The sequence below is a fragment of the Neofelis nebulosa genome, chromosome 10 (genome assembly GCF_028018385.1).
Source record: "Neofelis nebulosa isolate mNeoNeb1 chromosome 10, mNeoNeb1.pri, whole genome shotgun sequence".
In the NCBI taxonomy this organism is placed as follows: domain Eukaryota; kingdom Metazoa; phylum Chordata; class Mammalia; order Carnivora; family Felidae; genus Neofelis; species Neofelis nebulosa.
Genome location: NC_080791.1, coordinates 114,736,817 through 114,864,838, shown reverse-complemented (window position 1 = coordinate 114,864,838; position 128,022 = coordinate 114,736,817). Strand labels below are relative to the sequence as shown.

Below are 128,022 nucleotides of genomic sequence, written 5' to 3'. Positions count from 1 at the left end.
CTGGCCAAGACCTGTGGACTTCCTGGGTGGTCAGTTGGCCTGGGTTAGACTTGGAGTCACCAAGTGGCCTCCTAGGACAGAAGGTTTGCTGGGGGGACAGGGGCTCCCTGCCTCTGCTGTCCGGCCAAGTGGGGTCCTGGGTGCTTCAGGACCAGCCCTTCTGCAAGATGGTCAATGTGCCGACCCGATGGCTCTCACCTGTTCCAGGGCCCCCTCCCAGGGCCACGGGGGCTTGGAGCTCCAGAAATTTTCTAGCAGGCCGAGTGTTTCATCGACGTGGTGCAGAGCCCCTGGCCCACCCTGCTGCATCTGGCTGTGCCCGGCTGGCCAGCAGCCCCAGCACAGGTCGGACCCAGGCAGAACGAGAATGGGAAGGTGCTCGTGGCCCTCGTCTGGTCAGGAAGAGGGATCAACCTTGGGCCGGCGTCCCATCCACCTCCCGGCTCCGCGGCTGCGCGATGGGGACACAAGGGGGGGGCGGCGGTGGGCCGGGGTGCAGCTGGGCCCTGCTCACTTTTCTAGGCTGCGCCCCCAGTTCCCCAAATTAAGCAGAACAGGCAGGGTTTTCTCTGTTTGACACATGGTGGTTTCCATGAGGATCTGTTTGGAAAGAGGTTTCTGGCTTAAAAATGGTTTGATGACCGTTGGCAGATGGTCGCTAAGACTGCTGCCCGCCCCCAGCAGAGGAAGCAGTGGGCGCTCCCCGGGCCCCCGCCCCAACCGTCTGGAGGAATGGGTGAATGGCCCACACACACCTCTGCACCAGCACCCCCCGACCTGGAGGCTGTTGGGGGTTCACTTCCCTTCTTACAGCCCTTGTCCCACTATTTAGATGAGGGCTCTGCTAGGGACACCCGTGCAGTGGGCCGCACCCCTGCCCTTCTGCCCAGGGAGCGACCGCCTTGGCTGTGCCCCTCCCTGCCCCTCCCACCTCTCCCTTCCCTGGCACACCCTTCCCAGCCCCCAGTCTCCACCCACGTGCTCTGGTCTGAGCACAGCCCACCTGTGAGGGAAGGGGGCTTGTCCCACAGGTGAGGGAAGGGGGGCGGGGGGAGGGGGGCAGGCCCCATGCAGATCCCATTTCGTAGCCAGCTCTTTCCTCTTCCTCTTCTGGCTCGAGACCCTGAGCTGCGTTGTCCGGGGGCTCTGCGGGGATGCGGGACCTGGGACGGGGACAGGCCTGGGATGAAGTGCCAGCCACCCAGGGCCCGACGGGGCGCCCAGAGGCGGTGGCTCGTGCTTGGCCACCGCAAGTGGTGCTTGGCACTGGCCCACCTTGTCTTTCCACGCGGCGTGTGCCCTGCGGTTCTGCCACACCCGGTTCTGGGGTGCCGCTGCCCCCCGAGTGTCCGCGTCAGTGGCCCTTCACGCTCTCATGCTGGTCCCTGTGGACCTGGTGTGGCCGCCGGGGGTCAGTTCAGGCCCCAGCTCTGCCGGCAGGCTCCGTGTGCTGAGGGCCTGGGGTGACCTCACTTCTCCGTGGGACCATGATGGTGACAAGGGATGGATGGTGACCACAGGCCTCCCGGAGGCCACGCTCGTTTGTCACCCCAGGGGAAGGGGGAGAGTCAGGCCCCCCTCTGCACCCAGAGAGGGAAGGGGCCTCGGAGTCTCCCTGCTGTGACATCAGGTCCAGTCCGGACCACGGTGCTACTCCTTCCGGGCTCTGCTGGGCACCACAGGTTAGGGGAGCCCAGGCCCCACGGTCTGGCCCTAATCATGGGGCCTCAGGGGAACCCCCAGAAAAGAGCCTTCCACCAGTGGCTTTGGGAAGGCAGGGACTGAGGGGGGCTGATCCCGTCTCCGGGGACCCTGTTCCCCCACAGCAGCCTCCTCACCTCCCTTCCTAGGGGAAGCCTTGGTCGGTGTCTGGAATCAGAAGTGAGTCCCCCGTCCCCGCGGTGAGATACTCGTCTGCGGTGAAGGTGAGCTCACACTGGTGCGTGAGGCCCGAGTGAGTCGCGAACGCGTGCTGAGGGCTGCACGCGTTCACGCATAAAAGGCTGCGTGGATTCAATCCCTGCCGAGGAGCTCCGGAAACGGCCTGACGAGGCAACGGACAGCAGAGCGGTGGTGCCCTGCCCCGTGCCTGGGGAGGGGGACTGGCCGGGAGGTGGCTCACAACTGCCGACACCCGCCAGCCTTCACCAGGCCGGACGCTCGAGACGACGTCGTTACTGAGGGTAAATAGCACTTTGGTAAAAACCGCGACTTCTGACACTTGCCTTGAACAGCCCTTACTACCGGTTTGCGGCCTGGGCTGGCTCATCACGCGGCTGCCGCCGCTGGGGGTCCGCAGGGCTGGCTTCTGCTGGAGGAGGGGGGTCGCTGACACCCCCCTGCATGCATCCTGTTCTGTTCACACGGTGCCGCGTGGTCTCCCAGAGCGACCAGAGGGCGGGCCCTGTGCACACGCGAGTCCTGTGGTGTCCCCTGTGTCACATCTGCTGTCGTTCCAGTGGCCACAGGCCACGTGCACGGCCAAGGCCAGACGAGCAAGGACAGGCCACAGGGGTAGGAACAACTGGGGACTTGGGTGCTTCACGTCACACAGAGTACCCCGGACGGTAGGAAAGGTGGGAGGCTCTCACTGGGTCAGCGTGATACCAGATCGCTGGAGAGCGGCCCCAGGCGAGGGGCCAACACGCAGGCAGGCACCTGTGGGACGCGTCAGTGCAGCCAGCCACGGGCGGAAATGAGAGGCCGCGAGGGGCGTGCGTTTTCTCTGCTGCGGACGCCTCTTTCCACGCGGAGCCTGTCCCTTAGCTCGGGCCTCTGCCGCCCGCCATGCACTCTGGCCCAGGGAGAGCGCTGGAACTGGAAAAAGAGGGCGCGGGCATCCCACCTCCTCTCCCTGTCCTCTGCTCCTCCACGGAGGGGAGCTAGCCCAGGCCCAGGGCTGCCAGCGACCGGAAGGTTGTCTGTCTAATTCCAGGGGGAAACATACCCACAAGCACAGTCCATGCCGCAGCCTATGAGTTTATAATTCGCAAAATTAGGCACGGCCCTGCACCCGCCAAGCCCCTTGCTTATTTTCAATTGGTTCCAGCACTCGGGTCTGGGGGGGGGGGGCTGTGTATGAACCCCCCCCCCCCGCCCAGCCCAACAATCCTAAACAAGCCGGGCTTTCCCAGGAATCCAAGGATAACTCAGCAAGGGAAACTACCAACAATGTGTCAGCCAGGGTCGCTCTGCTGTGTTGCAGGAACGGAAGCCCCCCCAGTTTGGCTTTTGGTCTTTTGGGCCCCTGTTGTCATCCAGGACCCGGGGTCTCAGAGATCGCGGAGGGCCTGCCACTGTGTGCAGTCTCTGGGATGACTGGCCACTGGCGGCTCCTGGCAGCCACAGGGGCCAGGAAGTGCAATGCCCCTAGGGGAGCAGAAGGGGGAGCCAGCCGCCTCCAGGAGCCGCTGTGATTCCCACAGCCACAGATTTGAGGAGAAAATCCTTGTGGTTTTCTTACCGGGAGCAGAAACGGCATCTGACAAGAGTAAACAGCTTGTCTTGACCGTTTTAAAAAAAACACAGACTAAGACCACAAGGCAACATTCTCAACAGGTCAAGGGGTATCTGTCAAAAGGTGGCACCGGTTACATGCGGGGACTTTCACATCATCCCCCTGAGAATCGAGGAAGCCGTCGGCTACTCCGGCCCGCAGTCGGGGGGTGGGGGGGGGGCGGTCCTGGAGGTTCTGGCCAAAACGATAAAACAAGAAAAAAGGAATAATAAATACCAGGATTAGAAAGAGATTAAACCGTCCTGATTTCAGGATACCTTCACGAATGGCTCTAGTTTTGGGTCAGAGAGCTGAGTGCCATCGAGTAACATTGTTGGATACAAAGTTAATGAAAACATACCCAAAACTAAGCAGAAAATGTATTAGAGAAGATTATCTCCCTAATGGCAGCCAGAGACCCTGTGTCGATTCTTGAGAGCAAATCAGATGGCACCTCCCGGCCGTTCTGAGAAAATTACTCTCCGTTACAGGGAGAGAGAGTCATGCTCTCGAAACGGCAGATTCGGTTGTGCAAAATAAGGTCAATTCTCGGCAAACAGCTGTATAAATCCAGGGAGATGCCCTTCCGAATCTGTAGGGAGCTTCCCGTGGGTGGGGGGGGGTTCATCCGTCTGCACGTGACCTGGGTGCGGGGCAGGTGGACGGACAGGTGGACCCGCGGGATGGGATGCTGGGGGGTTGGCGCCCCACCCCCAGGGTCAGGTGAGTTACCAAGTGGGTTAAATAACTAGAGGTTATTCCCAGCAAAACTTGTGAACTTTCAGGAGAAAATAAAGGTGTATTTATGACCTCAGGGTAGGGAAGGACCTAATCAAGTCATTAAAGTCACAAGCCATTATATGCGCGTTAAGGTGCGTACATTTGACTGTGTCACAGTTAAGTTATGTTTGGAAAAGGACAATGTAACCAAGTAAAAATACAGGCCCCGATCCCGTGTGACTGGGGTCCCTGTAGGAAGAGGGCATCAGGACGCAGACACGGGCAGAGGGACGACCCTGTGAGGGCACTGGGAGAGGGTGGCCATCCACACACAAGGAGAGAGGCCCCGGGAGGACTCAGCCCTGCCCACGCCTGGACTTCCGGCTCCGGCCCTCTGGACGGGGGACGGTGACTGCGGCGTGCGCTGTCTCCTCTGTGGGACTGTGTCACGGCCACCCCAGGACGACATGGGGAGGGGAGGGCCAGGTGCACAGCGCGGGAAGCTTGGAGGGGCCGTAGGGTTTTGGGGACCGTTGCTCGTGGGCACCTGCCATGAGAACACACCTCCTGAAAACTCAGAAGGGATGACGGGGAGCGGGTGCCGGCTCAGCGCCCAGGACCGAGGCCGAAACTGCTTAATCCACGTGGCAATCTTGCGGTGGGGGGCGGGGGGCGGTTGATCCTCCCCTCACGTCATAGGCGGCAAGCCAGAGGAAATGGCTCGTGACTCCGGGGCCGGCAGCATCCCCCCGCCCCCGCACTGCCCCCCCGGAGATGCCAGCCTGGCTGAGCGCGCGGCCAAGAACACCTGCCCCGTCCTGGCCGGAACCCGTTCCTGCTCTTCCTGTGCCCACCGAAGCCAGACCACCGCCCCCTGCGCTGTCAGCGGGTAACCCGGGCATTTTCACCTCCAATCTTCTCAAGCCTCGGTTGGCTTATTTCGTGAGGCCCCAGAGTGCTCCTAGGGGCCCGAGGCCGCGATGTCATCCCACCCCGGCCGTCACTGGCCATCCCAGGACACCAGCTACTTACTGCCGTCGGCACGTCCGGGTGCAGCGAGCTACCCGGCCACCTTCCCAGTTCCCGCACGGTTGACGGTGGCTCCCGGCCTGCCCGGGGCTGCGGACGGGGCTCAGACGCAGCTCAGTAGAGTGGGCCGCGGGCTAAGGGGCTGACACCCCCCCCCCCCCCGGGGAGCCTGGACGCTGCCCCTCCGCCTGACCCCCCACCTGCCCCGGCTGCCCCCTACTGTTGGCCAAGTCCACTGCCACCGCGTGCCGAGAACTTGAAGGCTGACCCCTGGGAAGGATGCCCTGCAGCCGGACACGGGCGGGCACTGTGGCCTCCTGTCCGTGAAATCAGGGCCCAAACAGGAGGAGACCCCGAAGAGCAGAACTGGCCCCAAACTGCAGGCGTCTCAGGGCCCTTTAGACCTGTCGGCCGGGTGCAGGGCCGCGCTCCAGGCTATGCAGTTCACCAGCCACAGAGAGCATTGCTGCCCTCCCCGCCGGCAGGGCGCCGGCACGGTTTGCCCAGAAGCTGGATAAAGGCTCTTGGGAGAGCTGCAGGTGCTGTGACCCTGTGGCCCTCGCTGCAGCTGGGCACAGGCCCCTCCTGGGGGCAGGGCGGGGGCTGCACCGTCACCTCCCCTGAGGCGGTGGTGCCAGGGTGGCTCCAGCCCTGCAGGGGGTGCCTGTCGGGTGCTGGCTGACGCAGGGGGTCCTGCATGGGGGACGGGGGTGACATGTGGGAGAGAGCATCCGGGCACAGCCACACGGGTGTCTGTGGCAAGACCTTGGAGGCTCAAGAGCCGAGGAGGGTTCTGTGTCCTCCAGTTTGAGTGAGCGTTCTGCTGGGTATATTTTTATTATTATTATTTAAATGTTTATTCTTGAGAGAGACAGAGCACGAGCGGGAGAGGGACACAGAAAGAGGGAGACGCAGAATCCGAAGCGGGCTCCAGGCTCTGAGCCGTCGGCGTAGAGCCCGACGTGGGGCTCGAACCCACGGACCGAGAGATCACGACCTGAGCCGAAGTCGGACGCCCAACCGACGGAGCCACCCAGGCGCCCCCAGTTCGGCTGGGCATAAAAGTTCTAACATCCTTTCTCTTGGCTGGACCGCTGCCTGTTCCCGCCACCAGAGCACGGGGAGGAGCCCCAGCCGGGCCCACCTTTCTCAGACTCTCACTGAGCTGTGACTCACCCGGCTGATGCATTCTCAAGAGGGTCCACACGGGGGAGCCATGCCCGGTCAGCACCTCCAGCCCCTCCCGACCCCAGCAGTTCACCATGGGGTCCAGGCTTTCGTTTTCTGGGCTTGCTTGGCTCTCTCTGAGCACCCCCCACCCCTTCCGAGGCCTTTTGTCTTTTCCCGTTGGGGTGTTACCCCCATTATTTCTTTAATGTGGTTCCTTCTCATGAAAATTTAAAACTTTAATTGTGGTAAAATACACATGAACCGCACCCTCCTCACCGCGTCTAAGCACATAGCCCAGGGCATTACGCACACCCGCCCTCCTACTTTCTGGCAACTCCAGGGACCTCATAGGAGTGGACCACACCGTGTGTCTGGCCCACTCCCCTGTGTCGCGTCCTCCGGGCCCATCTGTGCCCTAGCAGGTGTCAGCACGTCCCTCTCATAAAGGCTGGAAAATCTGTGTGGAGGGACCACGTCTTGTCCATCCGTTTGTCCACCGATGCCCCTCGGGTGGCCCCCACCCCTGGCTGCTGTGGACACTGCCCGTGGACGTGGGGTGCACGCGTTGGAGGCCCCTTTTCAGTTCGTGGAAGGGGATTCCAGGGCCTTCTTAAGGAGGAAGGGGGATGGGCCCAGGCTCTCAGATGCACCTGTTGTGTCCGCTCGAGCAGACCCTCCCAGCTGGGTCCTCAGCTGAGCCGGGCGGGAGCCTCGGCACGTCTGACCCACCGGCCGGGTGCTTGCAGGGGAGGAGGGAGGAGCGAACCCCGGGAGCCCTGGTCCATGGCACTGCCTGCTTGTTGACTTTATGACACATGGATACACCTCGTCCCCCTTGGCCAACCGGCACCGCCACCAACCTCCGACCTCCCCGGCCCAGGAGACTGATGAGAGATGGGGCCCCCCCGCGGCCCCTGCTGCCCTCCCAGCCAGGCTGCCAGCCGGCCAGGCCACCTGGGTGTTGTCTCCCCACATCTCTGTGTCTCTGTGTGTGTCTCTCACCGGGGTGGGGACCCCATTGTGACCAGTGACTGCGTCATCAGATGGGGCTTCATTAAAACCCCATAAATCTCATAACTAAATAAGGCAGCCTGGCCAGCCCTGTATGCAAACAACAAAAAGCATCCGTGTGGCTTCTGTCCCATTGTCAGGGAATGTGGGTGCCGGTCCCCGGGGACGGGGATGGGACAGTCCCAGAAGTGGTAGTTCTGGCACATTCCAACACATCCTCACTCCGCGTCCTTTCAAAGTGCAAGGGGACAGTGGCCCCGCCTGGCTGGGGCCTAGCTGTTCTCTGGGACGGGGTGGGGGGCTCGAGGGGACCCTTGCTGCCCTGCCCAGGCCCGGCCTGGGGGGCGCTCTCACAAAGAGCAGGACATGGGAGGGGACAGGCCCCAGTGGCGTGGGGTTGCTGCTCAGGGTCACAGGCTGGGGGCAGGGGGAGGCTCAGCCTCAGGGCTGAGACACACAGGCTGTGCTGTCGTCTTGGGTGGGGCTTGGTTTGAACCTGGGGCCCCGCAGATCTGACCCCACCCGGGGCTGTGTGTAGGCAAAGTGCCTGCTTGGGACACCGGCTGCTCAAGTTCACGGAACCTTGTGTGGCAGTCACGTGGGTGCACGATGAGGGTCGGACCCACGGAAGCCACGTTCCACAGTGTGTCTGCCAACTCCCGAATCAGGGGCGGGGGGCTGGAAGCCTGGGTGTGGCGTGCGGGAGGCTGGTGGTGGGGGCTCATCGAGAAGGGCCGGGACCCGTTTCCCAGCGGCCTGGGTCTGGACCTCTGTGTGTCCCCACACGGACACTCGGGGAGCCTTTTGTGGGGGAACAGAGGGCTGCGGGCCCACGCTGACTCCCAGGAGGATGTCTGAAGTTGTCCAGCTTCTGCTTATGATGCCTTTTTAAAAAAAGCACGGACAACTGGGAGCACCTGGGTGGCTTAGTTGGTCAAGCGTCCGACTTCGCTTCAGGTCCTGGTCTGAGGGTTCCTGAGTTCGAACCTCGCGTCGGGCTCCGTGCTGACAGCTCGGAGCCTGGAGCCTGCTTCGGATTCTGTGTCTCCCTCTCTCTCTGCCCCTCCCGTGCTCTGTCTCTCTTTCCTTCAAAAATAAATAAACGTTTATTTTTCAGATCATGTTTTTTAAAAATAAACGTTATTTTTAAAAATAAACATTAAAAAAAAGTACAGACACTGCCCGAGCCAGGAAGCCACCTAGTTTCTGGACACCACGAGATGCCAGCCGCCAGCCGGGCCTCCAACCGAAGGCGCGTCCCTTGATGTTGACTGCCCTCTGCTCAGTTGGCAGAAATGTGTTCAGGGCAGCTGGGAGCCTGTGTGTCGCGCCCTGACCTTGACCTGTCCCTGCAAATCGCCATCCCTCGTTGGCGACGGGGGCCTGGAGAGTGCCCATGCGGTTCTGGGGGGGCTCAGCTTCACGGCTTGCTGGGGAGAGGAGGCCACAGTGGGACAGCAGCCCTGTCACTGTCCTAAGTCCCTGATGGGAGGGACTGTGGTGGGCTAGGTCTGCCCCCTCCATGTGGCCCCAGGCGGCCGTGAGGTAGGTACGGGTGCAAGAAAGAGGGGTCGTTCCTCCGACAGGACCTCCTGGCTTCAGCTGGCTGGGCTAGGGGCAGGGCTGTTGGGACCTCCAAACACCACAACTTGACATCAGAGGGCACTTGCCTGCCTTGGACCAGCCGGGACCCCCAGCATTCCTTTTGGGCCCCAGACAGAGCCAGGGCCTGACGGAGGCAGGCTGGGCAGACCACATCCGCTCCCCTCCCCCCCGCTTATGCAAACCCCAACCTTGCTCTGGCGACCACCAGACTTCCCTGTCCCTGAGCATGTGGGGAGGGCCAGCGAGGGCCTGGTCACGGGAGGCTGTGGGAGGGGGGCCATAAGGCCTGCAAATGGGCCGATGGCCACCCTCCTGCCGCACGGGTGCCCCACACAGAGGTTCCTAACCCACAAGGGGCTGATCCCCACTCCTGGCGGGCCAGCCGGGGTGGCTGCTGGGGTGCTTAGGGGAGGACCAGTGCCCTGGGCCCGGGGGCCTCCGTCCAGCACCTTGCAGAGGGCAGCACCGGGTGATGGTGATCTGAGAGTCTGGTGATCTGAGACCACCGGTGTGGTCACCATGGTTCCCATTTCCCCCTTGAGCCGTGATGTCCGGGGGCAGGGCCGCCCCAGGCAGTGTCTGTGGGACAAGGAAAGGGGTGCCCACGTGAGAACATCCCCATGGGACAGGTGACTGCCAGAGTCCCCAGGGCCCTCGAGTTGGAGGGACATGGGACAGCTTGAGGACGGCCGCAGCCCCAGCCTGTCTCCTGTGCCCTCCCACCCGGGCCCACAAGTGGCCTTAGGTGTGGCCCTGGGCAGCCCAGTCCCAGGGATGGCGCATGGAGGCAACCCTGCCATCTTGGGGGCCTGGCTCCGGACTGGAGGCTGCTACCCAGAGGGGCCCGAACTCACAGGAGGGGCAAGAGCCCAGGCCCTGAGGCCAGCCCGGGCACCCCATGCAGGGGTCTTTCAGAGCGGGGCGCCTGGTGCCCGTTGGCCCAGCTGCTGCTCCCTAGGCCCCAGCCCCTCCTTGGCCAAGGTACGAGCAGTAGCTACAGAGGCCTGAGGTTCAGAGTCATGCTCCCCTCCTCTGTCCTGAGGGCCTGGCCTCTCCAATGTCCCCAAAGGCACAGACGAACCAGGCCTTTGTTTTCCCAGGGAGGAGGGGAATAAGACGGTATTTTCCTTGTCTGTGAATAGATGTGACTTTCGCTGTCCCAGTGCCAAGTTCATGGCGCACGGGCCGTGAACCCTGCGGGGCTGCAGCCTGTGACTCAGGGCTCCCCAGGGAACCCGGAACTGCCCGCACCTTGGGCTGGTGGAGATCCTGGATTAGCCCCAGAGGCCGGCACGCTGGCCTTTGTCATCTGTGGGGCGGACAGTTCGGGGAAGTGGTGGCCCAGTAATGTGTCACAACGTGACAACAAAGGCTGTGGTTTGTGCCGGGCCTCCCCTGAGGCAGGTCCTCTCTGCCAGGAGAGCCCCCCTGGGCCCCCCCCTCCCGGGCAACCCCTGGGTCAGTCGCGGGCTCCAGGCAGGTGGGCACGGAGTGAGCGCTCCCTGTGGGCACAGAGGTGCTTGGGGTCCCGTCGAGGTCAGCACATATTTGCTCAACAAGAGAAGGAAAGAAGGGCCCCACGCTCGGCCGGCTGGATGCATGTCCACATCCTGGCCTCCTGACCTGGGGCCTCGCGGTCAGGTCCTCCTGTGTGATGCCCGTGTGCTCCGAGCAGGTTCCTTCCCTCTGTGTCCGCCTGCCTCAGCCGGGGCAGGTGGGGTGGCCTGGCCTTCGCTCTCTCTCTCTCTCTCTCTGTCTCAATTGTGGCAAAATCCACTTAACATAACACTTACTGTCTTAACCGTTTGTGCGTGTGGATTTCAGCAGCACAAAGTACAGTCACATGGGCAGGCGTCCCACTTGTCCCGTTTCCCACACTGGCACTCGCTCTTACAGAGAAAACGGGGTCCTCACGAGGCTCAGAGACAGCGCCCAAGAGGGAGGCGGGCGGTCGTCAGTCCACAAGACCCCCCCAGCAGCACCCCGATGGTCAGCAGACATAGTTTTCTTTGGGGGGCAGACTCAGCGTTTTTTTAAAAAACGGGTAAAAGACGCACAACATAAAAATGACCACATATCCATTTTTTTTAAGTGCACAGCTCAGGGGCACTGAGCACCTTCACGCTGCCGTGCAGCCATCCCCACCCTCCGTCTCCAGAACTTTCCATCTTCCCAAACGGAAGCTCTGTCCCCGTGAAACCCGGAACCCCGGCCCCTCCCCCAGCCCCGGCGCCCACAGTCCACTCTTCGTCTCCGGGAATCTGGAGACTCCAGGGGCCTCGTGTGAGGGGATCACAGGTGAGCATCACGTCCCCCGGGGCCATCCACGTGGTGGCAGGTGTCAGAGCGTCCCACCTCGTCAGGGCTGAGCGACAGTCCCGGGTGGGGACGGACCACGTCTGTCTGTGCGTCCGTCGGTGGACGCCCCTGGCCTCTGTCACTAAGGCTGCTGTGAACGCGGGCTTCAAAGGGCTGGGCCCCTGCCGAGCAGGTGTGCGTGGTCTGTGAGGGGGCGCGAGGGACAGGACAGCCCACAGGATGGGGTCCTTCAGAACGTGCTGCATCCGCTGCAGCGGGGGCCCGGCAAGCGGGGTCTGGAGTTTGGCCTCCGGCCTCCTGAGGACACTCCCGGGTCAGGGTCCCCACCGCCCCCAGTGCCGGCCCGAATCTCCCCCTTCCCGCCGCTGTGCTGTTGCCTGGAAACGGCCTGTCCCCCAAATCCCAGGGGGCTCCAGAGGGTGGGCGGGACCTGCTCGGCCCCGGAAGGGCCCCATACGCGCGCCGGAACAGGTGCGTACGAACAAATGGCGGGGTGAATGGAGGTGACTCTAGGTGAAAGAACCAGCAAGAGGCACAGCCCGTGGCCTCCTGGGAGCACTTCCACTCGAGGTCCACGGCCGGCGGATGCTGACACAGAAGCACCTCCTGGCTGTGTCTGGCCGCATCTGCCCGGGCTGGCGACACAGGCCCCTCCTGGCGGTGACTGCAGCGGACAGAGCGTGGCCGCGGTGATTGGCGGTGGGGCGGGCGGAGCCCGGCATGACCTTCCTGTGCCTGTCCACATGGTGGACACCGTGGTCCCCACGCTCCCTCAAGTCAGCTCAGACGGCTATCCCTGGGGGGCAGGCAGGCCGAGGACCCCAGCCAGCTGCCGGGCAGCCTGGGGGCCATCCCGGCAGGGGCCAGGGACCCCAGCACCACCGGGCCGGTGAGGCAGCAGGCTCTGCCCTCAGCCGCCCAGAGTATCACCCGTGGCAGTGGACCTCGCTCCCCCCGCTCCCTCCACACCGGCAGGCAGCCCTATGGCAGGGGTCTCATTCCCCTCCCGCTGGGTGCCCCGTGCCTGGCCCCGGGGAGAGGCTCGGGGGACGCTGCACCTGTCCCACTGCTCTCAATGTCCAGCCAGAGAACTGAGGTCCAGGCACCCTCTGCCGGCGGGCACCCCTGAGCCCTCCCAGGTGGGGGGATGCCGGGGACTCCCCGAGACCCTCTCGCCGAGAAGCACAGAGACCCGTCCCAAGCTGGGCCCTGGGCTGGGTTTGACGCCCTGGCCTGGGAGGTTCTGGCTCGGCAGCATCCAGCAGCTTGGTGGCGACCGTCTCCCGCCAGGGGCCCGACCCGCCGGGCCACCAGCGCGTCGCCCACGAGCCTCACGGCACTTGTGGGACAGCGCCCAGGGATGGAGCCCCGAGGGGCCATCCAGCCACGGCAGGTGGGGAAGGTCACTGAGGCATGGCCATCGGGCCTCCGTAAGTGTTTGCTTTTTGGCACTTTCCGGTTTGGCCAACAGAACGTGCCAGCGTTTCCCCCATTCACTTTTCCATTCACGGAATAAATCCCTGACAGGCGGCAGTGGTCACGGCTGCCGGGAGCCAAGCTGGCCTTTCTCCGGAGACAGAGAGACCGACAGACCACTGTCCCTCAAGAGTCCGAAAGTCCCACCTGAGGGGTGAGAGCAGGGCTGGGTGGTGCTCTGGAGAGCACCTCTTGTGGGGTGAGGGGCACCTCTGTGAGCAGAGGCTGAGCTGCGAGGCCACCGTCCTTGGAGCTCTGATGCTTGGGGATGCCGGGGCTGGGACGAGGGGTTGGGCCCACGTGCCCCCTCATGGAGCAGGCCGTGGGGTCAGCGGGCAGCTCCCAGGGAGGGTCCACTGTCGCTGCAGCTGGGGGCGGGGACAGGCCGTGGTCCCAGAGGGCCCGGGTGGCACTTCACAGGGCCCCCCATGCTGGCCACTTCTCATCGTTTTCCCCATCCGCCCTCACGTGGCCTTCCGGGTGCAGTCACGCTGGCCTCCCTGCTGGGTGGTTTCCCCAGGACCCGTCCCTGTGCGGCCCCCACCATCCCGCTGCACCCCAAAAGGAGGGGCAGTGGACCTCGCTCTCCCCGCTCCCTCCACACCGGCAGGCAGCCCTATGGCAGGGGTCTCATTCCCCTCCCACTGGGTGCCCCGTGCCTGGCCCTGGGGAGGGGCTCAGGGGACGCTGCACCTGTCCCACTGCTCTCAATGTCCAGCCAGAGAACTGAGGTCCAGGGTCACCCAGCAAATGCCTCCCTGCCCAGCACTGCCTGGTGGTGAGGGACAGCGTCCAGACATTCAGGAGGAGGGCTGGGGTGTCCTGAGCTTTCCCTGCCACATGTGGGCACTCCCCCGTCCCAGGACCCGGCCGCCACCATGGATGGAGGCCATTTCCTGGCCCAGCTGTCCTGCAGGCAGGCACGGCTCCAAGATGACCCCCGTACGGAAGGGGGAGGGGCCCCTGCCGCCCAGCGGAGTCCTTTTCCCTTCTCCTGGCACAGCCCATTGTGGGCTCCTCTCGGGCATGGCCTGGATGACCTTGCAGATAAGCAGATTAGTGCTGTGTGCACCCAAGTGCGCAAAATCCGTGTTATCGAGGCCAGGATGTTGTCTCAGGTGGAGCCGGCAGGCCCAGGCAAGGTGGGCGTTCCCAGGCCACCGATGGGCAGCACGGCTCACTCCCTCCCCGGGGCCGGGAGAGGGCTGGGGCTGCGGGCCTGGGTGGGTGCTGGCCCACAGATGCTGGGGCTCCGGGCCGAGGCCGCCCGGGGGCGCCCAGCACCCCTGTCCCTCTCCCACTTGTCCACCCCCTGATCACTCCCACTCTGAATTTTTGCCCCCAGGACGCCTGCCAGCTCCCAGCCCCCCGCATCTATCTATGGAAGTCCCACCCTGAACCCGAGCTGAGCTGGGGCACCCCTCCGGGAAGCCCTCTGCATCCCCCCCCCGCAGGGAGCAAAGCCCCCCTGGGGTCTGTCCTCAGTCCCTTGTCCCCCTTTGTTGTGTCTGCAGAGGGGGATTAGGCTCCTGAGGTCAAGCTCCCAGGTGCGGCCCTCTGGCCGAGCCCTGGAACTGCCCATGCCTCCTGGGAGCTTGCTCCTGCCTCTGTCCCTCCGGGAGGGTGGGCCTGTGGGCCCCCTGAGGCTGGCCCTGAGCCAGGCTGGAGTCACCAGTCAGGGAGAGGAAGGTAAACCACCCTTTGTCTGTGGTCTTGGCTTCTGCCTGAGGGGCTGGGGGGACCAAAGCCAGGTTGGCTGGGGAGCCTGTAGCCTAGACAGGCCCCACCCACAGGCAGAGTGGGAAGGGACCTGGACAGAAATGCAGAAGTGATTGGAGGAAGCTCCCAGTGTCCCCAAGACCTCTGGGAACCCGTTGAGGGACCAGGGGAGGGACAGAGGAGGCTGTAGTCCTGGGCCCACGCTGGGGGTCAATGTTGCCGTCCTCCTCCCACAGGGAGGCTCCAGGACACCTACCTGGATGGGGCCAGTTCACATCAGGGACTGCCCTGTGGCCACACTTCCCCACTCTCGTCGCACCCACCTAGAGTTACAGCCCAGTGTCACAGCCCAGCGTCAGCCTGTTCCATCCACCTCCCAATAGCATCAGACCTCCTCCAGGGGGACCCGCCTGAAGGGCTTCAGCTAAGAACCTGGGCCTGTGGGGAGACATGGTCATGTCAGATACTGTGACTGACTGGTGAGTCGGGTCGGTCGGAAGCTGTGACCTTAAGAACGGGAAAGGAGCAGAGGTCAGGAGAAGCCACCTCAAAACAAGCCACCAACAAACAAGTCAAACCACTGGAAGTGGGGCTTGTGGAAGGGTTCATTCACTATTCTAACAAACACTTCTCTTGAGAGGTTGGGGGTGGGGTGGGACACAGTTTTGTTAAAAAAAAAAAATATATATATATATATTTGGAAACAAGGTATATTTTACAAAATATTAATTCTGGAAACCTTGACTCAGTGAAGCTGAAAGTGAAAGATGAATGAAAAAGGCAACAGATGGATGAGAGAGGGGGGTGGGCGTCACCCGATATGAGGAGGGAAACAGATGATACAGGAGAGTTGGTGTCTGTGCCACGATCAGCAGAGAGCAGGATGACCGTGCACAACATTGAAAAAGTACTGTGGAAGATCTCAAACGTTCTCTGAGGATAAAGAAGCAAAAGACAAAGGGATTAACTGGCGTGCGTGGCCTCCCCAGTGTTTTGGGAGCAGCTCACGATAAACCCAGGACAAAAGCGAAAATATGGGGAGCAGCCCAAAGGAGGCGGCGATCACACGGAGAAGGAGTCGCGAGAAGGGAGTCCACATTTTGGGGTCCACATTTTGCCGGTTTCCCCGGAAGAACCTCCCCCGGCCGCAGGCTCATGGGGCTCAGGGGTCCGAGATCCAAGCTCAAGGCTGCTGGAGAGACTGGAAGTGAGGAAGGGCGACGTGGGAAGGATGCAACCCCGAGAGCTGGCTGACCCCTTGCACATTGCACACAGGTCAGCTCTAGCACTGTGTTGGAAAGAAACAGTGTAAGGCTGAAAGAAGAAAGCTTGGGGCAGTGTTTGGAGCTCACGTCAGCTACCTTAGAGACGCCTGACGGATGCCTTGGACTTTCCGTTACGACTCCATTAAAGCCGTGCTTCTGGACTAAGGACTGTCCTGGGTTAACTGAAACCAGACGCAAAACCGAAAGGTGTCCAGATAACAAAGCCTAAAGCATCCTCCTCGAGAGCATCAATCCACCAGTAACTTAACTCCCACCAGCACCAAACAGAATGCTCTTGTGACCAAGATGACAGACTTTAAGTCTGCCGTGGATCACGCATAAGGTCCAGTGTCACAGGGCCTGATCGTGTGACCAGCAACCAAGAGGAAGAAAACGCCCGCAGAGATTATGTTTTGGAATTAGAACACAAACTTTTTAAGGTAGCCATTATAAACAAGTGACTTCAGAGGAACATGGATATAATGGAAGGGGAAAGAGGTGAGGAACTTCAGGAGAGAAACAGAAATTCTGAAAAAGAATGAAATGGAAATCCTAAAACTGAAAAACAGTATCTGAAATAATATAGTCATTCAATAGCTATTAATGAGGAGTCATTAAGTGAAGATTGGGTACCATAGAGGAAAGGATCAGTGAGCCTAGAGGAGGTCACTAGTTGGGACTGGGGGGCTCAGTCAGTTAAGCATCCGACTTTGGCTCAGGTCATGATCTCACTGCTCATGAGTTCGAGTCCCCTGTTAGGCTCTGTGCGGACAGCTCGAGCCTGGAGCCTGCTTTGGATTCTGTGTCTCCCTCTCTCTCTCTGCCCCTCCCCCAGCTTGTGCTCTGTCTGTCTGTCTCTCTCTCTCTCAAATATAAGTAAACATTAAAAAAATTTAAAAAAAGAGAGGAGGTCACTAGAAATGATCTACACTGAAGAACAAAGAGGAAATGGCTGTTCTAAAAGGCTTCAGTGACCTGTGAGATAAAGGTCAGATATTAAATTGTCTAAAGAGGAAAAAAGAAAAAAGGGGACAGAAAAAGTATTTGAAGAAAAAATGGCCAAATATTTTCTATTTTGACTCAAAACGAAGAGATCTTAGTTCCAAGGAACAAAGCCCAAGCAAAATATTTAAAAAATCATGCCTGTGCACATGATCATCAAACTGCTAAAAAGAAAAGGTAAAAGAAACTCTTTAAAGTGGCCAGGAAAAACAATACACATAGCATACAGAGGAAACAAATAATAAAATGGTAGATATAAACCCTATGATATACGAATTTACATTAAATGTAAGCGGACTAAACTCTTAAAAAGGCAAACATCGGGGCACCTGTGTGGCTCAGTCGGTTGAGCGTCCAACTCTTGATCTTGGCTGAGATCCACGGTTTCATGAGTTCGAGCCCTGTGTCAGGCTCTGCACTGACAGTGTGGAGCCTGCTTGGGATTCTCTCTCTCTCCCTCTCTCTCCGTCCCTCCCCTGCTCGTGAGCTCTCTCTCTCTAAATAAATACATAAACTTAAAAAAAAAAGCACACATTTTCAGATTGGACACAAAAAAGCGTGAATCAACTTATGCTGGCCTGCAAGAGACACATTGTGAAAATGCAGATTGGTTACCTTGTAAATTGTAAATTTGCAGATCGGTGAAACCTAAAGGGATGGTAAAATGTATGCCACCTGATCAGCAATCACAAGGAAGCCAGAATGGCTATGTTAATATCAGACAAAGCAGGCTTCAAGACAAGGAGTATTACCAGAGACAAAAAGGGTCATTCTGTAATGATAATGTGCCAATTCACTGGAAAGCAGAACAATGTTAATTGCGTATGCGCCTAATAACAAAGCTGCAAAATACACAAAGTAAAAATTGACTAAATTAAGGGAGCACAGACATATCCACGAGATTTTGGGATTTTTACACTTTTTTTCTCAGTAAATGATAAAGCAAATAAATAAAAACTCAGTAAGGCTATCAGAGATTTGAAAGACACCATTGGTAGGCTTGACTCAGTGCTTTAAACGCTACATGGGACTCCTGATACATGTTGTCTGCAAGTCCGCGTGAACCATTCACTAAGAGAGAAAAATGCCAGGCTATAAAACAAGTCGCAATGAGCTTCTAAGGACTGAAATCGTCAAAGTATGCTTTCTCACTGAAATAGAAATTAACTAAAAGCCAGTAACCATAAGATAGCAAGAAAATACTTGAAAATCAAACAGCATAGTGAGTTCTAAATCACTTACAGATCAAAGATGTCACAACAGACATACCAGAAACGGTAATATGTGGGTAAATATAAGTGAAAAATTTTTAATTTTCTTACTTTCTCTGAAGGACTATTACCTATTTAAACGAAACAATTAATTGTAGGGGTTGATGACACGTGTAGTAGTTAAATACATAACACTAACACCACCGACAATGGAGGACACGTGAAATCAGCCTGTTCTAAAGCTTTTATGTTTCACATTGAGTGGCATAATATTAATTCAAGATAGACTCTGGTAAGTTAAGGACGCATACTACAGTCTTAAGGAAACCCCTAAAAATATAAAGCTGTATTGCTGCAAAGGCAATAGGGGTGTTACAGCTAAACGATGCAGAGCCCTTAACAGACTATCCTAAGTGTTGGCAAGGCCACGGAGAAGCTGGGGATGAGGCGTCATGTGGCTCCATCTCTTTGGAAAACGGTCCAGCAGAAACATGCTGAACACGTGGCCCAGAAATTCTACTCCTAGATACTTAACCAAAAGAAGTTTACAGGGGCGCCCACCGGGCTCAATCGGTTGAGTGTCTGACTCTTGAGTTTGGCTCTGGTCATGATCTCATGGTCATGGGATCGAGCCCTACGTTACACTCCGTGCTGAGTGTGGAGCCTGCTTAAGATTCTCTCTCTCTTTCTCTCTCTCTCTCTCGGTGCCTGGGTGGCTCAGTCAGTTAAGCGTCTGACTTCGGCTCAGGTCATGATCTCACAGTTCATGGGTTCGAGCCCCACATCGGGCTCTGTGCTGAGAGCTCAGAGCCTGGAGCCTGCTTCAGATTCTGGGTCTCCCTCTCTCTCTGCCCCTCCCCTGCTGACGCTCTGTCTCTCTCTTTCTCTGTCTCTCTCTCTCTCTCTCAAAAAGAAATAAACATTAATAAAAGAAGAAGAAAAGAAATTTAAAAGTGTGTATTTAAAGAGACTTGTACAAAGATGTTCCTAGCAGCATTATTGATCATTTCAAAAGATTGGAGACGACTAAAAGATTCACCAAGAGGTGAGTGACATAAACAGATTGTTGTATGTCCACAATGGAATAGTGCTCGAGAATAAAGAGAAACAGATTTACAGATCCATAGCACAACGTGGATGAATCTCAAGACGTTACGTTGACTAGAGGCCAGTCGCAAAGGCATTAATACTCTATGATTCCATTTGTATGAAGTTCCAGAACACACAGAAATAAGGTATAGTGACAAAATTCAGGCTGGTGGTTGCCTGGGTCAGAACTAAGGGTGGGGTTGGCGGGAAAGGGGCAAGCCTAGCCTTTTCGGGGTGATGTGTCTTGATGGTGTCTTGTTTGTGATGGTGGTTCCAACGTTTGCCCAAACTCACCGACTATTAACTTGAAATGAGTTGATTTGATTACATGTAAATTCTATCTCAACACTATAGGAAGGAGGAACAAAGGACAGATGGATGAAAAGATAAAATGAGTTCCCAGGTGGTAGGCCTAGCCAATCACACTCAAACACAAGGAGATTGAAGATACAATAAAAAAGCAAAACGAAACATTCCCGTGTCGAAGTAAGACTTCAGTCTTGCTCACCCATTTAGCTGTTTGAGAGTGTCTCCTTTCCATTGAGTGATGTGCACAAAACAGACAGAGTTCTTGCTTTCATGGGGATTAGAATTTAGTGGGATTATGGTCTGGTTATATAATTTTATTAATTGGTGTGTAATTGTAAACGGTACGTAATTCTGTGGGGAAAACTCATGATGGGGAGGGGAGCCAGACTGGAGCAGGCATTGGCCAGAGGAGGGGGCCTCAAACAGGCTGGGGGAAGGGTAGTGTCTCCAGACACAGGAGGCGAAGCCCGCGGTGGGGGGGGGGGGGAACTGGCCCTCCAAAGACTGTTAAGCAAAGGATTCAAAAGAGTAGTTGCCATATACGTTTCCTGGAAACTGGAGACCCACGTCAGTCGAAACACAATCTCAACAGAAAACTCCAGAATGGGGGTCATTCTGGAAAACTATGCATTGAGGCAACGGCAGAGAATGCAAAGATCACAAACGATTCTGGAAGGACAGAACACAAGGGGTGAAATCACGATTACAATCGGAGGGCAAGGAAGGGAAGTGATTTCTCTCCGGACGCTGCAGTGAGTCGGGACTGCTGATGGAAAAGTTAGTCTCTATGATAATTTAAAACCGAGCAAATGTCCACAGGAGAAAAAAAGCCAAGGACACGTGGAGAGAGTGCAAAGGGACAGATGACCCCAGAAGAACGTGGGAGTCCGTTAAGCAGTGAAGAACCCACATTCGGGCGTGACTGGCAATGCACACTGGACCCCCTGTGACAACGAGGCCAGAGATCAGGCTTCAGGGAAAGAAACATCCTCGGACTGACTGCTTGTTATTGACAAGAATCGTATGTAAAAGTCTTGCCACGGAAAAGACAGAAGCAAGGGAAAGTGGGGCCAGACGGAAACACCCAGGCACAGAGCAGCGGCCACAGCGTCGGAACACAGAAACATAGAATCAAGACAAGAAAGCAGGGGCGCCCGGGAGGCCCAGTGGGTTAAGCATCCGACTTCAGCTCAGGCCATGATCTCATGGTTCGTGGGTTCAAGCCCCGCGCGGGGCTCTGTGCTGACAGTGTGAAGCCTGCTTGGGGTTCTCTCTCTCTCTCAAAATAAATAAATAAACATTTAAGAATTGAAAAAGATAAGAGATCAAATAGGACAGAGAAGATCATTTAGCACACCCCCAGATCCTGAATGTTATTTATAGACAAGCATAAGGAGACGGAAGGGGGGAGAGAAGTGGCCTTGGGACCCACAACACGCCCCAGGGGGGCATTCTCTGGGCTTTAGTTAAATCCCAGCAAAAGCTGCTCGCATGAGCCAAGGTGACTGGGAACCGGGGCAGCGTGTAGATGAGAAGTCAGTAGCTGCCGGACGACAGGAGCAAAGGCTGAGGGGACCAGGCTGCAGCGGGGTGCCCCAAGCTCTCGCTGGAGGTCGGGCAGAGTCAGAGCTGTGTGGACGCCCGGTGGTAAGAGGGCCCCGCCCCCGGGGTCAGCGGGGGGCAGTGCCCACGACGGTCAGTGGGAAGGAGACATCCTCTGGGAAAGGAACCCAGAGCTGCTCAGCAGAAGTCCCCCGAAAGCAGCGAAATATGTGGATGGGGCACCGGTAAACCCGACGGCAGGGATACACGAAGTTACGCGGTTACTTGTGGACACTGGGACGCCCCTCCCCCACAGCCGACAGAACAGCTGGACAGAAAACGAACAAGGATACGGTAGAAGTTCACGCCATCAACCAACAGGACCCGATGGACATCTACCCTACACACCACCCAACGGCAGCACAGCACACACTTTACAGGTGCCCACAGGGCGGAGACCGGCACCGGCCACATCCTGCTCACGGAACAAACCTCAGCATATTTGACATAACTGAAATCGGGCAGAGTTTGTTCTCTGACCACAGAATCAATTAGGAGCCGATAATAGAAAGTGCTGGGAAACACACCTCTAAATAATCCACGGGCCGAGGAGGAAGTCTCAAAGGAAACACCAAGACAGGCCGAACCGAATAAAAATGGAGGCACAACACGTCAAGAATTGAAGGGCGGCGCTAAAGCGGGCCTGGGAACGTCGATATCAGGGGGACCATTCGGCACCTGATTTCCAGCTTAATTGGCCACAGTGATCAGACTGCGTGGTACAGGGACCGAGACATGGTCAGCGGGGCGGAACCAAGGACCCAGAAACAGAGCCAGGCCGATACACCTGGCTGAATTCTGGCAAATGTGCCCAAGCAATTTGGTGGAAGAAGGATCGTCTTTTCAGCAGGTTACAGGGACAGTCGGACGTCCCTGCGCAAAAAGGATCCCACCCCCAAGTCTCACAGCTTATACAACATCTAACTCAGACGGGTCACAGAGGGGAAAGTCTTCGGGATCCAGGGATGGGCAACACCCAAAGCATGACTCAGAAGGAAGGTACCTGGCACGCTGGCCGTCACCCGGATGGAACCCCTTTGCTCCAGGAAAGGCTCCAGGGGGATGAAGACCACAGGTACAGCCACACAGTCAACAAAGGGTCGCTTTCTAGAATATACGACCAGCTCTCAAAACTCCACGCGGAAGGCCCAACAAGCCAGTCGGAAATGGGAAACAGATCTGAAGAGTCAGCTCGATGCACAGGATGTGCGGATGGTCAACAAGCATGAGGACAGAGGCCCCACGCCACCAGCCTGGGGCAACACAGATTAAAACCGCAGTGGCCTGTGGGACGAGACCATCGGGCGGCTGCAGAGAAAGCCTGGGGACCCCGGGTGCAGATGAGCACGTGGGGAGCCCACTCGCTCGTTCACGGTCCACGCGAATGCCCAGTGACGGCCCCTCTGGAGAAGAGTCCAGCAGTCCGGCGACCGTGCTCCTGGGCGTTTGTCCCAGACAAAGAAAAGCTGATGTTCTCACAATGTCTGTCGCAACTGTTTCTGGAATAGCTAAGAACAGAAAGCAGCCGTGCCGTCCCTCAGCAGGCGTCTGGTTCAACAAGCCGTCGACCGCCCGCTCGGCAGTAGGAAGCCACGAATGTCGACGCACAGAACAGTATGACGTGAATCTCCAGAGATTCACTGGATGAAAAAAGCCAGTTCCCAAAGTCATAGACTATTCTTGAAAAACACAACTATCAAAGCAGCACAGACTTGTGGTTGCCAGGGGTTACGTGGGTGCTGGGAGGGGGTCCTCGAGGGGATGGAAATGGTCTACGTCTTGAGCGTCCATGTCACGGCTGGGTGGGGACCTCTCGCTACAGTTTGGGAAGATGTCACCACGGGGAGGGGGGACACAGGGTAGGGGGGACGTGGGACCTCTCTGGATTATCTCTTACAGCTTCATGGGAATCTGTTATTATAAGCACATACACAGCTTGATTGAAGAAAAAAAACCACTGGAATATCTTAACCTGTCTTTTCAGCAAATGTGCAAAGACAATGGGACACTGATGTACAAAACAGGAAAGGAGGAGGCAGAGGGAGGGAGGGAGGGAGAAGACTCCAGCCGTCCTCACACCTCATCCAGAAACTAACTCAAAATGGACCCAGGGCCTCAGCGTCAAAGCCAACGTGATAAACCTCCAGGAGAGACCAGGAGAAAGTCTCTGGGGCGCTGGGTGAGGCAAGGTCTCTTGGCTGCGTGGCCAGAAGCAAGACCCTGGGGGGACTTGGTACACTGAGGGATGGCCTGCTGCTCCCTGGCAGATCCCTGCCCAGGTGACGACGGCAGCCCTTGACCCATCTGGTAAAGAGCTCGAATTCCGAACTCGGAAAAAAGAAAGCCAACAGTTCAGTTTAGAAAGTTGGCGTAATCTTATGTTTGATGCGCACTTCAACGGGGAAGACGTGTGTCCTTCTGGAGCCTCAGGGGATTCGGGTCCCCTGCTTTTTCCAGCTTCTGGAGGTGCCTCTCTTCCCTGGCTCGCAGCCCGTCCTCCATCGGCACGGCTGTGGGTGCGTCTTCTCTCTGACTCCGTTTCCACCACCTTCTCCCTGCTGCCTCCTTTCTCCAGCCCTCCTGCCTCCCTTTTATAAGGACCCTGGTCCCATCGGCACCCCCAGACAAGCCAGGGTAACCCCACCTCTCATCTCAAGAGCCTTAATTTGGGTATACCTGCAAAGTCCCTCTTATCCTGTCAGGTGACACCTTACATGCGGATTGGGGCCTGGATGTCTCTGGGGGCCGTGATCCAACCTAACACCGAATATACGAGAAAGTATTCCAATATAATGATTCTGTAACAAACCGCTGGACATGAGCATCAGGACCCCTTCGGATACTTAGGAGTAGATTGAACAAGAAACGTAGGAACTCTGCTGAACACTGCAGAGAACTGCTCAGAGAAACCTGAAAAGAACAAACTAGATGGCGAGGTAGGTCTTGTGACCTAGACCGGCCGGGGCGACCTGGAAGGGTGACGCTGAAGGGGGGTGCCGCCATTCTCCAGACCTTGTGAACCACCACGGAGCGGCCCTGCTACAGACTGGACCCGTGGACGGGGTGGGACAGGGGGGCCCAGAGACAGAGCCGCACGCGGTCGCTGGGTCTACGCCCGATGCACCAGGGAAGCCGGCCGGGCCAGGGCAACTGGGCGTCGGGTTGGAAACACGCGAGCCTGGCGTCTAGGCTCACCACACGTGGAGACGGACCCCGGCTGGGTCACGGTCCTACATGTGAAAAGCACAATGAAACTTCTAGAAGAGCGTCTGAGAGCATGTCCTCAGAGCTTGGAGGCAGGCAAAGGTTACTTAAACAGAAACATCTGTCCTAGAAGAAAAAGTTAATAAACTGGGCTCCCTCAAAATTAACGGTTCCTGAAAAGATGCTATTAAAAAAGATATCCGCTGTACAAACTTCTGACAAAGAACTTGTATCAAGTGTATAAAAGCATCATACAAATCAGTAAAACCAGCCAATCTAGAAAAATCCAAATGCCACGGACATACCAGGGCATCGCAAACAAAAACACAAGACCCTACCTCACTCTCACCAGAATGGCCCAAACCGAGTCCTCATGGGAAAACGGTCCCACGAGAGAGTGGATCCCCACCCCCACCCCTGGGGCCCGTGGGGGCTCAGGCAGGGTCAGGTGGCCCTACCTACCCAATTGGGGCAGCTGGATCCTGGCTCGCAGGATTCGGGGCAGAGGGCCTTTTCCTGTCACTCACCTCCTGGGGTCCTGCCCGCTGCCTGGCAGCATTCTGAGTGGGGTCCGCATGAGGGTGTTTGGGGGATCGCCTGTCTGCTCAGGGCCCGTGGCTCGTGTGGAAGGGGTCAAAGCTCTACGTGGCCTATTGTCTGCTTGCCAAACCTCCTCAGCTCCAGGGGCCACAGAAGCGGGGCTTCCCGGCCCAGCCTGAGCCTCCCCGGGCCCCCGCCAGCCCTGCCTCTGTGAAGCCTCAGCCTCTGGTCCAGGGTCAGAGGGCGTGTCTGGCCTCTGGAGCGGAGCCCGGATGGGCCGGGGGGCTTCTCCTGCCCTCAGGGCTCCCGAGAGCCCCCTACACACCCTCCCAGCTGGGACCCACGTCTGTCAGGGAGGGGGTCGGGGGGCCCTGGCACCTCTCTGCAGACCCCAACTCTCCAGAGCAGATGGGGGCACAGATGATGGAGAGAGAGCACCGATTCAGTCCAGGAACTGTCCCGGGTCTGCCGACGGCCACCAGGGTTTCAGCTTTCTGGCTGGTGGGCGTGTCTTCGGAGGAAGGGACACCCACTGAAACCCCGCCGCCCGCTGCCCCGCAGTCCTCGTGGTGACTTTCTTCAGCGTCTGGCCATTCACATTTTTGTGAACCAACCGGGGTCTCGCGAGCTATGATCTGGTGGCGTTTCTCTCCCGGGATCAACGCCCGGCTGCCCGGGCCCCTGGGCCGCCCGGAGGGACGGGTGCGGCCCCTCCCCCGCCCTGTCATCCCTGGGGCCAGGCCGAGGCAGGTGGGACACTGCAGTCCAGCCACACAGCCTCGGGGCCGGGCGGGGGGCAGTGATTCAGAGCCGGTGTGCACAGAGCACCACGCACCGTCCTCATGGACCCCAGGTTTGCCAGGTGGGGGCCCCGGGAGGGTGCTTCCCAGCTCCCTGGGTTCCTAGCCCCCACAGTGGGTGTCCGGGCATGTGTCCTCGGAGGGGGTGAGACCCCCGCCAGCCCCGGGGATGCTGCCCCCTCCCCCCCCCCCCCGCCCCGCCATTGCTTTTGTGAACATAACCTGGAGCCACGGCCGGGGCAATCTCTTCTGGCGAGGACGGCTGGGCGGCAGGGAGGGTGCCCGAGGGGCCACCGACAGGCTCGGGAGAGTGTGCCGCACAGGCCTCCCTTTAGGTCTGCAGAGTTCTAGCCAAATTAGTTACGGTTCTTTTCTCAAGGGGAGGGGTCGCTTTAAGTTTTTAATTAAATTAAAAAAACTGTGATAAAATACACACAGCGTAAAAAGTACCTTCTTCGCTGCCTCTAAGCGCGCAGCTCAGGGGCCACTGAGCACGTTCACGCCGTTGTGCAGCCCTCCCCACCCTCCGTCTCCAGAACTTTCCATCTCCCCAAACAGAAGCTCTGTCCCCGTGAAACACGGACCCCCGGCCTCTCCCCCAGCCCCGGCGCCCACCGTCCACTCTCTGTCTCCGGGAATCTGGAGACTCCAGGGGCCTCGTGTGAGGGGATCACAGGTGAGCATCACGTCCCCCGGGTCCATCCACGTGGTGGCAGGTGGCAGAGCGTCCGTCCTCGTCAGGGCTGAGCGGCAGTCCAGGGAGCGGACCGACCACATTTTGTTTATCCGTTTATCGGTCAACAGATGTTGGGTTCCCTTCTACCTTTTTGCTGTCGTCACTAACGCTGCCTCGAATGTGGGCGTGCAAATATCTCTTTGAGACCCTGCTTCCCATTCCTTTAGGGATGTCCCCAGAAGTGGTGCTTTAATTATTGCCAACAGGAGTTTATACTGAGAAGAACACCTTTTAAATTCACTGATAGCATTAGACAGACCCTCCCCACCACACCCCTGCCATGCTGAAGTGTTTCTTGTTCTGAGGTCAGAGGGCCTGACCTGTGTCCATGTGCCCTGGGGACCCACAGCGAGAGACCCGCGGGTGACCCTCGCTGGTGAGCAAGTGGCCTGGGTCCCGGAGCCCGGGAGGACGGACAGCACTGTAGATGAGGGTGCTCGGTAGGGCCACCGGCCCCACCAAGGGGCAGGGGATGGTGGCGAGGACACACGTGTGCTCACCGTCAGGGACTGGCCCAGTACACAGTGTCTTCCTCCACTGTCACAGACCCTGGGGCTGTGGGGTCACGGTGGGGCCCTCTGAGGAGGGGGTGGTGGGAGAGAATGGGGTAGGGCCTCACGGGGACCGGGGACCGGGGACCGGGTCTGGTCCATCTGCCAGACCTTGGACCTTGGGGGCCAGCCTAGCTCTCGGGAGGAATTCTGTTTGCCCAGTGATTCAGATTAATAAATACGTGCACGAAGGTTTCAAATCAGCACGGCCCCACCATAAAACCAAATTTACTCTCCGCTCCCTTTCTCTTGCGTGGGAGAGCACGCCCCTGACCCCCAGCCCATCCGGCAGCGAGGGGCTCAGCCCCTCGGGGCCGGGAGGCTGACCCCAGCAGCGGGCATCGCCGGACGGCTCTCTCCGAGCCCCCACCACAAAGCAGGGAGGGACCGGGTCGTCTTTGTCCTTATCAAGGAAGCTCCCAGCCTGGAGAGGCCCAAACCTGCCCTTTCGGTCAACAGCGCCCAGAGATAATCCTTCCGCAGCTATCAGAGGTTCCCAGAGCCCCCGCCCACTTCCTCTTCCAGGCTGTGCGGGTCCTTGTTGAGAAATCGCTCCCTATCACCTGAGACCCGCGGTGACCGTCCGCAGCTGCCCATTTCCCAATCTGTGACGCCAGCAGCCACGGCACCTGCTTGCCGGGTGGGGGCTGGTGGGGCCACACGCTGGGCCCTGGGGACGTCCTGTGAGGCGGGCGGGCGGCAGGCGGGGACGCGGGACCACTGTCCACCGGGGCCTGTGCTGTGATTTCAGGTACCGCCCGGAGAGGAAGGTGCTGCCGTGTAACCGCCACGGGACAAGATGTGACGTAGGAGGCGCCACATATTCGACACTCGCTCAATGTGCGAAAGGTCCACGAAGGGACACGGTGCAGAGTCAGCACCTGTTTTCGGGATTGAGGAAGCCGCTGCGAGGCCCTGACTCACCCGAAGGCTGGGGTGTGGGGTGTGGTGGGGTGGCAGACCCCCCACAGGGGCAGTGGGGGCACTTCTAGGGACCAAATGAAGCTCGGAGGGTGCTTTGCTGATTCGTGTCTCTGAGCGGCAGGTCCTGTGGTCACTGTTTTCCAGAGTAGAAACCTGAGGCCCAGAGAGGGTGATGTGCTGGTTCTGGGCCACACAGCCGGTGGGTGCTGGGACCAGGACACTCACTACCTTCTCCCAGAGTCCTGAGCACTGGCCCGGGCCAGGTGCCTCCCTCCTGTGTCATCCTCAAAGTGAGATGGCCACGCTTCCTACCACTCAGGGTGTGCGTTTTTGAAGGACTGAATTAAACAGTGAAGCCCCCAAGAAGCGTGCCGGCGTTCGGCACCCCGGCCAGTGCTGGCCCCCTACTCAGGGCCGCCAGGGATGGGGCTGGCAAAAGGCACGACCGACTGCTCTGAGATGTTGGTCCGGGCCCGGCCTTTCCCTGGGGGTGGGGGAGGGGGGCCTGGCTTTGGGGGTGCAGGTGCTGACTCCCAGGGTGGGGTGTGCCCCAGGTGGGATTGGGGCCTCTCCCCACTGCGGGCCCTCGAAGGCACCAGGCTGTGGGGGGAGGCCTGGGTCCCAGCCGTCTGGCCACTCTGGCAGGAAGGTCTATGCCTGCCTCCTCGTCCGCCAGCCCCACGGAGCCCAGTTTGAGAACAGCCATGAGGCTGCCTCCTTTTCCCACCCAAAGCCGGTCCAGGCCTCTCCTGGATGGAGCCTCATGGAGGAGCATGGCTGGGAGCAGCCCTTAGGTCCTGTTGGCCAGAACCCAGTGACTCCAACAGCTCTGTGGGTCACCTACTTTGGGGTCTCAGCTGTGCCCAGAAACTCGAAGGAAAGTGACAAGCTCAGGGGGGCAGGCAGAGCGGTGACAGCAAGGCCTCCCCGCTGCTCCTCCCGTCCCCACGGCCAGGGCTGGGAGGAGTCACTGAACTCGAGCAAGCCCAGCCCTTTATCAGGCTTGGGTTGGGGGTGCTGGCAGTGGCCCCGGGCCCAGACTGTGCAGCCCCTGGGGACCCGAGGGCAGCAAAGGCTTCTGGGGCCACTGCCCTGGGCCAGGCCTGTCCCTGCATGTGGCCCCTGCTTCCCACATAGGGCGCCCCTCCTGCGTGTCTCTTCCCCGTGTGACCCACTTCCTGCAAAGATTTTCATGGACCCTGTTTTCAAATGAGGAAACTGAGGCTCAGAGAGGCAGCAGCGGGTCCCAACCTGGCCCTTCCCCCACACCACCCCTCACTGCGCATGAAGCCCCCTGAGGAGGAGCAGGAGGGCAGAGTCACTGTGGGCTGGGGGGACCCCCAACCCTTCACCCTTCTGCAGCCCCCATCGTAGTCCCGGCCTTGGCTCGGTGCAGAGACAGCAAGGGGGCGATGTGGGGGGCAGGGCGGCCCTGGCACCTGGCACTCAGAAGTGCAACCTCTTGCCTCGGCCCGCCTCCTCACGGCGAGGAAGGGCCTTGACTTTTGAGGCTGGATTTTCATAGGACAGGAAAGTGCATGGCAGCCGGGTCTGCCGGCTCAGGTCGGGCCCCCGGAGGAAGGCCAGGCCAGCCCGGCTGTCACGGACGCCAGCGTGGGCACTTACCGTGCATGCCCTGGACACCCACGGCAGCCCCGGGCAGCACCTTATGGGAGAGGTGCCTGGAGGGAGTCCAACCCTGGGGAGGGGACGTGCCGTGGCCTGGAGGCGTCTGGGTGGCCAACGGTGCCCATTGCCTGCGCAGCTCAGTCCAGCCTCGTGCACACAGGGCATGTCCCCGAGGGTGAGGCCGGTGACTCAGATGAGACGGGGCTCGCGTGTGAACTCAGCTTGAGTCCAGGGCCAGCAGCGTGGACACTGGTTGACCTGTAACCTCCCTGCCTCTCTGGGGGTGTGAGACGGGCAGGCCCGTCGGTCCCTCACACTCCTCTCGGCCTGGGGTCCCAGCCCCCACCCCAGGCACCAGATCCCACCGGTCACTCTCCTGACCACAAAAGCCACGCGCTCTTGGGAGCCAGCCCCGTCCACCCTGCCTGTCCCTGGACCCCTGCCCCTGCCCTGTTCAGCCGCAGGTGACCCGGTGTCTGGCTCCAAGGCCGAGCAGGGGAGTCCGGTGGGGGTCTGAGCATCTGAAGCACCAGCCTGCGGGGGCCCCACTGGCTCCTCCACTGCCGTCAGGCTCCTACTCCTCCCATAGGAACCCTCACTCATTCACACACTTGCCCCTTCGTGTCCCCCGCGCCCCCACCCTCCAGCAATGTGCCACAGGCGCTCTCTCCCACAAGTACCGCCAGATGGGGCCATGGGCAGGGGACGACTCAGAGACAGAGAACCAGGTGACCGTAAGAGCTCGGGAGAGGCCCCCAGTGCAGGAAGGGGATGCTCAGACAGCCCAGCCCCTCCCCCTTGTTGCCCCATGTCCCCAGCAGGGACCTCTGGTCAGGCCCCCTTGCAGGCGGTGAGCTGTGGGTCCTGAGGAGGGGTGTGGCCCCCCGGGAGGGAGGGTTCAGCCCCAGGACCCAGCACCCCAAAAGGACCCGATGCTCAAGCACCCATGGTCCGGGGCCGTGGGCTCATCACGCCATAATGCCTTCTCGGCTGGGCTAAGCCAGTGGGTGGCTCCCCAGCCCGGTGGGTGCAGACACGTCTACCTCTCAGGGCCACAAGGCCACATGTGACCCGAGCTGGCCCGGGGCTGCCCACTGCCTGCCTGGAGCTGGGAACCCCTGAAGCTCAGCCAGGGTCCTGGGGAGCGCCGAGCAGGGGGCAACGTCCTGTCTCTGGGGGTGCTGCCCCCCCCCCCGAGCCCCTCCCCAGAAGGGTGAGCCCCTGGCTCCCCAGCAGCATAGGAGTCAGCGGCTTTCCAGCAGCAGCAGCAGCAGCTCGGGGGCCTGGCAGCACAGAGGCGTGCCCGGGGAAGCGCCAGGGGTATGGGGCACGTCGGGCAGGAGGATCCCTCCGGGCCGGGACCTGGGGAGCCCTCGGGAAACCAGGCTCCACCCGGCGGCCGCGCCCATCTCTGCCCGTCTCCGGCTGCTGGCCAGCCCCGGGCGAGTGCCCACTGTTTACCTGGGTGAGGGGAACGGCAGGCCCGCCCCGCCCACCCACGTGGAGCCACGGGGACCGGAGCCAGCTCTGAGGCTACAAAAAGCTCCCGGCCACTAGGGCTCTTCCTCAGAGGCTGCCCCCGGGGACTTCTCCCCTCCCTCCGCAGGATGGGTGTCGGCCGCAGGAAGCTGGCCCCGCTCTGGGCCCTGGCTCTCACCCTGGCCTGGGCCCAGCACACAGGTGAGGCGCCCACTCACCGGCTCTCCCAGGCTGGCCCTGGCCGTGGCCTGGCATCCCGGTGCTTCCCCCACATGCCGGGAGGGCAGCAGGCCGCCCAGACGCCTTGCCCTGGCCTTTGGGCGGGCGAAGTGTGGCCGTGAGTGGCCCCCGGCAGCCTGGCCCCCGGCCCCGGGCCCTGAGCCATCTTGCGGGTGTCCCAGCTGGTGGGGTTGGGGAGGAACCCTCGGGGATTGCGGGGGTCCACGTTGGGGGTGGGGCCTCTGAGGCTGGGCTGCCCCCCTGAGGCGAGGAAGCAGGAACCCAGCGTCTCTGAGCCCCCGCCTGCCTTCCCTGGCAGCGGCCTGCAGCCCACTCACTCCTCCACCCGTGTTGCCCTGCTGGTCACTGCCTCTGCCCCCCGCCCCCCCCCAGGCCCCGGGCTGAGCGGGTTCTCGGGCCCCTGGGCCAGCCTGGCGGAGCGGCCCTCCTATCCCTGGGTCCCCCTCCCCATGCACCCCCAGTTTACCCGCTCATTTTCCCCATCTGGGCCTTATGGGGGCTTTCCGGGAGCCTCAGCCTTGGGCCGAGGGTGTGATAGTGAGGTCCACACAGCGAGGATGCTGGCGGCGGGGGGGAGGGACTCACAGACCCTCTGCGGCCCCCTCCCCCCAGGTCTGCACCTCACTGCCTCCACTTCCCAGGGGCCAGCTGGGTTCTGGCCGGGCGTGGGGGGGCAGTGTGCAGGAGGGGCCAGGGGCCTGTGTTCCCGAGGCACTCAGCACAGAGGGGACCATGCCACGGCGCCCCGTGTGGCCCATACACTTCAGTCCTTGGCTCTTGCCGCTGTGTGTGGGGCCAGTCCCTACCGGGGAGGGCAGTTGGCCCCTGCAGGGCCAGGCCCCTCCTGCCACGCTGGCGTGGCCTCTGAGGGCCTCAGAGATCGGCCTTCCAAGCCGCGCCAGGTTCTTGGGGCGGCCTCGGGGCCGACACGGCCAGCCCTCAGCTCTCCTGCCCTGTGTACCCCGTGCTGAGCCGCCCCCCGTGCGGTGGCCCTGAGCACCCCCTCTACGGTGCAGCCCCACCCCACTCAGCTCCACATTCCCCAGTCTGTTCCAAGTTGTCCTCCAGACCGCTGGCTTTACTGTTGGACCCTCCACGGGCTGCTGTGCAGAGTGGGGAGATACTCAGTGAATGCAGGGCTCCCGGGGACACCCTGTCAGGGCCAGGGGACCCCCCACCTAGGGCTTGGGGAGCCAGGTTGAGGTAATGCTCAGAGAGAATCGTGGCTCAGCCCGGACCTGGTGTGGACGGTGTGGACAGAGACCCTCCCAGCGTCCCCAGCCCTGCACAGAGAGAACCCCCACCTGTTCTGGCCCCTTCTGCCCGCCCATCCCTCTCTTCCTCCGTAGGCTCCGTGGAACATGGCCACGAGTACCTGGACCTCCTTCCTGTCACCCAGGGGCCCGCTGGTGAGTCGGCCCCCCACCCCCGGTCAGGGCTGCCCCACTCGGGGCCAGGGGCCCGCTGAGCTCATGGCGACGTCCTGTTGTCTCCCCGTAACCCCCAATATTTCATCCACGTACGCGTCCTCGTGGCCTGGGGGTGGGGGCTGGTGGGGTGGCCTCTCCGGGTATTTCTGTGCCGCCACTCTGGGTGTGTGGTCCCGAAGCCCAGACAATCTGCCTGCATTTCCCGGAACTGGGCCCACGGGAGGCTCATCCACACCTGGCCTCTGCGCCCAAGGTTGACTTTTGAGATTCTGGGCGTAAGAAAGTCCCAGGTGTGAACAGAGTGCAGGGCTGAGAGCTCCCGGCCCCTCGGGATGGCGCGGCGGAGGCGCAGGGCGGAGGCTGTCGCTGGAGGAGGCTTTGCTGCCCGAGTGTACGTGCAGCCCGGCCCCCCCGGGGCGCCTTGCAGCCACAGCCTTGGAGAGGCCACCTCCAGTCACCTTGTGTGGGTGCCAGAGATGCCTATGCCCAGCAGAAGCCATGTGCGTGGGGGGCGCTGTGTGACCCTGCCCCTGCTCCCGCAGGCGACCGGCTGCAAGGCGTGACCATCCTCCCCCCTCTGAGGACGGTGCCGGTGGTTCGAGGTGAGGGAGGGCCTGTGAGGCCGGGCTGGGAGGGGGCAGCTGGGCGGGGTCTCGCTTCCCAGGTGGACCCGGGAGAAGTGCTGGGAAAGGGCCCCAGTCGCCAGGAGGGTCTGGGTCCAGGCGGCTCCTCCCCGGACGCCCGGCCCTCGGGCAGCAGGGTGCTGGACTTGGGGGCATGGGGGCGCCCCTCAGGACTGCCCTGGCTCCCCACAGCCCTGAACCCCGCACACAATGGGCGGGTGTGCAGCACCTGGGGCGACTTCCACTATAAGACCTTCGACGGGGACGTCTTCCGCTTCCCGGGCCTGTGCAACTATGTCCTCTCCGCGCACTGTGGGGCCGCCTACGAGGACTTCAACGTCCAGGTCCGCCGCAGCCTGGAGTCCAATGTTACCACGCTGGCCAGAGTCACCATGAAGCTGGATGGCATGGTCATCGAGTTGACCAAGAGCTCCATCCGGGTCAACGGGCTCCCGTGAGTCTGGGGGGCTGTGAGGGGGACATGGGCTTGTCCCCGAGACGGGGGCCCACTGCCCCTCCCCCGCTGGGGCCCCGTGCTCTTTCCCTGCCCCTGGAAGTGGTCCCCTCCTGGTCCTGTGACCCCAGGGCTGCAGACTCCCCTGTCTCCCCCACTCCCCCTGCTGCCACCATCCACAGGCACTGTGCTCGTGTCCCACGGGTGACCACAGGGGACCTCGCTGCCCCCTGCGCGCCCCTCGCCGCCTCAGCCGCGCCCTCTCTCCGCAGAATCCAGCTGCCTTTTAGCCAGTCTGGTGTCATCATCGAGCACAGCAGCAGCCACCTGAAGGTGGTGGCCAGGCTGGGCCTGGTCTTCATGTGGAGCCAGGACGACAGTCTCCTGGTGAGGCCGGGGCCCAGGGCTGGGGTGGGGGGGCGTCTCCAGCCCAACAGCCTTCCCGGGGAGGGAAGAAAGTGCTCTGGGCAAGGGTGGGTGGGGAGGTCAGAGAAGGTCCCCAACAGGGTGGGGGAGGAGGGAGCCCAGGTGCTATGGGGGCGCTGGGATCTACACCCCCCGATGGAGACCCCGCGTGAGTGGGGTGTCTCCTCCAGGACAGAGAGCCCTGCTCTGCATTGTGGGGGCCGGGGGCTGGTCCACGGTCCCTGACAGCCCCTCCTTGGAAGTGTCCCACACCTTGTCTGTCCCTCCCGTCCCGAGAAGTCCCTGGCAGGGCCAGTGGCTGACATGTCCCTCTCCTTCCAGCTGGAGCTGGACGCCAAGTACTCGAACCAGACCTGCGGGCTCTGTGGAGACTTTAACGGTGTGCCTGTCTTCGACGAGTTCCTCTCCCACGGTGAGCCCCTCCCCACGGCTGTCCCACGTGTCTGCTCCGGGCCCCTTCCCCGGGGCTCCCTGGAAGGCCGCCTTCCAGGGTCCCGGGCCACGTGTCTCCAACTTGTGTGCATGTGCACGCACACCCGCACCTGCACAAGCCCAGCACCCACAGGCACACCTGCCCGCACACTCAGCCGTGCGCCCGGAGGCACATCTGGGGGCCTGTGCTGGGCGCGGCTGCTCTGGGAAGTGGATGTGTAACCAGGCACCCTCCTCACCTGAGACCAGAGTCCCACCTCCCATCAGGCCCCGTCACTGTTGCTCGGGCCTCCAGACTTCGCCGCCAAGAAGTGGGACCCGCACGAGCCGGGGTCCCCAGCCCCCAGGTCCCCTTCGCCAGGCCCGTGAAGCCCCACTTAAGGCTCACCCATAGATGCTTCTGGCCGTGAGGGAACGAGCCTGCCCACGCGTCCGGTGGCCCTGGCCCGGCAGGCCCAGCGCAGGCTTGGCTGGGGCGGGGCGGGGGGGGCAGGGGGGAGGTCGGGGTCACTCTCCAGCCCTCTGGACTACAGGCCGGCCCTGGGCTTGGAGAGCCTCAGTCAACAGGCCTCCGCCCTCGGCCTGCAAGCCCCAGAGCCTTGGCTGTTTCCCCAGTCTTCAGGCACCCTGAATGTCCCTTGTGGCCACTGCCTAACCCAGCAGTGTGGGTGGGGGAGCAGGGGCAGCCGGGACGCCGCGGGCAGCCTGGGGGACGGCTTGTGCTCCCCGCAGGTGTCAAGCTGACCCCCATCGAGTTCGGGAATCTGCAGAAGTTGCACGGCCCCACGGAGCAGTGTCAGGACCCTGCACCTGTGCCCCCGCTGACTTGCTCACTGGGCACCGTAAGTCCTGGAGGGAGTGGGGGCGGGGGCCGGGCTGGGGGGGGTGGGTTGTGAGTCCAGAGGAGAGTCCGGGGCCTGGACTCAGCACGGCCTCCCGGCTCGGCCCCAGGGCATCTGTGAGGAGATCCTGAGCAGCTGGCCCTTCCGGGGCTGCAACGCCCTGGTGGACGCCAGCAGCTACGTGCAGGCCTGCCGGCAAGACCTCTGCCTGTGCGAGCACGCCGAGCTGACCAGCTGCGTCTGCCATACGGTCGCCGAGTACTCCCGCCAGTGCGCCCACGCCGGGGGGCGGCCCCTGGACTGGCGCGGCCCCGACCTGTGCCGTGAGTGCCCCGGCCGGCCCCAGCCCCGTCACCGTGCTGCCCTGCCTCGGTCCAGAGGTGGGGGCAGGGTGTGACCACCGCCACCCCCCGCCCCCGTCCTCTACCCTGCAGCCCAGACGTGCCCCCTCAACATGCAGTACCGCGAGTGCGGCTCACCCTGTGCGGACACCTGCTCCAACCCGGAGCACTCCCAGCTCTGCGAGGACCACTGCATGGCCGGCTGCTTCTGCCCCGAGGGTGAGAGGGGCCCCCACCCCCGCCTGCCCCCCGAGAATCACAGAGGCGTTCTGGACCCCCGGATCTGAAGGGCCTCCGAAGGGCAGGGCAGCCTGGGGCGGAGGGCTGGTCTCCTCCACATGCTCACGCGGTGGCCGCCTGCTTCTGCAGGGACGGTGCTCGATGACATTGGCCAGACGGGCTGCATCCCCGCACCCCAGTGCGCCTGCGTGTACAACGGGGCCACCTATGCTCCGGGGGCTGTCTACTCCACAGACTGTGCCAACTGGTAGGACCCAGGCCCCTGCCCTCCTGTCCGTCACCCCAGACGCGTCCTGGGATGGCCCCTCGGAGGCCAGGGCCCAAGTGCTGGGTGTCATCCCTCACCTGGGGCCCTGGGCACTGGCCAGTGGCTCTCCGCACGGACGCCGAGGGGCCCCGGGCTGTGCAGTGATGCGGGCAGGCCTGGGCAAGACCCTTGTCCACCTGCCGGTGAGGAGGGAGGGGCTGGGTGCTCCGGGGGCCGTGCTCACGTGGTCTCTATCCGCACCCAGCACCTGCTCCAGCGGCCGGTGGAGCTGCCAGGAGGTGCCATGTCCTGGCACCTGCTCGGTGCTGGGGGGCGCCCACTTCTCCACGTTCGATGAGAGGCAGTACACAGTGCACGGAGACTGCAGCTACGTGTTGGCCAAGGTACGGGCCCCGGGGTCCTCGCTGGGACAGAGCAGCTGTCACACGGGAGCCCCTGCCTGGGCTGCGTGCAGCGGCTGCCTCTGAGGCCACCCTGGGAAGATGCCCCGGCTCCTGGTACCAGCCCCACAGGGAGCCAGGCGGTGCTGGGGGGGGGGGGGGATGCAGGGGGCTGGGGTCTCTGGGCAGAGTGTGAGCACTCGTGTCTGCAGCCCTGTGACAGCAGCGCCTTCACTGTGCTGGCGGAGTTGCGCAGGTGCGGCCTGACGGACAGTGAGACTTGCCTGAAGAGCCTGACCTTGAGCCTGGATGGGGGGCACACGGTGAGGGCAGATCCGGGGGGCCTGGGGGGGGCACACGGTGAGGGCAGACCCTGGTGGGGGCTGGTGGGGGGACATAGTGAGCAGACGTGGGTTGGGGGGAATCTGTGTCCCTCGTGGCAAGTGACCTCTGCCCAAGCTCTCGATCCCCGTGTGGGCGGCGAGTGGCCAGGGGCCATGGCCTGAGGATCCTCCCACCCCACAGATCTCTGAGTGACGGTCCTCAGATGGAGCAGCTCAGGGAGGGACCAGGGCACGTCCGGTAGCTCGTGCATTGAAGGCAACATCCGTATTTTATAAAGTCACTTGTGTTTTTACGTGACTGAGAAAATGCAGTCCTTGAAGGACACGCAGACAAGCTGAGCACAGGGTCATCGGCCCCTCTTTGTGGGAGCCTGTGGCCTCCACGGGCAGGGGTCTTGCAGGGGCACGTCAGGGCCTCTGGGGCCACTTGGGGCGCCGGCAGGGCCCCGACTTGCCCTGACCCTGCTGTGTACTGCTCCCAGGTCATCGTGGTCAAGGCCAGCGGGGAGGTGTTTGTGAACCAGATCTACACCCAGATGCCCGTCTCAGCAGGTGAGGGCGCCGGCCCTGGCCCCCTGAGGGTGCCGCTGCTCACACCCCGCTGAGACCTTGTCCCCTGTGTCCACAGCCAACGTCACGCTCTTCAGACCCTCAACCTTCTTCATCATCGCCCAGACCAACCTGGGTCTGCAGCTGGACATCCAGCTGGTACCCGCCATGCAGGTGTTCCTGAGGCTGGCGCCCGAGCTCCGCGGGCTGACCTGCGGTAAGCGGGGCCGCCTGCCCCGGGGGCCGGAGCCCGCCCTCGGCGGCCGGGGCTCTCGGGGCCTCATGCTGCCCCCCTGCCCCAGGCCTGTGCGGGAACTTCAACCAGAACCAGGCCGATGACTTCCGGACCCTCAGCGGCGTGGTGGAGGGCACGGCCGCCGCCTTCGCCAACACCTGGAAGACCCAGGCCGCCTGCCCCAACGTCAAGAACAGCTTCGAGGACCCCTGCTCCCTCAGCGTGGAGAACGGTACGTGGATGCACGTGGCCCCAGGGCCCCCTGCGTGCTGGTGACTCCCCCCCCCCGCCCCCCACCCCCAGCCACGAAGGTCCACTCCGGCCCCGAAGGAGCGATTCAGGTGGTTCACAGGCAAACTCCCCAGTGGCCGTGGTAACTTCCGGAAGGAAAGGTACAGGGTGTTGTGGGGGTGGTGGAGGCGGCCCTCGGTGTGCCTGTGGGCCACAGACGGGCGCTCGGAAGGAGCCAGGAGCCTGCCCGCTCCAGGCGCCGTCCTCTGCGGAAGGCGCTTCTGTGTGACCCCAGCTGACCTCCCCGCTCCTCCGTCCACAGAGAAGTACGCTCAGCATTGGTGCTCCCAACTGAAGGACCCCCACGGCCCCTTCGCCCAGTGCCACGCTGCCGTGAGCCCCGGCACTTACCACTCGGTAACGGCCTCCCCCTGGCCCGTCCCCTCTGGTCCGGGCCAGCCCAGCTCCGCTGGCTACGGAGATCAGGGGCCGTAGTCCTTCCAGCTCCCACCTGGAGGGGGTCTGCCGGGGGTGGGGGGGGCCCCCGGCGCCGGCTCGAGGAGGGGCCCCAGAGGAGGCGGGGGGCAGCGTGGGGATGCTCGCTGAGTGTGGGTGACCACGGCCCCGTCCCCAGAACTGCATGTTCGACACGTGCAACTGTCAGAAGAGCGAGGACTGTCTGTGTGCGGCCCTGTCTTCCTATGTGCGCGCCTGTGCCGCCAAGGGGGTGCTGCTCAGAGGCTGGAGGGACGGCGTGTGCAGTGAGTGTCCCCGAGGGTCCCCCGGTGCAGGAATACACGCTCTGTGGCTCTCCCTGCATGGGGCTCCCGTGCTGGCCGGGGACCCCGCGGCTGGAGCAGGCCCGGGGTGGGCAGGGCAGCGGGGGGGGGGGGGCGGTGGCCGGGGACCGGGTGGAGACCTCCGCCCTGTGCTGAGCGCCGCCCCCTTCCCGGCATCCTGCAGCGAAGCCCATGGCCACCTGCCCGAAGTCGCTGACCTACCACTACCACATCAGCACCTGCCAGCCCACCTGCCGGGCCCGGAGTCACGAGGACGTCACCTGCGGCATCCGCTTTGTCCCTGTGGACGGCTGCGCCTGCCCCCAAGGCACCTTCATGGACGAAGCGGGCAAGTGTGTGCCGGCCACCAGCTGTCCCTGCTACCACGAGGGCTCCGTGGTCCCCAACGGGGAGTCGCTGCACGAGCGTGGGGCCATCTGGTGAGAGCCCCTGCTGGCTGGGCCTGGGGAGCAGGGCGGCTGAGGTGGGGGGGCCCTCTGACCGCCCTCTCCTCCCAGCACTTGCACGCAAGGCTTGCTGAGCTGCATCGGAGGCCACACCCCTGCCCCAGGTGAGCCCTGAGAGCCGGAGGGAGGGGCTGTCATTTCCACGCCAAGCTTCTGGGTGGACGCGCCCGGGTCAGCGTGGCTGGCGGGGGGGGGGGGGGGGGGGGACTGACACGTTTCTGCGTCTGGCCTGGTCTGTGCCCTCTGGGCTCGGGGAGGGGGTGGCGAGGGGGTGGGAGCAGGCCTGTCTCGCGCCCACGCAGCACCCGGCCGGTCAGGCCTCGGGGCGGCACACCCCCGGCTGCTGGGAAACTCTCAGAGCCAGCCTGGCGGGTGGCGGCTGGGGGCCCCTCAACGGCCCCTGCCTCCCCAGTCTGCACCCCGCCCATGGTCTACGTCGACTGTCGCAATGCCACACCGGGGGCCGCCGGGGCCGGCTGTCAGAAGAGCTGCTTCACCTTGGACATGGAGTGTGTGAGTGTTCCCCACGCCCCCAGGGACCCCTCGTGGGCACCCGCCGCGTGGCCCTCTCAGGCTGGGCCCAGGAAGACCCTTGCCCGAACGCTGTCCGGGCCCCCTGCAGGCCGTGGCGGGGGGACCCTCTGCTGCCACCTCCGCCGTCACCCCCGGCCCCCTGACCTGTGTGTTGTGCCCCACAGTACAGCTCCCGGTGCGAGCCCGGCTGCGTGTGCCCCGATGGGCTGGTGGCCGACGGTGAAGGCGGCTGCGTCGCCGTGGAGGACTGTCCCTGTGTGCACGACGAGGCCAGCTACCTGCCCGGCCAGACCATCCGGGTGGGCTGCAACACCTGGTAGGCGGGGCCCCGAGACCCCACCCCGGCCGGGCTGGCCCCGCTTCGGCCTGACTGTCCCCCCCACCTCCCTCAGCACCTGTAAAAGCAGGATGTGGCAGTGCACACGTGAGCCCTGCCTGGCCACCTGCACGGTGTATGGGGACGGCCACTACATCACCTTCGATGGACGGAGCTACAGCTTTAGCGGCGACTGCGAGTACACACTGCTTCAGGTACACGGTCCCCGCCCCCCGCCCCCTGCCCCCTGCCAGCTGCCCAGGCCGTCCCGGTCCCCACCCCCCCACCCCAACTGCCGCGTCGGCCTCCGCCTGTCCCCAGGACCACTGTGGTGGGAACAGCACTGCCAACGGGACCTTCCGAGTCGTCACGGAGAACGTCCCCTGCGGGACCACGGGCGTCACCTGCTCCAAGGACCTCAAGCTCTTCCTGGGGGTGAGTGGGGGGCCGGGTGGGAACGGGGGCAGCCCCTCAGAGGCCCTGGGGAACTCTTGGAAGGTGAGCGGGGACGGGCCTGAGGGACCCCTTCCCCCCCCCCTGCAGAGCTACGAGCTGAAGCTGAGTGGCGGCAAAGTGGAGGTGATCCAGAAGGGCGTGGGGCAGGAGGCCCCCTACTCCATCCGCCAGATGGGCATCTACCTGGTGGTGGACACCGAGGTCGGCCTGGTGCTGCTGTGGGACAGGAAGACCAGCATCTTCCTCAAACTCAGCCCCGAGTTCAAGGTGGGCCCCCACCCCAGGACGGCCCAGACCGAGGGCCGGCTGGGAGGGCTGTGGGGTGGGGGACACACACAGACAGACAGAGGAGGGATTCAGCCGGCGTGCCTCGAGGGAGGCGGCAGGTAGGAGGTCCGCCTGTGTCCACTGCGCGCCCGGGGTTCCTTCTCCCAGAGCTGAAAGTCCCTCCAGGCTATGGTCCCAGGACGCGCCCCTGGACGCTCGGGGGGAGGATCCCTCCGGCCTCCTCCGGCTTCTGGGGCCCCAGGCGACCCTCTGACCTCTGCCTGCAACCTCATGTTACTGTCTTTGCTCTGTGTGTCTGTGCCCAAATGTCTCAGTCCTACGAGGACACCAGGCCCTGTGTCCTCAGCCAGGATGCGTCCGTGCTAGCCGGACCTCCACCTGCGGAGGCCCTATTTCCACATGACGCCATGCTCACGGGTCCCCGGTGATCTGAGCCAGTCTTTGGGGGACCCCTTTCCTACAGGAGGGACACCCCCATGGCCCCAAGCGCTAAGTGGGGCCGTGCCCGGGAGCACCAAGCTACCCTCCCCCCCGAGGTGTCCTGGGGACATGCAGCCCCAGGGGGAAAGGAACGGGGGCACGGGAGGCGGGGACAGGGGCTCTGGCCCTTGCTGCCTGTGTCCTGAGCCCCCTCCGTGTGCAGGGCCGGGTCTGCGGGCTGTGCGGGAACTTTGACGACAACGCCGTCAATGACTTCACCACGCGGAGCCAGTCCGTGGTGGGCAACGCCCTGGAGTTTGGCAACAGCTGGAAATTCTCCCCGTCCTGCGCCGACGCCCCGGCCCCCAGGGACGCCTGCACCGCCAACCCGCACCGCAAGTCCTGGGCCCAGAAGCAGTGCAGCGTCCTCAACAGCGCCACCTTCGCCGCCTGCCACGCCCACGTATGTGGGTGCTCCCGGGGCGCCTGGGGAGGAAGGGACAGAAGTGGGGCTGGCATCGCCTTCCACCTTTTGGACCAGCCCGTGGTCAGCCCCGCGGGACCACGAATCTGCTGTCCCTGAGCAGCGGGGGAGACGGCCCAGGTCCGGCCACGCCCCGGGCCTGACCCCCAGCAGCCCCGGGGAATCCGGCCCTGAATCCGAAGCCTCTCTCCCCCGCCAGGTGGAGCCCGCCAAGTACTATGAGGCCTGCGTGGGCGACGCGTGTGCCTGTGACTCCGGGGGCGACTGTGAGTGTCTCTGCACGGCCGTGGCCGCCTACGCCCAGGCCTGCCACGACGTGGGCGTGTGCGTGTCCTGGCGGACCCCGGACATCTGCCGTGAGTTCACGGGATGTGGCGTCGGGGCAGGGCGGGCCCCCAGCCCAGGGAGCGACACGCTGCGCGCTTAAGGCTGGTCGCCCGCGGAGGGGGGCGGCGGGTGTCGGAAAGGAACGTGAAATGGGGAGGGGTGTCACCGATGGACAGACGGGAGAATGTTCCGGAACCCAGAGGGGTCAGCAGGGCCCTGCTCCCCCACCCCGCCCGCCTAGAACCGGGCCGGAGGGGAGCGTAGTGGGCAGCCGCCCCGGCCGGAGTCCCCCACCCTGACAGGCGGCACCCCCGAGGAGCCAGGGGACCCGCGGCTGCGTCCGGTCACGGGCATTTGGGGCCCACACCCCCCGAGGCCCCATGCGGGAGGCACAGGGGACGGACGGGGCTTGGTCGAAGGTCGGGGTGCGGGGGGAGCCCGGCCGGCCGCCGGGTGGCCCTGGAGGCCGTCGTTGCCAGGGCGGCGCCCCGCCTGGGGCCGCTGGTGGCTCGCTCTGGCCGGAGCCGGCCCGCTGAGTCGGCCCCCTCACCTGCAGCCTTGTTCTGCGACTACTACAACCGCGAGGGCCAGTGCGAGTGGCACTACCAGCCCTGCGGCCCGCCCTGCATGAGGACCTGCAGGAACCCGAGCGGCCGCTGCCTGACCGACCTGCCGGGCCTGGAAGGTGAGCTGCTGCCCTGCTGGCCAGAGGGGCCGCCTGGGGTCCTGGGGTCACGGCGGGGTCTGTCCTGGGGGCCCGGGGTCCCAACCCCCGGAGGTGCTGCTGTGGGTGCGGCCTCGAGCTGGGTACTGAGCCAAGGCGATGGGGGTGGGGCGGTCGGGCAGGCGGTCGGCTGGGACTCAGGCCTCTCTGGGCTGCAGGCTGCTACCCCAAGTGCCCGCCAGAAGCCCCCATCTTCGACGAGGACCGGATGCAGTGTGTGGCCACGTGCCCCACGCCCCCCCCGCCGCCGCCCTGCCGCGTCCAAGGCAAGTCATACCGGCCGGGGGAGATGGTGCCGTCTGACAGGAACTGCCAGTCCTGGTGAGTCCTTGACCAGAGGGGCAAGCAGCTGGAGCGTGTGGGGTTCGACCCTCGCCCTTTGGGACGGACGGCGGGGGGGGGGCCGCGGCCTGAGGCGTTGAGGGGAGGGGAGAGGAGTGGAAGGGGGTGACGCCGAGTCACGAGGCCACCCCAAGGCCGCCGGAGCAGATGCCCCGAACGGGAGGTGGCCGTCGGGAGGTCAGCGGGGAGCGACGCCGGCCCCCAGTGGTCACTGACCGGAAGGGGCTCCCTGAGAGGGTGTGACCTCGGCCTCCGTGCCCAGCGGCCGGGGCTGAGGGCTGGCTCTGGCACAGCGGCGATGCCCTCACCCCCAGACTCACCTTCTTCCTCTCGTCGCCAGCGTCTGCAGCGAGAGTGGGGTGCAGTGCGTCTACGACACCGAGGGTGAGTGGCCGGCGGCCTTCCTTGGGTCTGGGGTCTCCAGGTCCCCGCCCGTCCCCCCGCCCCTCACGTGCCCGGCACCCCCTCCTCCTCACAGCCTGTGTCTGCACCTATGACGGGCGGCGGTTCCGCCCAGGGGACGTCATCTACCACACGACCGACGGCACGGGGGGCTGCATCTCCGCCCGCTGCTCGGCCAACGGCACCATCGACAGGAGGGTCTACCCCTGCAGCCCCACCACCCCCACGCCACCAACCACCTTCTCCTTCTCCACATCCCCGCTCGGTAAGGCGGGGCCGCCCCTTGTGTTGGGAATCCAGGAGGGGACCGGGGGCCGGACGCTCGTCATCTCTGCAGCCAGGAAGGGCCCGCTCGTCCAGCGTGCCGGGCGGGACCGGCGTCCTCAGCTGTGCCGTCAGGGCTGGGGCCCCTGGCACGGGGTAGGGCTCTGACAGGGGACCTCAGGCAGGCCTTTGGAGGGAAGGGCCACCGGGAACAGCCCTGGGGAGTCCTTGCCCCATTGTTGCCACCTGCCTGTCTTAGGCCACACCGAGGGTCAGGTAGCCCAGCTCCTCTCCCTCTTAAGGGGGTCACCCTTAGAGCCCTAGCGGACCTTCCCGAAAGAGTGCAAATTCTGCTCAGTGTGTAAATGAGATCGATTCACCTATTTATTCAACTGCTGTGGGCTCCACACATGCCCTGTGCCAGGTGTGTCCCGGGACCTTGGTCCCTGTGTTTCCCAAGCTCCCATCACAGGGGGGGACGGTCATGCAGACTGACACGGTGAGACTTGCAAGGCAGCTGACCGACAGGGGGACGGGGACAAGGGGTGACAGGGTGCCTCGGGGAGCCTGAGAGACTTAGCCCTCCCGCCTTCTCTTCTGCCCTCAGTCGTGAGCTCAACACGTCCAGCCCACACGTGCCACAGCCCTGCCAAGAGCACGGTGCGGCCCAGCACTCGGAGCGGTGTCCCTGCCTCCACCCCGGGCACGACCTCCGGTCCTCCCACGAGACCTCCCCGGCCCCGCCAGGCCTGTGGGGAAGATTGCCGGTGGTCACCGTGGCTGGACGTCAGTCACCCGGGACGGGGCATCGACAGCGGTGACTTCGACACGCTGGAGAACCTCCGTGCCCACGGGCACCAGGTCTGCCCGGCGCCGAAGAGGGTGGAGTGTCGGGCTGAGGACGCCCCCGAGGTACCGATCCAGGTCCTGGGGCAGCACGTGGAGTGCAGCCCAGTGCGGGGCCTGACCTGTTACAACCGCAAGCAGGCTTCGGGGCTCTGCCACAACTACCAGATCAGGGTCCAGTGCTGCTCCCCCCGTACCTGCCCTACCTCTGGCGGTCAAACCCAGACCACCACACCTGTCCCAGGGACCACTGAAACCACCACAAGTACCTCTACACCTGTCCCAAGCACTCCTACACCTGTCCCAGGGACCACTGAAACCACCCCGAGTACCTCTACACCTGTCCCAGGGACCACTACAATCACCACAAGTACCCCGACACCTACCCCAAGTACCCCTACACCTGTCCCAGGGACCACTGAAACCACCCCGAGTACCTCTACACCTGTCCCAGGGACCACTACAATCACCACAAGTACCCCGACACCTACCCCAAGTACCACTACACCTGTCCCAAGTACCCCTACACCTGTCCCAAGGACCACTAAAACCACCACAAGTACCTCTACACCTGTCCCAAGTACCCCTACACCTGTCCCAAAGACCACTAAAACCACCACAAGTACCTCTACACCTGTCCCAAGCACTCCTACACCTGTCCCAGGGACCACTGAAACCACCCCGAGTACCTCTACACCTGTCCCAGGGACCACTACAATCACCACAAGTACCCCGACACCTACCCCAAGTACCCCTACACCTGTCCCAGGGACCACTGAAACCACCCCGAGTACCTCTACACCTGTCCCAAGTACCCCTACACCTGTCCCATGGACCACTAAAACCACCACAAGTACCCCTACACCTGTCCCAAGTACTCCTACACCTGTCCCAGGGACCACTGAAACTACCCCGAGTACCTCTACACCTGTCCCAGGGACCACTACAATCACCACAAGTACCCCGACACCTACCCCAAGTACCCCTACACCTGTCCCAAAGACCACTAAAACCACCACAAGTACCTCTACACCTGTCCCAAGCACTCCTACACCTGTCCCAGGGACCACTGAAACCACCCCGAGTACCTCTACACCTGTCCCAGGGACCACTACAATCACCACAAGTACCCCGACACCTACCCCAAGTACCCCTACACCTGTCCCAGGGACCACTGAAACCACCCCGAGTACCTCTACACCTGTCCCAAGTACCCCTACACCTGTCCCATGGACCACTAAAACCACCACAAGTACCCCTACACCTGTCCCAAGTACTCCTACACCTGTCCCAGGGACCACTGAAACTACCCCGAGTACCTCTACACCTGTCCCAGGGACCACTACAATCACCACAAGTACCCCGACACCTACCCCAAGTACCCCTACACCTGTCCCAGGGACCACTGAAACCACCACAAGTACCTCTACACCTGTCCCAGGGACCACTACAATCACCACAAGTACCCCGACACCTACCCCAAGTACCCCTACACCTGTACCAGGGACCACTGAAACCACCCCGAGTACCTCTACACCTGTCCCAGGGACCACTACAATCACCACAAGTACCCCGACACCTACCCCAAGTACCCCTACACCTGTCCCAGGGACCACTGAAACCACCCCGAGTACCTCTACACCTGTCCCAGGGACCACTACAATCACCACAAGTACCCCGACACCTACCCCAAGTACCCCTACACCTGTCCCAGGGACCACTGAAACCACCCCGAGTACCTCTACACCTGTCCCAGGGACCACTACAATCACCACAAGTACCCCGACACCTACCCCAAGTACCCCTACACCTGTACCAGGGACCACTGAAACCACCCCGAGTACCTCTACACCTGTCCCAGGGACCACTACAATCACCACAAGTACCCCGACACCTACCCCAAGTACCCCTACACCTGTCCCAAGTACCCCTACACCTGTCCCAAGGACCACTAAAACCACCACAAGTACCTCTACACCTGTCCCAAGTACCCCTACACCTGTCCCAAAGACCACTAAAACCACCACAAGTACCTCTACACCTGTCCCAAGCACTCCTACACCTGTCCCAGGGACCACTGAAACCACCCCGAGTACCTCTACACCTGTCCCAGGGACCACTACAATCACCACAAGTACCCCGACACCTACCCCAAGTACCCCTACACCTGTCCCAGGGACCACTGAAACCACCCCGAGTACCTCTACACCTGTCCCAGGGACCACTACAATCACCACAAGTACCCCGACACCTACCCCAAGTACCCCTACACCTGTCCCAGGGACCACTGAAACCACCCCGAGTACCTCTACACCTGTCCCAGGGACCACTACAATCACCACAAGTACCCCGACACCTACCCCAAGTACCACTACACCTGTCCCAAGGACCACTAAAACCACCACAAGTACCCCTACACCTGTCCCAACTACCCCTACACCTGTCCCAAGGACCAGTAAAACCACCACAAGTACCCCTACACCTGTCCCAACTACCCCTACACCTGTCCCAAGGACCACTAAAACCACCACAAGTACCCCTACACCTGTCCCAACTACCCCTACACCTGTCCCAAGGACCAGTAAAACCACCACAAGTACCCCTACACCTGTCCCAAGTACTCCTACACCTGTCCCAAGGACCACTGAAACCACCCCGAGTACCTCTACACCTGTCCCAGGGACCACTACAATCACCACAAGTACCCCGACACCTACCCCAAGTACCCCTACACCTGTCCCAGGGACCCCTGAAACCACCACAAGTACCCCTACACCTGTCCCAAGTACCCCTACACCTGTCCCAAGGACCACTAAAACCACCACAAGTACCCCTACCCCTGTCCCAAGTACCCCTACACCTGTCCCAGGGACCACTGAAACCACCCCGAGTACCTCTACACCTGTCCCAAGTACCCCTACACCTGTCCCAGGGACCACTACAACTGTGAAAAACACTTCGTTGACCCCGAGTCCAATGCCAGTTTCAACGACACCTGAGCCTTGTTTACAAAAGTTGTGCAACTGGACCCAATGGTTCGACAGCAGCTACCCTGGTCCTGGTATAAATGGCGGAGATTTCGACACTTTTCATGACTTGAGAGCCAAAGGATATAAATTCTGTGAAAAGCCCAGCAACGTGGAGTGTAGGGCACAGTTCTTCCCAAACATCCCACTGGAGGAGCTGGGACAGGACTTGATCTGTGACAAGAGCCTGGGGCTGTTATGCCTCAACAGGAACCAGTTGCCACCGATCTGTTATAACTACGAAATCCGGATCGAGTGCTGCGAGCTGGTGGATGTGTGCAGAAGCACCACACACCCTGTGACGTCTGAGACCACGTATTCCACCCGAGAGGAAACCGGGACCCAGACACAGCTTACCTGGACCACTGGAATCCCCTCGTCTCCCACACGGCACAGCACCGTCAGCTCCGTGCACACGCACCCCACAACCACCGTCACAACCGGCACACACTCAGTCTCCCCAGCCGTGACCATCCCCTGCCAGCCACAGTGCAGGTGGACCAAGTGGTTCGATGTGGACTTCCCGTCCCCAGGGCCCCACGGAGGAGACGCGGAAACCTTCGGCAACATCGCCAGAAGGGGAGAGAAAATCTGTCGCCGGCCCGAGTACATCACGCGGCTGGAGTGCCGGGCCGAGAGCCACCCCGAGGTCAGCATCGAGACGCTGGGCCAGGTGGTAGAGTGCAACGTCAGCAAGGGCCTGGTGTGCCGGAACCGTGACCAGGGCGGCGATGTCGGGATGTGCCTCAACTACGAGGTCCGCGTGCTGTGCTGTGAGCCCCCGGAGTACTGCTCTACCCACAAAACTGTCGGAGTATCTCACACTTCAAGCGTTAGCACCACCAGGCTAACTGAGACCATCTCCCACCTGGTGACATCCAGCTCAACCTCCGTGCCGAAAACCAGCTCAACCTCGGTGACAGAAACCAGCCCAACCTCGGTGACAGAAACCAGCTCAACCTCTGTAACAGAAACCAGCTCAACCTCGGTGACAGAGACCAGCTCAACCTCGGTGACAGAAACCAGGCCAACCTCAGTGACAGAAACCAGGCCAACCTCGGTGACAGAAACCAGCCCAACCTCGGTGACAGAAACCAGCTCAACCTCAGTGACAGAAACCAGGCCACCCTCAGTGACAGAAACCAGCTCAACCTCGGTGACAGAAACCAGCCCAACCTCAGTTACAGAGACCAGCTCAACCTCGGTGACAGAAACCAGCCCAACCTCAGTGACAGAAACCAGCCCAACCTCGGTGACAGAAACCAGCCCAACCTCGGTGACAGAAACCAGCTCAACCTCGGTGACAGAAACCAGGCCAACCTCAGTGACAGAAACCAGGCCAACCTCAGTGACAAAAACCAGGCCAACCTCAGTGACAGAGACCAGCTCAACCTCGGTGACAGAAACCAGCTCAACCTCGGTGACAGAAACCAGCCCAACCTCAGTGACAGAAACCAGCCCAACCTCGGTGACAGAAACCAGCTCAACCTCGGTGACAGAAACCAGCGCAACCTCGGTGACAGAAACCAGCCCAACCTCGGTGACAGAAACCAGCTCAACCTCGGTGACAGAAACCAGGCCAACCTCGGTGACAGAAACCAGCTCAACCTTGGTGACAGAAACCAGGCCAACCTCAGTGACAGGAACTAGGCCAACCTCGGTGACAGAAACCAGCCCAACCTCGGTGACAGAAACCAGCTCAACCTCGGTGACAGAAACCAGGCCAACCTCGGTGACAGAAACCAGCTCAACCTCGGTGACAGAAACCAGGTCAACCTCGGTGACAGAAACCAGGCCAACCTTGGTGACAGAAACCAGCCCAACCTCGGTGACAGAAACCAGCCCAACCTCGGTGACAGAAACCAGGCCAACCTCAGTGACAGAAACCAGCCCAACCTCGGTGACAGAAACCAGCCCAACCTCGGTGACAGAAACCAGCTCAACCTCGGTGACAGAAACCAGCCCAACCTCAGTGACAGAAACCAGGCCAACCTCGGTGACAGAAACCAGCTCAACCTCGGTGACAGGAACCAGCCCAACCTCGGTGACAGAAACCAGCTCAACCTCGGTGACAGAAACCAGCCCAACCTCGGTGACAGAAACCAGCTCAACCTCAGTGACAGAAACCAGCTCAACCTCGGTGACAGGAACCAGCTCAACCTCGGTGACAGAAACCAGGCCAACCTCGGTGACAGAAACCAGCTCAACCTTGGTGACAGAAACCAGGCCAACCTCAGTGACAGGAACTAGGCCAACCTCGGTGACAGAAACCAGCCCAACCTCGGTGACAGAAACCAGGCCAACCTCGGTGACAGAAACCAGCCCAACCTCGGTGACAGAAACCAGCTCAACCTCGGTGACAGAAACCAGCCCAACCTCGGTGACAGGAACCAGCTCAACCTCGGTGACAGAAACCAGCCCAACCTCGGTGACAGGAACCAGGCCAACCTCGGTGACAGAAACCAGCTCAACCTCGGTGACAGAAACCAGGCCAACCTCGGTGACAGAAACCAGCTCAACCTTGGTGACAGAAACCAGCCCAACCTCGGTGACAGAAACCAGCCCAACCTCGGTGACAGAAACCAGCCCAACCTCTGAGCCCAAACGCAGCACAACCTCTGGTCCTACAATCAGCACAAGCCCTGTTCTCAAAACTGAAACAACCCACTTCACACCCGTGACCATCCCCTGCCAGCCACAGTGCAGGTGGACCAAGTGGTTCGACGTGGACTTCCCGTCCCCAGGGCCCCACGGAGGAGACGCGGACACCCTCGGCAACATCGTCAGAAGGGGAGGGAAAATCTGTCGCCGGCCCGAGTACATCACGCGGCTGGAGTGCCGGGTCGAGAGCCACCCCGAGGTCAGCATCGAGACGCTGGGCCAGGTGGTAGAGTGCAACGTCAGCAAGGACCTGATGTGCCGGAACCGGGACCAGAGTGGCGACGTCGGGATGTGCAACTACGAGGTCCGCGTGCTGTGCTGTGAGCCCCCGGAGCACTGCCCTCGTACTTCTGTGACGCCTTACACGACTCCATCTACCAAGCCCTCGTCGCCTCCAGAACCGACCTCCGTGGTGTCCACCACGACATGTTACTGCAGTGTGTCTGACAAGTTCTACCCCGCAGGTGTGTGCTGCCCCGGCCACTGTGAGGGAGAGGGAGGGGTCCTTTGTCCCATGACTGAGCCACGTGTTGTCCCCGAGGCGGCAGCGGGCCGTCCTCTAGGATTCATCCCGTTCGCTTCTGGGCAGGAGGGCCTCCTACCAGGTCAGCCCTCGGGGCGGACCGCCACCCTGCAGGGGCCAGTCTGCGCTGTGCCTCTCCCCGCCCCCCAGCATGGCCCCGCTGACACCCGCCTGTCCCCTTGTCTGCCAGGATCCATCATTTACAACCGGACCGACCTCGACGGCCACTGCTATTACGCCACGTGCAGCCTGGACTGCCACGTGGTCAGGACGCACTACACCTGTGCCAGCGGCACAACACCTCCCGTCCCAACCACCTCCCCGGCCGGGTCCTCCCCTTCAGCCTCCGCGCCCGTCACCGCGCAGGGATGCCCAAACGCGGTCCCCCCAAGAAGGGTAACTGCCCCCTCCCCGCCCACCGCACAGGCTGGCGCAGGGACCCTCAGCGTCTCTGCAGCTCGGCTGAGTGGGAAAGTCCGCGGCCTCGGGCCGAAGCAGGCAGGCAGGGAAGTGGCCGGTTCTGGTCACTGCCCGGGGTGGGTCCCGGCCCGGCAGCAGGGAGCGCGTGGCCTGGGGTGGAGGCTCGGCTGGTTGCGGACGACCGGGCACCCAAGCGGGTGGTCCAGGCTCTGGGTGGCGCCGGGCAGCCAGGGAGGGCGTGTAGGGCCGGGCGGAGCTCCGGGAGTGGAGACCACCGGTGAGGAACGGGGTGGCGGGGCACCACCTCCGCCCCCTGGAGAGCCCCCCTCGCCAGCCCGGTCCCCTCCCGCGGCTCCTCTCTCAGGGGAGCCCGGCGCCACAAGCCTGAGGTCTTTCCTCCACAGAAAGGCGAGACCTGGGCCATGCCCAACTGCTCTCGGGCCACCTGCGAGGGCAACGGCGTCATCACCCTGCAGCCACGGCCGTGCCCGCAGGTGCAGCGGCCGACGTGCGCCAACGGCTACCCGCCCGTGGAGGTGGTCGACCCCGACAGCTGCTGCCCGCACTACCAGTGCCAGTGTGAGCCGGGGGCCAGGCTGAGCGGGAGGGAGGGACCTGGGTTAGACACCGGGAAGGCCTTCCGGACGGCAGGGCAGGGGACGGACGGTGCCGGGCGGAATCCTGCCTGAGCCCCAGAGCCCACGGGGCGGGGGTGGGAGGGGGCCCCGCGTAAGGCCGCCGCGTGCCCGCAGGTGTGTGCAGCGGCTGGGGCGACCCCCACTACATCACCTTCGACGGCACCTACTACACGTTCCTGGACAACTGCACGTACGTGCTGGTGCAGCAGATCCTACCCGTGTACGGCCACTTGCGCGTGCTCATCGACAACTACTTCTGCGGGGCGGAGGACGGGCTCTCCTGCCCGCAGTCCATCATCGTCGAGTACCGGCAGGACCGCGTCGTGCTGACCCGCAAGCCCGTGCTCGGGGTGATGACCAACGAGGTGGGGAGCCCCGCCCCGGGCAGCCCCACGCGGACCGGGGCCGGCCGGGGGCGACCCTCACTCTCAACCCTCCTTGGCCCGCCGTGTGTGTCTAGATCGTCTTCAACGACAAAGTGGTCAAGCCCGGCTTCCAGAAGGACGGCGTGAGCATCTCCCAGATCGGCATCAAGATGTACCTGACCATCCCCGAGCTCGGCGTCCAGGTCATGTTCTCCGGCCTCATCTTCTCGGTGGAGCTGCCTTTCAGCAAGTTCGCCAACAACACCGAGGGGCAGTGTGGTGAGCGCCTGTCCCCGCCGGGCCCTGCCCGCGCCGGGCCCTTTCTCCGCTCCGTGCCTGGAGCTGGGAGCGTCTGGTGCGGGAAGGGTCGCCTTGGCCGAGTCCCCCCCACCCCGGAGGACCCATTCTCGGCCGGGGCCGAAACTGCCTCAGGGCACCGAGCCTGTAGGGGGTTCTGCTTTCCAGCGGCTCCCAGCGGGTGCGGGTCAGCAGCTCAGGGGGCGGGGGTCCTGGCCGTGTGCCCTACACCTGAGGCTCGCACCTGCCCGTCCCCCAGGGGGACTGCCCGGTATCTCGGTGGGGGGTGTGTTGGAAGCTCAAAGGCTCAGGTCTCTCAGCCAGGCCATCGAGTGCCGCGCTGAGCGCCAGGGCCCCACCCCCAGCTCGGGGACGCTGCGCGCTCGGGCAGGTGGTGGTGGGGGGGGGGATGCTCTACTGGCCCCAGTCAGCCTCCCCCGCCTCCCTGGCCCCAGGCACCTGCACCAATGACAAGAAGGATGAGTGCCGTCTCCCCGGGGGCACCGTGGTGCCCTCCTGCTCTGATATGTCCGGCCACTGGAAGGTGACGACGCCCCACCAGCCACCCTGCCACGGGCCACCCCCGAAGCCCACTGCAGTCGGGCCCACGCCCTCGCCCACCCCCTGCCTGCCTTCGCCGATCTGCCAGCTGATTCTGAGCGAGTGAGATGTGGGGGCGCAGAGTGGGCCTACGGGGGTCCCCCGGGGGGAAGAGGGTCGCTGTGGGTCCGCCAGGGCTGGCCGTGGGTCCGGGCCTGCATCATGACCCCGGGCGCCACCTGGCTTTCCAGCCCAGGGGAGACCTCGAGACAGAAAGAGCCATGGGGCAGCCGGCCGCCCTCCCCGGGGCACGCAGACCCGGGCAGGCCCGAGCTGCCCCACGACCCGGTGCTCCCGGCCGCAGGGTCTTCGAGCTGTGTCACCCTCTGATCCCCCCGCTGGCATTCTACCAAGGCTGCACCTTCGACCACTGCCACCTGAACGACTCCAGCGTGCTGTGCTCTAGCCTGGAGCTGTATGCGTCCCTCTGCACCTCCCGAGGCGTGTGCATCGACTGGAGGCGCCACACCAACCACACGTGCTGTGAGTGTCCTCCGAGCGGCATCGGCCGGTGCCAGCGTGTGGCCAGGGGCCGGACGACCAGTGGCTGGACTTCCTGGAGCGGGTGGGGGGAGGAGGGGGGAGGAGCTGGGGGAAGAGGAGGAGGGGGAGGGGGGATGGTTGGCCCCAGGGCAGACTGCACTCGGCACCTGGAAAGAAGGGAGGAGCACCCAGATCGGGGACTCGGCCTAGAGCACAGGGGCGGCAGGGCCGTGCACGCAGGGGTGGGGCCGGCGGGGCCCCCTCTTCCGGGCTGCAGAGCCCCCGGCGGATGCCTGGGGATGAGTTGGCCCGGGGCCGGGGCCCTCGGCCTCAGGTGTCCTCTCCCTCCTCACAGCGTTCACCTGCCCTGCTGACAAGGTGTACCGGCCGTGTGGCCCGTCCAAGCCCTCATACTGCTATGGGAGTGACAACACCAGCCTCGTGTATGCACCCGCCTCTCCCTCCTAGACCCCCCCCCCCCCCCGGGGACCCCGGCCCGGCCTTCCCCTGCCCTGGAGAGCACAGGGACCAGGCCGGCCCTCTGCTGTCCCTACAGGGCTCTTCAGGACACTGTCCCCATCACAGAAGGCTGCTTCTGTCCAGAGAACATGACGCGTTTCAGCATGAGCTCTCCAGTCTGCGTGCCTGCGGACTGCCACCGTAGGTCCCCACGGTGGGGGGTGGCGGGTGGGGGCGGGGGTGGGGCTTGGGGCTGGCAGGTGCACCTTCCGCCCGAGCGAGTGCCAGGACCAACCGCCCTCCCAGATCTGCACTTCCCAGCCAGGGCCCGGGGGCCCCCCGACGTGGCTCCTGCCCCCGAAGGGCTGGGGGCTGCTGCCGCCCACCGCTGACCTCACTCTCTCTCCCTCCAGGGTGCCTGGGCCCCCACGGGGAGGCTGTGGAGGTGAGTGTGCCATGCTGGGGGTGGGGCAGGGCTTCCTCTGGGCGCCAGAGTTTCAGATGAGGGGCAGGGAGGGGCCCAGGCTTCTCCGGCAAGATCTAGGAGGCTTCTATGTGGGGGTGCCCACCCCCGGGGGTGGCCCTGCCCTGTCCTCCGCTGGGACCCCCTCCTGCTCCACTTGGACACCGTGAGGTCACCCACATGGCACCTCCCACCCCATGTCCTGCCCTTGCGGCCACCGCCCTGCACTCTCAAAGCCCCCTTCCCCCGGGTTCCCCCACTGGCCCTCATCGGTGGGCTCCCAGAACCACCTGGTCTGGCTGCAGCCGTCCCCGGACAGGCAGGTGACTGACCCCACAGCCCTGGGCTCACACGTGCCTCCTCCTGCAGCCCGGCCACACCATCAGCGTGGACTGCCGGCGGTGCACCTGTGAGAGCAGCACGCTGACAATGAGCTGTCACAGGCAGCCCTGCCCCCTGCCCCCAGCCTGCCCCCTGCCCGGCTTCGTGCCTGTGCCTGCAGCCCCGCAGGCCGGCCAGTGCTGCCCCCAGTACAACTGCGGTGAGTCCAGGCTGCTGCCCCCCATGCCTTCCGGGTCGGCTTCGGCCGAAAGCACAGGGGCGCCTGCCCACGAGGGTGCCGTGGCACCGGCACTTGGGGGGACGCTGGCACCTGGGGGACTCACCACCTGCCCACCAGGTGGCCGGCACTCCTGAAGACCCCTGGGGATCACCCCCGGGTGGGGGTGGGAGCTGGCGCAGAGCCGGACACAGGCCCCCGAGCACCTCCGTCCTGCCCACTGCAGCCTGTGACACCAGCTACTGCCCCAAGTCCGTGGCCTGTCCCGAGGGCTCCCACCCGGTCGTGACCTATAAGGAGGGGGCCTGCTGCCCCAGCCAGAACTGCAGTGAGTGTCTTTTCTCCGGGCTGTGCTGCGCGCTGCGGGTGGGGGGCCCAGCCTCTCTCGGGGTTCTCCGTGGCTTGGGGTAAAGCTGGATGAAGCCACAGCTGGACCACTGCGGCTGGGTGCCCCGGGGCCGGGCGACTGCCCGTGCGGACAGGGTGGCGGGAGGGCGGGAGGTCAGGGTGGCTCTGTGAGGCTGTTCTCCTCTTGCACAGGCTGGGACGTCTGCAGCGTTAACGGTACCTTGTACCAGGTAAGGACCAGATGGAGGTCCGGACCCCCGGGGCACACGGGACACTGAGCGTTCTCCGCCCCTGCCCCTGCCGGCTCCTCCCGAGCCTGGGCCAGGACCCCTGCTGGCTCGGGTGGCCGCAGGGCAGCTGTGAGCTCTCCCGGGACCACTGCCCACGGAGGCAAGGGCCTGGGGCTCCCCCTCGCCCACCCAGAGTCACCCAGGGGGACCGGTCTGCCTGGCGGGGGGCCGGGCCTGGAACAGGGGGGCCGGGGAGGTAGGGGCCCGGTGCCCGGGATTGGCCCTCAACACTGGCCACCCTGACCCTCCCCAGCCCGGCTCCGTGGTCTCCTCCAGTCTGTGCGAAACGTGCAGGTGTGAGGTGTCCAGCAGTCCCCAGTTGGACACGGTCGTCATCAGCTGTGAGACCCAGATTTGCAACACCCACTGCCCCGCGGTGAGTGCCTGCGTCCACCCCGGGAAAGCCAGCACCCGGGCTCGGGCTCCATTTTCACCCCGCCCTATCCACCCCTCCCTGCAGGGCTTTAAGTATCAGGAGCAGAGTGGGCAGTGCTGTGGCCTGTGTGTGCAGCAGGCCTGTGTCGTGAACGCCAGTGACAGTTCCACCCGCATCTTCTATGTGAGTCGTGGCCGCAGGGCCCAGCTGGGGGGGGGGGCCCAGGGCCGGGGGGTGAGTCCCGGGAGGGACAGAGCCAGCACGCCCCTCGCAGGAGCCCCAGGCAGGCCGGGCCTCACCCCGGCCTGGACAGAGCAGCTGTGAGGCGCACAGAGACGGCAGGGTCTGGCGCACCGGGGCCCCCGGGCAGAGGGGGGCTCCGGAAGCCCACAGGCTGGGAGGCAGACATGTAGATGGGCAGACGGACCTCCCCTGCCCGCTCACCCTGCTGGTGCCTCTTCCTCGCAGCCCGGCCAGTCCTGGCCAGACCCCACGAACCCATGTGTGACCCACGAGTGTGAGAAGCACCGGGACGGGCTCGTGGTGGTGACCAGGAGGAAGGCGTGTCCCCCACTCAACTGCCCTGCGGTGAGCTCTGGGGACACACGGCCCCGCCTGGCACGCTGCGGGCCCACGGGAGGCCACGGCAAGATTAGCCTGGGGTGGGGGCGGGGAGGCGCGGTGGGCCCCCTGCAGCACCCACAGGGGCGCCACCTGCTTGCGTGGGGCACTGTCCACTGCCGTGTGACCCCCCTGCTTCCGGGCCGGCCGCTCCGGCGCTCAAGCAGCCCCTCTGTCGGCACAGGCCCAGGCCCAGCTGAGTGAGGACGGCTGCTGTCTCGCCTGTCCCCCGCCCCAACCTCGGAACCGTGAGTGCGAGCGTCTGCAGGGGGGTGGTCGATCCTGCTCACCGGGGGTGGGGGGGTGGGGGGGTGGGGGGGGGCTGGGGAGCCATCCAGGCCTGAGCCCCGGCCCCGCCTCCCGTGTCGCCCACAGAGTCGGCCTGTGCCGTATACTACAAGCGTGAGGTCATCGTGCATGGAGATTGCAGGTCCCCACGGCCCACGAGGGTAGCCTACTGCCAGGGCAACTGCGGGGACAGCAGTGCCAAGTACGTGAGCCCCGACTCCGCCAGGCAGAGACCAGTTTCCTCAGGGCAGCGTCCCCAGGACTGGCTGTGCCGGGCGCCCGGGGCCGGAGGGGAAAGCCGGACAGTGGGGGAGGGGCAGACGGTGGGAGGGGGTCCTGACGCTGCGGGGGGTGTGTGTGGGGGGGGGGTCGCTGGGGCCAGGCCTTCGGAGGCCGATGGAATCAGGCTGTTCTGTTTACTGAGGCCGCGGACACAGTGGCCCCCTCGGCGGCGTGCCCAGAGTCCGCCGGGGGTGCCCGGGATGGGCACGTGGGGCCCCGGGGCCTGCGGGGGGCTCCGGGCGTGGCGCCGGGTGCTGAGCGGGCCCTGCCCACAGGTACTCGCTGGAGGCCAACACCATAGAGCGGAACTGCAGCTGTTGCAGGGAGCTGCGGGTTTTGCCGACGACAGTGACCCTGCGCTGCAAGGACGGCTCCAGCCGAACCTTCGGCTACACCCTGGTGAAGGAGTGCGGCTGTGTGGGGCAGCAGTGCGGCCCCCGCGGCAACCTAAGCCATTCGGAGGAGCCGGGGCCCGTGCAGAGTGACGAGGAGCAGAGCCAGGAGACGGGGCACACGGGCTGGAGGAGGGGGTCCAGCAGCCCTCGGAGCTCCCGGCCACCTCCCTCCGGGACCCAGCGATGAGGGTCCCGTTCCCCGTAGCCCCAGCTCCAAGGCCGGTGGGACCTCGGTCCAGGCGGCCCGAGATCAGGATGCACTGCCCGCCCCGCTCTTCCGTCTGTCTGCAGGGTCCACGGCCCTTGGAAGTGTGACGGCCCCGAGGGACCCGGGCGGGCGGGGCTCCTCTGGCCACGGGTCCGGTCTGCTTTTCCCCGGACGTAAGCATCACGGAAGGGTCTTATCAATGACGGCCACTTGGATGTGGTGCCCGGCCATTCGGCTGGCCACCGGGAGGCAGAGCCTCACCCCGACCTTGGCCCTGGGCCTCGGGAAATGGCCAACTGGTTCCATAAATACATCTGGAGCATTTTGCACCTTGCGGACTCTGTGTGATTTATTTTTTTTTTTTTTTTTTTTTTTTTTATTTTTTTTTTATTTTTGGGACAGAGAGAGACAGAGCATGAGCGGGGGAGGGGCAGAGAGAGAGGGAGACACAGAATCGGAAACAGGCTCCAGGCTCCGAGACATCAGCCCAGAGCCTGACGCGGGGCTCGAACTCACGGACCGCGAGATCGTGACCTGGCTGAAGTCGGACGCTTGACCGACTGCGCCACCCAGGCGCCCCTCTGTGTGATTTTTAAGCCTGTCCATGAGACCCAGAAACAGGGCGGGGGCAGACTGGGTCCCAGAGGGCGCACACCACAGCCGTGGGGCGGACTGGGCAGACGGTGGGCGGGGCACCTTCTTCAGGGGGGTTCCTGCTGCCTCTGGCTGTTGGGGGCTGGGGAAGAACGCTTATCCATTCAGAGGGTGGGGGAGGGGAGGAGTCCCGCGCGGCCCTGTCCTGGGCCTCAGGACGCATTTATCTCCCCAGCAGGCCTTGTGTGGTGAAGGAACCTTCTAGAACAAGGCTCCATCTTTTTCCCCACAAAGCTTCGGGTTCCCCATCACGCTGACGCTGGGCTCAGTGGGCGTGCACGAGTGTGTGTGCACGAGTGTGTGTGCGAGTGCACGAGTGAGCTTGTGTGTGCACTCGCGGGCACGCAGCCCCACCGCAGATGGAACCCGTACCCCTTCCCCCGTGCCCCCTGCGACCCCCAGATCTGCCGAGAACCTCCATGTTCCTAAAGCCCCGCCCCCTCTTCCTCAGACGGGCCCCTTCCCCCCCCCCACCCCCCACCCCGTGCAGAGACGCACCAGCTCCACAGCAGCACCCGGGGGTATGGACAGGGCCGGCCCTTGGTCCAAAGACCTGGCCAGGCCAGTCCCAGGTGGGGTGGGACCGCCCTTTACAGTTTATGGAGTGCACCCACCGGCACAGGCTCGCCCTCTCCCCTGTGAGTGGAGGGTAGAGCACCCAAGGGCCCGGAGCCCTGCTGGGTCCCAGCCCTGCCCGACCCCGCTGCCGCGGCGGCCACACGGCACGCGGAGCTGACCTCAGAGTTCGACCCCTCCTATCGGTGACCGGCTGCTGGCGTGGGGGCTCCCTTGGCCCCGCGGGATGGCGCCGGCCACGCAGGGGCAGGGGACGGGCTGCAGGCCCCGAGGCGGCCCTCCTGGGGCAGCACGTTCGGCGCTGGGAGCCGCTCCGCTGACCGGCTGACCCCGCAGCTGTGGGCGGCACCCGACTCGGCGCCGCTGACCCCCCCGAGGGGATCAGGTGTCAGGGCGCGCCACCTCTTCCTGCGGGTGAGGTGACTAATCCCCCACCCCCTGGAGAGAGCAGGGCCCCCTGCCTGGAACTGCAGCTGGACAGCAGGAAGGAACCTGACAGGGGGCAGCCCAGCGGCCCCTGCCCGGATTACGCCAAGTTATTTCTGGAAGGAGCTACAAGCTGGGTGTGGTCACCAAGGCCACCACGAGGCTCTTCCCACGGGGGAGGCTCCTCCAGGCCGTGGCTTGGGGCCGCCACCCTTGGGCTCCAGGAGGGTGTGGGGGATGGGCTGTCACCTCTGGGGCGGAGGTATGTGGCCAGAAGAGGCCCCAGTGGGTCAGGGCTGCCCCGGGCCCCTCGAGACCTCACCTCCTGCGGCCTCCGTGGGAGTCTGGCCTTGGGGAGCCCTTGGGGGCTGAGCGAAGGGTTCGTGGCTCTGACAGGGAAGGGGTGCTGCACGCCCACACTTGGAGAGCACAGACTGGGGGCGAGCTTCTGCCCAGAGACGGGGAGGCCAGGTGTTCCCAGAGAGGGGCCAGGTGTTCCCCTCTGTTCCCAGAGGGCAGGTGTTCCCAGGTGTTCTCGCTCCCAGGGAACGAGAGGGACGCAGGATGCTGGGGAGCTTATGGCCGTGGCAGGCGGGCCAGGTCACAGTCGTCTCCTGACCTGTCCTCTCAGCATCCCCACACTGTCCAGGGACACTGGAATCTGGCAGACTCCCGCCTCCCCCAACCGGCCCTGACCCGTTGGAGAAGGCTGCTGGGTCTGAGGCCGGATCCCCGGGGCACAGCTCCACCGGACGCTGGAGACACAGGGCTGCCTTTGGGGTGCGCCCTTCTGGGTGGGCGAGGTGTCGGGGGACACCCGTACCGGACCTGGGCACGCCTCCGCCCAGTGACACAGTGACACAGTGACACGGCCTGTGGACCAGAGGCTGCAGACGACACGCCCACCTACAACGGAATGGCCAGAAGCCACCAGGACCACTGCACCCCGGCTCGGCAGAGGGACTCACGACCCCGGACACCGCTGGGAATGTCAGCAGGGCGCCGAGAATGACCGTTCCAGAGGGGGACACGCGGGGCACGGAACAGGACCCCACGAAGGAGAGGAGGCGAGGGCACTGCCCAGGCGCGTGTCTGTGAGTCGTCTGACCCACGTGGCCCAGGCGGAGCTGCCTCGGTGTGGTCTGGGGAGGCGCGTGGCAGACGTGCTGTGTCAGGGCTGCTCCGACGTCCGGGTCCACACGACAAAGGGTGCAGCGACGTGGGAGCCGGGGTGCACGCTGGCGGGCGTAGCACAGCAGCCCCCGTGCGCCGGAGGGGCACCTGCCCGCTCAGCGGCCTGGCGGGACCGGGCACAGGTGGGCAGGCACACGCATGACTCGGAACAGAGACACAGGGGAATAAGGCAGAAAGGGCGACTTGAGCGGCTGAGGTGGGAGACTGTGGCGTCTGTGGGTGGGGGTCCCAGTCTGTGCAGCTGCAGGCGTGGCTGAGGGGGGCCAGGACAGGCGGACAGGTGGCCGAGGTGGGCGTCGGGGTCAGCGAGGACCGGGCCTCAGCTCTGAGTGAGGGGGCCCTGGGGGCGTGGACAGAAGCGGTCCGGCTCAGCCTTGTCCTTCAGACCCCCGCTGCCGCTGGAAGAAGGAGGAGACCAGAGGGGAGTGAGGCGGGGTCAGAGGTAAAGGCGACAGGTCAGCCAATGCACAGGGGGAAGGAGGGCACCTGAGGGAGGGGCTGGGAGGCGGGAGCTCAGCAGCCCCCACCCCCCCTCCCCCACGCTGCCCTTGACCATTAGCTGCCCTGTGAGGATGTCAGGGTGGACAGGCGGGTGTGCGGGGGGGGGGGGGGGGGCCGGGACAGGGCAGGAAGCAGCCCTTGCTGGGCTGGGAAAGAGGGGGCAGCCCTCCCACTGGGGAGTTGGGACATCAAAGGAGTGAATGTAGACAGAAAAGACGGGGGAGGGGGGGTGTGGAGTGGAAGGTGGGGAGGGGAGGGGATGGGAAAGGGGAGAGGGAAAGGGACAGGAGAGGAAGGGAGGATGGGAAGGGGGAGGGAAAGGTGGGGAGAGGAGGAGAGATGACCAGAGGAGAGGGGATGGGGGAAGGGAGGGGAGGGGAGGGGAGGTGGGCCTCCTGGGTGTCCTCCAGAAACAGGACCTGGTCGCGGGAGAGAGTCCTTTGACCAGATTTAAAATACCAGCCGTGCCTGATGACCGAGGGTGTTGGCGACATAAAGTACGGATTTCTGTCCACGGGGAGAGGGTGACCGAGGTGGGCAGGGCCTGGAGAAGGTGTTGGCTGTGTCCACAACCTCTGTAGTGGTGGCTTTCTCACAGGTCGTAAAATCCACCAGTGTCACACCCAGGTTCTTATTTCTTTACAGAATAGAATAAAAATAAATTGTCGGCGTTACCGTTATAAAGCCTGCGCGCCTGGTCCTAGACGAAAACACATTCCTGACGGAGGGGAGGTTCGGGAGCCGGGAGCCGAGCAGGGGTGAAAGCAAGACCCGCCCAAACCATTAGGCACGTTTCTGATGGCGGGGGTGGGGGTGGGGCGGCTAATGAGATTGTGATCAGCCCAGGGGCCCAGGACCCCTGCCTGCCCAGTGCCCAGCTCAGGGGCTGGCGGGAGGGTTCCGGGAAGGGTGCCCAGGACAGGTGCACGCTGACGCGGCCCCAGGAGGACAACAGCCCAGGCAAACAGTCTGGGTGGCCCCCTGTGGGGCTCAGGGAAGGCAGTGCCCCTGGCCCCGCTCAATCTGTGCCCCCACGAGCTCAGGGCTACCTTGTCCCTCTTGAGCACCCAGGTCGCCTGGCCTATCCAGTGACAGCAGGTGAGGTACCCTGGGGCAGCCCGGGTGTCTGGAGTCTGTCCCTGGGTAGTAGCCCCGACCTCGCATCCCCTAGGCTTGGTTTTGAGGGTCCCAGGTAAAGCTCAGGGGTGAGGGGGCTTCTGCCCCCCCCCCCGGGCGCTCCACCCCCACAGCCACTGGCCGTGGGTCCCAGGGGGCAGCCCCAGCCTCATCTAGTCTCATCTCCAGGGAGGGGTCTGTAGCTCCAGGCTGGACAAGATTGCTCTCGTCCGGCAGCCTTGCTCTGTCCTCAGCTGGGGCTCCCAAGCCTCCACGGGGCCACGAGAGGGCCAGCCGGTGTTTCGTGGAAACCAGCAAGAACCCAGGCCCTGCGGAGAGCAGTGCTGGCAGGGGCCCCGGCCCACGGCGGGTGCAGTCACATTCCCGACACCTCACCCGCGTGGTGGGAACGCGCCTGGCTCGTGGAGCCAGCCGAGCTCTCGCCAGGACTCCGCCTGCCGGCCCAGGGTCATCACAGACGGCTGTCCCTGGCGGTGTCCACGCCTCTCCGCTCCGGGCATCGGGGAAATGGAGTCTCTCCAGCAACAGCTGGGCTGGTTTCGAAGCTCGGATCCTGGAGAGGCAGGCGCACGGCTCATTTGTCTGCCGGTGGGCGCACATCACACGCCCGCACAGTCCCGGCGTGACGTGCGGATGTGGACACAAGTGGGGGCACTGCAGCCCTGGGAACAGCAGAGGCCCCTCCTCCAGAGGGCCCTTCCTGGGCACAGGGGCGTGGCCCTGACCCTCACCCAGAAACGCACAGGTCTGGCTTACTGTGCGTGCCCCCGGGGGCCTTCCTGTGCACCTGCCTCCCCACCCCACCAACCCCTGCCCCCGCCAGGAGCTAGGTTCACAGTTCAGAGTTAAGTTCACCGACCACCGACCTGGGGGCAGTTCTAACTCCAGCCTGTGGTCTCATGGCCCAAGCACTGGGATGTAGTCTCGTGTCCCCAGGAGCAGCCTGGACGGTCACCCCTAGTGTGTTTGCCGCGTGCCTACTTACCGATAGTCAGCTGTGTCCCGTTCGTCAGGATGCAGCGGGGGGACACGGAACCCAAGCGAGAAGACACCCAGGAACGACCCCTGATGGCCTCCCCAGGAAAATGCAACCGGGGGAAGCCGGGGGCTCCCGGACCGTTCTGGGAGCCGCACCCTCTAAGAGGGATGGGTCCCAGAGAGGGGTTGTGCTCTGCCACCCAGCCTCTCCAGTCCTGGGGCTTGAGCCAGGACAAAGCTGGACACACCCCCAGTCGCCTCTCCTGGCTACTCGTCACTGCTGGGTCTCTGCTGCTGGTGGGGTGGGCGGAGGGGGGGGGCCGGTCAGCGGGAGGGCCTGGGTGTGGATGCCCGGCCGCCCCGGTCACCCAGACCGACGCCTCTCTCTGCACGTCACGCACGTCACGGGGGACATGGCCCCAGGCTGTGTGGGCTGCATCTGGGCCCCTCTGCCAATCTTGTGGCTGTGAGTCAACACTGGGGTTCCTGGAGGGAAGGGAGGGTCTGTTTGCTGGTCGACACTTGCTAATCTCTGCCTTCCACTGGGACACTGGGGCCCCTTCTGCTGTGTTAATCCTGAGCAAACCAGGCTCCGTGGCTTGCCTCTGACCTTCTCTTCTGTCCACACCTGCCCTGCCCGCGCTGGGGCCACGCTGGGCCAAGCCTGCCCCCGCCCCCACCTCAGCGGGTTCCAGAATCTCCCTGCTGCTTCTTCTCTCCCATCCAGGGCTGCGGGCCAGGAGAAGGGAGAGGGAAGGTGGGGAGGGGGAGGCACCTGCCCCGGGACCTGCCGCAAGGCAGGGCCCCCGGAACAGAGGGCCGTGCACACACATCTGACGCCTCCTTGGGCTGGCTCTGCCCTCGAGATGCAGTGGCTGCCCCTCCCCTGTCCCGTTTCCTCCTCCCCCACTGCTTCCCTTCCCCTCTGCTGCTCAGAAAGGAGCTTTCTGGAGAACATTTTATTTTGATGTGGTTTCAAGTTTATGGGTAAGCTGTACAGAGAGCAGAAAGAGCTCCTGTCTGCCTTTATCCAGATTCACGGATGTCTGCACCTCAGTCTCTCGGCTTTGCTGTTTCCTCTCGTGTGTGCGTGCACTTGCCCACCGTCTGTATCCACGTGTGTTTTCTAAGCCACATGGGTTTGAGAAGCATGGCCTCTGCCCCTCCATAGGTGGGTGGGTGTGTCCTAGAGACAGGCCAGGGGTCGCCCTCAGCAGAGCCAGCAGGGGCACGCCGCACCCTCTAAACCAGGGCCCTCTGTGGTCCTGAGCCGGTCATGGTCATCATGGCCGCACATTCTCCAGGATTCGATCCAGGACCACATGTCCTCAGCCTTTCTCTGTGTTCCTTGACCATGGCCTTTTCGAGGCCTTTTCGAGGAGTGCAGGCTGGTTATGTTGGATGGCACCCCCAAATCTGGGTCCGTGTGCAGCTTCCTCCCCCTAGGATGGAAAAATAACAGTAAAGCTGTGCCCTCGGGTCATGGCTTCTGGAGGCACCCAACGTCGGGCAGAACCATCGCCGGGATGGGTGTCCACCTGCATCACTGGGCTCAGGATGTGTGGGCCAGGTCTCTCCACTGGAAGCCACCCATGTTCCCTGGAACTGGGAAGGGTCTGATGGGCGGAGCTGGGCGCCCCGTAGAGAGCTGGGTGCCAGCCCGCCTCTCTAATTCCTCCCGCTCTCCTTAGTTGGCATTCTGATGCGGGGAGACCTTCCTCTTCTTTCGCATTTGTTTATCTTTCCTTGATTCATCTATATCAGTAAAAGCTCATGAACTTCTATTTGTGGTGTGAATCTATTTAAAAATATAAACCCATCAGGAAAAGAGGGGGCTGGGAAGCCGTAAGCTTCTGTTCCCTACAGACACACTGGCACAAACGAGGACGAGGTGAGCCAGCTTTGCCACAGCTCGAGACCGTCAGAGGAGTGCAGAAACCAAGCTAGTGTCCCATCAAGAAAGGGCCGTCTTCAAAATGATAGGAAATCTTTGGGGCATTTTTTCCCATCCTTGCCCCACCTCCACCCCAGTGCAGTGGCAGTTTTGGCCTTGGCCTGGCAGCCCAGTTTCCCATTATTCCTCCCCCAAAACCAGAAGAAGCAGAGAACGCCTTGTCTGCAAATTATTGCGTACGTCTGTTCTAACCTGTCTGGTGGGTACCTGAAGGGCTGACACAAGGTGCTCATCTCCGTTTTGCTTAACTTGGGACCTGGGTGGCCAAAGCAGTAGGCGCGGCTCTTGTAAGCCTCTAGGTGACCACAGACCCACAGATTCCTGGAGCAAGGGGTCACAGGTGGAGACACGCAGTGGTCCACCTTCAGCCTGCACCGATTCAAGTGGGGCTCTTCGGGAAATCAGGACGTGAAAGCAGCTATGTGCAAATGGGAGTTTGGAAAGCCACATCCTTGTTCAGGCGAGACCCCCGGGCTCAGAGCAAGCCTGCCCGAGTGCTGAAGACCTGTCCCAGCACAGAGCCAGGCTGTAAGACTGCAGAAGCTCGAGATAGTTGAGAAAACTCTGCCAGAGCATGAGCTGAACACGAACTAAAGGAGCAGAGACTTCAGCGATCACACCAGGCAAGGAACAGTCTTTATAAAAATGTTTGGACAAGTCTCAAAACAAATGGATGGGACAGCCTTCAACAACAATGAAAGGAAGCAGGGAAATAAGGAAGGAGGAAAAGAGAAGAGAGGAGAAGAAAAGGCAGAGAAAAAACCCAGCAAACACTGGAGAAGACAGAGGTTCTAATTTCCAGAGCTACCATAACAGTCACGTCCCCAGTTTTCAATGAAAATCACAAGGCTCACAAAGAAGACATGGCCATTAAAAGGAACAAAATCAACCCCGAGGAAGATTTACTGGACAAAGACTTTGGAACAGCTGTGTTAGGTGTGCTCAGAGGGCAAAGGGGACCCCAGATGGGAAACAAAAGGCAATCAGGAAACCGATGCGTGCCCAGAATGAGAATGTCGACAAAGAGATAAAAACCGTTATTAAGAAACCAGACAGGAATTCTGGAGCTGAAACGTACAACAACTGAAGTGAGGAATTTGCTAGAAGGAAAGAGTGAGAAGTGCGCGTGCAGGAGGGGCACTGGGCTGACATACGCACGGTGAGTGACCCAGGAGAGAAGAGAAAGGGGCAGAAATGTTGGAAGGAATAAAAGCGAAAACTTCCAAGAAGCGCGACAGTCTCCAAGTAGGATCGACTCCGAGAGATCGACACCAACACACATGGTAATCAGACCGCTGAGAGATGGAGAGATGACCCTGGAAGGGCCGGACAGAAGCATCTTGGCACGTGCATGTTCTCTCCACCGAGAGACTGTCGGCTGACTTCCCACCAGAAATCTCAGGAGACAGAAGGGAGTGGATGGTAAATTTGAAAGTCCTGGAAGAAACAGCAGCCAGCCACGAATTCTCTCTGGGAGAGCTGCTGTCCTTCGAAAACGAGGGAGAGATTAAGACATTTCCAGAGAAACAGAAGCTGAGGGAGAGCCTTATTACAAGACCCGCTTTACAAGGAGTACGGAAAGGCACCCCTCGGGCTGCAACGAGGGACACTAGACAGTAGATCGAAGCTGTACGAGGGAGTGAAGGTCTCCTGTACAGCTAAGCATGTGGGCAAATATAGAAGTCAATGTTACTACAATTTCTGTTTGCCCCTCCACTTTTAATTTTGTACGGGATTTAAAAGACAAGTGCATGAAAACCACAAATCCGTGTTGCTGGGCGTCCACGGTAGCAGCCGTGACTTGTCACCACAGCAGCACAAGGAGCGTGCATACCGGAAGCTCGGTCGGCAGCAGGCCCACGTGGGCTACGGAAGCCTGGGGTGTTGGGTGGCCCCACGAGCAGCACAAAGACGCCCATGGAATAGACACCAAAGGAAATGAGAAGGGAATCAAAAGCCATCACTACAGAAAACCAACGAAGCACAAAAGAAGGTAGTCACAGGGGGAACAGAGAACCAGAAGACGCACAGGAGGCGAACAGTAACTCGGTGGAGGAAAGTCAGTCCTTGTCAGTGCTCACTGCACATGTGCACAGGTTGATTTAATCAGGGTTGATTTATGAAACCCCCGTCAGGGGCACCTGGTGGCTCCGTTGGTGAAGCATCTGACTTTGGCTCAGGTCACAAACTCACAGTTTGTGGGTTCGAGCCTTGCGTCGGGCTCTGTGCCGACAGCTCGGAGCCTGGAGCCTGCTTCCGATTCTGTGTCTCCTTCTCTCTCTCTCTCTCTGCCTCTCTCTCTCCCTCCCTCTCCGTCTCTCTCCCTTTCTCTCAAAGACAAATAAACATTAAAAAAATTAAATAATTAGGAATGCAAGCTGGTGCAGCCACTCTGGAAAACAGCATGGAGGCTCCTCAAAAAACTAAGAATAGAACTACCCTACGACCCAGCAATTTCACTACTAGGTATTTATCCACGGGATACAGGTGTGCTGCTTCGAAGGGACACATGCACCCCCATGTTTATAGCAGTGCTATCAACAACAGCCAAAGTATGGAAAGAGCCCAAATGTCCATCGACGGATGAATGGATAAAGATGTGGTATATGTAGACAATGGAGTGTCACTCGGCCATCAGAAAGAATGAAATCTTGCCATTTGCAACTATGTGGATGGAACTAGATGGTATTATGCTAAACGAAATTAGGCCGAGAAAGACAAATATCATATGATTTCACTCATATGAGGACTTTAAGAGACAAAACCGATGAACATAAGTGAAGGGAAGCAAAAATAATAGAAAAACAGGGAGGGGACAAAATAGAAGAGACTCATAAATATGGAGAACAAACTGAGGGTTATGGGAGGGGTTGTGGGAGGGGGGATGGGCTAAAGGGGTCAGGGGCACTAAGGAACCTACTCCTGAAATCTTTGTTGCACTATATGCTAACTAATTTGGATGTAAATTAACAAATAAATAAATTAAAAAAAAAAAACAAAGAAAGAAAAACACAATCCAAGGGCACTTGGCTGGGCCAGTCGGTAAAGCACACAAGTCTTGATCTCGGGGTCCTGAGTTCAAGCCCCACGTTGGGTGTAGAGATTACTTAAAAATCAAATGAAACAAAACAAAAATAAAAGTAAATAAGAACCACAACCCAACTACACGCAGTCTGTAAGACACTTGCGTTAGAGCTAAGGTTACAGACAGGTTACGTGTGAAAGCTTAGAAAAATATCTTCCGGCAGAAGAGCCAGGCGGAGGGCTAAGAAGGAAACGGAACTGGCACACGCCATGAACCCATTACCCCTGCCCCACACCGGACACTCGCTAGGGCCGAAGATACGTGTGCCCCCAGTTCACACAGAACGTCCTCCCACCTAAACTGTACCTGATGCTCCAAACAGGTTTTAATACATTCAAAAATATTACAATCATGCGGGCTATTTTTTCCCGACTACAAAGGGGCTAAGCTACAGACCGGTAATAGGAGAAAAGTGGAACGTTCACAAATACGTGCAAGTTAACACGGTCTCAAGCAATCAGCGGGTGAAAGGAGAGATCAGGGGGCACGGGGAGATCAATGAACACGGAAACCCAGCAGGCCAGACTGTGAGTCTCGGCGAGGGGGCGCCAAGGGGGTCGTGCCCAGGTGTGACGCCGGACGGGGAAGACCTCAGGTCCATTACCGAGCGCATACCTCACGGCCCCAGAAACAGGAGGGAGCTTGCGGAGGGAAGGCAGCAATAACGGTTCGAGCAGGGATAAATGAGGCAGAGGCAGCAGAGAAAACCAGCGAAACCAAAAGTCCGGTCTGAAAAGACCAGCAGACAGACCGCGAGCTGGGTGGACGGAGAACAAGCGGGAAGCCGCGAATGGCTAAAACCCAACGTGGAAGGGGCGTTACTATTGATTTTACAGACACAAATGCGATCGTAAAGAATGCCATGAGCAATTTTGGTCGCATTTGATAAACTGGAAGAGAAGGACAAAGTCCTAGAAACACACGATCTAACAAAACAGACCCATAAAATACGGGGACCTGTGGTCAGCGGGGAGCGTGCGTCAGTAATCGCGGCCCTCCCCGCCAAGAAAGTCTCAGGACAAGAAGGCCTCACTGGGGAGGCCGCCAGGTGCTTACAGAAGAACTAACACCAATACTTCTCAGACTCTTCTGGAAAACTGCAGAGGGGGAACAGCTCGGACGTCACCGCGAGGCCATCGTTCTGACACCAACGCCAGACAAAGACAGAAGAAGAAAGGAAGGAAAACAACACGGGCTGGCGTCTGTCACGAATACTGCTGCAAACGATCCTCAACAAAACACTAGCCAAGCAACTGAGACGTGTGTTAGAGAGTTAGACACTATGACCAGGTGGGGTTTATTCCCTGGATGCAAGAACAGTCCGGCTTCCACAAATCAGCCAGTCCCCCCATTCATGGAATGGGGGGGGGCACATGATCATCTCGATTGATGCAGAAAAAGAATTTGCCAGAATTCAAGACCCTTTCAGAATAAACACGCTCAACAGCGCAGGGTTAGATGACAACTATGTCACGGTAAAGGGGACGAACGGCAAGCGCCTGGCTCACGTCCTTCCCGGTGGCGAAAGACAAGAGCTTTGCCTCTCGGATCGGGGGCAGAGATGCCGGCCCTTAACACTCCCGCTCAGCAGAGCCCTGGAGGCTCTGGCCAGGGCTACCAGGCAAGAAAGAGAAACACAAGGGGCCTGGATGGAAAGGGGAAAAGACAAACTGTCCCTGGTCACAGATGACATGATCGCACACATAGAAAACTCTGAGAACTCCACCGAAAACCTGTTCAAGCTTCCTGCGGTCTGCACGTGCGCTCCCCAAGTCCACGTGTTGAAGTCCTAACCCCAAGAGGTGACGGTGTCAGCAGGTGGCTGGGTCATGCGGGTGGGGCCCGCAGGAAGGGGGGCCGTGCCGTCGTGGGAGAGCCCCCACGGAGCCCCCTGACCCCTCGTCGGCAGTCTGCACCCCAGGAGAGAGCCCTCCTTGTGCACTGTTGGTGGGGATAGTGGAAGGCTGTAGTTATTACGTAGTTTGGCGATTCCTTACAGAGTTAAACACAGAATGATGATGTGACTCGCAAGGCCGCTCCCAGGCTCTCCCCCAAAGGAGCTGGAAGCAAGGACTCGACCCGCGTTCACGGCAGTCAGAAGGTAGCCCCACGTCCATCCACAGGTGACCGCGTAAGAAAACGTGACGTATTCAAACGGTGGGATGTTACGGGGCTTTAAAAAGGTAGGGGATTCTGACACCTGCTAGCACGCGGAGCCTTGCAGACACGATGCCCGGCAAACGAGCCAGACCCAGAAGGATAAATGGTGCAGACTGCACTCGCTTGGGCCCTGAATCGCCACATCCAAGACAGAGAGCAGACAGCAGGCGCCAGGGGCCGGGCGGTGGGGTGGGGTGGGAGGTGCGTGAAGGACAGAGTCTCTTACAGGAAAGACTAAAGGTGATGGAGAGGGGGGTGGGGACGGCTGCGCCCCGCCCCACACAGAGCTGTCACTCTCTCTTGGCCCCTCCAAGGCCCCTATTACTGCTCCACATGGTCCTGTGTGCTGTTCTTTTTGTCCCAGCGGAATCCCCAGTGCCCAGGGCAGTACCACCCTGGGGCTCAGAATTTGCTAGAAGAAAGGAAGGAAGGAGGGAAGGAGGGAGGGAGGGAGGGAGGGAGGGAGGGAGGGAGGACACGGGCAAGGAAAGCGATCTCTGTGAAGACCAGGAAAAAGCAAGAGGAGAGGTTGAGGGCTCGTAGTCTCCCCCCCAAGGCAGGGTGGGAGGAATGGGCACGGTCCTTCTCACAGTGGGGGTGGCTCCAGGGACCAGGATGCCCATCCCCCCACAGCCACCCCCCATCCCCAACGCCGTGACTTGCCCTCCTGACCAGCAACCAGTCACCAGCTGGGCGGTCACGGCCACCTCTCTGTATCCCAAATGCCCAGCCCGGGGCCGGGGTGCTTGGTAATGTCTGTCGATGGACAAGCTGGAGGTCTGGGGGGCCGTGGTGGCCCAACGCGTCCTCCACCTGCTCTTTCTGGAGCAGGCTGACACCCTGAGTCTCGCTGGAAATACCCTGAGTGCACTGGGAGCAGGGACAAGGCCCAGCCATCCCAAGGCCCAGGAGAGAGTGGTTTGTCACCCACGTGTGGGGCCTGGGGTGCTTCCTGGCCTGGGCCCACTCCCCACCTGGATCACCCAGCCTAGGGCTGTCAGGTTCTAGCCTGTTAGTCACAGGACTGGGCCCCTTAGCGATGGGGTGTAGACCAGGGCTGCCGGGACCCCCACGGTTCCCATCCTTTGTGGCCACACAGAGAGGTCTGGGGACCAGGAGGCAGCAGGTGTAAAAGGCCCCACTCCCAGGCCAATCCAGGGCGGGCTCTGAGCAGACCTAGAACCAGCCATGCCTGTGACTCCCCAGGGCCATGCCCTAATCCTCCTGGACCCTCCTCCTTGGTGCCCCGGCTGGAGCCGGGCACACCACCAGACTCAGTAAATGCCTGAGGCTTGATGCGTCCTGGGGCCCTCGTCCTCGGTCTGCACTGTGGGCGGTTGGGGAGGGGTGAGCTCACACACCCCTGTGTGCCCACCAAGCCCTCGAGGGACGTGCACCAGGCTGCGGGGCCGGGCTGGGGCAGTCGGCCTCTGGGTTCCGCACGGCCCCGTGGGGTCCGTGGGCGAGGAGAGGCCCTGCGAGCCCGAGGATGGACAGGCTCCTGGCGTGGCCCCTGGGGGAGCCCTCCCGAGCCCCAGGAGGCCTCTCCTTCCCGGCAACCCGCTCCCCTTCCTTGTCTTCTGTCCTCGGCTCTCTCAAGTGTGAACAGGTAAACTGGTTGAGCAAACAGGCTGGGCTCCGAGGCACTGCATCCGGGATGTCTCAATCCCCACCCGCCTCTGCCCAGAGGACGGTGCTCGTGGGGAAGGACCAGGGCGGTATCCGGGCCACGCCGGCAGCCAGGTCTCCGCCTCGCTGGTCCAGTGCACTTCCCGAGTGCCTACTGTGTGCCAGCTGTGAACAGTGGGTGAGGCCCGTGCCTGCATGAAGCCCTCCTTCCGAGACGACAAACCTGAGGCCCTAAATAACTTACATTCGGGTCCCGAGTCCAAGGTGGCCCGGGTTGCTCACGTGTGTGGGGGGTGAGGACCGCCCCACACGGGGCTCACGGGGGCCCTCTGAAGGCTGCAGGGTGCTAGCTGAGTCGGGGGTGGGGGGCTGAGGATGTGCCAGCAGGGCAAGGACTGAGAGGGGGACTCGGGGCAGCAGAGGGGGTCGGGCCACGAGGGTTCAGGCTGCGGGAGCCCCGGAGGTTGGCAGGGCCGTGCACGCAAGCGGGCACCATGCCAGGCCCGACTGCAGGAGCTCTGATGTCAGGAAACTGCACCCTGCAGGTACAGGGGGTGCGCCCTGCTCTGGAGATGCCAGCAGCCAAATGAAAAGCAGATCCCGGGACCTCCGAGGCGAGCCTGCAGACATGCACAGCCCGGGCAGCGGGGCTCAGCCGTGCTGAGGGGTGGCGGCCGGGCACATGGTTGAGAGCTTTGAAGACAGCTTGCCCGCTGCCCCCGGCAGCTCTGCGTCTATGAATTAACCTCGAAAAAGCAGGTGCAGAGGACACAGGGTGCACCTCGCTGCTCACCACCCAAACCAATGGGGAAGCCGCCCCCACCCGCAGGGGCCCTGTGCTCCCCACCGGGGGCCGCCCCGCAAGGCACTCAGACGCGCTCAGGCTTGGGGTGAGGATGCCCAGAGTAAGACGCCTGGAGTGTGAGTCAGAGGGGACTGCGTGCCAGGCTGAGCCGTTCACCGACCAGGGGAGAGGTTATCGTGTGACCCGCCCCCCCCCTCCCCCCCGCAGCCCAGCCGCACCAGCTGGGGAGCGGGGCCTTCGTGGCTCCCAGTCAGGGCAGTACTGGGGTTGAGACACCAGCCCCTGGTGTCCCATCAGCCCTGCTGGGGGCCCTCCAGGGGCACGTGTGCGTGTGCGCGCATCGGCCGGGGCGCAGCCTGCCCTCAGGGGAGGGTCCTGGTGGGTCGGGGACCTGGGGAACAATAGCTTCCTTTGTGCCACCCCGCCTCAGGTCACCGAGCCAGCCTCAGGAGCGAGGTGAGGGTCAGACATGCCAGGGCAGGTGCTGGGCAAGAGCCAGCCTGGGTGTCCACTCTGTTTTTCCTTAAATCTGAACTTGGTGACAGAGATGTGCAGGGGGCACTGGGGAGCATGGCCAAGGTGTCTGGGCACGGAGTCTCCCCCACCCCCAAGCTGTGCAGACCAGGGACCCCACCCTCCACGTGCAGCTGACCACAGCCCAGCTGAGCAGGAGCCCCAGGCCCCCAGCGATGACAGCCTCATGTCGCTCCCCACTCCTCAGGGACCTGCGGTCAGCGCCCCGGGCCAGTGCCCCAGGCTGCCCGATGGCGGAGGCCTTGTCCCCTTCAGTCCCGCCTCTCAGCCTCAGCCAGGCTCTGGGGCCAGGGGGCTCAACATGGGGACTGAGTGTGTGGGCATGCTGACCTCCTCCCCACTGCGTGAGTGAGGCAGGACCAGGGAGGCCCAGGTGGCCGGCCCCTCTCCGATTCTCAGAAGCCGTGGGGTGGGATTGGGGGGGGGGGCAGGGGTCCTGTGAATCTGGGGCCCACAGCCACAAATCCTTCCTCCTCCAGGCCTCTTTCCTGCCTCGGCCCCTCCCCAAGAGCAAACACACGTGGCCGGCTCGGGGGAAAGGACGGAGCCCTGCGTTGCCCAGGAGCTGGGCTTGGGGCCAAGACTTCTTGCTATATAAACCCCGGGGCCCCCAGGGAGCGAGCACCGGGGCCCACTGCCTCTCTGCCACCGGCCCGCCACTGTGCCAGCCCCCAGGATGGGTGCCCCGAGCGGGTGCCTGGCGCTGGCCTGGGCCCTTGTGGCCCTGCTCTTGGTGCAGAAGACAGGTAAGACCGAAGACCGGCTCCCTCTCTGCCGCAGAGAGGCCTCCGCAGGCCACCGCCCGGGGTTTCTCCTGCCTGAAATGGGCAGGGCGGCCCCTGCCCCATGTGTCCTCAGTGGGGCCCCCAGGCTCTCAGTCTGCACCCAGGAGAAGCTGGGTCCCCTGGGCAAACCACCAAGAGGGTCTGGGGGTGCGGGCCCGGTGAGGGGCCCAAGGCTGGCACCTCTCAGGTCCCTGTGAGGGCGACAGCCGTCAGGGTAGTTCCTGGAGCGGCTCCAAAATCCCTCCTCAAATCAGGGTTGGAACAGCTGATAGGTGATGTGCCCGCAGACCCACGTCAGACACTTCGCACCTCACCTGCCGCGAGGCTCTTCCCAGCCCGCCAGCCCGCCTCTCCTCTGCCTCTCCTCTGCCGTAGGCCCGGGCTCTCAGCATCAGGGGGAAGCACCCGCAGCCCTAATACTTTCTGTCAATATGAAAGATACGGCCTCAGGGGCTGCCTGGGTGACGCCCGGCAGGGCTGGCCTGGAGCCCCGGCCACCGCGGCCCCGGCCCTGAGCTCTGCTCCCGCAAGGCCTCCTCCCTGGGCCCCAGCCGGGCTCGGGGGTCCGGGCAGGTGGACACCGGCCTGAGCTCTCTCCATCTGTGGTGGGGCGGGGGGGAGTGCTGGTCTCCCAGAGCCCCTGCCGCAAGCCGCCTCCCAGCAGGGCTGGGAGGTGGGGACTTCCCCGCAGCAGCTCCCGCTGGGCGGCCACGTACCCCAGCCTGCTGTGCTCTTCGGGTGCCTGTCTGCTGGTTTGCACAGCCGGGGCCCCTACTCAGCCGGCTCCTCCGGGCTCCTCTGGGCCGCGCTGGCCTCAGACCAGGTGCCCGGACACTGGGCCTCCCCAGCGAGCTGCCTCAGCCTCCACCCGCTCCTCTCTGGGGGGCCGATCCCATTAGGGGCAGGCAAAAGAGGACTGAGACGAGGGGGCTCACTCAGAGGGTGCGCTGTCGACCACGGTGTTGCGGGGAGGGGGGGCAGTTGGCAGCGGGCATTTTCCTGGCTGGGCAACGGAGCCCGGGTCTCGCGAGGCCACCGGCCCTGAGTGGAGCCACTTCTCGTAGAAACCGGCCCAGGATGGGGATGGGGGTGCAGGGTTCGCTGCACCTGCGGGAAAACCCCCGGTTTCTGACTGTGGGGTGCGGCCCGTGGGGCAGGGGTGGACAGAGGCAGCGGCTGCGGGAGGGGCCTTCCGAAGGAAAGCTCGTTGCCCCGCCAGTGCCCGTGGCTTGCGTGCGTCCGAGGTCCCCGCTGGGAAGGACGAACAGGAAGCTGTGGCGGTGGCCTCACCGGACCCCTTGCCGAGCCGGCCCCACCAGGGACACGGGGACGCCGGGGGCCCGACACCCACTCCCCGACAAGTCTCAGTGTTAGGCCGAGTGTGCAGACCCCCGGCAGACGGAAGGAAGCAGTACAGGGCCCGTGCGGAGGGGTGCCCCAGCCTGAGCCCGGCAGAGGGGCCAGGGAGGGCTCCCCGCTGCTCCCCAAGGCAGCGAGGGGCTGTGGGGGCCGGGCCGCTGGGGGCGAGCACCTGGGCGTAGCCATGGTCGGGCCGACGGAGGAAGCCCTGCTTGCAGGCGGTGGGCACACAGGCCACCCGGGCAGCCATCCCGGGACCCAGGCCTCCAGGCCCGCCCCCACCATGATGGATGGTTCTAGCTCGAATCTCACTCTGGTCTTGGGTTTCTGCTAAGTCACGCCCAGAAGCCTCCCTGACTGCGTGTGTCCTTCTCCCCAACAAAACTGGTCTTTGTCCTTCTCCAGGGGACTCCTGGGATGGGGCCGAACCCTCTTCTAGGGTGGCCAGGGTCAACGGGCCAACGCCTTTTCCTGATTCCATTCTCCTGCCCTGAGCCAGCAGCTGCCGGGTCACGGCCAGATGAGGCAGCACTCTGCATTCATAGATGGGGAGAGCAGGAGTCAGGGCAAGGCCACCAGACGCAGCTCCCCGTGGGACCCCCCCATCCCTGCGGAGGCCACGACAGCTACCACGTAGACTGGTGGGGAGGCTAGACCCTGTCACGTGGCCACCACCCTGAAGCCTGCCCAGGAAGGGATGGCAAATGTCCAGCTTCTCACTGACTCCCGTCCCCTTTCCCTGCAGAGACCCAGGGCAGCACGGAGCCTGCTGTGAACAGTCAGAGGGTGGACGTCGGTATGCGGCCTGGGTTCTGGGCACTGAGGCCTCCCGAGCAAACAGAAGGGGCTGGGCTTGGGGTGGGCCGGGGATCTGGACAGGGGAGGGGGGACAGACCCCTTTCTACAGGAGCCACCTGCCCACAAGACGGGATCGCAGAGGGGACGGGCCAAAGAAAGCTAAGGCACAGAGCAGAGAGGCCAAAATGCTCACACACGTGCACACAAGGTCATGTAATTGGACACATGTGCAAACTCACACACACACATACATACACACACACACAGTGAAGCCCAGGCCAGCAGTGTGTCCTGGGTGGATGGGAGGGTCCGGGAGGGGACAGCCCTAGTCCTGGGGCTCCCTGGGCTGAGTCAGGGTGGCTGCTGCCCCAGGCCGGCCTGTGAGGAGGATAGAGGTCCCAGGAAGGAGTGTCCCCGGCCATTCCCTGCCTGGTCACATTTCTAGTGTAACCCAGCCCTCACTCTGCAGCTCGGAGCATGACCATCATCCCGCCCATCACCGTCTTCCCCACCATGAGCTGTGAGTGGATGCTGCCCACTGCTGATGGGGCGGGGGCTTGCCCCTCTGGGGGCTGACGCTGGGGTGGTATGGGCAGTTGGATGGCCTTGGGCCTGGCTGGGAGCACTCCCTGCGGACAGTTGTGGGGGCCGACCCTGGATGCTGGGGCAGGGCTCTCAGCCCTCCTGGCTGCCCTCCGAGCTCCCCGTCCCCAACCCAGAAAAGGCTACCCGTGGGTGGCTGGGCGAGGCCTGTGGCACCTGCCGGGGCCTCACCACGCTCTCCCCACAGCCCTGAACGCCGCGCACAACGGGCGGGTGTGCAGCACCTGGGGCGACTTCCACTATAAGACCTTCGACGGGGACGTCTTCCGCTTCCCGGGCCTGTGCAACTACGTCCTCTCCATGCACTGCGGGGCCGCCTACGAGGACTTCAACGTCCAGGTCCGCCGCGGCCTGGCCGGCTCCAGGCCTACCATCACCCACATCATCCTCAAGACCCAGGGGCTGGTGCTGGAGGCCTCCAACGGCTCGATCCTCATCAACGGGCAGCGGTGAGCCTGGTCCGGGCTGGGGAAGGGCCGGGCCTCTGGGGCGGGTTCTGGGCTCAGGGCTGCTGGGGGGGCGCCGCACCCTGCTGCGCACCCTGGCCCTGGGAGGACCAGAAATTTCCACCCCAGGGAGGAGCTGCCCTACAGCCGCGCTGGCGTCCTGGTAGAGGAGAGCAGTGTCTACATCAAGGTTGAAGTCCGGCTGGTGCTAACCTTCCTGTGGAACAGAGAGGAAGCCACCCTGGTGAGGACGCCCCCACTTGCCCGCCCCCCCCCCCCCAACTGGGGACAGCCTCCCAGAGGCTGGAGCTGCCTCTCTTCTGCCCCCAGCTGGAGCTGGACCCCAAGTACGCCAACCAGACGTGTGGTCTGTGTGGGGACTTCAACGGACTCCGGGCCGTCAACGAGTTCTATGCCCATAGTGAGTGCCCCCTGGGGCAGCAGGAAGCTGAGGGCTGGCTTGTCCTGAGGAGGCCTGGAGGGGGCAGCCTTGGGGTGGCCTTACCCAGGCTCTGGGTGGAGAGCAAATCGGGGCGGGGGCAATACTTAAGCCAGTGACGCCCCAGAGAGGTTTCAGGTGCCCTGGGCACGGGCAGAGGTCCCCAGGCAGCCATCCCCTGCACTGGCCCCACGGTCCTTCAGCACCCTGACCCCAGCATCTCTCCACAGACACCAGGCTGACCCCTCTCCAGTTTGGAAATCTCCAGAAGCTGGACGGGCCCACAGAGCAATGCCAGGACCCCCTGCCTTCCCCCGCCAACAACTGCACGGATAGGGTGAGCGCCTCTCTGGGGCCCGGCCTGGCCCCAGCCCCTGCTCTCCCAGGGTGTGGCGGCAGCCAGGATGGTCATCTCAGGCTTCCTGGGCTGGGCCCTGAGGCATCCGGGTGGAGGGTCTCCAAGCCCTGGGGTGGCACGGGACACGGCTTCCACCTCGGAGACACCATCTGAGCTTCCACCTACCAAACGAATGTTCTACGTGTGTGGGCCGTGGGCTACACGTGTGCCCATCCGTGTATGCGAATACGTGTCCACACATAGGTGGTCCGTGGTGGGCACTTAGGAGCCCAGCTGAAGAAGCCCCACGCGGGAGCGGGGAGGCCTCCACGGGTAGAAGGGGCCTGGAAGCTCCAGGAGGCCCAAACCAACAGAATCTCCCTCAGAGCCTCAAGTCAGGATGTGGAGCCCAGGCCCAGCCGGCTGGGGGGCAGGGGCAGGGGCAGGGGCAGGGGTGCTGGGGAAAGAAAAGGGGTTCATCAGTGGGCACACAGGTGCCCTCGTTTCCCACTTCTCTTGGCATCGCACCTTTCCTGGGTGCTCACACCATGGGCAGATGTGGCCTGGAGCCCTGAGTGGGTGGGTGGAGTCCAAGGTCCCGGGTCACTCCCAGAGCCAAGCCGAGCCCTGCACCCAGCAAGTTCACTGTGGTTAAAGAGAAGGACGGGTGGGTGGACGGACAGATGGAGAGATGAAAGGGACCTCAAGGGGGGGAAGGACCCCCTGGCCTGGACCCCCCACAAGCACCGAGGGTGGAGGGTGCCACACCCCTGTGCTCCCCAGGAGGGCATCTGCCACCGCACCCTGTTGGGCCCGGCCTTCTCGGAGTGCAACACGCTGGTGGACCCTGCCGTGTACGTGGCCGCCTGCACCCAGGATCTGTGCCGCTGCCCGGACTGCCCGTGTGCCACCTTCGCCGAGTACTCCCGCCAGTGTGCCCATGCAGGGGGACAGCCCCAGAACTGGAGGGGCCCTGACCTCTGCCGTGAGTGCCCCCTGGCCGGGGCCAGCACCAGGCCCCACGCCCACACTGGGTCCCGGTGGGGAGGGGGCGAGGGACAGGACATCTGGCATCTGGCTGGGGACCCAGGGCAAGTGGAGTCATTTGGGGGTCCTACAGCGAGAGGGTGGGCAGGGGGACAGAAGGGAGTGTGGGGGGCCCAGAGGGAGGACCCGGCCTTGGTACAGCCCGGGTGGGCACAGGAGGGCCGCCTCACCCAGAAGACAGTGGGAGCTAGGAGCAGGGAGGCCCAGCCTCCCGAGACGAGGGGCTCCCCGGCTCAGCTGTGACCTCGGGGGGCCCTTGACGACATGGGAAAGGTTGGGAGCAGCCGCCTGCCCCGTGCCCAGGTGGCTTTCCGGGGCCCAAGCGCTGCCTCCCCCCACAGCCTGGACCTGCCCCCTCAACACACAGCAGCGGGAATGCGGCTCGCCCTGCGCGGACACCTGCTCCAACCCGGAGCGCTCCCAGCTCTGCGAGGACCACTGTGTGGATGGCTGCTTCTGCCCCCCAGGCAGGTCCTCCTGGCCCTCAAGGACTGTCCCCCAGCCAGGCCCTCTGCCCCCAACCCCCCCCCCCCCCACCGCCGGCTGCCTCCAGTCACTGTGTTGCCAACACCCGACCCAGCCCGCTCACAACCCCCTGCCCCCGCTGTCCGCAGGCACGGTGCTGGATGACGTCACCCACACGGGCTGCCTGCCCCTAGAACAGTGTCCATGCACCCACGGCGGCCACACCTATGCCCCGGGGGCCTCCTTCACCACCAGCTGCAGCTCCTGGTACGCCTCCTGGCTGCCCCTGCCCTTGGTGGGGGTGCATGGGAGGGGATCTACCTCCCCCACACCACGCTTCCTCTGTTCATGGCCTCCCTTCCCAGCACCTGCTCTGGGGGGCTGTGGCAATGCCAGAACCTTCCGTGTCCTGGCACCTGCTCCGTCCAGGGCGGGTCCCACATCTCCACCTACGATGAGAGACTCTACGATGTGCATGGGGACTGCAGCTACGTCCTGTCCAAGGTACGATCCCAGTCCCCACCTGCTGGGCCTGTCCTGGGACTCTCAGGCCTCCCGGCCCCTGGGAAGGGTCCAGTGATGGCCATCAGAGTAGGTGAAGCCCACCCCCGGTCCCCTCCTGGGGTCCCATCCCCAAAGGGAAGCCCCTAGGCTCACATTCGCGGGGCCGAGGGGCTCCCAGGCCCCGAGACGAGCTGCCTGCCTGGAGGTGGCCACAGGGGCCAGCCTCCACCCCACACGTACGGTCCTGGGAACAGGGGCACCACACACGAACACGCAGCCCCCTCCCTGCCCGCGCTCGGGAGTGGCCGACCCCCAGCACCCTGGTGGGCCTTGCCCTGTCAGAAATGTGCAGACAACGGCTTCACTGTGCTGGCCGAGCTGCGGAAATGTGGCCTGACGGACAACGAGAACTGCCTCAAAATGGTGACGCTCAGCATGAATGGCGGGGACACGGTGGGTGAGGGTCCTGCTGGGAAAGGGGGTGGGGACAGGGTGGAGGTCTTGGTCTGATGTTAGGGGCCAGGGGTCCCCTCCCGGCTCTGGCTCTGCCGGGCTGGCCCCTGGGGAGTGCTCCCCGGCCGGGCAGGCTCCTCCCCCAGCTGACCTGGCCGCTTCCTCTCACCAGATCATCCAGATCCAGGCCAGCGGCGGGGTATTCCTGAACTCTGTGCACACGCGGCTGCCCGTGTCAGCAGGTACGCGGTCTGGGACAGCCGGGCCGCACTGCAGCCAGGTGGTCTGCTCCCAAGGCTGGTTCTCTGTGGCCCGGGGCAGTTCCAGAATATCCCATGGTTGGTTTCTCATCTGCACGTGGGATGTCAGTGCTCCCCCCTCGGCTACCGTGGGGACCGGGGCCGAACACACTTGGGGCGCAGCCTCTCGGGGGTCACGAGTGGTCACTGCCAATCCCACCTGCAGAGGAGCTCCGCCCACTCCTGGGTCCCGGAGCGGTGGCGCGGGCCCACCAGACGCCTGGATCCTCCCAGTCCATCCCTAGGGGACCCTCCCTGCTTCCTGGCTGTCCCAGGAGCAAGGGGGCTCCATCTGGCCAGGCCTGGCCCCCACGCAGACTCTGACTCGGTCCCCACCCCCCGGCAGCCAACATCACCATCTTCAGGCCTACGTCCTTCTTCGTCCTGGTGCACACGGGCCTCGGGCTGCAGCTGCAGGTTCGGCTGGTGCCCCTCATGCAGGTGTTCCTCAGGCTGGACCCCTCCTATCGCGGACAGATGTGCGGTGAGGCTCCGCCGACGGGCTGGGAGGGGGCTGGTGCCCGGACTCAGCTCCAGGCCGCGGGCAGGACGGGAAGAGTCTGGCAGGAGGTGAGAGTTGGGAGGCGGCTGCTCCCAGGGCACAGTGGAGACTCCTGCACCGGCCGAGGGCACCCCGAATGTGATGTGTGGCCCTAGGGAGGGCACTTGGGGGGATGGAGAGCAAGCCGTGTTGCCCTTACGAGGTCAGGCTTTGCACAGCGGCTGATCCCCATCGGGGCGCACCTACGGATGGCTCTGGAACCACCCCTGGGATGGGGGTTCGGGGCTGGTCCACCGTGTGGCGGTTCCTAGAGGAGAGCAGGAGCCAGGGAGCAAGCCCCCCCGGATGGCCAGGCTGGACGCCCTGCTAATGCCCCATCCCTGGGCCCCGGCCCCCAGGCCTGTGCGGGAACTTCAACCAGAACCAGGCTGATGACTTCCGGACCCTCAGCGGCGTGGTGGAGGGCACGGCCGCCGCCTTCGCCAACACCTGGAAGACCCAGGCTGCCTGCCCCAACGTCAAGAACAGCTTCGAGGACCCCTGCTCCCTCAGCGTGGAGAACGGTACTCCCACCCCCCGGGGGCCCTCCGTTTACGAGGGCTGGGCTGGGAGCCAAGACCTCCCATCTCACCAGGCCCTGGGGGACCCCTGGTGTCCGGGTGTGCATGGCCTGGGGTGGAATCGGGCAGGCCAGAGTGCTCAGAGCCTGTCTCGAGGAGGAGCACCTTCCTGCCCCCTCAGCACGGTGGGCAAGCCCCAAATCCCAGCTCAGCTCTCTGGGGGCCGTGGGGCCCCCCAGGGCCTGTGTGCAGGAGCGCAGGCAGCCTGAGGGGGCGGGTGAGGGGGAGGAGGTGTGTGGGTGCCAGCCAGCCAGCCTCCCCCTGCACCCTTGTCCCAGAGAACTACGCCCAGCACTGGTGCTCCCTGCTGACCGACCCTGCCGGAGCCTTCTCGCCCTGTCACTCTGTCCTCAACCCTGCACCCTTCCACTCGGTGAGACCCCTGCCCCACCTGGAGCTGCCCCCTACCCCTTAGCCTCCCCTTGGTGGTCTCCTATCTCGAGGACCACTCACAGCACAGTGGGCTGGTCGGTCAGTCCTACCCGGGGCTGCCCGGGGCTTTTCGCACCATCACTGTCGGGGTGTTTGTGGCCACGGACCAGCTCACTAAAAACTAGAAATATTGATTCTGTTCCGGTCCTAGAAGCCAGAAGCCCCAAATCAAGCTGTGTGCAGGGCCATGCTCCCTCCTAAGGCTACAGAGAAGGTCCTTCCTGCCTCTCCCAGCTTCTCGGGGCTCCAGGTGTCCCTGGGCTTGTGGCCATGTCACCCCAACCTCTGCCTCCCTGGTCACATGGCCTTGGCCCCTCCCCTGTGTCTGTGTCCAAATTTCCTCTTTAAGGACACCAGTCATGCTGGATCGGGAACCATCCCCATGACCTCGTCTGAATAACATCTGCAAAGACCCTGTTTGCAATAAGCTCATTTTCTCAGGCCCCGTGGGTTAGGGTTTCCACGTATCCTTCACAACACTTGGCTCATGGGCCACTTTCCCAGAAGCTCAAAGCCCTAAAATGCACCATCAGGAGCATCTCCAGGTGGAAAGCCCAGGCCCACCTCTGCCCATTCTGGGGATGGCACCCTCTTCACCCCACCTGTGTCCCCCACACGCAGCACAACCCGTGACGTACGTGGGATGCGGCCGACCCTGGCCCTGTCCTGTGGCGCTCCCTCCTGTCCCTGACCATAGCCTGGTCTCACGCCTTCTTGCTGCCCCCTGACCGGGCCTCTGCAGTCGCTTAGCGTGCGGTGTGCCCCTCCTGGGGGCCGCTCTCCGCCCATCTGTGCCGAGGGGCCTCCTTGGGGTGGACCTCCCAGTCCAGGCAGGGGTCCCAGGAAGAATCCATGGGAAGAGGAGGGGCCTTGGTGGGCTGGGGTTCCTGACGGTCCCCAATGGCCCCGTCCCCAGCACTGCATGTTCGACACGTGCAACTGTCAGAAGAGCGAGGACTGTCTGTGTGCGGCCCTGTCCTCCTACGTGCACGCCTGTGCCGCCAAGGGGGTGCTGCTCAGAGGCTGGAGGGACGGCGTGTGCAGTGAGTGTCCCTGAGCCACTCTGGCTGCACCAGGTGGGGGCAGGGGGGCTGGGGATCCTGGGGGCAGCCACCCCCCACCCACATGTTCTCAGCCAGAGCTTCTGGCTTCCTCGGTCGGGCCAACCAAGGACCTTGTGGTCCCACGATCCCTGGGTGTCAGAGGGGAAACTGAGTCTTGGGCTGCTTAAACACCGGTTTGGAGGGGGCCATCCAGCCACTGACTTGAGCGCTGCCCCTGCCCCCAGCCAAGTATGTGAGCAGCTGCCCCAAGTCCCAGAACTACAGCTATGTGGTGGCCGGCTGCCAGCCCACCTGCCGCGCTCTGAGCCAGGTCGACGTCACCTGCGGCATCACCTTCGTGCCTGTGGACGGCTGCATCTGCCCCTCGGGCACCTTCCTGGATGACTCGGGTGCCTGCGTGTCCGCTGAGGCCTGTCCCTGCTACTTCCGTGGCTCTGCAGTGGCCCCGGGGGAGGTGGTGCACGACGACAGCGTGGTGTGGTAAGGGGCCAGCTGGGCCCATGCCCCCCCCCCCCACATCACTGTGCCCCATCCCAGGAGAGCGAGGGTCTCGTCACCCTGTTTCACACGCAAAGATGTCTGGGTGTCTCCCAGAGGATTTTGAAACACAAAGGTGCTCCCTGGGGAGGGAAGTTTGCCCCTCCCCCCACACCCCTTAGTCCTGCTGTAAAGAGGTAGCCCTCCCTTGGCCTCCAGAGGGTTCTGAGGGTCCAGGGCCCAGGGAGGCCGGGTGCACTGCACAGGACGGTTTTCTCTCCGCGCCGGGGGAGGGGTGCCCCCAGCCGGGCAGAGATCTGGGTGAGGTCTGTGGGGTGGTGGGTGGGCAGGGGGTCCAGAGAGGGTCGTCTGTCTCTCACAGCTCGTGCGTGGGTGGGAAGCTGAGTTGCCTGGGAGCAGCGGAGCACAGGAGCTCAGGTACGGCCTCTGGGCAGCGCCCCGAGGGAGGGGCTTCCGCGGGCCCCGGGTGGGGAGAGGGGCCCCTCCCAGCCCAGCCCCGCCTCCTCCGCAGGGTGCGCGGCCCCCATGGTGTACCTGGACTGCCGCAACGTCTCCGCCGGCGCGCCCGGGGCCGAGTGTCTCAGGAGCTGCCACACGCTGGACGTGGACTGTGTGAGTGGCCGGGAGGGCACGGCGAGGGCGCTGCCCGAGGGCGTCCCCGGGCACAGCGGGTGACCGGCACTGACCTGTGCCGGTCCACAGTTCAGCACTCACTGCGTGTCCGGCTGCGTCTGCCCCCCGGGGCTGGTGTCTGACGGGAGCGGAGGCTGCGTGGCGGAGGAGGACTGTCCTTGTCTGCACAACGAGGCCGCCTACAAGCCCGGGGAGACCATCAGGGTCGACTGTAACACCTGGTAGGTCGGGGCTACTCCGCAGGGGGCGGGGCAGGGCCGAGGCCTGACATTGCCCCCGCCCCCCCGCCCCCCGCCCCCGGGAAAGCCCTGGGGTGTGCCCTTCGTCCTTGGAAGGTGCCCCAGGGGCCAGGCCTAGCCGTGGCCGGCCGGTCAGAGCCGACGCCAGGGGCTCCGGCCCCGCCGCACTCCAGGCGCCAAGGGCTTCAGAAGCCGAGAGACAGGAGTGCCGCAGGCAGGCAGGTGGCAGGAGGCGACTGCCTGAGCTCGCCGCGTCACTTAACCCCTCCGGAGAGTGGGGCGGGGCGGCCCCCGTGACCTGGCCGTCGCCTGTCCTCGCCTCGCAGCACGTGCAGGAGCCGCAGGTGGGAATGCAGCAGCAAGGCCTGCCTGGGCACCTGCGTGGCCTACGGGGACGGCCACTTCATCACCTTCGATGGCGAGCGCTACAGCTTTGAAGGAAGTTGCGAGTACACGCTGGCTCAGGTACGCCTGGTCCCCTCTCTGCCCCCGCCTACCCGGCCTCCTAGCCCCGCCCCCACTCGTCCTCCTCGTCCCACCCTCCTCGCCCTCGCCCCTCTCGCCCTCGCCCCCCTTCCTCATCCCGGCCACGCCCCCTCTCGTCCTCGCCCCGCCCTCCTCGTCCCGCCCTCCTCGCCCTCGCCCCGCCCTCCTCGTCCCACCCTCCTCGCCCCTCACCTCACCCTCCTCATCCTCGCCCCGCCCCCCTCGCCCTCGCCTCGTTCCCCTCGCCCCTCGCACCGCCCTCTTCGTCCTGGCCACGCCCACCGTCCTCGTCCCACCCTCCTCGTCCTCGTCCCGCCCTCCTCATCCTCGCCCCTCCCTCCTCGCCCCTCACCCCGCCCCCCTCGTCCCGGCCACGCCCCCTCTCGTCCTCTTCGTGCCCGCCCCCCCGCCCCGCCCTCCTGATCCCCGCCCCACCCCTGCTCCCGCCCTCCTACGCCCCCACACCCTCCTCGTCCCCGTCCCCGCCTCTCGCCCCGTCAACCTCGCCCCACCCCCGCCGCCTCATCCCGGCCCATCGCCCCGTCCTCTTCGTCCCCGTCCCCCGCCCTCTTCGCCCCGCCCCCTCGCCCGGCCTGCTCCCGCAGCCTGACCCCTCCCTGTCCCAGGACTACTGTGGGGGCAATGGCACCGGCACCACAAATGGGACTTTCCGCGTCATCACCGAAAATGTCCCCTGTGGGACCACGGGTGTCACCTGCTCTAAGGCCATCAAGCTCTTCCTGGAGGTGAGAGCACCCAGGAACCTTCTCCCTCCCTCTGCCCTCCAGCTGACGGTCCTGGGGCAACCTGAACAAATGACCACAGCCCGGACCCGAAACCAGAGAAATTCATTCTCTTGGTTGTGACGCCAGGACTCTGCCATGCAGGTGTCCCAGGGCCGAGACCACACCCCCCCCTCCCCCCGCAAGCTCCTGGGCTCCACTGCCCCTCCCCCACCTGTCTGCCCCTCTCTTCTCCCACACGGACACCTGTGGTTGGACTGAGGCTCGCCCTAAGTCCCAGATGAGCTCATCCGTCGCTGACACCTGCAAAGACCCTCCTTCCAAATAAGGTCACATTCACGGGTTTCAGGGGTCAGGATGTGGACACACCTTTTTGGGGGCCTGCGTTCAGCCCACCACATCAGGGTGCCCAGTTCCAGCAGAGGGAGGTCAGAGTTCACCTGGCAGAGAGGCGCACTGCTGGCGGGGGACGTCTCCCCCACAGGGTGGTAAGAGCATGAGCAGGGTCGCCTCACTCAGAGGCCAGCGAGTTGGGGTGGCCAGTCCTGCAGACTCCCTCTGGGACCCGTGCACCCCTGCTTACCGTGGCCCTGGCTTTCTAAGCGGCCTCCCAGCCCAGTCGGCTTGGCCTCTCGCCTGGTGTTTGCTGACAGTCAGGAGCTCACCAGCCCTGTGCCGAGGGCCCCTGAGTACCTGTGGCCCCCGGGCCGGCCCCTCCGTCCCGGCTGCCACCACCTCCGTGTGCCCCTCTGCAGAACTATGAGCTGATCCTGCGTGAGGGCACCCACAAGGTGGTGCAGAGGGGGCCGGGCGGAGACCTGCCGTACAAGGTCCGGTACACGGGCGTCTACCTGACTGTCGAGACCCGCAGTGGCGTGGTGGTGTCCTGGGACCGAAAGACCAGCGTGTTCATCCGACTACAGCAGGGCTACAAGGTGAGAGTGGGCGGGCTGGGGACCCCCTCTGGCAGGGACAGATCTGGCCCAGAAGGGACCGTCTGGCCGCTGACAATCCACGGAGGGCTGGGGCCGGTCCACTCACAATGCCAACTTCTGAAAAGGCAGGTGTTGAGACCCAAGGGACCGACTGACAGAGTCCTGGTTAGAAAGCCATTCTCTGCTCTCTGGTCCCCCCACGCCCACCGGGCCTGCTTGCCCACCTGCCCACCTGTTCATCTGGCTGCCCACCTGCCCGCTTGCCATAGGACCCACCGTGCACCCCATCCGCCTGCAGGTTCCCCGGGCACTCCCTGGGGACACCAGCCGTCAGGCAGTCACCCCTGGGCTATGCGCCGCTCCCTCGGGCTGCCCCCTGCAGCCCCAACACCCATGCTGCCTGCCCCCCCCCCCCCCCCCCCCCCCCCGTGTGCAGGGCCGGGTCTGCGGGCTGTGCGGGAACTTTGACGACAACGCCGTCAATGACTTCACCACGCGGAGCCAGTCCGTGGTGGGCAACGCCCTGGAGTTTGGCAACAGCTGGAAATTCTCCCCGTCCTGCGCCGACGCCCCGGCCCCCAGGGACGCCTGCACCGCCAACCCGCACCGCAAGTCCTGGGCCCAGAAGCAGTGCAGCGTCCTCAACAGCGCCACCTTCGCCGCCTGCCATTCTCAGGTGGGCTGTGCGAAGCGGGCGCTCTGGCCTCGGGGGCTGGAGGGTCGGGCTGCCTCCTTCCCTCCTGGTCAGGGCTGGGTCTGGCCTGGGCCTCTGAGCTCGGTCTTGATGTGGGTGCACACCAGGTGGGAGGTCCAAACGGTGTGCCCCAAGCCCTGCCCAGGGGTCCCGACCCAGAGCATCCCACAGCTTTCCTTGACCCCTCAGGCCCATTCCCCTAGAAGCGGGGTTGTGAGCCATACAGACCCCCGGTGTCACCTCCCTGTCCTACCCACATTCCCTGGCCTGCCGGGCTTCACCAGTACTGAGGACTGGGGTCGGTCTTGGAGACTCTTCCCCAAAGTCCTTCCTGTGACTTTAATGAGAACTCGAGTTCTCGTCACTCACGAGCACGGTCTCACGATCCAGGACGTGACTCGCAGGCCGCTTAGGAGGAAACGGTCTGGTGGCAAACGTGTCTTGGGTTCACTCTGGGCTCTGCTGCTCAAGGGAGGAGTGTGGTTGGGGGCCCGCCCCCTCACCCCGAGGAGACAGGCAGGGTCGCGACACAGCCACGGGGAGGGCTGTCTGTGGTTAAGTGTGATGTGAGCAGAGGTGAGGGGTGAGGGGCACAGAGGGGCAGGCTGGCCGGGGCGTGGGTGAAGGTGCCCAGGTGGGTGGGAGTCACAGGTCTCAGACTGCAGATGTGGGATGCCAAGATCAGATGGTCCCTCTGCCGGGGTAGGGCTGGCGGTCCCCTGACTGCCTGTTGAGCAGACCTACCACCCTCTGCCCCAGGTCGACTCCACCAAGTATTACGAGGCCTGCGTGGGCGACACGTGTGCCTGTGACTCCGGGGGCGACTGTGAGTGTCTCTGCACGGCCGTGGCCGCCTACGCCCAGGCCTGCCGCGATGTGGGCGTGTGCGTGTCCTGGCGGACCCCGGACATCTGCCGTGAGTTCACGGGATGTGGCGTCGGGGCAGGGCGGGCCCCCAGCCCAGGGAGCGACACGCTGCGCGCTTAAGGCTGGTCGCCCGCGGAGGGGGGCGGCGGGTGTCGGAAAGGAACGTGAAATGGGGAGGGGTGTCACCGATGGACAGACGGGAGAATGTTCCGGAACCCAGAGGGGTCAGCAGGGCCCTGCTCCCCCACCCCGCCCGCCTAGAACCGGGCCGGAGGGGAGCGTAGTGGGCAGCCGCCCCGGCCGGAGTCCCCCACCCTGACAGGCGGCACCCCCGAGGAGCCAGGGGACCCGCGGCTGCGTCCGGTCACGGGCATTTGGGGCCCACACCCCCCGAGGCCCCATGCGGGAGGCACAGGGGACGGACGGGGCTTGGTCGAAGGTCGGGGTGCGGGGGGAGCCCGGGTGGCCCTGGAGGCCGTCGTTGCCAGGGCGGCGCCCCGCCTGGGGCCGCTGGTGGCTCTCTCTGGCCGGAGCCGGCCCGCTGAGTCGGCCCCCTCACCTGCAGCCTTGTTCTGCGACTACTACAACCGCGAGGGCCAGTGCGAGTGGCACTACCAGCCGTGCGGCGCGCCCTGCATGAGGACCTGCCGGAACCCGAGCGGGCCGCTGCCTGACCGACCTGCCGGGCCTGGAAGGTGAGGGCAGGGTCGTGCGTGGGTGGCGGGCTGGCCGCCCCGGGGCAGCAGCCACCACCTGGCCACGAGGGTGAGTCTCCTGCCCGCCCCGCCCCTGCCCAGGCTGCTATCCAAAGTGCCCGCCCAGCGAGCCGTTCTTCAACGAGGACCAGATGAAGTGCGTGGCCCAGTGCGGCTGCTACGATGAGGACGGGAACTACCATGACGTGGGCACGAGGGTCCCCACGGCAGAGAACTGCCAGAGCTGGTGAGTGGGCGGGGGAGCCGGGGCGGGGGGCTGCCGGCCCGGTGCGGCTGGCCCTCAGCTCTCTCCTCTCCCCTCCCTAGTGAATGCACGGCCGGCGGCCTCCGGTGCACGCACAGCCTCGAAGGTAAGGGTGAGGGGTGCCACGCGGGGCTAGGGCCTGGGGGCTGGGGTCTCCAAGTCAGCCCTGCGCCTACCCTGTCTGCCAGCCTGCACCTGCACCTACGAGGGCAGGACCTACCATTTCGAGGACGTCATCTACAACACGACCGACGGGCTCGGTGCCTGTTTGATCGCCATCTGTGGAAGCAATGGGACCGTCATTCGGAGGGCCGTGGAATGTCCCGGAACCCCGTCCACGACACCCTTCACCTTCACCACCACCGTGAAGTCGCCCACCACTTACCTCTCCACAACAGGTAAGCCTGGAGGACACCCTGCCGGTCCTGCCTCCCTCTCCCAAACCCCGGAGTCTGGGCAACAGTCTGGGTGGTGAGGGAACACAAGCGGCAGGTCAGTGCAGGCGTCCTGGGTGTGAGGGACGGCCTGGGTCACCTCTCCTCCTGGGCACGGCTGGCGGGCGTGCAGAGGAGGCTGACGACGTTCCTGCCTCCCGCCCACAGGCTCAGTCCCCACCTCCTCCACCGTGTGTGTGCGAGAAGTGTGCTATTGGTCCGGCTGGCATGACAGCAGCCATCCAGAGCCTGGCCTGGCAGGTGGAGACTTTGAGACGTTTGTGAACCTGAGGCAGAGGGGCCATGAGGTCTGCCCAGCCCCAGTGGCCATTGAGTGCCGGGCACAGAAATTCCCCCACATCCCGCTGCAGCTTCTGGGCCAGAAAGTGGAGTGTGACGTGGCCCGGGGGCTGACTTGCCTCAACGGTGAGCAGAGCCACCAGCTATGCTACAACTACGAGCTGCAAGTCCTCTGCTGTGACCACGTGCCCTGTGGCACCTCCCCTGGTGCCACCACCCAGCAGCCACCAGTCAGCTCCCTGTCTGGCCCCACCTTCCAGTCCACGGCGGCGCCCACCGTCCAGTCCACGGAGGCCCCCACCGTCCAGTCCACACGGGCCCCCACCGTCCAGTCCACGGGGGTCCCCACCTTCCAGTCCACGGGGGCCCCCCACCATCCAGTCCACGCGGGCCCCCACCTTCCAGTCCACGGCGGCCCCCACCGTCCAGTCCACGGAGGCCCCCACCTTCCAGTCCACGGGGGTCCCCACCTTCCAGTCCACGGGGGCCCCCACCATCCAGTCCACGCTGGCCCCCACCTTCCAGTCCACGGCGGCCCCCACCGTCCAGTCCACCCTGGCCCCCACCTTCCAGTCCACGGCGGCCCCCACCGTCCAGTCCACGCTGGCCCCCACCTTCCAGTCCACGGGGGCCCCCACCGTCCTGTCCACGCTGGCCCCCACCTTCCAGTCCACGGGGGCCCCCACCATCCTGTCCACGCTGGCCCCCACCTTCCAGTCCACGGCGGCCCCCACCGTCCAGTCCACGCTGGCCCCCACCTTCCAGTCCACGGGGGCCACAACCACGACAGGGACCCGGACACTAAGCAGCTCCTCGGCCTCGGCCACCACCGCCTGTCAGCCCCGGTGTCGGTGGACACGGTGGTTCGATGAGGACTACCCCAAGTCCGAGGAGGCCGGGGGGGACGTTGAGTCGTATGACAAGATCAGGAGGGCGGGAGGGGCCGTGTGCGAGCAGCCGGAGGACATCGAGTGCCAGGCCGAGATCTTCCCCGGCAGGAGCCCCGCGGAGCTGGGCCAGCACGTGCACTGCGACCCCAGCTTCGGCCTGGTGTGCAGGAACGAGGAGCAGGCGGGCCTGTTCAAGATGTGCTACAACTACAGGATCCGTGTGCTCTGCTGCAGCCGCGACCACTGCGCGGGGCCCGCCACCACCGCCGGGCCGTGGCCTCGGACGAGCCCGCGGGGGACCCCGTGGCGCCCCTCGACGGGATCCACCCCGGCGTCAGGGACGACACCAACCCACGCGGCTCCCACCGTCACAAGAGCAGCGGGCGCAACCGGCACCGGCACCGTCAGCCCACCGTCCGCAGAGACGACCGCGCCAACGACAAAGACGTCGCCGGGAACCCCGGGAACCGGGCCCACCACCGGCCAGGGCACGACGGGCTGTCAGCCCCAGTGCGAGTGGACAGACTGGTTTGACGTGGACTTCCCGACCTCAGGGGTGGAGGGCGGGGACATGGAGACCTTCGACAACATCAGGGCCGCCGGGGGCAAGCTGTGCCGGGAGCCCAAGGACGTACAGTGCCGGGCAGAGAGCTACCCCGAGGTCAGCGTCGACCAGATCGGGCAGGTGATCAGCTGCAGCCTGCAGACAGGGCTGGTCTGTAGGAACGCGGACCAGAAGGGCCAGTTCAACATGTGCTTCAACTATAACGTCCGGGCGCTCTGCTGCCAGCCCTCCCCCCACTGCCCCAGCTCCGCGGCTCCCAGCACCAGCAGCACTGCCGCTGGGGCTGTGACGTCACGGGGACCAGGGGCCCCCACCACAGCAGTAACCCGGTCCCAGACCTCTTCCCCCAGGAACACCCCGATGGTCACTGTCCCCACCTCCCAGACAGGTCCTTCCTCCCCCGGGACCACCCAGACCCTTCCTCCTTTGTCTGGGGGGACCACCCAGATCCTTCCTTCTTCCCCCAGGACCACCCAGACCCCTCCTTCTTCTGGGACCACCTGGAGGGTCACTGTCCCCACCTCCCAGACAGTTCCTTCCTCCCCCAGGACCACCCAGACCCTTCCCCCTTCCTCTGGGACCACCCGGAGGGTCACTGTCCCCACCTCCCAGCCAGGTCCCTCCTCCCCCCAGACCACCCAGAGACTCTCTGTGGCCACCGGCCAGACGCTTCCTCCCTCTGCCAGGATCACAGAGAGGGTCTCCAGCCCCAGCCCCTCCTCCTCTCCGGGCATCCCCACGACGACGAGCAAGCCCACCTCAGCCCACGCACCCACCACGGTCCCTGTGGTGACCTCCAGTGGGCGGACCACCCCCTGGTCCCGGCCCAGCAGGCCCACCTCCAGGACCACATCGCTCTCCACAGCCTCGCGGCCCGGCTCCACAAGGCACACGCTGGTCCCCTCGTCCTCCCCGGGCTGCAGGCCACGGTGCTCGTGGACAGACTGGTTCGACGAGGACTACCCCATACCGGGCCCCGACGGTGGGGACTTCGAGACCTTCGCGGTCTGGCGCTTGGCCGGGCACGTCTTCTGTGACCGGCCCCAGGACATCGAGTGCCGATCAGAGAAGGTGCCCGATGTGCCCCTGGAGGACGTGGGGCAGGTGGTCCAGTGCAATGTGAGCTTTGGGCTGGTGTGCCGCAACCGTGAGCAGCCGGGGCCCCTGCCCTACTGCCACAACTTCCACGTGCGATTGCTCTGCTGTGAGGACTACAGCCACTGTGCCAGCTCTGCGGTCCCTGAGCCCACCACCAGCAGCAGCAGCACAGGACAAATGTCATCGCAGGTTCCTGGGCCACAGACGACGGCCACGCACCCCTCTTCCCCTGCCACGACCCAGAGGGTCACTGTCCCCACCACCCAGACCCTTCCTCCTTCCTCTGGGACCACCAAAACCCTTCCTCCTTCCTCTGGGACCACCCAGACCCCTCTGCCTTCCTCTGGGACCACCCAGATGCTTCCTTCTTCCCCTGGCACCACCAAAACCCTTCCTCCTTCCTCTGGGACCACCCAGACACTTCCTTCTTCCCCTGGGACCACCAAAACCCTTCCTCCTTCCTCTGGGACCACCCAGACACTTCCTTCTTCCCCTGGGACCACCAAAACCCTTCCTCCTTCCTCTGGGACCACCCAGACCCCTCCTCCTTCCTCTGGGACCACCAGACCCTTCCTTCTTCCCCTGGGACCACCCAGAGCCTTTCTGTTTCCTCTGGGACTACCCAGATCCTTCCTTCCTCCCAAGAGACCACCCAGAGGGTCTCTGTCCCCACCTCCCAGCCAGGTCCCTCCTCCTCTTGGACCACCCAGACCCTTCCTCCTTTGTCTGGGACCACCCAGATCCTTCCTTCTTCCCCCAGGACCACCCAGACCCCTCCTTCTTCTGGAACCACCCGGAGGGTCACTGTCCCCACCTCCCAGACAGTTCCTTCCTCCCCCAGGACCACCCAGACCCTTCCCCCTTCCTCTGGGACCACCCAGAGGGTCACTGTCCCCACCTTCCAGCCAGGTCCCTCCTCCCCTCAGACCACCCAGAGACTCTCTGTGGCCACCGGCCAGACGCTTCCTCCCTCTGCCAGGATCACAGAGAGGGTCTCCAGCCCCAGCCCCTCCTCCTCTCCGGGCATCCCCACGACGACGAGCAAGCCCACCTCAGCCCACGCACCCACCACGGTCCCTGTGGTGACCTCCAGTGGGCGGACCACCCCCTGGTCCCGGCCCAGCAGGCCCACCTCCAGGACCACACCGCTCTCCACAGCCTCGCGGCCCGGCTCCACAAGGCACACGCTGGTCCCCTCGTCCTCCCCGGGCTGCAGGCCACGGTGCTCGTGGACAGACTGGTTCGACGAGGACTACCCCATACCGGGCCCCGACGGCGGGGACTTCGAGACCTTCGAGGTCTGGCGATTGGCCGGGCACGTCTTCTGTGACCGGCCCTGGGACATCGAGTGCCGATCAGAGAAGGTGCCCGATATGCCCCTGGAGGACGTGGGGCAGGTGGTCCAGTGCAACGTGAGCTTTGGGCTGGTGTGCCGCAACCGCGAGCAGCCGGGGCCCCTGCCCTACTGCCACAACTTCCACGCGCGACTGCTCTGCTGTGAGGACTACAGCCACTGCGCCACCCCGCCCGCCACCACCGCGGCCCCCTCCCCGTCCCCGGAGACCTCCCGTACCTCGGCGATGCCCACCACCACGCCCACCACTGTCTCCCGCTCCCCGCCCGGCACCCGGGTCAGTGCGTCCCCGACGTGGCACACCGAGACCTCGTCCGGCCTCCCCGGCACCGTGCCCAGCACCGCCGGGGCCACGTCCAGCACCAGGGCCTCCTTACCGCCCCCCACGACCGAGGCCACCAGCTCCCCGCTGAGCACCACCCCGGGCCCCTCCACGGCCACGTCACCAGCAGTCGGGTCCACGGCCTGCGAGCCTCGCTGTGCCTGGACGGATTGGCTAGACGAGAGCTATCCGGTGCCAGGGGCCTCTGGTGGGGACTTTGAGACGTATGCCAACATCCGGGCGGCCGGCAAAGCCATCTGCAAGCGGCCCCTGGACCTGGAGTGTCGGGCCGAGCTGCTGCCCGATGTGCCCCTGCAGGAGCTGGGCCAGGTGGTGCAGTGCAGGCTGGACGAGGGTCTGGTGTGCCACAATCGTGACCAGGTTGGCCGGTTCAAGATGTGCCTCAACTACCACATCCGCGTGCTCTGCTGTGACGACTACAGCCACTGTCCCAGCACCCTGGCCACCACTACGATGACCCCCCGGGCCACCAGCCCGGGTCCGACCCCCACACTGGCTGCCAGTACCACCGCCTGGTCCCCAACGACCCCCGGTCCTACAGCGCCCAGCACGGGCCACACCGCGGCCACCTTCCCGTGCCAGCCTGCCTGCCGCTGGACGGGCTGGCTGGACAGTGACCAGCCCCTGCCCGGCCGCTTCGGGGGCGACATTGAGACCTACTACCACATCCAGGACACGGGCGGCCAGCTCTGCGCGGATCCTGAGGCCATCGAGTGCCAGGCCGTCCTCTTCCCGGACGTGCCCTTGGAGCAGCTGGGCCAGGTGCTACGATGTGACGTCAACTACGGACTCATCTGCAGGAACAACCGGCAGAGAGGAGGCCAGACTTGCCTCAACTACCACATCCGCGTGCTCTGCTGTGAGGACTACAGCCACTGTGCCAGCTCTGCGGTCCCTGAGCCCACCAGCAGCAGCAGCAGCAGCACAGGACAAATGTCATCGCAGGTTCCTGGGCCACAGACGACGGCCACGCACCCCTCTTCCCCTGCCACGACCCAGAGGGTCACTGTCCCCACCACCCAGACCCTTCCTCCTTCCCCTGGGACCATGCAGACAATTCCTTCTTCCCCTGGGACCACCCAGACCCTTTTTACTTCCCTGGGACCACCCAGACCCCTCCTCCTTTCTCTGGGACGACTCAGACCCTTCCTTCTTCCCCTGGGACCACCCACACCCTTTTTACCTCCCCTGGGACCACCCAGACCCTTCCTTCTTCCTCTGGGACCACCCAGACCCTTCCTTCTTCCCGTGGGACCACCCACACCCTTTTTACCTCCCCTGAGACCACCCAGACCCTTCCTTCTTCCTCTGGGACCACCCAGACCCCTCCTCCTTTCTCTGGGACGACTCAGACCCTTCCTTCTTCCCCTGGGACCACCCACACCCTTTTTACCTCCCCTGGGACCACCCAGACCCTTCTTTCTTCCTCTGGGACTACCCAGACCATTCCTTCTTCCTCTGGGACCACCCAGACCCTTCCTTCTTCCCGTGGGACCACCCACACCCTTTTTACTTCCCCTGGGACCACCCACACCCTTCCTTCTTCCCCTGGGACCACCCACACCCTTTTTACCTCCCCTGGGACCACCCAGACCGTTCCTCCTTCCCCTGGGACCATGCAGACAATTCCTTCTTCCCCTGGGACCACCCAGACCCTTTTTACTTCCCCTGGGACCACCCAGAGCCTTTCTGTTTCCTCTGGGACCACCCAGATCTTTCCTTCCTCCCAAAGGACCACCCAGAGGGTCTCTGTCCCCACCTCCCAGCCAGGTCCCTCCTCCCCTCAGACCACCCAGAGACTCTCTGTGGCCACCGGCCAGACGCTTCCTCCCTCTGCCAGGATCACAGAGAGGGTCTCCAGCCCCAGCCCCTCCTCCTCTCCGGGCATCCCCACGACGACGAGCAAGCCCACCTCAGCCCACGCACCCACCACGGTCCCTGTGGTGACCTCCAGTGGGCGGACCACCCCCTGGTCCCGGCCCAGCAGGCCCACCTCCAGGACCACACCGCTCTCCACAGCCTCGCGGCCCGGCTCCACAAGGCACACGCTGGTCCCCTCGTCCTCCCCGGGCTGCAGGCCACGGTGCTCGTGGACAGACTGGTTCGACGAGGACTACCCCATACCGGGCCCCGACGGTGGGGACTTCGAGACCTTCGAGGTCTGGCGATTGGCCGGGCACGTCTTCTGTGACCGGCCCTGGGACATCGAGTGCCGATCAGAGAAGGTGCCCGATATGCCCCTGGAGGACGTGGGGCAGGTGGTCCAGTGCAACGTGAGCTTTGGGCTGGTGTGCCGCAACCGCGAGCAGCCGGGGCCCCTGCCCTACTGCCACAACTTCCACGCGCGACTGCTCTGCTGTGAGGACTACAGCCACTGCGCCACCCCGCCCGCCACCACCGCGGCCCCCTCCCCGTCCCCGGAGACCTCCCGTACCTCGGCGATGCCCACCACCACGCCCACCACTGTCTCCCGCTCCCCGCCCGGCACCCGGGTCAGTGCGTCCCCGACGTGGCACACCGAGACCTCGTCCGGCCTCCCCGGCACCGTGCCCAGCACCGCCGGGGCCACGTCCAGCACCAGGGCCTCCTTACCGCCCCCCACGACCGAGGCCACCAGCTCCCCGCTGAGCACCACCCCGGGCCCCTCCACGGCCACGTCACCAGCAGTCGGGTCCACGGCCTGCGAGCCTCGCTGTGCCTGGACGGATTGGCTAGACGAGAGCTATCCGGTGCCAGGGGCCTCTGGTGGGGACTTTGAGACGTATGCCAACATCCGGGCGGCCGGCAAAGCCATCTGCAAGCGGCCCCTGGACCTGGAGTGTCGGGCCGAGCTGCTGCCCGATGTGCCCCTGCAGGAGCTGGGCCAGGTGGTGCAGTGCAGGCTGGACGAGGGTCTGGTGTGCCACAATCGTGACCAGGTTGGCCGGTTCAAGATGTGCCTCAACTACCACATCCGCGTGCTCTGCTGTGACGACTACAGCCACTGTCCCAGCACCCTGGCCACCACTACGATGACCCCCCGGGCCACCAGCCCGGGTCCGACCCCCACACTGGCTGCCAGTACCACCGCCTGGTCCCCAACGACCCCCGGTCCTACAGCGCCCAGCACGGGCCACACCGCGGCCACCTTCCCGTGCCAGCCTGCCTGCCGCTGGACGGGCTGGCTGGACAGTGACCAGCCCCTGCCCGGCCGCTTCGGGGGCGACATTGAGACCTACTACCACATCCAGGACACGGGCGGCCAGCTCTGCGCGGATCCCGAGGCCATCGAGTGCCAGGCCGTCCTCTTCCCGGACGTGCCCTTGGAGCAGCTGGGCCAGGTGCTACGATGTGACGTCAACTACGGACTCATCTGCAGGAACAACCGGCAGAGAGGAGGCCAGACTTGCCTCAACTACCACATCCGCGTGCTCTGCTGTGAGGACTACAGCCACTGTGCCAGCTCTGCGGTCCCTGAGCCCACCAGCAGCAGCAGCAGCAGCACAGGACAAATGTCATCGCAGGTTCCTGGGCCACAGACGACGGCCACGCACCCCTCTTCCCCTGCCACGACCCAGAGGGTCACTGTCCCCACCACCCAGACCCTTCCTCCTTCCCCTGGGACCATGCAGACAATTCCTTCTTCCCCTGGGACCACCCAGACCCTTTTTACTTCCCCTGGGACCACCCAGAGCCTTTCTGTTTCCTCTGGGACCACCCAGATCTTTCCTTCCTCCCAAAGGACCACCCAGAGGGTCTCTGTCCCCACCTCCCAGCCAGGTCCCTCCTCCTCTTGGACCACCCAGACCCTTCCTCCTTCTTCTGGGACGACCCAGATCCTTCCTTCTTCCCCCAGGACCACCCAGGCCCCTCCTTCTTCTGGGACCACCCGGAGGGTCACTGTCCCCACCTCCCAGACAGTTCCTTCCTCCCCCAGGACCACCCAGACCCTTCCCCCTTCCTCTGGGACCACCCGGAGGGTCACTGTCCCCACCTCCCAGCCAGGTCCCTCCTCCCCCCAGACCACCCAGAGACTCTCTGTGGCCACCGGCCAGACGCTTCCTCCCTCTGCCAGGATCACAGAGAGGGTCTCCAGCCCCAGCCCCTCCTCCTCTCCGGGCATCCCCACGACGACGAGCAAGCCCACCTCAGCCCACGCACCCACCACGGTCCCTGTGGTGACCTCCAGTGGGCGGACCACCCCCTGGTCCCGGCCCAGCAGGCCCACCTCCAGGACCACACCGCTCTCCACAGCCTCGCGGCCCGGCTCCACAAGGCACACGCTGGTCCCCTCGTCCTCCCCGGGCTGCAGGCCACGGTGCTCGTGGACAGACTGGTTCGACGAGGACTACCCCATACCGGGCCCCGACGGCGGGGACTTCGAGACCTTCGCGGTCTGGCGCTTGGCCGGGCACGTCTTCTGTGACCGGCCCCGGGACATCGAGTGCCGATCAGAGAAGGTGCCCGATGTGCCCCTGGAGGAGGTGGGGCAGGTGGTCCAGTGCAACGTGAGCTTTGGGCTGGTGTGCCGCAACCGCGAGCAGCCGGGGCCCCTGCCCTACTGCCACAACTTCCACGTGCGACTGCTCTGCTGTGAGGACTACAGCCACTGCGCCACCCCGCCCGCCACCACCGCGGCCCCCTCCCCGTCCCCGGAGACCTCCCGTACCTCGGCGATGCCCACCACCACGCCCACCACTGTCTCCCGCTCCCCGCCCGGCACCCGGGTCAGTGCGTCCCCGACGTGGCGCACCGAGACCTCGTCCGGCCTCCCCGGCACCGTGCCCAGCACCGCCGGGGCCACGTCCAGCACCAGGGCCTCCTTACCGCCCCCCACGACCGAGGCCACCAGCTCCCCGCTGAGCACCGCCCGGGGCCCCTCCCCGGCCGCCTCCACATCCCTGCCTGTCACGGTGTGGACCTCGTCCACTTCCGTGGTCACCACCCCGAGGCCCCCAGCATCCAGCAGCACACACTTCACCACCGGCTGCTTCTGCCAGGCATATGGGCAGCTCTTCTCTCCCGGTGAGTGAGGAGGCCCCTGGTTCCTTCCAACTGTCCACCCCGGGCACGCAGACCCTGGGTCTCTGGGGCCCCTCCGTGTGCCTCCTGGGACTCAGGTGGTGCCGCCCAAGCCCCACCTTCTCCTGAGCTAAACTTGGCGTGATCCCCTTGGTGATTTTCTCCTCTACAGGGGATGTGGTCTACAACAAGACGGACGGTGCGGGCTGCCACTTCTCTGCCATCTGCAACCAGCGCTGCGACATCGACCGCTTCCAGGGCACCTGCCCCACCTCCTCACCCCCAGCATCCTCGGCCCCCCTGTCCCCCTCCTCCGCAGCTCCTCCCTGCGACCTCCTCGTCCCTCCCCGACAGGTGCGCTTCCTGCCTGTGCGTCCTTTTTTTGCTGTGTGCCTGGGGGTGGGCAACCAACTGGGGGCTGAGCCCTGCCCTGCTTGGGGCTGTGGGTGGCCCCCGCTCACCCCTCCGCGGGTCGCGCCGGAGGAAGGCGCCAAGGATTGGGGCTGGCCCGGGACACGGGGCCTGCCCTGGGCAACGAGGGACCCGAGGCTGTGGCAGGGCCACGTGGCAGGTCCCGTGGCCCCCAGCCGGTGAGCACCGTACCCGCTGTCTCCCAGGTGAACGAGTCCTGGACCCTGCCGGACTGCACGGTGGCCCGGTGTGAAGGCAACAACCGCATGGTGCTTCTGGAGCGGAAGTCAGCGGCCAGTGTGAGCTGCGTGAATGGGCGTCGGCCAGTCAGAGTGTGGCAAGGGAGCGAGCCGTGTGACTTCCGTTTTGAGTGCGAGTGTAAGCTGGGTGGGGCCGGGGGGTGTGCAGGGAGCCCCCCCCACACAGAAGGGGCTCCTGAACGGGGGGTGGGTGTGCACACGGGAGCAGCAGCCGCGCCGTTGTCCCCGGGGTTTCCGGGCATCTTTCACGGAGCTGCCGTCTGGGAGCACTTCCGGCCTGGGCCCTGGACACCTGGACGGCAGGTTCCGGGAGAAGTGAGGACCGCACACTGGGTCACAACACCAGGAATGCCTGAGGCTGCAGGGAGGGCCCTCCCTGCCTTGTCGGCCTTGGGGGCTCCAGGCATCCCTAGGCTTGTGGCCACGGGCCTCCAGCCGTGACTCGGCCTTCCTGTGGCCACTCCTTTCTTTACAAGGACACTTATCACTGGGCTAGAGCGACCCTGGTAATCCGGGATGGTATCCTCTAGATCCTTAACGTAATTACTGACATGAAGACCCTTTCCCCAAACAAGGGTCCATTCTCAGGCTCTGGGGACATGTCCTTATCCTTCAGGGCCACCACCCAGCCCACTCGCCCATTTTATAAAAAAGGCAGCCGAGGGGCGCCTGCGGGGCTCAGTCGGTTGAGTGTCCGACTTCGGCTCAGGTCATGATCTCGCGGTTTGTGAGTTCGAGCCCCGCGTCGGGCTCTGTGCTGAACATCTCAGAGCCTGGAGCCTGCTTCGGATTCTGTGTCTCCCCCTCTCTCTGCCCCTCCCCTGCTCAGGTCTGTCAATAATAAATAAACATTAAAAAAAAAAATTAAAAAAGAGGCAGCCAAGGCCCAGGGCAGTTGAGTGGCTCCCCCAGGTGGCACTTTTGGGGTGAGGGGACTGCCCATGTCCCGCAGGCTTGTGCAGCGGCTGGGGTAACTCTCACTACAACACCTTTGACGGCACCTCCTACTCCTTCGTGGACAACTGCACCCACGTGCTCATGCGGGAGATCCGCCCGCGCCACGGGAACCTCAGCATCTACATGCACAACTACTACTGTGGGGCCACCTCAGCCACTGCCCAGTGTCCCCGTGCCCTCAGCGCCCGCTATAAGTCCACGGAGGTCATCCTCACCACCAGCACCGGCGCCAACGGGCAGGAGGAGCCCCTGGTGAGTGGCCCTGCCCTGCATCACCGGGGAAGGCCTGCAGGCCTGGAGGTCAGCCCCCGGAGGGGCCTCTGGAAGGGCAAAGGGCGTGCCATGACGCCCCGGGGGCCCGAACGCAGCCAGCTGGGACTCCCCCAAGGACTTGGGGCCCCAGCACCCGGGAGGGAGAGCCTCCAAGGCAGGCCCTGCTGCCCCACCACCCGATCATGGATCCCCCACCCCCGATATGTCCTCAGATATTGTTTGACCGAAAGCAAGTGAGCCCGGGCTTTGCAAAGAACGGCGTGAGTGTGTCCGTGACAGGCAGCACCTCGATGGGCATGGACATTCCTGCCCTTGATGTCAGCGTCAGCTTCGACGGACACGTCTTCCAGGTCCGGCTGCCCTACACCCACTTCAGCCACAACACGGAGGGCCAGTGCGGTGAGTGGGGGCCACAGCCGCCTCAGCACAGGTGGGGAGAGGGGCAAGGACAAGACGGTGACCCTGCTGCCCCGCCTCCCCAGGCACCTGCACCAACAGCCAGACAGACGACTGCCGCCGGCCAGACGGCACCACCGCCTCCACCTGCCAAGACATGGCCCGTACCTGGCTGGTCCAAGAGAGCAGCAGGGAGGACTGCGGGGCACCCACCCCCCAGCCCCCGGTACCCGCCACGCCCACCTCCTCCCCATGCCCCCCAGCACCTCTCTGCGAGCTGTTGCTGAGCCCGTGAGTCTCTCCTCTGGGTTTGGTGGTCCTGGGACAGGGACCTACTCTCTGCCCCGGCCTCTGACCGCCCCTGCCCACAGGGTCTTCGCAGAGTGCCACGACCTCATCCCGCCGGGCCCGTTCTTCAGCTCCTGCGTCAGTGATGGCTGCCGAGCCGACCGCCAGGCGCCCTGCAAGAGCCTGGGGGCCTACGCAGCACTCTGCCGTGCCCAGGGCGTGTGCAGCAGCTGGCGCAACGCCACCGGCGGGCTGTGCCGTGAGTCGGGGCGGCCCCTGGGGGCTCTGGCCTCCTGGGCCCACCTGACACCTGTCTCCGTCCCCAGATTTCACCTGTCCGTCCGGCAAGGTGTACCAGCCGTGTGGCCCCGCACAGCCTGCGTCCTGCGACTCCAGGTAAAGCCTGCCTGCGAGGTCCAGGGGCCCCAAAGGGCCTGGGGCTCCCTTCCCCCACCCCGATCTCTGAGCCTTCGCTCCCGAGTGGCCCCGGGCAGCTGGCCAACCCCAGTAGCCCGCCCTGCCCTCGGCCCTCGCCCCTCGGACTGCACTCATGTGGATCAAGAGTCCTAGAAATGCCCTCCTCTCCTTGCAGGCACCAGAGCGAGGTGGGCAAGGGGCTGGCGGAAGGCTGCTTCTGCCCGGATGGACACACCCTCTTCAACACGCACACAAACGTCTGCGTGCGGGAGTGCGGTAAGCACCCGCCGTGGCTGCCCTGACCTGAGCTACAGGGCTGCAGGGGGAGCTCTGGGGTGGGAAGACGCCAGTCCAGGACCGTCCCTCCTGGGTGCTCACTCCACAGAGGGCGCAGTATGGCCGTGACACCGAGTTCCCCAGGGAATTGTGTCCCCAGCGGGAAGAAGAGGCCTCTGCTGGGGGTGGGGGCAGCCAGGCCCGCAAGGACATGTCCCAGGGCCTGTGGTCTCTGCCCACTGGGTCTGGAACCCAGCACCCCCAGTGATCTTCCCCTTCCTTCTCCCCTTGCAGGCTGTGTGGGACCAGACGGGTTTCCCAAATCTGTGAGTATTCTGTCCCCCAGCTACCTGCCCCCTCGCCTGAGCAATGGGAGGGAAAGCCCCATCTCAGAGCACCCTGCTCTGCCCGGGCAGCCCTGTGGGGGGCTGGCGTGGGGTGCCCCCCCGGTGTGCGACACATCCGTCACCCGGGCTGCTGCAGAGACAGCAGCTTGAGCGGGAGGCCAAAGGCTGGCATGACCACACTGAGGGCTGCAGCCCAAGAGCCAGGGCACCGTCTGGGAGTCTCCAGGGACCCTGACTGGTCTCTTCCAGCCCGGGGAGCGGTGGGTCAGCAACTGCCAGGACTGCTTGTGTCACGAGGGCTCCCTGTCCGTGCGGTGCACGCCCGTGCTGTGCGAAGCCCAGGACCGGCCCCTGCAGTGCAGCCGGGCGGGCCTGGTGACTGTGACCAGGCCTGTGGCTGACAAGCCGTGCTGCCTGGAGACGCTGTGCGGTGAGCCCCGTGTCCCCATTGGCCACAGGGTGAGGAGGGCCGAGGAGGGGGCCAGTTGGTGGACCAGTTGGTGGGCCTCTTGGTGCTTCATTTTTCTACCTAAAATGAGGCTGGTGGCTTCTGGTGTGGCTGGGTACAGCGAGGGGACCCAGCAGGAACTCAGAAGATTCAACCCCCAGGAAAAAAATATGACTGTTGCAAGAAACTCCCCTAGACTGTGAGCTGGCACAGCCAGAAAAGGGGAGCTGCAGGGGTGCCCCTGACCGCGCCCCGACTCTCCCACAGTCTGCAACACGACCACCTGCCCCCAGAGCCCGCCCAAATGTGTGCCGGGAGAGGAGCTGGTGGCCACCCAGGAGGAGGGCGACTGCTGCCCCACCTTCAGCTGCCGTGAGCTGTGCTGGGGATTCTCTGGGGTGGGGCTCGGGCGGCAGAGGGTGAGCACTTTCCCCCTAACACCTGGGCAGGTGCTCAGCCCTCCCTTTCCTTCCAGGACCTAAGCTGTGCACCTACAATGGCACCGCCTATGGGGTAAGGGCTCTGCTGCGCCAGGGGGCAGTGGGTGGGGCCCTGGGCTCCGCACCTCGGCTAGGGGACCTCCACCCCTCATCTGGACAGGCCCAGCCCTGCCCGCAGCCTCCTGCTTGAGAGCAGATAAGCATGGGGCTCTGGGTCCTGTAGAGCCTAGTGGAGACATGAAGGAGGGGGACACAGGGGCGGCACTGTCTGCCGAGGGCCTGGGAGGGCCATGGGCTGAATGCCTGCCTCTGAGAGCTTAGGTTCAGGGTCTCCCAGGAGCCTCATCACAGCAAGAGGGCTGGGGTAGGACCATGCCCTCCCAGCCCCCTCCAGCCTGCCTGCCTTCCCTGCCTCTGCCCCGGTCTATGCTCAGCCAGGGGGTACATGCAGAATTCTATTTGAAGAACAAAGAAACCACTTTCTGTAGGCCTTCCCTTCCTGCCGCCCAGCCAGCAGCAAGGAAGGGTCTTGGCCCCGGTCCTGTGCCCCTACCAGTGCCCTCAATGCTGCCTCCCCTCACCCCAACCACTGTAGATCGGTGCAACCTTCCCAGCGGTCACTCCCTGCCACACATGCACCTGCCTGTCCGTGGACACCCAGCACCCAACGGTGCAGTGTAAGGAGGACAACTGCAGCACCACCTGCCCCCAGGTACGCCCTCCTGGGCAGACGCCGGTAGTGCCTGCCTGGTGGCAGCCCTGGGCAGGCTGCTAAGGAGGTCGCTGGGCCCTTAGGGTATGGGTGGGGTTCAGGAGGGCTGGGGAGGGGGGCTGGGGGTGAGCATGTAACCATCCCTGTCCCTCAGGGCTTCCAGTACCAGAAGGTGGACGGACAGTGCTGTGGGGAGTGCGTGCAGACAGCGTGTCTCACGCCGGACGGCCGGCTGGTCCAGGTAAGAGGGGGTTCGGTCTCCGCCCCCCCCCCCGCCCCCCCGCCAGGGGAGACTTCCCTTCAGCCCTTCTCAGCCCACCAGATAATTCATTCCCCTGTGGGCCTCCACCCTCCCCATCGCATTTCTGCAGCCCAACGAGACCTGGGTCAGCAGCCTCGTGGACAACTGCACGGAGTACCGCTGCGACGCCAAGAACGGGCTCCACGTGCTCACCCCGAGGCCGCTGCCCTGCCCGGACCCGTCCAGCTGCAAGGTGTGTGTCCCGGGGCCGCCCGCGTCCTGGAGATCCTTCCCAAGGGCCCCGCCCACGCCCGTCCCCGGAGGCCACGCCCCCACCAGGGCCACGCCCACCCGATTCCCCACTCCCCACCTAGGAGGCCACGCCCCACCCCTGGGAAGCCCGCCCACGCTCGGCCCCAGAGGCCCCGCCCGCACTCCTACTCCTGGGAGTTCCTGCCCAGCCCCCAGCCCCCCCCACTCCCGCTCTGTCTCCCCCACCCCTGCAGGGCATCCTCAGGAAAACTGGCTGCTGCTACTCCTGTGAGGAAGTGGGTAAGCTGAGGCCCGCCTACCTGTCCGCACCCTCCAGCCCCTCCCAGTCTCTATGCAATGATTTCTGCCCCAAGCTGCCTCTAGCCCCAGGACCCCACCCCGAGCACGGGGCTCCCGAGGGTGGGAGGAGCGGCCCCAGGTCAGGGGAGAGCCCTTCCCGCACCTCCACCACCCTTCCTCCCTCCACCCAGACTCCTGTCAAGTCCGGGTCAACAGGACGGTCCTGAGACACCAGGGCTGCGCCACCCAGGCCCCGGTCAACGTCACCTTCTGCGAGGGCTCATGCCCAGGAGTGTCCAAGTGAGCGAGGCCGGCTCCCCTCCCAAGGGCCCCCTCCCGGCCCCAGACCGCCCTGGCTTCTGCCAGGTGGAGCAAGTAGGCCGGGAGAGCAGAAGGAAGGATGTAACCTTGGCTCAAGACCCTGGGGGGGGGGGGGGGGTCCTGGAGGGAGGAGGGCCTTGTCCCGATCAGCTAGTTTGATGAGCTGGTTCCAAGAAGGGAGGGGGCCTGACCAGAGAAGGTCAGAGCTCGGTGACCCTGAGCACTGTCCCAGGTCAGGTCAGAGAAGCCCCCAGTGCTCCGAGGACAAGCTCAGGGCTGCCCGTGAGTGGGCGGGAGCCATCGTCTCCAGGCCCCAGAGAAAGCAAGAGCTGGGTGGCTGGGGCTGGACGAGGCGGGTCCTGAGGGTGGCCACTCAAATCTGCAGGTTCTCCATGGAGGCCCAGGCCATGCAGCGTCAGTGCACCTGCTGCCAGGAGACGAGGCTTCACGAGGAGGTGGTGACCATGCAGTGTCCCGATGGGACAGCGGTCCAGCACACCTACACCCACGTGGACGAGTGCAGCTGTGCTCCGTCCTGCGTCCCTGCTCCCGAGGCTCCCGAGGACAGCACCCCCATCTTCTCGATCTAGGGGTCCACCACTGGCTGTTGCCATTCTGACCCCATCCCACAAGCTCCCTCCCTCCCCCTCCGGAGCCAGAACACTCACTACCCAACCGCGGATAGCCGGGCCAGCCTGCTGCAGGACTCCGAGCACACCCTCCACCCGTGCCCTCGCAACACCTGCGCCCTGGAGGTGATGGTGCCATGACGGCCTGCCCGAGGGGGGCTCCAGGAGGGGGCCTCGCCCTCGGAGCCCCTTCAGCACGTCTTGGCCACCTGCCTGGCCATCAGGGCCGACCCCTCATTTGAGACACAAGCGCCTGCTCCGTGCGGACTCGCCCCCTTCTTGGTGTCAGAGGTGTGCCCCATAGCAAAGTGCGCATCAGCTGCCATGCTGCTCTCCGCACTGTGGGCCTGCGTGCCCCCCTCCTGCCCCCCGCTGCTCCTCAAAGCCCCGGGGAACAGATTCCTGCTGGCTACCTCCTGCAGCAGAATTCAGGCTGAGGCCCGTCCTGGCAAGGCCAGGCCGGCAGCCTCCAGGGAGCGGTGTCAGGCAGGCCCATGTCTGGACCCAGGCGTGGGGTTACCATGGCCGACAGGAGGGCCCCGGGCAGGGGTGGGGGGCGTCGGAGCTCCCTCTGCTCACTCCACCCCGATCTTGCAAATAAATGCTGAGCATTGTGTACATGTCTTGGCCCTGGAGTCTTTTCTGCCAACTGAGTGCCCCCCTCCGTGTGTCTGTGGGCCAGGCAGGGCCCCTCAGGCTGTATAGCACCCCCAGGGCTCATGCCGGACCCGCTGGGAGGGACAGGTGGGTGAGGGGCAAGGAGGCCCCTCGGGGTCAGTCTTGGGCTGTGGGGAATTGGCGTGAGTCATCATTTCAAACACACGGGATTTATAAGGAGACTGTTTCACTGGTGTCGGAAGACTGGAAAACCCTCTGGCAGCATGGACGCAGCCCAGGGCCGTGTCAGCGCAGGCAGTAGCTGCCTCGTGGGCTGGGTGCACACGGAAGAGGGGTGCTCCATGCTGCCCAGACCCCTAAGGCAGCTGCTGGTTGCTGCAGGGCCTGGCCCCGGCCCGGGTCTCACTCGGTGTGTTTTCTTCAAGGCACCTGTCCCACCTCGACTTGCTCTATGAGGGCCCTTTCTTTTCTCATCTCACCAGGGAGGTGGGGGCAGGGGGCAGGGATCTCTGCCTTCTTTTCTGCCGCTCTACCCAGAGAGCTCTATGTGCACATGGTGGGTGTGGGAAGAACGGGGGAGCAGGTGGGGTGCGCAGACAGGAGACGTGCTAACCAGACACAGAAGGCGCCCCACTTACCTGGGCCAGAAGGACGAGAAAGACCCCCAAGTGGGCAGAGCTGGTTTCAGGGGGTATTGCCACCTGGGGAGGCAAAGGGAGCTGCTGGTGGGGGCTGAGTGGGAGGGTCTCTCCCCCTCCCTGAGTCACATGACCTGCCTCTGCACTCAGTGTGGCTCCCATGCCCCCACCCCTACCCCCCACGCCAGGGGAAGGTGGGGCTTGGGGCCCAGGGAGAAGGGCCTGGGCTCTCTTAAGGCCACTGCTGGCCTTTCCTACCACCTCAAGAGGTCCATCCAGGGCAGGTCACCCTGGGCCCTGGCCGGCCGGAGACGGCTCGTGCAGCAAATGAGGCCTGCTGCCCACCCCTGGGACCAACTTCTGAAAGCTTACCCTGAACTTCTGGTCTGATTTCCTGAGTCTTTGTTAACCCACGTGCAAAACAACACCATTCCTTAAACGCCTGTCATTCCCACGGTACACTCTCTTCCTTAAACAGACGTACTTCTTACCTAATTTAAACATGTTCCTAAGGGACCGGGAACATGAGCATCTCTTGCCGTGGACAAGAGCTCGTGTACATGAAGTGCAGTTCCTGCGGTGTGGCACCCGATGCAGCGTGAGCCATTATTTCTCCTGCTTTACAGGTGGGGAAACTGAGGCACGCAGCAATGGAAACACTCGCTTCAGTAAGGGTGAAAGCCAGGCTCAGTCCAGGAGATCTGACTCCAGGGTCCACACCGTCAGCCACAGGGCTCCACCGTGGCCCTGGAGGAGGTAGCTATAAAAACCAACACAGCGCATAGAGACAAAACACTGTTGCTTAAACTTTAAATATTTTTGAAAAGGGATTTCTGGTTTCCAGATGGAAAAGTGGGCATGTCTTCCCCCACAGACAGAAAAACCACGACAGAGATAGAAAGACATTTTAAAATAGAAGAGCTGAAAACAAGAAAGTGAAACCGACAGACGTCCTGGACAAAAGGTTTTGGGGGACGCACCGTGGTGAGAGGGGGCCATGGCCACAGGGCAGTACTTGGACAGACACGTGATGACGATGACCTTTCCGAACTGAAGGCACTCAGGGGGTGCCGGGAACGGGAAAGAAGAGGCCAGGTGGTGAGGTCTGAGGGTCCCGAGGCAAAGAGAAAAGCTCAGAGCTGCCGGAAGGACAAGACCGTGTGCTCGCCCCCCAGGGAGACCGGGACCAGCACCGGGACCAGCACGACGGAAACTGCCTTTGAATGCTGGACTCCACACTCGAGTAAACTCTCATCTAAAAGCGATAATGAAAACACGGCATTTTCAACAAGCCGGGACTCAGAAGGCTGGCATCTCACCAGGCCCCGTGCGGGACCTAACCAACAGGCAGAGAAACCACACCACACTGTCGCCTCTCAGAAACCCACACATGGGATGCACGAGCTCACAATTTTAGTGCGTCAAAGTCGCCAGTATCTTTTTTCAGGCTGGTGCTTCTTGGCCCTATTTCACGCAACTTTCCCCGCCTTGGGATCAGAAATATGGTCTCCTGGATTATTTTCTAGAAGCGTGACAATTTTGCCTCCCACCTAAAAAATTTTTTAAGCTGGGATGAAATATACAGAACATGAAATTTACCGTCTTAACCATTTTTGAGTACACGGTTGGGTGGTATTAAATACACTCACCTGTCCCTCATCCCCACCATCCATCCCCATGATCCTTTTAACCTTGTAGGAACCGGGAGACCCTATACCCAGGAGGCAGTAGCTCTCCACTGGCCCTGCCCCCCGCCCCAGGCAACCGCCGTCTACCCTCTGTCTCTACGGCTTCCACGACACCAGGTAACTCACACGGGTAGAATCCCACCGTACTTGCCTTCTCACGACTGGCTTATTCACCGAGTATCCGTCCTGCAGTTTCATCCACGCTGTCGCAGGTGTCAGCATCTCCCTTCTTCTATGACTGAGCACCCTTCCGCTGTGTGTACGTATCAGATTTTGTTTACCCGTGGCCGCGTGGGTGGCTTCCACATTTTAGCTACTGTGGAGAATGCGGCTGGGACATGGGTGTCTCCTCAGGACCCTGCTTTCACCTCCCTTGGGCTACACTCAGAGGTCAAATTGCTGGATCGTGTGGCAGCTCTAAGTTTAATTTTCTCAGGGACGGCCATACTGTTTTCCACGCGACTGAACGAATTTACGTTCCCAGTAACGTACGAGGTGTGGGGGTGCTGATTTTTCTACACCACCTTGCTTGCTCTTGTCACTAAATCCTAGCCGTCCTGGTAGATATGAACCAGTATCTCCCGGTGGTTTCAATTTGCATTTTCCTGACAACTGGTGATGTGGAGCATCTTTTCATGTGTTTGTTGGCTACCTGTATGTCATCTTTGGAGAAATGTTTATTCCTTTGCCCCCTTGTTTTTAATTGGATTGCTAGGACTTTTTTGTTGTTGACTTTAAGAAGTTCTCTGTATTTCTGGATTTTAATCCGTTGTCAGATGTATCGTTTGCATATATGTTCACCCATTATGTGCACTTTTACTCTGTGGATAGTGTTTTTGGATGCACAGAATTAAGAAAAAAATTTTTTTTAATATTTATTTCTGAGACAGAGCATGAGTGGGGGAGGGGCAGAGAGACAGGGGGACACAGAATCCGAAGCAGGCTCCAGGCTCTGAGCTGTCAGCACAGAGCCCAACGCGGGGCTGGAACTCACAGACTGCCAGATCATGACCTGAGCCGAAGTCGGACGCCCAACCGACTGAGCCACCCAGGTGCCCCATGGATGCACAAAATTTTTAAATTTTTATGAAGTACTATTTGGTTATTTTTTTTCTTTTGTTACCTATGGTTTTGGTGTCGTATCCAAGAAAAATTGCAAATCCAGCAGGAAGAGAGGTACTAGCCCATGGGCGGGAGGGGGGGGGGGGAAGGATATTTTCCTCCTCCACTGACAACAGCCCAGCCAATGAGAGTCAGAGCTCTACCAATGAGACAATCACAGCCCAGCCCAGCCAATGAGAGATGGTCACAGCCCAGCCAATGAGAGTCAGAGCTCAACCAATGAGACAATCACAGCCCAGCCAATGAGTCAGAGCTCAACCAATGAGACAATCACAGCCCAGCCAATGAGAGACTGTCACTGCCCAGCCAAGGAGAAGCCCCCGTGAAAAGCCTCCTTTTCCCCTGTTCTGGGGACTTGCCTATGGTTGGTTGTGCTGTAGCTTTTTTTTTTTCCAGGATTACAGGTCTCTGCTAGTCCCAAATAAATCCATTTTTGCTGGTAAACTAACTGGCAGTTTATATATATATATACACACACACACACATACATATATGTACATACACATATATACATATATATACATACATACATATATATATATATGTATGTATATGTATATGTAGTTTACTTATTTGAGACAAAGACAGAACGTGAGGCAGGGAGGTCAAAAAGGGAGGGAGAGAGGGAGAATCCCAAGCAGGCTCCACACTGTCAGCACAGAGGCCCACACGGGGCTTGATCTCACAAACTTGACCTGAGCCGAGATCAAGAGTCTAACGCTTAACCGACTGAGCCACCAGGTGCCCCCGGCAGTTTTATGTTTTAGGACTTTTATTAGGTTGGGTAGTTTCCACGTATTTCTGGCTTGTCGAAGGTCTTTATCATGAAAGGGCACTGAATTCTGCCAAATGCTTCTTCTGCATCAGTTGAGACGATGATGTGTTTCCCTTGCTTTATTCTGCCGATGTGGTGTATCACACTGAGGTGTGTGTGTGGAACCATCCTTGCATTCCATGAATAAACCTCACGTGGTCATGGCGTATGATTTTCTAACAACTTCTGAGTCAGTTTGCTAGTATTTTGTTGGGCATTTCTGCACCATTGCTCATGTGGCTACTGGTCTGGGGCTCTCTTTCCCTACAGTGTCTTTGTCTGGCTTTGGTGTCAGGGCAATGCAGCGTCACAGAACAAGTTAGGAAGTATTTCCTCCTCTTCATAGGTTTCTTGAAAAAGTTTTAAAAAAGCCTTTTTTTTCTTTTTTAACATTTATTCGCTTTTGAGAGATGGAGAGAGAGCATGAGCAGGGAAGGGACAGAGAGAGAGGGAGGCACAGAATCCGAAGCAGGCTCCAGGCTCCGAGCTGTCAGCACAAACCCCAACGTGGGGCTTGAACTCATGAAACGTGAGATCATGACCTGAGCCGAAGTCTGACGCTCAACTAACGGAGCCACCCAGGCACCCCAGTTTTTTGGAAAAGTTTAAGAAAGACTGGGGTTAGTTCTCCAAATGTTTGGTAGAATTCACCAGTGAAGCCATCAGGTCCATGGCTTCTCTTTGTTGGGAGAGTTTTGATCACTGGTTCAATCTCCTCACTACTTCTAAATCTACTAGGATTTCCCATTTCCTCCTGATTAATCTTGGTAGCTTTTTTTTTTTTTTTTAAGGTTTTAACTTAAATTCCAGTTAGTTAGCATACAGTTAACTAAAAACATAGCGATGGGGTCTCGGTAGGTTCTGTGTTTCTAGAAATTTGCCCATTTCATCTTAGTTATCCATTTTTTTTGGCATGTAATTGTTCACAGTACTCTCTTATAACCATTGTTATTTCTGTAGAATCGGCAGTAATGTCCCTCTTTCAATATGATTTTAGTATTTGTGTCTTCCCTCTTTTTCTTAGTCCACAAAACTAAAGGTTTGCCAAATTTGTTGATCTTTACAAAGAACCAAGTTTTGGTCTTGATTTTTTTCCTACTGTTTCTCTGTTTTGTTAAGCCCGGCTCTCATCTTCATGATTTTTTCCCTTCTGCTAGCTCTGGCTACTTACTTCTCCCTTTTCTGGTTCCTTATGCTGTAAAGTTGGATTGCTGATTTGTCTTTCTTTTTTTTTTTTCAACGTTTTTTTTTTTTTTTTTTTTTTAATTTATTTTTGGGACAGACAGAGACAGAGCATGAACGGGGGAGGGGCAGAGAGAGAGGGAGGCACAGAAGCGGAAACAGGCTCCAGGCTCTGAGCCATCAGCCCAGAGCCTGACGCGGGGCTCGAACTCACGGACCGCGAGATCGTGACCTGGCTGAAGTCGGACGCTTAACCGACTGCGCCACCCAGGCACCCCTGATTTGTCTTTCTTTAAAAAAATTTTTTTTCAATGTTTATTTATTTTTGAGACAGAGACACAGAACATGAACCAGGGAGTGGCAGAGAGAGAGGGAGACACAGAATCCGAAGCAGGCTCCAGGTTCTGAGCTGTCAGCACAGGGCCCAACGTGGGGCTCGAACCCACGAACCGTGAGATCATGCCCTGAGCTGAAGTCGGACGTTCAACCCACTGAGCCACCCAGGCCCCCATCTCCTCCTGCTTTCAAATTCCTTGTCTTTGGGTCTGGAAGTTTGATTACAACGTCCTTGGTGTTTGTTGAGCTTCCTGGAAGTTTATATTCATGTCAAAAAATGCCTGGGAGGCTCCCAGGCGTCGTTTCTCCGAATATTCTCTTTGCCCCTTTCTCTCTCTCTTCGCCTTCTGGGACTCCCACAGCGGGTGTGTTGGTCTGCTTGCTGGTGTCCCACAGATCCCTTAGGCTCTGTTCACTTTGATCTTTTTTCTTTCTCTTCCTTGGACTTGACCATTTTCTTTGTCCTATCTTCAAGTTCACTATTTTTTTTCTTCTGCCTGCACAATTTTGTCTTGGACCCCCTCAGGTGAATTTTTCATTTCAGTTATTGTGCTTTTTACCTCCAGAATTTGTTTGGTTTCTTTTTAGGTTTGTATTTGTATTTGTATTTCCATTTTGTTCACGCATGGTTTTCTTGACTTTCTCCACAACTTCTGTCAGTTTTTTTTTTTTTTTAATTTTTTTTTCAACGTTTTTTAATTTATTTTTGGGACAGAGAGAGACAGAGCATGAACGGGGAGGGGCAGAGAGAGAGGGAGACACAGAATCGGGAACAGGCTCCAGGCTCCGAGCCATCAGCCCAGAGCCTGACGCGGGGCTCGAACTCACGGACTGCGAGATCGTGACCTGGCTGAAGTCGGACGCTTAACCGACTGCGCCACCCAGGCGCCCCCTGTCAGTTGTTTTAAAGTCTTCATCTAGTGCATCTGCTATTGGGTCTTTTCAGAGAGAGTTTCATTGATTTATTCTTCCTTTTTATAAACCATACTTTCTGCTTTCTTTGTATGCATTATGAGTTTTTTATTGAACACTGGACATTTGAACTGAAGAATGTGGTAACCCTGGAAATCAAATTCTCCCCCTTCCCCAGGTTGGCAGTTTGTGTTGCTTTTATTTTATGTTATTTTTAATTTTTTTTTTTTTCAACGTTTTTTATTTATTTTTGGGACAGAGAGAGACAGAGCATGAACGGGGGAGGGGCAGAGAGAGAGGGAGACACAGAATCGGAAACAGGCTCCAGGCTCTGAGCCGTCAGCCCAGAGCCCGACGCGGGGCTCGAACTCACGGACCGCGAGATCGTGACCTGGCTGAAGTCGGACGCGTAACCGACTGCGCCACCCAGGCGCCCCTATGTTATTTTTAAAATTATTGTTACACACTGTCCTGTGCCAAGGATCAGACCAACCTGTAAATGTAATGTCTGCTCAGGTCTTTTCCTAGCCTTTTCCTGGGCATCCCAGGTCATGTTCTAATTTTCCCCTTATTTGTCTCAGTCTTTAGTGTCTGGTTCCCAGAAAGGGAAAAAGAGAAGAATGAAGAGGGGAAGGGCACTAGCCCTTTGAATCCTTGGGAAGTCACTTTAGCTGATGGGGGGAGGGGGCTGTGACAATGGCGGCGGGGGGAGGGGGCTGAGGGGGAACAACAGCAGTGGCTCCCTGGCCGTCTGCACCTCTGTGGTCAGAAGCAGCAAACAGCCGTCAGAGCACAGATCCCCAGGATTTGGAGGGCAGGGTCCTTCTTGGCCACCCTGGCTCCCGCAGGTCCTATACAGGCTGTTTCCAGAACACGTGACCGCCTGCCTGGGGCCGGGGGTCAGGTGGGTAGCTGCTGTTGTCCTGACATTGGCTGAAATGGACTGTGACGTGCTTTCTAGGAATTCCCCTGAATGTTGCAGGGTTCAAAACGGGTCCAGGGTTCAAAACGGCTCCATGGGATGGGTTCTGCCTGTGCAGATGTTGTCCAGGTGGCGAGGCGGGCTCTCCCTTCACAGGGCCTCTCTGCCATCTTTCCAGCATCTTCCTGCCTTTACATGTTGAATTACGTTCCCAGAATGGACTGAACGTGGCCCAGAGCAGGGGCCTAATTCCCCTCATTTCGCATCTGGCTAACTGTGCCAGCACAAGGTACCAGAAGCCCCTCTGTGCCTTGCTGTGCTGTCACCTGCGCTCCGGTCTCTGTTCTGTCCCACTGGACTGTCCGTCTGTCATCTAAGTACAGACAACAGTCCTTACTGTCTTCACACCCTGTTGTTTCTTTTACAAGGACGCCTTGACTCTCCTTAGCCGTTGGGACTCCCACATGCTTAGAATCCACCTCCCAAGTTTCCCCACCACCAAGAGGCGGGACTTGTGGGCGGGGGGTGGGGGGGGTGGGATCAGGCTGAGGTAAGTTACCTCGAGGGAAACTAACACCTTCACATACTATTTCGACCGGTGAACACAGCACGCCCCTCCGTTTATTGTGGCTCCCACCCTCCAACCCCACGGTGCTGCCTGAGATACTCACTGGCTGGAAGCATCACTCTGGGGTCCCCCTTTCCACTTTCCTATTTTCAAAACCTTCAGAAAGAACTTTTCAACGTACGCTATTAGCGTCTCGGGGCTGTTTTCAGTGGGATGGTCCCAACAAACCTCACTGGCCGTGTTCCTGGAAGGAGGTGGTCCCTCTCAGCGAGGGCTATCGGCCTCAGAGGGAGTCTTTCCCCTTCCCACGGGGGCCGCTGTGGCCTCATCGCAGAGCCTGCCCGAGAGCCAGCGGGGACGCTCCCGTGGAGGTCTGCGTCTGCTCACTGAGGGTGGCCGGGCCACACTGGCCATCCCCGGCTCGGAGCTGACTCCTCGAAGGGCCCTCCCGCGAGAGGCCGGCACCGGCACCGCGTCCCCACGGACAGGGGTGACGGCTCGGACACCTCCCCCTCAGCGCCACCCTGGGGCCGCGCATCGGTTGCACTCTCTGCCTGGGCAAGCCGCTCTCCGCCTTGCCCCGTTTCTCCCTGCGAGGTCAAGGGGAAGAATGTCTCCATAATCTGGGTCACTGAGGGATGAGGGCTGGGTCCCGCTCCTCCCAGACTGTGCCCACGGAGGCCCCGTGACCGCTGGGTGCTGCCTCAACCCCTGGAGACTCTGCCCTCATCTCGATCCAAGTCCCCCGTCCAGCCCCAGTGCAGGGCCTACTGTGCCTCCCTCCCCGCCTGAGGGGTCCCGATGCCTCAGTCATCTCCTGGCACCCTCACCACTTGCCCGGCACCGTGATCCCGCCTGGATCCCAGGCCGGCTTCTGCAACCCGGCTGAGACCTGCGTGTCACTGTCGAGGGAACCCGGCTCTACCCCCGAAGGCGCCCCGTGTGGCTCACAAGGGGCACGGGGGCAGGACAGGTTGTAGCCTTTTCTAGAACCCCGCCGGTGTGTGTTCCACTCTGACGACTCTCCCCAAGCCCGATCCTGTGAGGGGCTCTGGCAGGCGCCCACAAGAGCTGAGTGACCCCTGTGCCACAGCAACTTTCTTCAGAGTCTGGGTAACCTGGGGGTCACGTCCTCATTCTCCCCGACCGTCCAGCTCGTCTGGGGCCTGCGGTTGGGAACCGCGGAAGCATGGGGCGTGGAGTTTCGAGGTGGGTCAGCTTTGAGGGCAGAGCCCCACCCAGCCCAGGGCCCAGGCCTCACCCTCCTCCCCTAGGCCCCTCAGTCCACGCCGCACGCACCCCGCCCTGCCTGCACAGGCGTGAATGCCACACGCCGTGTTCAACCCACCCACATGAACCCGATGGAGTTAGCGACTCATCGTAAGGTCTGTACGTTTTCACTTTCCCTTCACACGTGAGGTCTTCTGCTTTAACTCTGCTGATGCCCACGGTTAACAGGCATCGGACGTTACAGCTTAGTAGCAAGACGGTTTGGGCTCCACCAGGGTGAGCGTCTTCCAGGAGCCGACCGCCTCGTGCCACCACACACGCGCTCCCGGCCACGCTGTGTGCTCGCGTCCCGGGTCGGGTCTGCTCCACGGCCGCCAGCGGAAACGTGGGGCCAGTGCCTTCTCTTGGGGGCTCTGCCGTGTGGTGCTCCCAGGTCTCCCCCCCCCCCCCGCCCCCCCGCCGAGAGCTCCAAGCCTCCCCTAAGACCAGCTGCAGCTTTCCTCCCACAAAGACTGCTCTTCAGAAACGAACCGTTCAACAGGTGTTTGGGATTTTCAAAAGCAAAAATCAAAGACATCATGCTAACAATAAGCTCTCAGCAGCAGGGAAGACGCCCAGAAGGGCTGGGGTCTGCGCGCACCCAAACGCCGGGCGCCACCCGCACTCGCGCACAGCGGGTGACCGGAGGGAATTCTCGTTTACTCCAGGGCCGCAGTGGACCTGAGGCTAGGACTGGAGCCCTCCATGCCTGTCTGGGCGCAGGGGAAACCACAGCCAGGCTCCCCTCCCCTGCAAGCCAGCATCTGCCCTGAGGACGGTGGGAAGGTGAAGGATGACGTGCGTCAGTCCAGAGGGTCTGGGAGGCGTGGGAAGGAGCAGGGAGTTGCCAGGTGGCTCAACAAGGGGACGTTGAGGAGAGGCTAAGGGAGGCCAGTGTCTGTGCAAAGGCCCTGGGGCGGGGCTTGCCGGCAGTGGCTGGAGCAGAGTTGGGGAGTGGGTGTAGGAGAGGATCCGGAGACCCTTGCAGGGGCTCTGGCCTGCCGGGCGTTCTGGGCACACGAAGGATGTGACCCAGCCTGAGCAGGTGTGAGGGCAGAGGCAGGAGGACGTCCAGAGGTGAGAGCAGGATTCCCCAAGCCCCCACTTCCTGCATCCTCGGTCCTGCCTCTGCACACACGTCCCCACTCCTGTCCCAAAGCCCCTCTCCTGGCCACGCCCCCAGCTGGGCCTTCTCCCTCCGGAACCCTGAGCACTCTGAGCTGGACCCGACGTGGAAATGTTCCTGGGGGCCCCGCAGTGACACGCGCCGTGTCCACGCCCCAGCTCACCACCTGGGGCCCCGCAACACAGGCGGAACAGCCCTCCCCACAGGCCCTGCCTCACCCTCTCCTCCCACCTCTCTGCCCCGGCCCAGGGCGGGCACCTGCCAGGAGCGGCCAGGGTCTGCTCTCAGACATCTCTCTCACTTGTGTGGAGGTGCGAGGGCCGTGGGCGCTGGGAGGGCAGACAAGCCATCTGCTGCAGACTGAACGAGCCCCCCAAGGTCCTATGCGGAAGCCCGACCCCCAGTGTGACGGCGTCCGGACGTGCGGCCTTTGGCAGGTCACGAGGTCATGACGTGCAGCCCCCAAGACAGGACTGGCGCCTGGTGAGGAGGTCCCAGGGGGCCACTTCCCCCCTTCTGTGACGTGAGGACACAGGGAGAGGACGGCCCTCTCCAGACACCAAGTCGTGGGCGTCCAGCCTCCAGAGCGGTGAGAAAGCAGTGTGCACCGTCTGTGTCCCGTCTGCGGTGTCCTGTTGCAGCAGCCGGCCGGACGCGCGGCCGGACACACCACCTCTACTGGCAGACGAGACGATCGTGCATTCGGAAACCCACGGAGCCGGTGCACAGAAGTGGCGGTGGCAGACGGGCCACACGGGCCAGCAGCCTCCCCGACCCTGACGATGAGCAGCCACGACAGCAAACGACAACCGGGGCGTGAAGGTTACGAGGCGGTGCTCTCAGTGGCAGCGCGGCTCAGGGGATCGCGGGCTCGGGGGGGCGGAGCCCAGGCTGCCTCCGGGACAGCTCGGGACCATGTGCTGCCAGGCTGGCTCCTGGCAGTTCGACCCAGCCCAGAACCGCCCTTGAGGGTGCCGAGGAGGGGACCCCAGGGCGGCACAGCCTCAGACACCGGCCCCAAGCACGTCGCGGTAGCAGACGCCCAGACGGCAGGGGGAAGGGCGCGGGGCCCTGGGGGGCGGCAATCTGCAAGGACAGGTTTCAGACATCGGGGCTCCGGGGGCAAGCTGGAGGGGCCGCGTGCTCACACGGAAGAGCAGAGGGCCGCCCGCCTTCTCGACAGGTGACCGGGACCCTCCCCGCGTCCAGCGCTATCGGCTGGAGGAGAGGCTGTGCTCCCCATGGATGGCCCTACAACACTGTGCCAAGCAGACAGGACAGTGACCCCAGCCCTTCCCAGGGGCACCCCGGGATCAGATGGGCCACCAGGGCCCCGTTACCATCCGCCTCTACGGGGCCACAGACCCACCTGCCGTCATGTCTCGGCTGAGTGCACGGCTGCGACACCAGCAGACCCCACCAGTGATCCCCTTGACGTTGAGTAACAGCTCCTGCGGTTAAGGGGGAGCCCCGAGCCCCAGATTTGTGTCACACAGTCACGGGCACTGGGTGCCACGCTCCGTGGGGCGCATGTGGCTCTTGAACCGCTCCACGGTCTCCCGGGCAGCGTCCAACCCGCCACCAGTCTGCCCGTTCAGCTGCCAAGTCCAGTGGCTGTGTCCTCACTTCCGGCGGTTGCGGGCTTCTTTCCGGTCTCTCAGCCTCTCGTCCTCTGCTCCCACTCTGCGTTTTGTCCTGTTTTCCCATTTTAAGTCCCCGCTGGTGTTCGGGGCAGGTCTGAAGGTCTCATGCTCCCAAGCCGTGCTTCACGGCCGCTCCCGTGCACACAGACGTCCTGGGGCTGTGTGCCCGCTCGGTCCCTGGAGGCCGGGCCCACACCGTGTCCTTCCAGGAAGAACCTGCTTCTGCTCCCGGCACACAGCACGATCTCTCCTCGGGGGCTCCCAGGGCTGCGGGCTTCCAGCAATCTCCGGCTTGCCTCCTTGGGCTGCCTTCCCTTCCAGCTCCTTCTCGCACCAGCTGGACATCAGCTCCTCCCATCGGGAGCCAGGCCCGTGGCCTTGAGAAGGCTCGTCCTGGGTGCCTAGGACCACAGCACCTGCCAGCACGACGGAGCGCCTGCCTCGTGGTGCGCGTCTGGGGAACGTTGGGGAGCAGACAGACGGACCCCCCCGTCCCCCCCAACGCTCCATGCAGCCCCCACAGGCGCTCGGGGACGTCTTCTTCTAGCTCAGCCCTGCAGTGAGCTCGGCCTCGCTGGCACTCTGGGTGCTGCGCCCAGGGTGCGAACGAGGCGAGCTCCTGGCTTCCTCACGTGCCGTCGGCATGAGCACACGCCGTCCTCAGCCGCTGTGGGCAGAAGGCATTTATGGGGACACAGAGCCAGCGGCAGCGAGCCCCGTGGAGCAGCACACCCTGCGGGACCCCACCTTGGGGACGGGGTGGGGGCGCAGGGTCACCTCCCTTGCGGGCCGGGCCGTGAAGGCCGGCCTGCTGCCGCAGCCCCTCGGGCACCAGAGACCCACTTGGAGCCCGAGTCCCCGGAGGTGAGGTCGTGACTCCAGGCGCAAACGCAGGACAAGTCCCACCCGCGGCACCGGGGCCTCCTCCCCGTCCCTGGAATCCAAACCGCAAACCTCCTGCCGGGAACACACCTTTCAGGGTAACGTTCTGAACCGAGCCAGCGGCTTTTCCCTCTAGTCGTACATCCTGCAAGTGATTTATTAGCCAGTGTGCTCCAAACAAAGTGAAAAACCACTCGGGAACCAAGACGGTCAAGTTTCATCGGAGGAGTTTAATTCTCTATTTTTATAGATATCATTTATTAAATTAGAAGGCTGATAAGCAAAAATATATTTTACAAAGATAGATCTGGACTCTGCACCCCAACAGACACTCGAGAAAGCTCTGAGGATCGTTCCCGCCAGCACGCCGCAGACGTGCCGCTGGAGGGGGTCTGTTCGCCGAAGGAGCCGCGGGAAGGACCCACGTGCACAGACACCGCATCCTCACCGCCCTGACAGCGCCGGGGCTGCCACCAGAGGAAACGCCACCGACCAGCTCGCAGAGGGCGGAGGCCCCGGCACCAGTAGCCGCCCTGGCTCGTGGGAGTCCGTGGTGGCCACGCCACAGCCGTGCGAGAAGCACGTCCCTCGGCCGCTTCAGAGGAACCGTGACGTCCCCCGGGAGGAGCGGGCCACCACAGGCACGAGCCCACACGCAGGACAGCGGGGCGCGCAGGAGGAAAGGACAGCCTAGCACAGGCAGCGATGGCCGGCCGGGTGCAGGCTCTCTAGGACGCCACAAACACGGTGTTGGCAAGAAAAGGGGAGCAGAAGCGACAGGTTCAGGGTCCCTCTCCTGCCAGCCCAGGCCCTGTGAGCAAGCCTGGCGCCTGTCCCCGAGGGGAGCACGTCCCTGACACGCACAAACACCCCCACAGCTTTAAGGCGGAAGGCGGCACTGGGGCCCGGGGGGGACCTGGGGTCCCGGATGTGTGTCCGTGAAGGTCGCCCCCAAGTGAGAGCCGCAGGCCTGCCCAACGCTTTCGCCCGTTTGGGGAGGAATCTGCGCGAGGACGTGGGCCCAAACCGTCCGATGTGGGAACTCCTGCTTCGCGAGAAGGCAGGGCTCCCACGTCCTAGCCGGTGGTCGGGACTCAGTGGAGGCAAATCTCGTGGAGAACCCTCGCCTGGTGAGGCCGCCACGCCAGCCGGACACGCTCCTTCAGGCTTCTGTGCGCCGACCCCGGGCCACCACGCACTTGCCGCTGGCGGCAGCATCCTGCAACTGACAGGAGGCCCCGCGTGCAGCGAAGGCTGGACGGAGTCCGGTCCTCAGGCTGAGCCTTCGCAGGGCCACACCGCCGGGGGCTGCGGGGCCCACGGCAACAAGACTGTCTGGAGGCAAGTGTGCGTGCACGCGCCTGGGCTAAGCAGTGCCCGAGCCCCCTCCCACGTTGCAGATTTCCACAAGGTGTCCCCCACCCTGTCCCACCTCCTGTGGTCACAACGGGAGCCTCGGCCGCCACGCGGTCCACAGCGCCGCACATGCACCCCTTGCCTCTAGGAAGCCTTGAACATTCATCGGTTTGCTATTTTTTTGTCCAAACTGAACCCGCAGGACTGGTACACGTTTACTTAAATCAACGTCAGTTGTAAGCCAACGGTTCCTGATACCCTTTAATAAACAAATACAAAGTACTGCCCCTTCTACTTTTCACCCTCAGTTTTACGTTCTGTTCCAAGAGCTGGTCAGGGAGCGGAGGGCAGTCCCTCGGAAAAACAGCCCACAAAGTCGGCGTGAGACATGGCAGGAAAACGCTTAACAGGGCCCCCAGGGCAGCCCTGCTCCAGAGCCCACGGGTGGGGACAGGCGGGTGGACGGACATCAGCGCTGAGCCTGCTGCTGGCTGGCAACACAGAGGTCAGCCTGCCCAGGACGCTGGTGAGCGGCCCCGGACCACAGGCAAGGAACAAGGGACGGACGTGAATTTGAAGCTTGACTTGGAAAAATCATCCCAATCGGCTGTCAATGTTCTATGTGCCTGAAATACGAGGTCTACCCCAACTAAGTAAAGTAACCGCATGCCATCGTCAAACCAGGAGGGCACGGGACGCTTTCTAAAGCGCCGGCAGAGTCAGGCTGCTCGCACGGAGCGCTCTCGGGACAGCCTGCAGAGCACAAGCACACGGCACTTGAAGACACACGTCCCTAAGCGGCAGGGGGCAGAGCGTGTGGACAGGACACGGCGCACGTGCCCACTCTTCTCCCGACAAAGCGGGGGACAGGCCCGCCCACACCCGCACCCAAGCGGTGGTGGTACTCAGCGGCTGGGGACCAACGACCCGCATGCATCCCAAACGAGGGTGAGGACTGGGGCTACAGATGGCTGAGAAAAGGCTACACGGGGCTCCTTCACAGGAACGGGGAGGGGGGCGGGGCCGGCAAGTCGAGAGGGGCAGAGGCAGCGTGGCGGCCGGGGCCCTAGGACTCTTCGCCCATCTGGAGCAGGGAGTTGATGGCTGCGTCCCTGTCCCCTCTCTGGGCTTCCAGCACGGAGCGGGTCACCTCCCGGTCCATGTTGGGGAACATGTCCTGGATGGCCTTCAGATCCTCCTCGCTGCAGCGGGGCTGGGTGCTCACGGCCGCCGGGGGCAGGGCCATGGGCACCACGCCAGGGCCGCACACGGCGGGCACACCTGCAAGTGAGATGCGGTTGAGGGGCACACACGATGGTACCCACGCCCACACCGAGCTCCGGCCCACGGCCCCACGCACGACTCCGCCGCCCACGGCCTTCCTCCCCAGCAGGTGCTCGCTATCCCAGAGCCGGGATGCGCCGCTCGAGCTGCGGTCTCTTGAAGTCCCGGATCGTACCACAGGGGCCCGCCTGCGGGACCTGAAGGCCACAAAGAAATTCTGCCAGGGAACGGCCGGCACAGGGGGTGGATGGCCCGCTAGTGACCACGGCGCGGGCCATGCACCAGGCGGGTCCCTCTGCCGCCCACGAGCACGCTAGTGAAACCCGAGAGCCAGGCACGCACCCGCGAGCATTTCTTATCGCACGCCAAGCCGCGAGGAACCGCGGACCCAGCTCTCCACTCCACTGTCTACAGGATGGATGGAAACACGGGCAGAACAGCGGCGGAGGATCTTCCAGACCAGGGGGCACCTTTCGCCATCTCTTAGGAACTGGCGTCCTTCACGCCCTGGCTCCACGGCCACCGTGCCTCCCAGGTACTACTTTGGCTCAGAAAAACCCGGAAGCAGAGAGAACTTCTGAAAGGCTCTTAGCGCTCCCAGGATCAGCTCCCCCATGGGACCCCCACCCCACCCCTGCAGCTCATGGGTCTCTGCCTGCTGGGGCTGGGGGGGGTGGGTAGCACCTATAGTTAGCCCCCTCCCGCGGGGGCCACAGCTCAAAGGTTCTGCCTGCCCTCCGGAAGCAGGGTCCACAGACACACGCATCACGTACGCGCACACCCATGCACACGAACACCGCAGGTCACACGTGCGCACGCACACACTCGCACACCACACTTCACTCGTCACGCACATGCACACCCTCCTGATGAGGTCAGGGAGTCTGTGTTCGCAGCAAAGGAGACGCTGCAGCACAAGCTTCACGCAAACAGGGGCAGCGGGTGCAAGTCCTTGTTTGCGGGAAATGCGACTGGGGCTGGTGGCGCCTCGGTCTGAGACGTCCAGGCAAAAACGACTTCCTCTCCTCGGTAACTTCCTGCAACTCCATGTCCCAAAACTTACTGATGCACGTCAAAAGAGAAGTTCAAATTCTCCAATTATACAGAAGTCTGGCCTTTCCCAAAATAAACATTTTAGGGCAAACTTGAGCACAAAGTTCTCATTTATAGAATGAACTAACAAACCAGAAAAAGGCCAGTGACACATCTGGTCTCCTGAGAAGGCAGACTTTCCGTTAACCGAATGTGTCCTGGTGCTGCTGGCCGTGTGGGTCCCCGCACGTCCCCCAGAAACACGTGTGAGGTCCCCACCTGGGCACACGTGGACAAGATGGCCGTCGGGAGCAGCGCCCGGAGAAAAGACGTACAGGCGCAGACCCCAGGAGGGGCCCCGTGACCATGGAGGCAGAGGCAGCGAGGCAGCCACAGCCCAGGCCGCCTGAGCCCCAGAAGCTAGAGGGGACCACAAGGGTCCCACCCCAGCACCTCTGCTGCCGACTCCCAGGAGCACGGCCCGCCCATGCCTCGACTTTGTGCTTTGGCCTCCAGAAGGGCGAAAAGAGATTCCTGCTGCCTTAGGCTATCACTGTCTGTGGGACTCTGTTACGGCGGCCCTGGGCGCTCATACCTTTGGTGAGCCCCACAAGGTGCCTGTTGGTCCTCCAACCTCCAACGAGGGGCAGTTAAACCATAAGCTCACACAGACCCTTTAACCGCCACAGGGAAGGGCGCCACTGAGACCCAAGGACAGAGGTCCTCACGCTGACCTCAACGCAAAGCAGGGCTCCCCACGGCACTGTGCTCTGACCCAACTCCCTGCACCGTGCCATCTCAGGTAGAGGCCACGGTGACCCGGGGCTGCCCCGCCTCCCTTCTCTCAGGGAGGGATCACCATCCTGCCCTGCCCACCTGCTGCCTACTTTCACGGCCATCTACCTCAGGGGCTGGTGAAGTCCAGTCACCGTTGCAGCCAGGAGCGGGAGTCAGCCAACAGCTGACATTAAAGTTTGAAAATTCAAAGGCGTGAAAGCTACAATCCAATTGGATTTTGCCATACAGCCACAAATTGCTACTTTTATAAAAGTGAATGAACACAACACAACGGGAACATCAGGGCATACGGTTCACTCTGCCCCACAGAGCGTGATCTTTCGTGCCGGTAACGCACACGCTAACGTGTTTAGAAATTACGTTTCCATACCTCGTCAACTTCAACTTGCCAATGATCAAGGGAAAAAAATCCTATATTCCACAGTCGCATAAAAGATTTAAATGTAAGACCAGACCCTTGTGTTTGGAAGGGCCCCACGAGTCACATGCAGACAGGGCTCAGCCTCCACGCTGCACTACGAGAGTCCAGGGCAGGAGAAGTGGCACACACCTGTGATGGGCACGTAGCCGACACCTTGCTGGTACACGGTGGGCATCAGGACCACAGGCTGAGGCGGCATCATCACGGCAGCCGGCAGCGCCTAGAACACACCAAGGACGATCACGGGGTCACAGAAGAACACAGCACACACTGAAACCTCCCGTGTGGCCCTGCCCACGTGGATATCCCAACACTGCCCTGGCGGAAGGTCGGGGCGAGTGGTTCGGCTACAGGGGTTGTTTAGAGCCTCCGATGGAGATGCGATCGGAAGGGAACACGGTTCAGGGAAGCAAGTCAGTACTCTGCGTCAGCACCTGTAACATTTCCTGACTGCCTCTAAAATCTTAACCGCTCAGTTATCGCGGTCACGATTCTGTCTTTACGTGAAAACTCTGCTAAAGCTGCGTAACGAGACGTTTATGAGTAAAATCACATCGGTGTTGGGATTTGCTTTCAAACAGCCCAGGGATGAGCAGCGGGGACGAAACTCTGCCGGGCTGGGAGACCACCCTCACAGCCCGACCACCTCCCTGCCACCACACCTGCAGCGGACTTCCTTGAGGCAAAGTGAAAACAAGGACACCACCACTCCCTTGGGGGGACAAAGGCAGTGGCAAGAGCCCAGGGTCCCAGACCCCTCCGCCCCTGCTTCCCACCCCAAGAGCAGCGGGTTGACGATGGAGCCACACAAGCCAGGGGACCCGAGGGCCGGCTGCTTCTCCCTTAAACGCCGTGTGGCCCTGAGACCCCTCTCCGCCACGGGGTGAGTCTGCCCCCCGGCCACAGGCCACCACACAACGCCGCTCCTCCCGCCAAAACACCTGATACCTGCTGGCCAAGGTCCCGTCCCTCAGGGACAAACAGCTCCACTGAGCTTAGCTGCCACTCAGCCTGCCCACATGGCCCATGCCCTCACCGTGTAGGACATGACCAGGTTGATCATGCCCTCCTTGTCATCACCCTGCCGGCCACTCAGGCTATACCACTCGTCCTCCACCTTGCCCTGCTTCAGGGACTCGGGAATGGTGACGTGTGTCCAGGCGATGCGGTCGTCCATGGAGAAGGCTCGCTGAGGGAGACAGGGGGAGACACACGGGCCACCACTGCCCTGAGGCCCCGCCCTCACCCAGCGGTCCCACCCCACAGTGCCACCTCTTACCCGAGGCCCCACCCACAGCCTCACCCTGAAGCCCCGTCCCTGGGCCTGCCTCCTCCAAAGAGTTGTTCCTCCCCCCACCACCCTAGTATCTGGCCCCTGGCACTGTGCATCCTTCAGCCCTGGTCCAGGCAGTGAGGGCACGGCCTGGGGGTGGGGGGTGGGGGGGCTGCCCCTCTCTCTGCCTTATACAAGGCCCCACCAGGGGAAGAGAGGACCCCACAGGGCCCCGCCCTCATTCCTGTAAGGTCAGGAGAGCCGTGGTCAGTGTCTGGAGATGCGTGGTCTCGTCTCTGCCCGCCCTCCCTGAATCTCTTGCAAGTCCAAAGCCCAGTGGGCATGGACGGGGGAAAGGAGGCACTCTCCCTGCTAACCATGCACTCTGTTCTTCCCCTCCTGTTGCTAAGCAAAGGGAGAGATGGGGTAGGAGGAAGGAACCTGGAAGGAAAAAGAGCCGAGGGCACCACACTGGCGGGGGGAGGGGTCCACCTCTCAGCCCTGCTGCTGCCCAACTCCCTGTGACCTCTCATCCTGCCGACCAGAGCCCCCGGAGCTCCCGGGCCGGGCCGTGGAAGGCTGGGCTGCCCCACACAGGGGCCCAGAGGACCGGGCTCAGGAAGAGCCCCACTGCATCTGATCCCCCTCAGGAACACCCGGGGGGCTGGCAACTTGCCCAAGAACCCCACTCCCACCCAGCATGGGGTCTGACACACTTTACATCCCACCTGGTCATGAAGGCCGGCCTCCACAAGCCTCGGGTTTGTGGACGAGTTTGGCACTTGGGGAAGGGGAGACGCGTCAACACCGTCTCCACAGAGTGCCTGGTGTCCCTGTCCCTGGTGATGCTGCTTCTGAATGTAGCTGCATGGGACGTATACTTTCCCCCGCCTCCGGGGACACCCCGTCACAAAGCCACGATGCACCCCGTGTCGGGGCACACCTGCAGCTCCTGGGCAGCCTCAGTGGCGGGAAGGCAGGGCACCCGTGGCTCTGGCATCGCCGTGCGCGGCCTGCACCTGCCGGGCCCGTGAAGGCGGCAGAACCTCTCACCTCGTCAAAGATCTCCAGGTAGAAGGAGTCCACGCCAGGGGGCACCGTGCACTGGATGACTTTATTCCAGCGAGGGTTCTTGGCACCGTTGTGGGCAGTGGGCGTCTCGTACACCGCGTAGCCCAGGCGCAGTCGGCAGTACGGGTCCATGCGGGTCATGCCGTAATTCTTCGCCAGCTTGGCCTGAAACACGACCAGCGTTACTAAACAAGCAGCCGCCACCACAGCGAGCGCTGCACATCCACCTCAGCCTTCCAACCCCACAACTCCCCACTTCCGGCATTTTCCCGGGAGCAGGACGTGGCTACGATTGTGCCCGTGGGCAACGGGTGCAGCAGGCCACTGGTCAAGTGAAGGGAGCCGCGGGGCCACGCAGGGCAGCTCCTCCGACGTCCCCTCTGAAGAGGCTGATCAGAGCC

General features: G+C 62.8%; 3 protein-coding genes across 5 annotated transcripts in view; 2 read left to right on the top strand and 1 right to left on the bottom strand.

Moving 5' to 3' along the window:
• The first annotated feature begins 32,888 nt into the window (after positions 1-32,888).
• Positions 32,889-58,207, top strand: MUC5AC (mucin 5AC, oligomeric mucus/gel-forming). The gene is made up of 49 exons (XM_058686597.1): positions 32,889-32,947; positions 33,031-33,158; positions 33,372-33,633; positions 33,906-34,020; positions 34,381-34,471; positions 35,224-35,333; positions 35,443-35,656; positions 35,768-35,893; positions 36,044-36,161; positions 36,427-36,565; positions 36,775-36,885; positions 37,389-37,458; positions 37,535-37,672; positions 37,758-37,922; positions 38,244-38,338; positions 38,556-38,682; positions 38,885-39,140; positions 39,219-39,271; positions 39,580-39,680; positions 39,866-40,017; positions 40,094-40,232; positions 40,339-40,452; positions 40,561-40,740; positions 41,405-41,644; positions 41,865-42,021; positions 42,549-42,677; positions 42,875-43,037; positions 43,399-43,442; positions 43,537-43,725; positions 44,332-45,080; positions 47,571-50,721; positions 50,971-51,176; positions 51,605-51,779; positions 51,953-52,203; positions 52,299-52,482; positions 52,956-53,163; positions 53,405-53,583; positions 53,939-54,026; positions 54,140-54,243; positions 54,456-54,487; positions 54,875-55,046; positions 55,291-55,392; positions 55,605-55,642; positions 55,956-56,078; positions 56,163-56,261; positions 56,547-56,666; positions 56,884-56,947; positions 57,075-57,189; positions 57,545-58,207. The coding sequence occupies exons 1-49, from the start codon at positions 32,889-32,891 to the stop codon at positions 57,849-57,851; spliced, it is 10,452 nt and encodes a 3,483-aa protein (XP_058542580.1). The 3' UTR covers positions 57,852-58,207.
• Positions 58,208-74,135: 15,928 nt separating this feature from the next.
• On the top strand, positions 74,136-107,265 carry MUC5B (mucin 5B, oligomeric mucus/gel-forming). Its single transcript, XM_058690083.1, is given in 53 exon segments — positions 74,136-74,251; positions 76,395-76,445; positions 76,917-76,967; positions 77,238-77,499; positions 77,626-77,740; positions 77,827-77,917; positions 78,166-78,272; positions 79,056-79,257; positions 79,661-79,786; positions 79,934-80,051; positions 80,150-80,288; positions 80,631-80,741; positions 80,914-80,983; positions 81,387-81,524; positions 81,941-82,105; positions 82,441-82,535; positions 83,511-83,637; positions 83,883-84,138; positions 84,518-84,573; positions 84,668-84,768; positions 84,859-85,010; positions 85,355-85,493; positions 86,141-86,260; positions 87,013-87,192; positions 87,629-87,868; positions 88,646-88,802; positions 89,319-89,413; positions 89,415-89,448; positions 89,551-89,695; positions 89,776-89,819; positions 89,902-90,111; positions 90,322-90,917; positions 90,919-93,621; positions 93,624-96,317; positions 96,320-99,701; positions 99,871-100,052; positions 100,316-100,487; positions 101,322-101,578; positions 101,812-101,998; positions 102,082-102,286; positions 102,367-102,542; positions 102,610-102,679; positions 102,876-102,976; positions 103,271-103,302; positions 103,573-103,753; positions 104,039-104,143; positions 104,247-104,284; positions 104,807-104,923; positions 105,078-105,164; positions 105,295-105,417; positions 105,671-105,716; positions 105,908-106,016; positions 106,423-107,265. Coding segments are annotated over 53 exon segments (15,735 nt in total). The 5' UTR covers positions 74,136-74,181; the 3' UTR covers positions 106,628-107,265.
• A 13,331-nt stretch (positions 107,266-120,596) lies between these two features.
• TOLLIP (toll interacting protein) overlaps positions 120,597-128,022 on the bottom strand; it is an 18,509-nt gene continuing 11,083 nt past the window's right edge. For 2 of the 3 annotated variants that reach the window (XM_058690081.1, XM_058690080.1), the window contains exons 3-6: positions 127,604-127,786; positions 126,314-126,466; positions 125,407-125,497; positions 120,597-123,023 (exon numbers count right to left, since the gene is read on the bottom strand). In XM_058690081.1, coding sequence (XP_058546064.1) covers positions 122,809-123,023; positions 125,407-125,497; positions 126,314-126,466; positions 127,604-127,786 — 642 coding nt within the window. In that variant the 3' untranslated portion in view covers positions 120,597-122,808. The remainder of the gene's footprint in view (positions 123,024-125,406; positions 125,498-126,313; positions 126,467-127,603; positions 127,787-128,022) is intronic. The other variant, XM_058690082.1, reaches the window with a different exon arrangement.

What these genes read in the sequence shown, in the direction of transcription:
- MUC5AC (XM_058686597.1), top strand. Translation starts at nt 32,889, where the DNA reads ATGGCGCGGCGGAGGCGCAGGGCGGAGGCTGTCGCTGGAGGAGGCTTT. An exon ending in GCAGCTACGTGTTGGCCAAG is followed by an intron (nt 36,566 to 36,774) that starts GTACGGGCCCCG and finishes TCGTGTCTGCAG; the next exon opens with CCCTGTGACAGCAGCGCCTT. An exon ending in GACAGGAACTGCCAGTCCTG is followed by an intron (nt 43,038 to 43,398) that starts GTGAGTCCTTGA and finishes TCTCGTCGCCAG; the next exon opens with CGTCTGCAGCGAGAGTGGGG.